General features: G+C 41.1%; 1 protein-coding gene and 1 non-coding gene across 11 annotated transcripts; one reads left to right on the forward strand and one right to left on the reverse strand.

Moving 5' to 3' along the window:
- The first annotated feature begins 7036 nt into the window (after nucleotides 1–7036).
- Nucleotides 7037–7171, forward strand: LOC135275666 (small nucleolar RNA U109). The gene has a single exon (XR_010343270.1). It is a non-coding gene; the product is annotated as a small nucleolar RNA U109 (small nucleolar RNA).
- A 1945-nt stretch (nucleotides 7172–9116) lies between these two features.
- On the reverse strand, nucleotides 9117–84949 carry EVA1A (eva-1 homolog A, regulator of programmed cell death). 10 transcript variants are annotated; one of them, XM_064377794.1, is made up of 5 exons: nucleotides 84879–84949; nucleotides 84428–84498; nucleotides 83434–83535; nucleotides 37668–37820; nucleotides 9117–11031 (listed from the first exon to the last, which is right to left on the reverse strand). In XM_064377794.1, the coding sequence occupies exons 4-5, from the start codon at nucleotides 37750–37752 to the stop codon at nucleotides 10658–10660; spliced, it is 459 nt and encodes a 152-aa protein (XP_064233864.1). In that variant the 5' UTR covers nucleotides 37753–37820; nucleotides 83434–83535; nucleotides 84428–84498; nucleotides 84879–84949; the 3' UTR covers nucleotides 9117–10657. The 10 variants fall into 10 exon arrangements, with proteins under 10 accessions (XP_064233864.1, XP_064233863.1, XP_064233865.1 ...); XM_064377793.1 differs by lacking the exon at nucleotides 84879–84949 and adding an exon at nucleotides 84772–84852; XM_064377795.1 differs by lacking the exons at nucleotides 84428–84498; nucleotides 84879–84949 and adding exons at nucleotides 41791–41913; nucleotides 42343–42477 and having other exon boundaries at nucleotides 83434–84307.
- Between the last annotated feature and the right edge of the window lie 35465 nt (nucleotides 84950–120414).

Genomic DNA, 120414 nt, shown 5'->3' on the forward strand with positions numbered 1-120414 from the left:
TCTACAATTAGAATTCTGTGATTATCTGTATGTTCTCTACTCTGAACTTCCTCTTACAACTGTACGTCTCCTCTTCCCCACCTGACCTGTGGGAATTCATTATACTTTGTGAGACTCTGTGGTGGGCCCAGTGTTTCCTCTACAACCCTGGGAGTGATGGGCTGACAAAGTTGTTTGTTTCCTATTGCTGCTGCAATAACATACTGTAAATTTAGTGGCCCAAAACAACGTCGATGCATTATCGTACAGTTCTGGAGGCCAGGATTTGAGATGAGTCTTACGGGGCTTAAAGAAAGATGTTCTCAGGGCTATGTTAAGTCTGGAAACACTAAGGGACAATCCTCTTTCTTGCCTTTTTTAGAGGCTGATTGTATTCCTTGTCTCCTGGTTGTATCACTCCAACCTCTGCCTCTGCCATCACACCTCCTTCTTTGACTGTGACCTTGACCCTCCCACTTTCCTCTTAAAAGAACTCTTGTGATTACATCAGGCCTAACCAGATAACTCAGGATCATCTTCTCATCTCAAGATATTTAACTCAATTATATCTTGAAAGTCCCTTTTGCCATATAATGTAACACATTTACAAGCTCCAGAGGTTAGGATGTGGACAGATGGTGGGGGATTATTTAGCCTACTCCAGGACAGTTGGGGAGAGGGAGATTGGGTTCTGCATTGATCTGTTTCCCTATTAATATCTGCAAATCATTTCTCTACAATAGGCATCAGCAAACTTTTTCCATACAGGGTCATATGGTAAATAATTTTAGGTTTTGTAGGCCAAGAGGCAAAATCTGGGATATAATATAGGTGCTTACGTAACTATTTTGAATGTAGCTATTTAAAAATGAGAAAACCATTCTTGACTTGCAGGTGGTACACAAACGTGGTGGTAGGATTTGGCCCATGCGCTGTAGTTTGGCAAGTTCTGCTCTGCAATCTCTTGTAAAATACTTCCTAAGAAGCTCATGCCATTCAGCTAAATCTCTTCTGTTTTATCTTGCCTTTGTCACTTATGTATATCCTGGTCACTCTTCAATACACATTGAGGATAAATTACCCACTGGAAGAAGTATACAAGAAGGTAGAAACAGTTTCTTGAGTTCCAGATAGGCAAAAGTCTAACTCTACAGAGTAACAGTAACATCATAAAGAGAAAACATGTTTTTGTTTATGTATCACCTTTCTATAAAAAAGTTCCTGATTCAGAAGTGCACTTTTCTCATTCAAGAAACTCACTTGGAAATACCCAAATATTGCCGTGAGTGACCACAGTTTTTCTACTCCAAAGTATCTGCCAGACTTAGTGTTGTAACAGGGTATAAGGCATCAAAAACTTTCCATGAAAAGACTAGAGACTGGCTGAAAACACAAATTTTCAGGAGTATAAAGGAAAATTTTTAGTTAATCATCTCGTCTTTTGTGGGGATTGCTCCCATGTGAAGCCCCACGGGATTGGGCCTCACCATATGGTGAGCTTGAGCCCGGACACAGTTTCCCGGTGGAGGCAGTCGAGATCGGGGAAAGTTAAACTGAGATCAAAGGATATCTAAAAGCAACTTTGCTAGACGATGAGGTGATACCTATGTGGTCTGAGAAGACACTGTGTTTATTTTCTGTTTCTGCATTTTATGACTTTGTCTACCCATTTGCTGGGTCCTGTGCTTGTTCTTGTGACTGCTGTTTGCATAGATAACAGGCTTACTGCCTCTCTGGTGCCCTGCATAGATAGTTAACTTTTTAACTTTAGCCTTCACTGCTGTTTGCACAGTTAACAGGCTTACTGCCTCTCTGGTGCCTTGCATAGATAGTTAACTTTTTAACTTTAGCTTTCCCCAACCTGATAATGAGACCCGTCTGGACGACTTGATTGTATCGGATTATGTACCTGATTTTACTATTGTGTTATCTGCTGCCTAAGCTTGTATCCCAGGACTTTCTGTTCCCTTTGATGTATGAGATATTGGTGTCTGTTCCTGCAAACGAAGTAGGATAAAGATATATATACTAACTGTGTGCAAAATAAATTTGTCATTTGAGCAAAAGCTCACTTGACCCTCTGGACCTCGCTATCTCTCTCTCTTTTCTTCCCGCGCACTCCCCTATTTAGGTTGGAACCCTCTTGCTGGCCAAGAGTCCCCGGCAGACGTGCTGGCCGACTGGGAGCCCAGAGTCTTTTTTGATTTTGTGGAGCTAGTTGCATGATTCTGGGTCTGAATGGACTCCTTAACATGGGCCCTGGCCTCAGGCCCAGATAAACCTCTCTTCGGAGAGCCTCAGAGCTTCCTTGTGTTCTTCAAATCACAGCTGGAAGTGAAGGTTATTGTTAATTTCACTGTCACTACTAGTAGGCCCATCTCTACCTACCACTGAAAGAAAGAAAACAAAAAGGTAGTAAACAGATTGCTCTGTTGCATACGCTGGAGTACAGTGGTGTGATTGTAACTTACTGCAGCCTCAAACTCCTGGGCTCAAATGATCCTCCCACCTCAGCCTCTGGAGTAGCTAGGACTACAAGCATGCATCCCAACACCTGGCTAATTTTATACTTTTTTTTTTTTCTTTGTTGAGACAGGGTCTTCCTATGTCTCCCAGTCTCATCTCGAACTCCTGGCCTCAAGTGAGTCTTCCAAAGTGCTGAGGTTACAAGCATGAGCCACCTTAGCCAAGACATTTTCATATATTAGTTCCCTATCTCAGTAACTAAATGATGGCTTTTTCTCATAGACAGGAGATAAATCGAGTCTGAGGGTCAAGCATCTAGACCATATGAGTGAGACTGAGATGGTCTTAAAGCAGAAATAATGGAATATATGATGTGACTATTTTGCAGACACAAGAGGCATACTTCCAGTGTTTAAGTTTTAGAAGTTTACCTTGATTTGTTCAATCCTTGAGGGACTGAAAACCTGTATCCATGAAGTTAAGAACAGCCATAGCAGTTCAAAAAGAAACATCCATGCCTTCAAAACCTGTAAGAATTTTGTAACATTTTGAGTGCTAAATCAAACTTGGAAAAATGTACTGCAAGCTCTATCACACAGCCACATCTAAGTTAATGTAGGAAAGATGAGAGAGACTCTAAAGTTGAAAGAGACTAGGAAATTATTAGTGGTAGAGGAAAGAATAAATGAAATAAGATAAAAGAGACCTTCACACACTCAAGAAAATTATCTTCATCACAAACAATCAAGGCTTTGGGGATTTGTGGAACAGCATGCTGCAACGGGCTGTATTTCAAATTCTCTGAGACCTTCTGCATTACTTTATTAACTCAAAAAACATTTAAGGAGACACTACTATGAAACAGGTCCTGTGTGCACACTGAGAAATTAGAGGTAAGATACAGTAGAGTTGTCAGGGGCTCAGGGACTAGGGCACAAAAACAGGTACAGAAAAATCACAGTGTGAGTGTGCAAGGAGCAGTGGGGACACAAAGGAAGAATTTTACTCTATCTGGAAAAAGAAGAATTTTTTTTTTTTTTTTGAGATGGAGTCTCACTCTGTCACCCAGGTTGGAGTGCAGTGGCATGATCGGGGCTCACTGCAATCTCCACCTCCCAGGTTCAAGCAATTCTTCTGCCTCAGTTTCTCGGGTAGCTGGGACTACAGGCATGCACCACCACACCCGGCTAATTTTTGTATGTTTAGTAGAGATGGGGTTTCATCATATTGGCCAGGCTGGTGTTGAACTCCTGACCTTGTGATCTGCCCGCCTCAGCCTTCCAAAGTGCTGGGATTACAGGCATTAGCCACCATGCCCAGCCAAGGAAGGATATTCTTATTCCAGGGTGAAAAAGCAATTCATATCTTTAAAACTTTCAAAAAGTCATGAATTTTCAAATTTGCTATTGACGTGGGAAGACTCTCACTTTGAAGGCTGATACACTTGGTGCTACTTTTAATGTTAAATTTAATGCTCAGGATAAGGAATGTATCCTGATATATACTGATTTGGGCTGTGATGGTGTGGCTCTGTGTCCCTCCGAAATCTTATGTGGAATTGTAATATCTACATGTCAAGGGAGGGACCTGTAATTCCCACATGTCGAGGGAGGGAAGTGATTGGATTATGGGGGTAGGTCCCACATGTTCTCATGATAGTGAGCTAATTCTCACAAGATCCGATGCCTTCATAAAGGGTAGCTTTTCCTGTTCTCTCTCCTCTGCCACCACGTAGATGTGCCTGCTTCCCCTTCTGCCATGACTGTAAGTTTCCCCAGGGCCTCCCCAGCCATATAGAACTATGAGCCAATTAAACGTCTTTTCTTTATAAATTACCCAGTTTTGAGTATCTCTTTATAGCAGTGTGAAAATAGACTAATACAGTAAATTGGTATGGGGAGTAGGGCACTGCTACAAATATACTTGAAAATGTGGAAGTGACTTTGGAATGGGCAGAGGTTGGAACAGTTTAGAGGGCTCAAAAGAATATAGGAAGATATAGGAAAGTTTGGCCCTTCCTAAAGATTTGTTGAATGGTTTTTTGACTAAAATGCCAATAGTGATGTGGATAATAAAGTCCAGGCTAAGGTGAGCTCACATGGAAATGAGGAATTTATTGGGAGCTGCAGCAAAGATGACATTCTCTCTCTCACCTGCTGTCATATAAGATGTGTCTGCTTCCCCTTCCACCATTATTGTAGGTTTTCTGAGGAGGCCTCCCCAGCCATGTGGAACTGTGAGTCACTTAAACCTCTTTCCTTTATAAATTATCCAGTCTCTGGCATTTCTTTTTAGGAGTGTGAAAACAGATTAATACAGGCTGGCAAACAATTAAAAGATTGATAGCCAGTATCTGATCACAATTTTCAAGAGGAGTTCATTTTACAATTTGTACAATTTCGACGTTGGTCAAGAAGATAAGGAAAGACATGGGAAATGAGGCTAATTTTGCCTGCTCAAAGCTGATTAGAATAGTGAGTTTAGCTGCCTTTATCAGAACTGCCACTCTGAAAAGCGTGATATTGAAGCTTTTGTGACAGCTATGATAATAGGTGGAAGATATTGCCTGACTCACTTTACTTCAACAGAGTAGAATATATGTATATATGTAAATAAAACATTAGAATAAAAAGGGAGAAGTCACCATGAAAAGCATATAAATAAATTAGAAACTATTCAGCATAAGGAGAGAAAAGGCAAGAAATGCATTAACTTTGAATGTTCATTATTGTGAATTACTATAAGGGGAGATGAATGAAAATCCTTTCTGAACATAAGGTAACTCCAATTGAAGCATAAGAAGTTAGAAGTAGTAAAGGGAAATGGTTACCTAAATAAAAGGGTTATTCTGCTCTGTAGAATTCCCTTTGAAGTTTTAGAATCAATTTTACTCATGAAGAATGAGTTAGAAGTAAGCCTGTCTGAAGATAGAGTTGGAAGCAGAGACTTGAAGAGCCCTCCCAGCCCTCAATTCAGTGTTGTATTTCATCAGCCTCTCTCCTAACACAAAGTACAATGTGGATGTTTGTGGACAGTGAATGGCCCACTGTGTGGTCATTCAGAAACCCAGGCTCCTTCCATTTTGTGGCTCCACTATCCTCTAGAGTCTCAGAGTTCTTTGCTGAATCTTCTGCATCCAGCCAGCAGAGAAGGGTAGGGGATCACATGGAATCCTTTATGAGCCAACCAACATCGTAATGGCAAAGTCAATTAGGTAGTCCTGCCATATTCCATTGGCAAAACTGTCACACAGTCATTCTACCCAAAATAGTACCTTAGAAATATAGTCCATCTATGTGTCCAGAAGGCAGAGAGAACAGGGTTTGGTGAATACAACGAAGTCTTCACCTCAGTTCAACAAATAGTTGCTGAAAGCATGTGATGTGTGCATCCTGCTGGGACCCAGTAACAAAGCAGATTCCCTGCCTTTGAGGCACAAGTGAAGAATTCCACAACAGTGTGGTAGGAACAAGGAGCATAGCAAACACAGGATACGTGGAAACTTAGAGGACAATACTTAGCCCAGCCTGGAGAAGTCTTGGAAGGCTTCCTGGTAGGGGAAACACTTGTGCTGAGTCTTGAGGATAGGTAGAAAAGTGGAAGAAAGGGAAAGTTATTTCAGACAGAAGCAACAATTGGGATAAAGAGTGTAGAAGAGAACTATAAGCAACTTGATATTATTAGAATGTAAAGGAGTGAGCAAAAAGGGGCAGGTGGTGAAGATGCGGGAGCCTTCTATGGAGAGCCTGGTATGTTATCTAGAAGTATTTGGACATTTTCAATAAGCAATAAGGACAAAATGGGAGATTTAAAAGAGAGATTGGTATATGAGCAGCCATGCATTTAATAGAGGTCACCTTGGCGGCTGTATTCAATATGGCTTTGATGGTAGCAAGACTTGGATAACAATTTGGAGGCTTTTTCAATTGTCTAGGCAGGAGATGATAAGCGCTTTAACAAAGCTGTAAATGAAGAATGAATGCAAGAAATATTAATACTTAAAATTGGGAAGATTGTTAATTGTTATATGTGAAACTTCAAGGAAAAGAAGGAAACTGGAATGGTTCCAGGCTTCTGACTTGGCTTACCTTGTAATTGCCTTGTCATTAACTGTATTAGTCCATTCTCACATTGCTATAAGTACTACCTGAGATTGGGTAATTTATAAAGAAAAGATGTTTAATTAACTCTTCATTCCACAGGCTGCATAGAAAGCGTGGTTGGAAGGACTCCGGAAACTTACAATGATAGCGGGAGGCAAAGAAGAAGCAGGCACATCCTACATGGAAGGAGCAGGAGGAAGAGAGAGAAGAGGTGGGTGCCACACACCTTTAAACAACAAGCTTTCATGAGAATTTACTCACTATCATGAGACAGAAAGAGGGAAACCGGTCCCCATGATACAGTCACCTCCCACCAGGCCCCTCCTCCAACATTAGAGATTACGATTTGATATGAGATTTGGGTAGGGACAGATCCAAACTATATCATTAACCAACAGAAAATACAGGTAGAGTCTAAGGTCTGGGGAGAAGGTGAGTGCCGCTTTGGGAAGTTGCCTAGTTATCTATTTTGTAAACTAAGGGGCATATTGCATGTAGAAATGTTTACTCCTCTATCCTTTGGGAACGGTAATACATTCAAAACATGCTACGTTTAAAAAGGACTCCTCAGGGTGACCAACTTTATGGTAGAGTTTGTAAGGTAATACATTTCTCCTTCATAAAAGTGGAAAAATAAACTTGGTGGCATAAAACTACCACCAATTCACTATGTTTATGAATCCTGTGGACTAAGAAGCTGGACAGGGGTGATTTGTGTCTCTTCTACAATGTCTAAGACTTTAGCTGGAAAGAGTCATATGGCTGGGGGCTGGAATAACTTGGATATTGCTTCACTCACTGCTGGAGCATTGGTGGAGAGGGCTGGAAGGCTGGCTTTGGCACTATAGAATGTCTAGCAGCATTCCTCGCCTCTAGCCACTAGATACAAATAGCATCCCACCCACCCAGCAGTAACAACTAAAGTGTCTCCCTGACACTGCCAAATTTATTCTGTGCAACAACTGTCTCCTGTGGTTGAGGTCAGTGGATAATATGAGTTTGAATTTTAGCCAGGACTGGAAAGAGATTTTTCAAGTCATCAGTGTGTAGGTGGTCTTTAGAGTCACTGCAGTATATGAGATGTCTCAGGATGTCGGGTGACAAGATCAGCTCTTCAAGGTTAGAAGGATGGACCCGTATTGAAGGGGTTGAGGAAAAGAAGATAAAATGTTAAGAAAAGTCAAGAGAGAAAGTAGGAAAACCAAGAAAGACGGGAAAGAGTGGTGCAGTGGCTATTGCAAGTATCTGCCTAGCATCTAGCTCCACTTTCTTCTTAGAGAAGCTCAGTCTCTTGCCCACAATGACAGGTGATTTCATCCATGGACCTATACAAGCCAGGCCATTGAGTCCTTCCTGTAATTTTATATTTTAAGCCACAGAGCAAGGTGTTTCTTTTTCTCTTCTGTGCTTATTTGAAACTATGTAAATCCAGAAGTGCCTATGGTGTGCTCCCTGCCACGTGGCAAAGGTTCAGCTGAGTGGGTTTGCAGATGCCATGAGTTGAAAATGACCACCTGATCCTTGCAGCTCAGGAAGAGGCTCTTAAAGGAAGCTGGTGGGAGCATTAATGCCTGAAGAAGATTTCTTGGGCTCCAAAGACACCTTTACTTTGTAAAGTTATCTCAGAATTTTGTCAGCTAGAGCTTCTCTGTGAAACTGCCAAAGACCAGGAAACCCGCACCAAAAGCATCCCTTCCGTGTTGTCTGTCTTGCTTCTGACAGCTGAGCTAAATAAGCCATGAAACTGTGCCAAATATGCACATACACGTCTGTGAGCTGTGTGGGGGTTTGTTCAGAAGCAAGCAACACAACACACTATATTGTACAAGTGTGTTACAGTTTCATCTGCAGTAGACGATAATGAAACCAGCAGCAGAAGGAAGCAAAGTGGAGAGCTAAGAAAGACCAACTTTTTGGTAGCATTTAAGCCCCTGGATCCAATCACCTGTGAAGCTTCAGATCCAGCAGTGACCTTCCAGTTATGTGAATCAATAAATGCTCTTAAGTGGAATATCTTTCTGTTGCAAGTGCAAGTGTCCTAACACAGAAACTTAAACCAGATGTGAAGTGATAAACCTAAAATGTGGAACTGGTTGAATCAAGATAGGGAAGGTTGAAAAGCTGTAATCCTTGATATGAAAGTGAAGCAGCTGCTACCTAGTGTATTTTATGCCTCAGGTCATGTCCCCACCACCATAATAGCAACAACATTATGGACTTGGTCAAAAGGGTATGGGAGTGAGAACTGAGACAGGCATATGCCCCAGAGCCCTCCCAAACACCTCTGCTTCTGCAGTCATAAGGCTCATAATCCCGCCCGATAATCAGCCTTAATGCCTCCTGGTGATGAAAAGCAGCTCCCAATTGTTCCATTTTTCTAAGAGGTGGAAACAAGGATAGATGATGTTAATCTAAAGCCCAGGGAATGGATGATTCCTGCAATTATTGCTGAAGGACTGAAACCACAAGGGCAGGGATCCAGATTGAGAGATGCTGACTCAACAAGATTTTTTGGCACTTATAACTAGCCAATATTACTAGCCACCCAAAAATATAGTCAGACCAGCGACTGTTTCAAGTGAACTTTATTGCCCCTTTGGCAAGTGGAGATTATGATTATGATTGTTCAATTCTTAAGACAGCCCTCCAAGAGTTCTTACAACAAAAAGTGGGTTGCTAAAGCAGTAGAGACATCACCAGAGAAAAGTCTCCTGACCATCCTCTTAAGCATGGTGACAAAGTCAATGAACAGGGGAGATCCTCTCAGCAGGAAGGTCCTGGAGCATCCAGATAGACTGACTAGGAAGCTACTCCATGGCAAGAGCAGGGAGTCACCAGAGAGAAAGGTCTCACTGTTCCTGTTTGCCAGCCTACAGGACGTTGCTTTGCCCTCTGTAACCCATTTCTAAATGTGGCAGAGCCTGGCTCCTCTTCCTTCCCTACCAACTTCTTCTTTCCATATAAGGGCTACCATCTTATTTCTAGCTTTAAGTAAGTCTTGTATTCCTCTATCTGCTTAACAACTCAACTATAGCAATCATACATTTAACCTACAGAAAGTGAAAAGCCCATTATCACACAGGAAGAATCTCTCCTCTCTAATCCTTGAGGGGCATGGCAAAAGCCCATACCCATGTATCTAAAAGAGCTGTCATTTAAGGTAAGTGTAACCACAGAGACAGACATGAAACCAAAAAGATTTTATGTAATGTTTATTTTTTTTATTCCCATCCTAACTTTGGCTTTAATCCTTACCTCTCATTTCCATTCTTTTCTTTGAAATCCAAACTTTAAAAAAACAAAAAAGTGTTTAAAATCACAATTATCTAGAGTCATAATAAAAATTTTCTTGTCTCCAAAGAGGGGGAAAACATACCACTTTTATTTTTATGCAGCATTTTCAAATGTGCATGTCAGTATATATTTTATAAACTATTTAAAATAAAAACCCTTCATCCTTTGAGGTTATTGACATTTTCTAGTTCACTGACACATCTCCCATAATATAATAGTTCTATTCATTTTCATAAATGAGGTGGGAACTATTCTAAAAAATAGGACTTTAATCCCTGAGGTGCCAGTTAAAATGGACGAGGTTGCCCTTGCAACACAGATTTTAAAAATCAGCCTTAAATAATAAGCATGGATCATGCTATTTGACTCAGAATCACCTCCATAGCATGGAGTCATTTAGGAAATTGCATTTACTGGGTTAAGTTCACCCTGCTATTCCCAGCCCTCATGCTATGATGATCTTTCCTTTTGCAAAGGAATGACACATAGCAAGCAAGTCTGCAGAAACTTCTGAGATCCTCAGAAATCAAGAGAAACCACAGTCGCGTTTCTCCGATCTCCATCCACAGTGTTGGAGAGGATTTTTCAGCACCATTCCAAGACCTGGAAAGGCTGATGAACTGCCTTGAGTTTTCTACTTCACCGTAGATTTGGCCAAAAGGGAGCAATCCTCCTAGCTAGCAAAGTGGCATGTCCTGCTTTTTCTCAGAAATCACAATATTAGCAGGGCTGGGTTCAGTTCCCTGTGCCCGCTGTCCCTGCAGACCCTCTCCCTTCCAGGCAGCCTCCAGCGGTTTCTGGGTCTTGCTGCTGCCCTAATAGTAGCGGTTCAGGCTCCTGGTCCCGGGCACCTCAGGCTGGCCGTTCATCCAGATCTCCCTGATGATGCGCTCGCGCTCCTCCAGCCGCTGGGCGCGCTCCAGCTCCTCCGCGGAGGTGAACACGTTCTTGTTCAAAGTCCTCTCGAAGCGGCGGTGTCTCCGCACGGAGAGATCAGATGCGGTGTCCTCGCTGCCGTCCTCGCTGTCACTGCTGTCGCTGCTGCTCTCTCTGTCCTGCAGGAACTTCTTCCCGGGACGCCTTCGGCAGTCTGTGTGGCAAGAGATCCTTATCACCAAAGCAGCCAGGGTCAGGACCAGCCCGACGCACACGCCAGAAACAAAGTACAGAGCTGCTCGCTCAGGATTTTCTGGAGGAAGAAGAGGAAGAAGCAAGCATTTGAGAGATGACAACTCCAAAGGCAGATACCCAATATGACCCCAGCCTACACCTCTCACCAGGCCCCACAGTTTTGATGGTTACAAATACTATCCTCCCATGTGACATATTTCATAATGTATTCAAAATATAATTATTGACAAACAGTGAATCTGTAAAAGGTATATGAGATTCTTTCACTCTTCTTGCAACTTTAACTTAGAGATTATTCCCAAATGAAACGATAAAAGAAAGAAAAACTAATTATTTAGCACCTACTGTATGCAAGTGGCTATGCTTAAGTGTCATTTTGTTTAAGAGATGTATCTGTCTAAAGCCTCTTTTCACCTAGAACAAAACAGCTTTACTTGTGAATTTGCTCATGCATCCCCACTGAATTAGCCTTTCATCACAGTGGTAGACAGCTTCTGAGATGAACCCCACCTCCCAGTATTCACACCCTTGCACAATCCTCTCCCCTTGAGGGGTGGACCTGGTGACTTACTTCTAAGAAATATAGTTGATCTTTGGACAACATGGGTTTGAACTGTGCAGGACACTTATACATGGATTTTTTTCAAACGTGAATCGAAAATAACTTGTTTGCAAGATGAGAAATCCACATATAAGGAATGTCGGCTTTTCAAATATGTGGCTTCTGTAGGGTCAACTGCAGAACTTTAAGTATGCATGCACAGATTGGGGTATACATAGGGATGCTGGAACCAATCCCCTGCATATACTGAGGGACAACTGTAGGACATGGCAAAAGCAATGGGTGATTCTAGGATTAGGTTACATAAGACTGCGATTTCATCTTGCTGTCTCCCTCTTTCCCTCTCTCAGGGTCTTCTTACTTGCTGGCTCTGATGAAGCCAGCTGCCATGTGTGATCTTCCCTATGGAGAAGTCCAAGTGGCAAGGAAATAAGGGTAGCCTCTGGCCGACACCCTTTGAGGAACTGAATGGTGCCTACAGTCATGTGAATGAGTTTGGAAGTGAATCATCCCTCCATCTAATCTTGAGGGACCATAGGCCTGGCCTTGCTGCAGCCTGTGAGAAACCTTGAACCACGGAACTTAGCTAAGCCACACCCAGATTTCTCACTTGTAGAAACTGGAAGATAATATATATGTGTTATTTACAGCCACTAAGTTTTGGGGTGGTATTGTAAAAAGCAATAGTTGCAACCGATCACACATTGAAAGCCAGTGTAGGTATTTAGGAGTGGCCTCAGCAGGTTAACTGAAAGGGGAGGAGAAATTTGGGTTCTTTCCTTGGTAAGAGAAGAAAAGAGTCATTCTGTTGATGCTTAATATGCTTAGTGGGCCTGATGGTGACCCCCACTCTGTAAGGTGTGCTTAACAGAATAGGAGTCTTTGGGTGAGCAACTTTCATTTCTAGGTACCTATGAGGACACAGGGACAGGCCTGCCCTTGAGTCACAGGATGTAGTTAAGCTAACAGAACCCAAGACTGACATGAGCAAATTTACTTTCCATATTCTATATTCACTTGTAAGTACTAATCAAAATATATATATATTGTTTTGTGGGTTTTAAGTAATAAGTGGGATAATATAAGCATTGATTGTAATAATAAAGAAATTAGGAATGATTTATATGCTATCCAAAAGGAAATGATTAAACTTTGATAGGTTTATCTAAACTACAGAACACTACACAGCTTTCAAAATGCTATTAATCTACACAGATTTGGAAATCCCTCTAAGAAATATTCTTGAATTTTAAAAGCAAAGCACAGAAGTGTAAAAAAGCATGTCAGTGTGGGAAAGTATGAAAGACAGAACAAATCTACAGAAAAATGTTAAATTCCTCTTTTCTGTGGCAGCACTTCAAATATTTGGAAATAACTATCATATAGCTAGGTTTCAAAGAACGTTGGCTGATAGTCACTCTGTAAACATCATAATATTCCTGCCTAGAAAATAATACAGCCATAACCTCCCTCATTATAGAAACTATATTTCTAGTCATATAGCCCTAAATCATGTCTTTATCACCAAATCACAATAGTCTCATATAGTGAATTTATTGTCAAGTAAACCCTGTAAGTCTTTATCAAAGGTAATGACAATAAGTTGTGTTTTCTATTTCTGTGTGCTACCTATTAGGATTCTTTTCACTTCAAATATAAAGACTTCACTTTGTTTCACCCTGGTCTTATATTGTTAAGATTTTTTATAATCTTGATGTTGTCATCTAAATTAATCTCTCTGAGCCTACCACTTTGCCACCAAAACCAGTATGTACAATTCCATCCAAGACCGCATAAAAATATTGAACAGGAGAGTGACCTGGAACAAGCCACTAGACCAGCCTGTAGGTTAGCGTTGACTTGCCATATAAGGGGTCACACGGTGGTCTTCACTAGGCTTGAATTTACCTAATCATCCTAGTGTTTGGTCCAAGTGTCTCCATCTCATCCTCATGCTCACAAAATGCCCCAGTGAATCCCTCTCTCCTAGGGCTGGTTGCCTCCACAACGTGCTTCCATCACTAATGGCCCATTGTCTTACTTTCTGTCTATTGCTTTCATCTGTTCCCCAGTAGACCAGGTGCATTCTGAGAGCAAGAACTGAATCTTATTTAAGTCTCTGAACTTCTGGAACCTACAAAGATTGTCCAAATATACACAAAGGCATAAGGATGATATAATGGACTCTGGGGACTCAGGGGAAATGGTTGGGAGGGAGGTGAGGGACACAAGACTGCATATTGAGTACAGTGTACACTGCTCCAGTGACAGGTACACTAAAATGTCAGAAATCACCACTGAAGAACGTATCCATGTAACCACAAACCACCTATACCCCCAAAACTACTGAAATAAAAAGAAAAGAAAAAAATATTATCCAAATATGTTCCTAAAATTTCATGAAATCCATTACATCATCAGCTTCAATCTTTACAATAGCCCACTATTTCTTTTCCTTCTCCTTTCCTCTTTTTTTGGTTGTCTTTTAAGAAATAAAAGGCAGAAGCAAAAAAGAGGTACTGTTACAGCCCTAGGCCACAGGACAAGGTAGAAAGGCCTAAGATAACAAACCCAAGTCTATCCAGTTTCAAAGCCTAGTCCCTTCTCATCTTGGTGCTTCTACAGCATCAGTATCAATGCTGAGGTGCCATCTATTACACAAAGCTGTTGGGAGGATCAGCATAGATAATGCATGTGAAAGTGCTTAGTTAACGTTCTTTCTGGGTAAACAAAAGGTGGGTCTTGTAAGACCTAGCTAGAGCAATCAGGCAAGAGAAAGAAGTAAAAGGCATCTAGATAACAAGAGAGGAAACCAGACTGTCACTCTTCACAGACAACATGACTTCAAACCCAGAAAACCCCAACGACTCTGCCAAAATGCTCCTCAAACAGATAACTGACTTAGGTAAAGTTTCAGAATACAAAAATCAGTAGCATTTCTATGCACCAACAATGTCCAAGCTGAGAGCCAAACCAAAATGTAATTTCATTTGCAATTACCACAAAAATAATAAAATACCTAAAAATATAGCTACCCAAGGAGGTGAAGAATCTCTACAACAAGAATTACAAAACACTACTGAAAGAAATTAGAAATGTCACAAACAAATAGAAAAAGACTCCATGATCATGGACTGGAAGAATCAATATTGTTAAAATGGCCATACTGCCCAAAGCAATTTACTATGCTATTCCTATCAAAATACCAACATCATTTTTCATAGAATTAGAAAAAACGATTCTAAAATTCACATGGCACTAAGAAAGAGTTCAAATAGTCAAAGCAATCCTAAGGGGCAGGCGGGGGGGCAGGGACAGACGAAAAGCCAGAGGCATCACATTACCCAACTTCGAGCTATATTACAAGGCTACAGTAAGCAAACAGCATGGTCGTGATACAAAAACCAACACAGAGACCAATGGAACAGGATAAAGAACCCAGAAATAAAGCCGCATTCCTATAACCATCTGATCTTTGACAAAGTCAGCAATAACAGCAAAGGGGAAAGGATTCTCTATTTAATAAAGGGTTGTAGGATAACTGGCTAGCCATATGCAGAAGATTGAACCTGGACTCCTTTTCACCATATACAAAAAATTAACTCAAGATGAATTAAAGACTTAAATGTAAGACCTAAAATTATAAAAACCCTAGAAGAAAACCTAGGAAATGCCATTCTGGGCACTGGCCTTGGCAAAGAAGTTACGACCAAGTCTCCAAAAGCAATTCTGACAAAAACAAAAATTGACAAGTGTGATCTAATTAAACTAAAGAGCTTCTTCATAGCAAAATAAACTATCAATATAGTAAGCAGACAACCTAGAGAACGGGAGAAAATATTCCTAAACTATGCATTTGACAAAGGCCTGATATCTAGAATATATTTTTAAAAAACTTAAACAGTTGAGTAAGCAAAAAATAAACAACTTCATTAAAAATGAGCAAAGTACATGAAAAGACACTTTGCAAAAGAAGACATATATTCAGCCAACAAATATATGAAAAAATGCTCAACGTCACTAATTATCAGAGAAATCATGATCAAAGTCAAAACCACAATGAGATACCATCTCATACCAGTCAGAATGGCTATTATTAAAAGTAAAAAAATACCATGTTGACAAAGTTGTGGATAAAAGGGAACACGGTTGGGCATGGTAGCTCACACCTATAATCTCAACACTTCAGGAGGCTGAGGCAGGCAGATCGCTTGAGCTCAGGGAGGTCGGGACAAGCCTGGGCAACATGGTGGAAAACCCATCATTACAAAAAATACAAAAATTAGGCATGGTGGTGCATGCCTGTAGTTACAGCTACTTCTGAGGCTGAAGCAGTTGGAGGAAACCCATCATCACAAAAATGAGGCATGGTGGTGCATGCCTGTAGTCACAGCTATTTCTGAGGCTGAGGCAGGAGGATCGCTTGAACCAGGCAAGTGGAGGCTGCAGTGAGCCAAGACTGTACCACTGTACTCCAGTCTGGGTGACAAAGTGTGAGACGCTTTCTCAAAAAAAAAAAAAAAAAAGGAATATAAATTTATATAAATTAGTTCAGCCCCTGTGGAAAGCAGTATGGAGATTGCTCAAAAAACTTAACACAGAACTATCAGTTGACCCACTAAAGGAAAATCTTTCTACAAAAAAGATACCTGCACTTGTATGTTTATTGCAGCACTATTCACAATAGCAAAAACCCTAGAATCATCCTAGGTCCCCATCAACAGTGGATTGGATAAAGAAAATGTGGTACATATACACCATTGAATACTAACCAGCCATAAAAGAAATAAAATCATGTCCTTTGCAGCAAATTAACACAGAAATAAAACATTAAATACTGCATGTTCTCACTTATAAGTGGGAGTTAAACACTAGTTAAATCTGGACATAAAGAAGGGAACAACAGATATTAGGGACTATTAAAGGGGGGAGGGTAGGATGGGGGAATGGGTTGGAAAACTCCCTATCGGGTATTATGCTCACCACCTAAGTGATAGGATCATTTGGACACCAAACCTCAGTGATATGCAGTTGACTCATGTAACAAAACTGCACAGGTACTCCCAAACCTAAAATAAACATTAAAAAAAAAACTAGTGGGGAAGGGATATGAGAAACTTCTGCACTACCTCTTCAATTTTTATGTTAATTCAAAACAGTTGTACATAATGTGTATTAATTTTTTTAAACCTGGCAACACTGTTTCAGGAAAAGATCTGTTTTAGCTTTTAACAGTTAGCTTAATGTCCCACCATTAGATTGAGATGCTATTTACTTTTAAAAGGGAACCAAGTGTTAAGTTGTCAATGTATCTGTACATCTCTAGTTGTAGCACTACTGAGTGACTTATAAATTTAAATTTGCACCACACGCACACATTTGTTCTTTTAAAAAAGATGGTCTTCTCAGAACTCATTTGCTTACAAATAGCATATTCCTATGCCAGGTGCTATGGGATCACATCAAAGACCCCCATCTTTATCTTCAGATTTATATTTTCCTGGAGGAAATAATGACGAGGACAGCCCATGAACTCCACACGCATTTATTTGTGATTTGCTCATGTCTGCCTGATTATAATTAACATGCACAATGTGTATAAAAACATGCTACCTGATGACAGGCTGGAATGGGCCTGGGTTTTATCTAGATTCTAGAGCAACTTAGAGAATTCTTAAGCTCTCAGATAGATAGAACATGTCTTGGGGCAAATAAAAGCCCTGGACTTGGCCCCCCTTGGATTGGGTTAAATCCAATAATTTGCCTTTCTTTTGTAAAGTGGGAGGAAGGTGTTCTCATTTATTAGTTAAATGACCTTGGGCCAATCACAACCTCACTGGACCTTCAAGCCTCATAGGAGAAACGGACATACAATAAATGTAATTGGAACTGAGCATAACTGAGTGAAATAATGGAAGTGTGCATGAGGCACCACTGGGGCAGGCTCAGAGAGTGCAGAATTGGTGAAAAGTCAGTGGGTACAGGAAATGGAAAACCAAAAAGGCAAGAAAGGATCAGTCCAGAGTGGTCTTTACAAAACCTAATTCTAGTGATAATCCAAAAGTCAAAATCACTGGGATAAAGCAAAATGAAGCCCATCTGCTGGAGAAATAGATTCTGCTGTTTATCAAGATAAAACATCTTCCCAGGGTCAGGTCTTAGACCTGTCTGCTTTGTCCAGAGTTCCTTAGGAGCCCTTTTCCTCTAAAACAGTCTTGACTCTGCCTCAGAAATCTGTTTCCAATTGCTAACAGAATTGATTTTCTGCCACTAGCTACATCAGGTAGGAATAAGGTCACTCTACTCAGGGTGATGGCTGGTCAGAGGGCCCAGGGTGCTGCCTCTGCCCACAAACTCATGGTCCCATCAGTCCACTGACGATGCCTAAGTCCTTGTGGGTCTAAAAGGGTCTGAGTTTTATCTCACTGCTCAGCCTTACTTGAGATAAACAGTCTTCACAGTGGGAATGTGTGCCTAAGAGGTGAACAGGCACAGCTGGTTTTAAGGAAATCTGTTTCTAGACCTTACACAATCATTTTCTTTGATCTTTCCTATACTGGATCTGCCTGAGAAGGTGCCTGTGGAGGAAGGCACAGGTTTACTGTTCTACACCACCCACTGCTTCCCCCATGTCACTAAAGTCAAGTCAGACCCTTCCACCACTCCACATCCCATCTTACTATGGTGCACTGCCCCAAGTGCAAAATGGCCACCAAGCAAAATAACAGTTCCAAATATTGGAATATTGATGTCAATGAGAGGAGGCAAAAGCCCCTAATAACTGGTAACACATCCTTTTTCAAGTCAGTTTCCAATTCTTGGTTTTCAACAAAACAGAAAGAAGGCCTAATCAGGTTGTCATCTGATAAATCAAAATAACTTTTGATAACGGGTCACTCTGATTTTTGGCATACAATGAAAAGTTAATTCAAAGACTGGAGTGACTTTATTATAACAAAACTTCTTTTGTTTTTGTCTACATGTTTATATGAACAAAGTTTCTCAACACTGCTATACAAATAAAAATCAGAAATAGAACTGTCACTGAATCATGCCTCCTTCTGGCAATGTGATATTTATTTGTGAATACATAAATATATATATAAACAAATTGAGAGGAAAGGAAGAAACTTATCCATCTCTTTAAGAGATACATTTCCTGTAAGTTTTAACTTTTGTGTTTAAAAACTCTCATGTACCTTCCAACTTCATACAGAACGTACCTCACATTGATCTCACCCTCTTTTATCTCACACAGCAAGTTCTCTCTCTTACCTCCCTCTCTGTCCCTTTCTCTCTCTCCCTTCCTCCCTCTCTCCCTCCCTTTTTCAACCTTCCCCTTTCTGCCTGAGGCTCCCTTCAGTCATCTGTGCCCAATGCCCAGAGTCATCTTTTTGACTCACTCTTTGGCTTCTAGCCATAAACTAATTAATCTCACCATTCTCAAGTCTCCTCCATCCCATTCCTACTCACTGCCATTTCGCCGCATCTGCAGCTTTCTAGCTTTGGATTCCACTTTCTTCCACCTTCAATTCATTTTGCACATGGATGTCAAAGCAACATTTTAAAATGTGACTCCTATTACTTGCCTTATTACTACTTTTTCAAAAAAAAAGGATATTCAAGGCTGTCAAAAATCTGGTTCCAATCTCCCTTTCAATCACATCCTCCCAAACTCTTCCACAGGAGTCTTTAGTGCAGACAAGCAAAAGACTTCATTGTCCACTCTTGATCCACAAACACACCCTCCTCTTCATGTTCATTCCTTACTCCTCTACTGGAATGTAAGAGTGTGGGCCCCTTAGTGAATTTTTTCCAATAGATAATTAACCTTCAATAAAACTGATTCTTTTTTACATTGATGTAATGCTCAAGTGACATGCCTTGAATTTCACAAACATTTTATTCCTTCTTTTGGCAGTATGAAACATTCTAAAGGAGTTTTCTTAAAGTTCTATTAAAGATCACTTTATTATGAGTGTGGAATAAAAACTCTACATAAGGTTATTGTGAAAATTCTCCCCTTAGGAAAAGAAGAATTTAAAGTAATTCTTCATATACTTTGGTTTAGGAGGTATGGCTTTGAGTATATAAATTAGAAATGAATTTATACTGCTCAGTATGCCCTGGCAACAAAAAAGGTTTTGATTTCTGGCTTTACTTTGGCTTTGCCTCCTTAATCAAGCAAAAGAAATTGAGCCAATTATAGTTATGCTACAGCTTTTCTGAGCTAGAATGGAATAAGCCAAAGAAAGGGACTGGCCCACTTCTCATATGATGCCCTTGAAGGAGCCGCACAATGGGAAGCTGGCTCTGCTCTCACAGGTAAGGGAAGGGACCCTGTAGGCAGAGTAAGTGGCAATCAGCAGGCAAAGTGCCTGTGATTGGCACTGTACATCCATTTTCTGCGGATGAGCCTTCAGACCAAAATCTCGTCCTCTGTCTCCACAATGAAGCCTTGACATGACAGAGAAAGAGTACATCAGTTACACTTGCTTTATTACCCAACTCATGTGATAACTCAACCTCTCTTCTGTTAGTATAAGTGGGTAGCATTAAAAGAACTGAATTCAACCAATCAATGTTGGTAGGTTAGAAATAAATTTGGGATAGTGTCTTTTAAAACCTCTAGGTAGCTCACATATCCACTAATGCAGCAAAATAACCCTGTCCTCCCTGGAGTGTAAATCTGGAGCTCCATAAATCTATCTCTATTTCTTGAAAACTCCTATATTCCCTACAAGGGTTTTCAGACCATGAAGGTTTCTAACATAATCACAATGGCCACATACTCCAGTGAAATAAAAGTCAAGAGAAACCTAAAAATGCTGAACAGATATAGCAGAGCTTGAACTATATTTCTTCTACTTCCCAATCGCTTCACAAGTGGCATCTCCACATGTACCCTTTTACTTATTCTGGAATCTAAGAATGCTTTAAAAATATTAGGGTATATACATATGGCATATATGCATGTACAAAGAGACAGAGAAATGCACTCACAGGGGAAGGTGGGAGGGATGAGAACAGGAAGGAAGGCAAGAAGGAAAAGAGGGAAGAAGACAGAAAGATAACATACATACATACATGGGGTGAGTGAGAGAGCTATCATTCACTGAATGCTTCTTTTTGCCAGGATCTGGAATAATTCCTTTATGTTGATCATCTGTAATACCTTCAGCCATTACCACTGTTCAGCAGGGTAAGTGTTACTCTTGTTTAAAAGTTGAGGCCAAGATGAGGGTGTCAAATGTAATTCTGCCTGATACTCAAAAGTCCATGCTTTGACCAAAATAGAAAGTGATACTTCATACTATAGGCAGAAAAACAAGTCATTCTAGCTTTCACATACTGCCCTCACCCCATCTATTACATAGGCCTAACTTCAAAGATAGTCTCTGAACTCCATCTTGGAAAGAACTCTTCTCCCTCTGTAGCTTAATGAATCCACCTTGTCCTGCCTCCCAGATCAGAAAACATCCCCTTTTGCCTCCAGCATGCAGATGTGGATTCCTGGACAAGCCCAGTAAGAGCAACCAGATTGGGTAAGGGAGTTTACTGGGTCCCACGCTGGTGACTCAGGCCTGATTTTCACAGCTGATACAATTTATATCATTCCTCTTCATCCTTTTCCCACAAAATTCAAAACTGGAGCTCTAAGGTGATTGCTTTTTCTCTCCTCTAATACTTTCTGCTCCAGGTCACTTCCTCTTGGCCAGTGATCCACCCTGGTCTTGACCAGATCCAGACAGCTGTTAATTACCCAGGAAGCGGAGTGGGGAGGGCTATTGTCAGTTGTTTCCCCTTAATAAATAAAAATAAATGTATTGCTGTGTCTTGTTTCCTGCAGAGTCATTGTTTTCACGAGCAGGAAGAGGCCCTATGTAGAGGTCCTGAAGCTAATTTCATTTGCACCCTTAGAGGTCAGATCATGCTCAACAGACTCCTTGCAGGAGAGGGCAGCAGCAGCATGCCCAGACCAGGCCAGCTGGTTTCCATGCAAATGTAACCTTCTCTCTGGCTGGGCTTTCTTCTTGGCTTTGAAGCTTCCAATTCCTTGAGTGAAAAGGAAAAGGCTTTTAAAATTGGTTTTGACAAATATTGCATGTTTTCACTTAAATGTGAGAGTTAAACAATTTGATCACATGCAGATAGAAAGTGGAAAGACAGATAACAGGCTGGGAAAGGTGAGTGGAAGGTAGGAGGGAGGATGAAGAGAAGCAGGTTACAAGGTACAAACATACAATTAGATAGAAGGAATTCAGTGTTTGATAACAGAGCAGGGTGACTCTAGTTCATAAAAATGTATTGTACATGGGTGATAGACATCCTAAATGCCCTGACGTGATCACTACACATTATATACATGTAACGAAGTTTCACATGTGCCCCGTAAATTTATACTAATAAAAAACAATATTAACCCCCCAAAATAATAAATAAAATTAGAAAGTGTGCGTTAAAGAAAGTCATGGGGTTTGTGTGTAGGCGGGGAGTGCTCAGCATAATCTCTTCTCTAAACTCTTCTGGCACCATAAGAAATCTCTTTATGGCATTCTGCCCCACCCCATAGGAAAGGGAAGACCCCACTAACACTACTGCCCTTTCTAAAATGCTGGAGGAAGCTTCCTTCCTTTTCCTTCCTTCTCTGACTTGTTCTTCCCCAGGAAGGAGTATTGGGAAATTTCTGTCCCTACCTGGCTGGCTCTGACATGTGCTCCTTTAAATTCACTCATTTCAGTTCATGTCCTTTGCAGGGACGTGGATGAAGCTAAAAGCCATCATTCTCAGCAAACTAACATAAGAACAGAAAACCAAACACCGCATATTCTCAGTCATGAGTGGGAGTTGAACATGAGAACACATGGACACAGAAAGGGGAACATCACACGGTGGGGCCTGTCAGGGGGTGGAGGGACAGGGGAAAGAGAGCATTAGGACAAATACCTAATGCACGTGGGACTTAAAACCTAGATGACAGGTTGATAGATGCAGCAGACCACCATGGCACATGCATACCTATGTAACAAACCTGCACGTTCTGCACACGTATCCCTGAACTTAAAGTAAAAAAAGAAAAAAAAGAAGAAAAAATTCACTAATTTTATCCCCGTCCACAGGCAGTAGGTGCCCCACAAGGAAGCATCCATTGCACTACCTCTCCTCCCAATCCACTGGCTCACTTTCCTTCCCCTGCAAGGGAAAGACCTATAATCCCATAGCTATCCTGGAACTCAACGGACCAGGTAGAAGACCCTGACACACTTTTTTCACCCAGCTTTACCACTGCTGAAATTGACAATGATGAGGTCAACTTCAAAATTTGAGTGCTTTTCTGGGTCCTTGAGTTTGGAAGAAGGGTGTGATTAACTAGCCCCTCCAGTCTAGGAACCACTTTATGTGGTTGCGTTATAATTAGTTATATAACCATTATCTTTCCCACATGACAGTGAGGAATTGAAGGCAGAATGCATGTGATTGATTCAGTTTGGATTCTCTGAGCACCCAGCACAGTGTGTTTGTTCATGGTGCATATCTCACAATATTAATTGAACTAAATTATGAATACACTATTTCTAAAAGTTCAGCTAATAAATTTGTTACATGTAGATACATATGTATATGTATGTGTGTATGTATGTGTGTAAATATGTGCAAGTATAACATTAAAAGAGGAGAATTTTTTTTTTGAGATGGAGTCTCACTCTATCGCCAGGCTAGAGTGCAGTCGCATGATCTCGGCTCACTGCAATCTCTGCCTTCCGGGCTCAAGCCATTCTCCTGCCTCAGCCTCCCGAGTAGCTGGGATTACAGGTGTGTGCCACCACACCCAGTTAATTTTTGTATTTTTAGTAGAGATGGGATTTCACCATGTCAGCTGGATGGTCTCAATCTCCTGACCTCGTGATCCACCTGCCTTGGCCTCCCAAAGTGCTGGGATTACAGGCGTGGGCCACTGTGCCTGGCCGGGAATTTTTTAAAATTGTAAAATCATCATAATTTCACAACCTGAATATAACTATACAGTGTGTAGTATAGTGAATTTTCCTTTGTTATTTATCATATAAACATGCCCATATTTATTCACATTTACTTGCTTATAGTCAAGGTGTATATATATATTTATATACATACACATATTTAATTCATATCTTTTCTTCTGGATATACTGTACGTGTACACTTCACACAGTATATAACACTGTTCAGTATTGCTCCATGGTCTCCCTCCATCATGCCTAATAATGGCTACATAGTATTCATCTGAGTGAAAGTGACACAGTTGACAAAAACTGCTTCTTGCCTTTGGATATTTAGATTGTTATGAGGAAATATTTTTGAAAAATAATAATAGAAGAAATATTCTTGTGCTTCATGCTGCTTCCTTTTTTGCTTGTTGTTTATTGCCTTGCAATGGATTTTCAGAAAAGGAATCTCGATGTCAAACAGGATACACATTATTATAGCTCTTGGTACACATTGCCAAGTGGGTTTTGAAAAGTGTACACTAATTTATCTTGCTATCATCTGTGCACAAAAGTACTACTTTCACCAGTAAGTCCTCTCTAGCAGAGGATATTCCAACTGTTAAAAAATGTTACAAATTGTGAGCCCCTCCCTAGGGGTTGGGACTGGAGGCCTGGGTTTCTCCATTTCTCAGCCCATGCAGGAAGCTCCCTGATGAGTGTTTGAAACCTTTTTCAGATTAACTTTAAGTACCACTCTACTGCATGCTTCTGAAACCAGAGTAGGTACAGCCTCAATTCTATGCGGGGAGGATGAACAAAAGCAGAATATCTGTGATACATCTTTCTGGAGCATCAATTTTACTGCAAGATTTGGAGGAAACAAATTTAATTGATTTCCAAGAGAACGTGTAAGAACTATCAAGTCTTAGGACACATGGCCAGGACCAGTAGGTGCCCAGTAAAGGTCTGGGGTGGGGCCCTGTCCTCCAAAGATAATCAAAGGGGGCCTCTGGAAGCCATTTACTCTCCAGCCTCCTCCCTAGTGAAAATGGACTTGGATACAAAGAGGCAACCTACTGACCTCAAAGACACCGCCCAGATACTGAGCATTGAACTCCTGTACCCCTATGATAGACTTCATCTAAGCCACATCAAAGTCCAAACTGTTCCTCAACCTCCACCATCCAAACAGTCCAGAAAAGCCCCTCAGAATTGTCTTGAGATGGGACAAGAGATAGTAGAGCTGCAGATTCAGAATGGTTGCCTCATCCCTCCCTCCTGAAAAGTCTATGCGGATCAGAGCCTCACACCTTAGGGGACTTAGCCCTCCCAGTAAGTGTCCCCTAAGAGGACCTTCTGGTCTTTTCCTTCTCAGAGGGGAATGCTCAGGAATGATACCCTCTATGCTACAAAATATATAACCTCTACTCTCACATGATTTGGTTGACTGAGAACCTGACGCCCTGAGGAGGAAACAGATGCAGAGGATAGCCGGTGTCATGTCTTGTGAATCCCTGTTTCCCTAGTTGTGATGCCTTTGCAAATGGAGGAACCCCAAATAATACTGGGTGGGGGACACATAGACACTACTTAATGAAATTAAGTAAATTTAAAGGGAACTTTAAATTTAAAGGGAACTTATCATATGTCATATAAAAATTTAAGTTGGTGAATTTTATAAGAAAACTGAGTTAAAATGTATAAGGGCATTAAAATATAATTTTAATAGGAAGCCATGAAAATTATCTGCACTTTTGATGTAAATGACTGAATTTGGGGTAACTATGTAAGATCATCTATGGGCTTGAAAAGATATCTGCTACTTAATTTTATCAGACATTTACTTTCAAATATTTGCTATTAATCAGTTAACCAGTACCCTCTCGTGTTACTAAAATTTTTTATTCTGCTGGAGCACTTCTATGAAAACAGTAAGATTATTGCTAATTTTGGTTATTAAAATAATAAAATTGTTTGGTTAGCTTATGTTATTGTTAACCAAATGTTCCTATAGATAGCATATTGCACGGATGTTTTGATTCATCCTTTCACCCTAGGTCAATTTTCCTTAATTTTATTCATCAAATTGTATTTACTGTAGATAAAAGAAACATTGCAGTTACCATGTGCTCTGCAGATCTGTAGGTTGTTAGAAATACAAATTCTCAGTCAACTCACACCTATTTTACAGAAATCTGGATTTTAAATAATACTTTGAGATAATTTCTATGCACATTAATGACTGTTAAGGGGGGTAATTCAATTCTGAAAAGAGGGAAAGTTTACATGGGTATATTGATTTGACAAAAAGGTACAGTTAAGATTGTACCTTTCAATGTGTATGCATTTTATCTAAAAAATAATCGAAAACCTAATGAAGTGGGGATGGGGAATGAATTGAAGTACAGATTAAACAAAAATGATATATGACTAGTAGATGTTAAAACTGGGTGACAGTCTATTATACTTTTTGGTATTTTGTATATGTTTTGAATGTTCTATAATAAAACACTTGTATGAAATGACAAAGTTGATCTATACTTAGTTCTTAAGATCCTGGGTACCTTTGGAAAGAGAAGGAGATCATGACTATCAGGGGCATGAGCAAGTCTGATTCTATTTCTTGGTTACGCAAGTGTACTTATTTTATAATAATTCATCAAGCTTTCCATAAATGTTTTGTGCATATGTTTCTGTATGCATGTTATACATCAATAACAATTTAAATATTAAAAAATTTACAAATTGTATATATTAATAAATGGTTACTTATATTCATTCCACAAACATTTACTGCAAGTCTCCAATGCCTTGGGCACAGCTTAAAGGGTAAGGACACAAAGTCCCTCGGCCCTTACAGCATTCATAGTATAAACAGGATTGAGAAAACCCAGAACTTCAGTACCTTCTGAAATGTCCAAATTTGTGACTATCATCAAATAAGTTGTGGAGGGTCTTAAACTCACTGCTGAGACACTGCCTCCCTCATACCAATGTCATGGGAAATGTGATTCACATTCTATTCAATACTATACAGTTAGCATAACGGTACTTGCAGGTACACATTTAAAGAATATTGGTTAAACGGGGAAAAATTATCACCCAAAACTCCTGCTCTGAAAAATATTACTATATGAAAAGTCAAAAGCCATTGAAAATTAGGAAAAATATCTGTAATATCTAACAGACACAAGGGGCTAATACAGGAAAAGTACCTAGAAAGAGTATTAGGAAAAAGGTCAATAAAAAGTGAACAAAAGATAAGAACAGTTCACAGAAAAAGAAATACAAATGGCTCTTCAACATATGAAAAATGGGGTCTGACACACTGTGGCTCACAAGCCAAGTCTGCCCAGCCATATGTTTTTGTAAATACAATTTTATTGAACACAATGACACCCATTCATTTGTGCATTGTCTATGTCTGCTTTCATGCTACAATGCAGAGTTGAGTTGTTACAGCAGAGACTGGCCCACAAAGCTAAAATGATTTACTGTCTGACCCTTCATAGAAAAAGCTTCCTAACCCCGATCTAGAAAAGCAGAAATTAAATAGCACTTAGACATCATCCTCCATCTATCAGACTGTCAAAGTTCGAAAGTTTGAAAACACTGTTGCAGGGGCTTCTCATATGTCTTTTAAGAGTAAATTGGTAACAATATTTAATTGACAATTTATTAATATTTTTCTCAGTTGATAATTTATACATACTTTGTTCCCACAGTTCCACTTTGGGGCACTTATTCTACAAGAGCACTTCAACATATATGTCATAATTATTTATTGCAGCTCTGTTTGTTGCTCAGTTTAGAAAGATTTGAACCATTTTTCACTAGACACTAGTAGAGAACTGGTTATACTATGGATGCCCATTTATATAATGGAACAATATATAGTTGTCTAAAAGAATGAGGAAGGTCTTCATGTGCTGATTTAAAATATCTCCTTAATATATTGTTCAGTGAAAAAAGTGAAGTGCCAAACAGTATGCATGGTATGCTACCTGTGCATAAAAAAGGAGGAGGGGAAAACTGTATCCTTGTATTTTCTTAATATCTGCATAAAGAACTCTGGAAGGATGCATAGAGGCCTGATGATGAGTCAGGTTTGGGAATTGGATGGAGGAAGTAGCTCTTGGTTAAGACTCCTTGCTATATGTCTTTTTATAATTGGTTCTTGAGCCGTATTTATTCACTGATTAACAGAGCATCTGATGGGTGCCTGGCACTATTCTACATGTGCAGGATATAGCAGTCAACAAAAGAAACAAAAATCTCTCTTCTCCTGGGAGCTTATGTTCCAGTAGGGGAGATGATACTAAACAAATAAATAAAACGTATAGTATGGTGGGTGATGATAAGATGATAAGGAGAAAAAAAATGGGAAAAATAGGAAGAAGGAGATGAAGTGCTGAATGTGTGTTGTGGGGAGAAGTGAATAATGACAAAAGCAAAATTCACTGAGAAGGTTATTTATTTATAAATTTGTCAGGATGCATAGAAGCTATACATATTTATGGGGTACACAAAGGTGACTTTTGAGAAAAAAATGTAAAGGAAATAGAAGAGTGAAACAGGCAAATGTACTAAATATTTAAATTGTTAAATTAAAATGAGTAATCATTCCATTTACTCTAACAACCTTGTCAGGAGTTATTAATGAGGTCATTATTATCAATAAGATGATCTTCATTATAAACTATCATATTCTGGTCCCAATGGGCTGCTTACAAAGAGTTAAAAAAGAAATGTTAACTTCTCCAATCCAAGTGCTAAGATAGAGGGAAATAAAACGTGTGGGAGTATGTGCTGGGTGCCTAAGCCCATTGATTCCTGGAGGGGTAGGTTGAGGAGAGATGACTCTAAGAGAGTTCTACAGACCGGGAGGGAGTCGGCCAGTCCAGAACTGAAAGGGAGAATTCTTGGAAAAGAAAACAACTGAGTAAAAGTAATGAGGTGAGAAAAAACCTGGCAAGTAGTTTAAAATAACTGGAGCAGGGGTCTTGGTCAGGGAGAATAGTGACTAAATAAAAGCATGGAGTAGAAAAGGTCAGACATTAAAAGCCCTGATAAGCCACACAAGGACCTGCAGAGTGGGATGCCACAAACCATCACCACGTCCCTTCTTCCTTGCCTGCCTCTGCTCTAGGCATGCTTTCTCCACCTCAGCACTGTTGATGATGTCTTGGCTCCAGTAATTCTTTGTTGTAGGAGATTGTCCTATGCATTGTAGGATGCTTCTCCACCCACTGGATGCCAGTAGCAGCCTGCACTTCTAAGCTGTGACACCCAAAAATATCTCCATACATTGTCAGAAGTCCCCTTGCAGAGCAAAATCACACCTGGTATGAACTACTGATCTAAAAATTGAAAAAGCTAAAATTCTCATTTTTCCAGCTTCCCTTGCAGCTAGAAATGACCATGTAACACAGTCCTGGCCAATGAAATATGAGAGGAGATCTACTGGAAACTCTTTCTATTTTCTGTCTTTTTTGATCTTGAATCAGCCTGAACAACTGCAGTCATCCTGCAGCCATGAGGTGACAAACATAGAAGAAAAGTTTTGAGAATCACAGAGATATTGGTCCCTACATTTTTATTGTATATATTTAAGGTGTACAACCTGATGCTTTTATATACATACACATTGTTAAATCATTACCCCAGTCAAGTGAATAAACATGTTCATAATCTTCTTTTTATTTTTTGTGTGGTAAAAGCACCTAAGATCAACTATCTTAGCAAATTTTCAGCATACAATAAAATATTTTTAATTATCATCCTCATGCTGATGAAAGAAGCTATTACTCTCCTGCCTGTTGCTTGCTGGGGAAGGGAGTAAAAGATAAATGAGTAAAAAGCTGAAGTCAGCAGTCAGGTGGCTAGCTGATCTCACTGGCTCTGCCTCAGCAGGGCCCGAAAGTTAGAAAGATAACTCCCTCTTCTGAAACTGGTGCCTATGTTATCTATAAACCTTAAGAATGTAACAAAGGGATGTTCTTCCTGTTGCCCAAGAACCTGCCCTTGGTCATGCACTCCGCACTTGACCAAGTCCACCCCCCTTTAGTTGCATCTGTCACCAAATGATTAATTGCCTTTGTTCAACTTCTCAAAGTTTGCTGTAACCCTTTCCCTTTCCCTCCTTCCCATGCATGCCAAATACGAATTAGCGAATCAATGAAAGACAAGACTGTAAGGTCAGATGTCCAGCCTATGGGTTATAACACAGTTTCACCTCTGCTCCCCCTTTAGAGTTGTGAGCCCTTAAAAGGGGAAAGGAGCTGCTCTTCGGGGAGCTCTGTTTTGGGGATGCAAGTCTGCCAATGCTCTACGGCTAAATAAAGTCACTTCCTTCCTTATTCCAGTGTCTTAGGGGTTTTGTCTGTGGCTCGTCCTGCAACAATGTTATGCATTAGAACTCTAGGCTTATTCATCCCACAAAACTGCAAGTTTGTGTCTTCAGACATACTTCTCATATCCTCCTCCTTGCCCCTGGTAACTACTATTCTATTCTCTGTTTCTATGTATTCAACTTTTTTTTAGGTTCTATGTATAAGTGAGATCACATAGTATTTTTATTTCTGTCTCTGACTGGATATATAAACAAAGGAAATAAAATCAGCATCTATAGAGATAGCCACATTCCCATACTCATTGTAGCCCTAGTCACAATAGTCAAGATATGCAAAAAACCAGTGTCCATCAATGGCTGAATATATTTTAAAAGCTGTGGTATATTTACAAAATGGAATATTATTCAGCCTTAACAAAGAAGGAGATACTGCCACTTGTGACAACATGGACAAAGCTGGAATACATTATACTGAGTAAAATAAGCCAGACAGAGAAAGAAAAATACAGGCCTCTACATGTTTGTGCCAATGAGTCAATGCTAATGACCCCATACCTCCACACTTCTTAGTATGTGGGTAAGATAACGTCTATGTGTTTAAGCCACCAAGTTGAAGTTATCATTTCTTGCAGTTGAAAACAATCCTTACTCTTAAACCACACAAATGGTTTGGATTTTATCTCAGAGATAACGAGAATCCTCTGAGGGATGCTAAAAAATAAAAAGAATTGCATCATCACATCTGCATTTTGGAAACATCATTTTGCCAGAAAATACAGACTGTGAAACAAGATTGTGGAGACAGGAAGATCATGGCAAATACCATTATGATGAGGCAGGTAAAAACACGATGGGGCTTGAAGCCAGTCAATCAAAGATGGTGGGACTAAAGTGAACGCAACACACTGAGGGACATTAACAGGCAAAATGAATTGACCCAAACCAGTTGGATATGGGCAGTGAAGAAGATGCATCAAAGTTCAAAAATCATATTTCTGGATCAGGTGATGCCCTAGATGGGTACACAGAAGAAAGAGCATATTTAAAGAGAAGGAAAATACTCTATTCTAGGCTAGAGTGGATTTGAAATGCTTATCACACAACCAAATAGTTATTGTTGACACATTTAGACACGAAGCTCAGGAAGTTAGAAAAGACAGGGGAGTGAAAACTGTCTAATATATGTATGGTATAATTCAAAATTTAATATTTTAATAAAATAACATCCCTCTCTCATCACTCCTATTCAACATAGTATTGGAAATTCTGGCCAGGGCAATCAGGCAAGAGAAAGTAATAAAGGGTATTCAAACAGGAAGAGAGGAAGTCAAATTGTCTCTGTTTGCAGATGACATGATTGTATATTTAGAAAACCCTATCATCTCAGCCCAAAATCTCCTTAAGCTGATAAGCAACTGCAGCAAAGTTTCAGGATACAGAATAAATGTACAAAAATCACACCTCTATACACCAATAATAGTCAAATCATGAGTGAACTCCCATTCACAATTGCTACAAAGAAAATAAAATACCTAGGAATACAACTTACAAGGGATGTGAAGGACTTCTTTAAGTAGAACTGCAAACCACTACTCAAGGAAATAAGAGAAGACACAAACAAATGGAAAAACATTCCATGCTCATGGATAGGAAGAATCAATATCATGAAAATGGCCATACTGCCCCAAGTAATTTATAGATTCAATGCTATTCCCATCAAGCTACCATTGACTTTCTTCACAGAATTAAAAAAAACTACTTTAAATTCCATGTGGAACCAAAAAAGAGCCTGTATAGCCAAGACAATCCTAAGCAAAAAGAGCAAAGCTGGAGGGATCATGCTACCTGACTTCAAACTATACTACAAGGCTATGGTAACCAAAACAGCATGGTACTGGTACCAAATCATATATATATAGAGACCAATGGAACAGAACAGAGGCCTCAGAAATAATGCCACACATCTACAGCTATCTGGTCTTTGACAAACCTGAAAATAAAAATAAAAAAAGCAATGGGGAAATAATTACCTATTTAATAAATGGTGTTGGGAAAACTGGCTAGCCATATGCAGAAAATTGAGAGTGAACCCCTTCCTTACGCCTTATACAAAAATTAACTCAAGATGGATTAAAGACTTAAACGTAAGACCTAAAGCCATAAAAACCCTAGAAGAAAACCTAGACAATACCATTCAGGACATAGGCATGGGCAAAGACTTTATGACTGAAACACCAAAAGCAATGGCAACAAAAGCCAAAATTGACAAATAGAATCTAATTAAACTAAAGAGCTTCTGCATAGCAAAAGAAACTATTATCAGAGTGAACAGGCAACCTACAGAATGGGAGAAAAAATTTTCAATTTATCCATCTGACAAAAGGCCAATATCCAGAATCTACAAAGAACTTAAACAAACAAACAAAAAAAACAACCCTATCAAAAAGTGAGTGAAGGATATGAACAGACACTACTCAAAAGGAGAAATTTATGTGGCCTACAAACATATGAAAAAACTCATCATCACTTGTCACTGGAGAAATGCAAATCAAAACCACAATGAGATACCATCTCACACTAGTTAGAATGGCAATCATTAAAAAGTCAGGAAACAACAGATGCTAGAGAGAATATGGAGAAATAGGAACCCTTTTACACTGTTGGTGGGAGTGTAAATTAGTTCAACCATTGTGGAAGACAGTGTGGCAATTCCTCAAGGATCTAGAACCAGAAATACCATTTGACCCAGCAATCCCATTACTGGGTATATACCCAAAGGATTGTAAATCATTCTACTATAAAGACACACCCACATGTATGTTTACTGCAGCGCTATTCACAATAGCAAAGACTTGGAACCAACCCAAATGCCCATCAGTGATAGACTGGATAAAGAAAATGTGGTACATATGCACCATGGAATACTATACAGTCACCAAAAAGGATGAGTTAATGTCCATTTCAGGTACATGGATGAAGCTGGAAACCATCATTCTTAGCAAACTAACACAGGAACAGAAAACCAAACACACTCATAAGTGGGAGTCGAACAATGAGAACACATGCACACAGGGAGGGGAACATCACACGCTGGGACCTGTTAGGAGGTGGGAGGCTAGGGAACGGATAGCATTAGGAGAAATACCTAATGTAGGTGATGGGTTGATGGGTGCAACAAACCACTATGGCACGTGTATACCTATGTAACAAACCTGTAGGTTTGGCACATATATCCCAGAACTCAAAGTATAGTTAAATAAATAATAAAAAAAAATAACATTACTTATTATGAAATAATATCAATGAATTGTAGAATATTAAAAATACAGCCAGGCAAAATAAAATTATAAGTACATATACCTGCACCCACACAATTCTGGCACCCAGTTATAATTTGTAGTAAAATGTGGTTACCTATACATATGAATATACATGAATAAATGGGATTAATGTATATGATGTGTGGTAACAGGCTTTATTTACCTAGTAGCATGTCATAAATATCTTCCTATTTCAATTAATATTCACAAATGGCTGGGCATGGTGGCTCAAGCCTGTAATCCCAGCACTTTGAGAGGCTGAGATGGGTGGATCATGAGGTCAGGAGATCGAGACTATCCTGGCTAACACAGTGAAACCTTGTCTCTACTAAAAATACAAAAACATTAGCCTGGTGTGCTGGCAAGCTCCTTCTAGCTACTCAGGAGGCTGAGGCAGGAGAATCACTTGAACCCGGGAGGCGGAGGTTGCAGTGAGCTGAGATCACACCACTGCACTCCAGCCTGGGCGACAGAGGGAGACTCCATCTCAAGAAAAAAAAATTCACAAATTTTTCCTAATATTTTTATTACATGTATTATAAGTAGTTCTGAGATGAGTCATCTTCACAGTAAAATTTCTGCCTATATCCCTAATTATTTCCTTAGGAAACATTTCCAGAATTGGGATTTCTGGCTAGTGTATGTGTTTTTAAGGGATTTGATGGATATTGCCAAATCATTCTCTAGAGAGGTTGCAGCAATTCACAATCCCAACAGCACAATGTGCAAGTACTCATTTCCCCATACTTTCTCCAACACTAAAATCATATACTTCACCAGTCAAGCCTTTGAGAAACGTATAAAATGAAAATGTTAATCTAATTGCAGTTTCCATTTTGCATTTTTATGCCACAATTTGAGCTGTTTCTGTTTTAATGATAATTTGTATCTTTTTTTTTGCAAACTGTTGATTCTTGTTTTTTGGCAACTCTCCTTTCGAGACACTTGTTGATTTGTAAGAGCTCTTCATATGTTATAAACTTTAATTCTTCTTCATTAATGTTTCATTTTTCCCTAGTTTGACACTTGTCATTTGTTTGTAGGGCCCATTGTGGTAAGCAGATATTTACAATTATTGGAATGGTCAAAGTTTGAAAGGTCTGTTGTGAAGAATGGGCACAAGATGTGTGCAGAAATAAATAGATTAAAGTCCATGTGAAAAGCTCAGCTGAGATTGGAGACTATGAATTTCTAGTGGCATCCAATTGCAAATTATACTGGTCTTTGATAACTTGTGCACAGTGAGAAAGGGTCACTTCTCTTAAGTCATCTAATATGAACCCTCACTGGATTAGAACAGGAAAGTAAAACCAGTCCTTACCCAAAGAGAAATCCAATCAGAACCTCCGTCCCTTTCCTTTTATGTAACATCCGGAGACCATCAGGTAAAACAAAAACAAAATATCAAATATTTTTAAACTCACTTAACCAGCAGAGGAGCAGTTTGGTCATTCAAACCATTGAGCATTTTCATGTAATTTAAAATGGCTCCTTTTATATAAACAGTATTTGTTTCCAAGAAATGATCTTGAAGAGAAAGTCTGCTGTCTTCCTAAAGAGTACAACTTTAAACCAAAAAAGAGGTAGATATCAGACTCTCCCAGCTCACGTGCCTTCTTCTGTCTCCATCTCTCCCACAGGTTACCAAACACCTTAAACATCCCCCTAACAAAGAACACACAGACACAGAAAGTGAGCAGCATTCACACAGAGTTAGGGTTTCACCTACTAGTCTACTCAAAAGCTCCAACTGTTGGTGGGAGTGTAAATTAGTTCAAGCATTGTGGAAGACGGTGTGGTGATTCATCAAGGACCTAGAAATAGAAATTCCATTTGACCCAGCAATCCCATTACTGGGTATATATCCAAAGGATTATAAATCGTTCTACCATAAGGACACATGCACATGAATGTTCATTGCAGCACAGTTTACAATAGCAAAGACCTGGAACCAACCCAAATGCCCATCAATGATAGACTGGGCAGGGAAAATGTGGCACAGATACACCATGGAATATTATGCAGCCATCAAAAACAATGAGTTCGTGTCCTTTGTAGGGACATGGATGAACCTGGAAGCCATCATTCTCAGCAAACTGACACAAGAACAGAAAATCAAACACTGCATGTTCTCACTCATAGGCGGGTGTTGAACAATGAGAACACATGGACACAGGGAGGGGAGCACTACATACTGGGGTATGTAGTGGGGAAATAGGGGAGGGACAGTGGGGGGTGGGGAGTTGGGGAGAGATAGCATGGGGAGAAACACCACATATAGGTGAAGGGGAGGAAGGCAGCAAATCACACTGCCACGTATGCACCTATGCAACAATCTTGCATGTTCTTCACATGTACCCCAAAACCTAAAATGCAATAAAAAATAATAATAAAAAAAAGAAAGAATAAGGCAGTTACGTGTATTAGCAAGTGTGTTGCTGAAATAAGGGACCACGTGGATAGGAGAGGAGGCAATGGATGCACTGAGAGAAAATAGGAGGGGCCAGGGACCCTGTGTGGTTGAAGACCAAATAGAGCAGAATGAGAACATGAGACAGCTACAAGATTAGGACATTTTCCACAATTTTCTTCCATCATAATTTTCATCATTACTTCCAATCCATTTATTTGATTTTCTTCACTAAAAACAGTAACTATTTGTATCTTGTATATTCACCTTTGTATTTTAAATTTTCCTTATTAATTTCACTTATAATCAGGGGGTGTCCCCCATTTCAGAATTGGTTTTCAGTCATTGAGTCTACACACTGGATCTAAATTTTATTTTAGCCACTCTGCTTTCCATTTCCTTGCATTTTCTTTTTATCTCTGTCCATACTTACTTAAAGAAGCATTGTTTTCCTGCATCCCAAGTAGTATTTAATTCAAGAGTATGGGGCAGGAAGGAGGAAGTTTGGAGGAGAGAGAAAAACAGAGCCATGTACCCTTTCAGCCTTGACAAGATCACACGACACATGGTAAACATAGGACTATTCAATGAGTTATCACTTTCTGTGGTCACAATTCAGGGTCATGCTGACTGAAATGGAAAATTGCCAGGTACCTCCTGGGCTGAGCATAAGAGGTCCAAAGTCCAATACTCTGTTTGCTCCCACGCGAGACATATTTTTGCAACAGCTGATTCACAGGTGTCCTTTGGGGCTTTGGAAACTACAGACCCTCTCTGTCAGCCCCACTTCATTTGAGGGATAACTTCATTATAGAGCTAAGAAAATTATCCTTCAATTGTTTGTGAAAACAATCCCTGAATTTTAAAACTCTTCTCCGGCTCTCGTGTCCTTTCTCTTCAATGTAGCCTTAAAGCAAGAGCAAATATAAGATTCCTCTAATGGATGAGTGCCTCGAGAAGGATGTCCCAGACTTCCTCAAGGGGAAAGAGAAGCTGACTAATGACCTAGGCCTTTCCTGATCCAAGAAGGCAGAGCCCTGGATCTGAGGCACAAGCAGACTACATGCTGCAGCTCACCTAGCACGAAGCCCTAAGCAGTCCTTTTTTTTCTGAAATCAGGTTGCACGTCATCCAAGATCCTCTCATAAAGAGAAGCCATGAACTTCTTTGGCTCATGAAACCCTCCACTTGGCTCAGATTTGCCACTGTAAATCATAATATCAGGTTTGCATTTCAACTCTTAGACCACCATGTGTCAACCCTGCCTAGAGAATTAGAAAGTAAAACCAGTCCTCGCCCAAAGGAAATCTAATGGAAACCTAGTCCCTTTCTTTTTATACAATATGTCCAGAGACATCAGGCAAAACAAAACAAAACAAAAACAAAAGCCAAGTATCAAGAAATTAAAAACTCATTCAAGCAACAGAGGAACAGTGTGGTCATTCAAACCAGTGAGGATTTTCATTTGTTTTTAAATGGCTCCTTTTATATGAACCTCTGTTTTCAAGAAATGATCTTGAGGAGAAAATCAGCCATCTTACGAAAGAGTACAACTTTGACCCAAAAAAGGGACAAATATCAGACTCTTCCATACTCTACATGCCTGTGTCTTCATCTCTTCTGCAGCTTCATCAAATACCTCAGAAAGCCCCCAAACTCAGAACATATACGCACATACTCTCTCCCACACACAGTCTCACACACAGGCAGCCTATGTGGGGTTAACTGCAAAGAATAACCAGACTGAGGTACTCCATCAGCCCCCTCCCTGGTCAGAGTTAATGCATAGTGACAGAAGCCAACAGTAGCCCAGGGCCACTTCAATCACTCACTTGAGCTGAAAGAAACCTAAATATTTTCTTCAAGACAAAGCTCTTAGAACCCTTCATTTTTCAAATTACAGAATGACAAGCTTAACTCCCAACGAGGAGACCTTTCATCTCAAAACTCAGCACAGCAGAGCAGTAGCTATGATTACGTAGTGTGCCTTTCCTGAGAATAAGGCCAGAGATGGCCACCCAGAAGACAGTCTTGGACCAGCCCCAGACCTCAGTCCTGGCCCAGTGGAGACCAGGCACCTACCTGAGACAAAGGAATAGGCCGCTAGGATGTTGCTGAGCAAAGCCATCTCGACGTGCTCCGGGCTGTGGCTGAGGGGCAGCCTCATGGGACATCCAGAGGGGACTTCCTGGAGGTGCTTGGCTGAATCAATGTGGCCAGTCTACCGCTTCTCTTCTGTTTGGGAACACAAAGTGAGTGATAAGGCACATTCTGCTGTCCTAAGGCCATGTTCCAGGTAGCCTGGGCTTGAGAATAAAGAGCCAAGCTTTCTTTAGAAAGACCAGCCCCAGCCAGGGGTCCACAAATATCTGAGGTCTTGTACTCTTTGTTCAAGTGAGCTTCCTGGCTTTCAAGGAAGTAGAAACCCCTTACATCCCTGATTTTCCTGACCTTTCTCCCTTCTCTTCTCTGTATCCTCCTAATTCCAACTTAAACAATACCCCCTTACCTCTCCTGGAACTCTTTATTTCATTCTCCCTGGTTCACCTTCAAGGCACAGCCCATAAGGTTTAAAGCATCATCACATTAATCACTGCATTTTAACTCCAAGCCACAGCCCTCTCCTCTCCTGCTGTGCATTTCCAGGAGCCTGCACTAATGACACTTGTGTACCTTGATCAGTTTGCCTCATCCCTCAGGTCACTAAATGTGTGCCCTTGGCAGTGGTTCAGAGCTGGCTATCCCAGAGCTGACATAGCAGTTCCTGTTCTAAAATACCTACAGGAATTTGGGAGCTCAAGCTGCTCCCATCCTCTAGCTCCATGACTCCACCTGTGACTGTGATGGGCCAGTCGAACAAACACATGGCCCACAGACTGTCCATCCATAGAACCACCCCTCCAGGAGTCAGAACAGGGACTAGGGATCTCAGTGCTCAGCCTTTAGCTGGAGGAGCATATCATCTCCGGAGTTGCTAAAGCTCTAGCCTGGCATTAGCATTACCCAGTTCACTCAGCAAAGGCTTTACAGAGTTCCTGAGCATAAAGTGGGAAAGAGGTGGCAAAGACCCCAATGGCTAGTTCGATGCAGCTATGAACTGAAGGCAGGGAATTGAGTCACAGGGTGCAGAGGAATGTCAGGCTTGGGGAAGAAACCTGGGCTCTCAGTGGGTCACAGAGGTGAGTAACATGGGTCACAGTTAGAGTACCTGGAGCGTGGCAGTTCCACGAGCTAAATAGAATGGGCTACAACAGAACACTCTCAGGCTGGTGGATTTCATCAGGCTTCAGGAAAGAGCAAAACAAGAAAACACCAACCAACTCACAGGTAGGAAGAAACAACCACAAAGTTATCGGAGCAGCCAGAAGCTCAAGAATGACAAGGAATGGGAGCACCAGGAGCTTTGAAGAGACTGGCTACTGTTAACAGCCCCCTGAGCCTCTGAACCAGAACACCGCCTCCTTCAACAGTCATTTGAGTTCCTAAAAGGTAACAAATGGATGATACTGGTGAATGGTTGGAACCATCACCCTGAGTTCAGAGGCTATTCCACAGATCTAAGGACTTCAAGACCCAGGAAAAGAGTGAAACTACTGGAATACGACTAGGGGTGTAGTGACCATGTCTATTTCAAATCCACTCCCTCCTTCCTATCTCCACTAATGCTACCAGAGTGCAAGTCTTATCATTTTATTTCTAGGAGTTTTGCAATGATCTCCTACCTGGTCTTTCTGCTGATACCTTCTTCCTGCTCAATGTAGCATCCATTCTTAACAGGGTCATTTTTCTGTATTACAAATATGATCACATCATTCCACAACCCAACTCTTAACGAATTTCCATTGACCTTAACGTAATACCCATCCACTTTCATAATATCTGACCCCTGCCTTACCTCCTAATGTATCTCCTATCCAAACTGACACTCAAACACATATATACACACAGATAATAAGAATGCTTAGTTCTTCAACAATACTACATCTTTTAGTTCCCACACGTAGAGCAAGATCTTTCATCTTCTCATGCTTTTGGTCACACTCTTCCTTTTGCCTAAATGCCCCCTTTCTCTTCATCTGTCTGGCAAATGTTTCCTATAAGAAAGAATTCAGAAGTTTTACGGCAGCCTCAAAATCTCAATGACATTTTTTTGCCGAAATAGAAAAATACATACTGAAATTAATATGGAATCCCAGGGGACCCCAAATAGTCAAAACAATCTTGAAAATTAACGAAGTTAGACATCTCACTCTTCCTGACTTCAAAACTTTTTATAAATCTATAGTAATCAAAACAGTGTAGGACTAGCATATAAAAACAGACATGTAGCATAATGGAATAGAATAGAACATCCAAAAATAAACGCTTACATATATGTTCAAATTATTTTTGCAAGGGTGCCAAGACCATTCAATGGGAAAAGATTGCCTTTTCAGCAAACAGTGTTGGAAAAACCGAATATTCATGTGCAAAAGGATGAAGTTGGACCCTTACCTTATACTATATAAAAAATTAACTAAAAATGTATCAAGGACCTAAATGTAACAGCTAAAAATTTTAGAAGAAAACATAGGGGTAAAGATTCATGACATTGAATTTGACAATGACTTTTTGGATATGACACCAAAAGCACAGGCCACAAGAGTTAAAAAAAAAAGTACTCTATTAAAATTAAAAACTTCTGTGCATCGCAGGGTACAATGGAGTGAAAAGGCAACCCAAAAAATGGGAGAATATATTTGCAAATAATATATCTCATAAAGGGTTAATAACCAGACTACTACATCTCCTAATTCCTAATATCGGAACTTCTATAATTCAACACCTAAAAACAAAGAGCTCAATTTAAAAATGGGCAACAAACTTGAAGCAATATTTCTCTGAAGATACACAAGTGGCCAACAGGCACGTGAAAAGATGCTCCACATAACTAAGCATTAATGAAATCAAAATCAAAACCACGATGAAATATCACCTCATACCCGTTAGGATGGCTACTATCAAAAATCAGAAAATAAGTACTGGAACCCTGTACACTATTGATGGGAAGGTAAAACTGGGCAACCACTATGGAAAATAGTATGACTCTTCCTTAGAAAATGTTTAAATATGATTATCCTATGACCCAGCAATTCCACTTCTGGATATATACTCAAAGGATTTTAAAGCAGAGACTCGAACAGAATTTGTACACCAATGTTCAGAGCTGCATTATTCACAATAGCCAAAAGGTGGAAGTAACCCAAATGTCCATCCACGGATGGATGAATAAATAAAAAGTTGTGCATACATACAAGACAATATTACTCAGAGCCTTTAAAAGGAAGGCAAAAACATGGATGAAACTTGAGGACATTAGGCCAAGTGAAATAAGCCAGGCAAAAAGGACAGATATCATATGATTCCACATGTACAAAATCACCTAGAGTGGTCATATTGACAGAGACAGAACGTAGAGTAGTGGTTGTCAGGAGCAGGGGCAGGGCAGGGAGGAAAAGATAATTATTGCGCAGGGCACAGGGTACAAAGTTTCTGTTTTGAAGATGAAAAGAATTCTGGGGATGGATGACGGTGATGGTTGTGCAATAATGTAAATATACTTAACACCATTGAACTGTACATTTAAAAATAATTTAAGATGATGAATTTTGTTATGTTTATTTTACCACAATTTAAAAATTGTATTGGTGAGGTAAAACAGTGAATTTTGAAGGTTGCTTTATTTAAAGAATCTTGCAATCAAGTTTTGGTTTTAAGTTAATAAGAATGATGGCAGAGTTATCTTTTAGTGGTATTAATTTGAAGTCAATAAAATCCTAATTCATATCACACTTGAATATGGCTTAATTTTAAGTAAGAGATGTTATTGTACTTATTTTTAAAAATTGGGTTGTAAATAAGTATAATCTGTCATATTTATAGATAAACAGGAAAAAGATCGTATCAGTAGACAGAAGAATGTATATGTGTAAAATTTAATAAAAATTCATGATTTAACCAAAGGAAAGACTTATTACAGTGAAGCCCTCTATGAATCTTCCAAATGCCTTTCTTTGGCTATCAAAGTGTCCAAATATTCTTCTAATATTGTGCCTATGATTTTACAATTAGAACTGAGTGTTCCCTGGCATGTACACCCTCATACATGAGACTATCTCATTACATAGTGCTCAGGGGGTAACAATCTCATTATCCCTTTAGCTACCTGGGGAGAGGTGTGCTGTCAGGATCAGAGAAGTTTCTGGTAAGAACAGTTCATCTCTGATGATGTTGGCATCAGCCAGTAGAGGTTCTAAAACTTGCTTAGCCCCAGCTGGCTTCTCAGACACTGAAAGAAAAAAGAAGCAGCACAAAAACCATCACATACCCAGGAGATCACATCATACCTTAGACCTAGTGTGTGTGTGTGAGCCCAGCAGAGAAGCTTTGGTGGGTAGTGTCTGGATCCTCAGAAGGATTAATACCATTTCCAGAGAGTATAAAGCCCATTGACAGAGTTTAATCTGGAATTTAGACTAGACAGCCAGAAAAACCAACCTCCCAAGGTCATAGCAGAAAGGATGCAAGAGGTAAAAGGTCAAAGAAACATGCTTCCTCTCTACTCCTGTCAGCCAAAATCCACAAAATAGCTAGCGTGGGATGTGCCAATCTGATCCCTCATAAGTGAAGATTGCAGGCCAGCCTCTCTGTAACAGGAAGGGAGGGAATTCTGTTTCCTTCTAGCAATGCCCAGATAGGCCATGAAATGAAGTCTCACACAGCTCTGTAGGCACTAGAATCCTGGAAATGCTGATATGTAGATCCCTACAGCCTGTGCCCGCCATGAAGCATCAAGGCCTCTGCTCAGCCCAGCTAGGAAAGCTCTTCTCTGTGTCCAGCTTCACATAGAAACCTGCAGGAAGAATGAAATCAGTCATGGAGCTCCGAGCACCGAGCTGTCCCCACTTCGCATGTGCATACTCATTCATTCGTTATCACCACACCCTGCCAACTGCTGCAGCTTCTAACTTCTGCTTATTGATGACTTTATAGAGACATATCCTAGCTGCTTTTTCCCCAAAAAGGATTTGTGGCACCTCCCTATGTTAGTTTTACAGGCCAAGAAAATAAGGGCAAGAAAGTAAAGGAAACTTGAAGCATGGGATTGGTAACGGTCTACAGACTCATGTACCAAAGTGCAGAAGCCTGACTTTGAGGCCCATTGACCTTCTACTCTACGCTTGTGAAAACCATCAAGGACTGACCCTAGGACAGTCACACGGAGTCTGAAGAGAAAAATCTCAAATGGAAAAACAGTCCTCATATCACTGGTTGGGGCAAGGATACACGTGGCCCCAGAGAAATAACTGAGCCGAGAGAAACCCCGATTTTCTTTGTAGGGCTGATAAGCACCTGAGTATAACACATCTAACATGCCAGCCTGCCAGCCACTTGGCTTCCATTGCCCCATCAATTTTCCCCTCCCACTCATCACAGTGAATCATTTCCAGAGACATATCCTGGACCTTGTCATCACCTGGAAAGGATTTACCTCTGAATTCTGGGCTGTGAACTCCTTAATGGCAGAGACCATGCCTTAATTCTTATCTTTATTCTCAGAGTTTCCCACAATAAATGCACAGAGCTAGTTCTCAGGGGCTGTTTGCTGGATGAATAGACTCACATTGAGAAATCTCACTCTCCAATCAGAACCTCTATCCTACCTCTGTGATATGGTTTGGCTGTGTCCCCATCCAAATTTCATCTTATAATTCCCATAATCTGAAAGTGTCCTGGGAGGGACCCCGTGGGGAGTAATTGAATCATGGGACAGTTACCCCCATGCTTCTGTTCTCCTGATAGTGAGTGAGTTCTCATGAGATCTGATTGTTTTATAAGGGTCGTTTCCCACTTTTGCTCAGCGCTTCTCCTTGATGTTTCTATGTGAAGAAGGATGTGTTTGCTTCCCTTTCCACCATGACTGTAAGTTTCCTAAGGCTTCCCATGCCATATAGAACTGTGAGTCAATTAAATCTCTTTCCTTTATAAATTACCCAGTCACAGGTATATCTTTATTAGCAGTGTGACAATACTGCTATACACTCTCAGTACCTGAATCAAAGTAGACATGCTCCCCAAGCTCTCTGAGCTTCTTCTCATCCCCTCCATGCTCATTCAGTTTATCACTCTTATCCTAGATACATCTTTTCTCTGCACAGCCTGGCTACTACAACTATACCACATGCTGCTCTCACCAGGACCCTTCTGCTGCCCTCTCCCTACCCTCACGCCTAACTTTCAAAGCACTCCAACTCTCACCTGCCTGCTCTCCTCCTTATAAGCTAGTGCTTCTGAAGAAGTAATAATTATATTGCAAATGCCAAGTTTACAAACTCAATCAATTGAGGCCCCCAGTGCTGCTAGGAAAGCCTACATGTATATCCCTGACATCTTACTTTCTCACTTTCTCATTCCCCAGAGAAAACATACCAAATCTCTACCTCTTCTTTCAATCTCATTTCTCCATTCTCATCTCTCTCAATCTTCTCAGCTTTCCAGAGAAATAGAGGGCATCCTACATGAACTCTAACTTCCCTCCCTTCCATCTCATTCTGACCTTCCTTCCTCCTGTCTCTAAGGAGTTCTCACCTGTCCTTTCAATTAAATTACTTCCTCCTTCTTCCTACAGGACACGGTTACATTAATGAATGACTCTTCTTTCACTTTCCTTTTTCTGGCTGATCTCCATCTCTCTACATAAATAGGTAGGTAGATAGATGGATGAATAGATAGGTAAATAGATAAATAGATAATATGTATATAGAGAGATTACATTATATGTATAATTCTCTCTCAAAATTTCAGTCTTCCACTTTCTCCTCACCTTCTTGCCCCATATATAAATGCATATCTAAACACACATACATACATATATACATTCTATACTTATATACAATGTGTATATGTACGTATGCATGTATGTATATATGTATATGTACATGTATTTCTATTGTTCTTTCTCAAACATTTGCTCATTCTTTTCCAATCACCTTCTCAATCTCTCTATCTTTTGATCTACTGGCCTTATTTCTTTTAATCTACTATAAACTTGCTTAATTTCCCCCACCCTTAAACAATCTTCCCTTTGCTCAGCTTCTGCTGTAGTTTCTTACCGGCCATTCTACTTCCCTTCACAGCCATACATCTTCATAGGAACTTATATTTCCTCTTTCTATTTCTTCCATCAGTCCATTCTTACCCTAAAATATCTGGGTTCATATCCATCCTCTCTACCAAAGCATTGTTGGTAAGGTGGCCACAGTAAAACAATCAGGTCTGTGCTTCTCACAATTGCTCCAGGATGGAGACTATGAGCTCGTGGCTATTGAGGGGGGTCTTGTGTCCCATCCTTCTGCATTTGTGGTAGCTAGCAGAGTTCCTGGCACATAAGTGCTTTAAAACAAATTCTGTCTCAGTGATGGAAGTCAAGGTGTGTGGGGCTAAGATTGTCAGAAGTGCGCCTTAAAACAGAATGAAGAATGTCATCAATGACACTGATATAACTCCTAAGACCTCAAGAAAGATATTTGTCTTGATTTGAACATAAGAGAACCAGGGTTAAGGAATGATATGGTCCTAGACAAGACTCACATAGTGGTGGCCACAGACCACAGGAATCCCAATGCTGTTACAGCAGGGCTCTAACACAGAGCCTGAGGACTTAGCACTATGAGCCACTTAGCACTATGCAGAGGTCAATAACAAGGATGGTTCACAAAAAGTTTCTAACTTTAACACATCATGATGCTGTTTAGCCTGAAGGCTGCCTACCGTCCTATCCCAGGGCAGAGCCTGCTTGTCTTAAATCAAAAAATATTTATTAAGCCCCACTAGAACTGTTTATTTAGCAAGCAATCTTCAGCTACTAAGGAACTGAGAATTCTTTGAAGGAAAATCCACATCTTAATCACCTCTGTGCCCAATGATTGATTCATAGTGCTTTCTCTAAATGAATAAATCCAGAAATGAGCAAATGCGGTCAGTGAGAAAGATTTACAATCTAGCTACCTATATTGCAAACAGAATCAAGTGTAAATGCAATGTAAATTAAGTGGAGAGTTGGGAAAAGAATAATTAATTTCAATAATAAGGTAGCAATGGGGAGGACCCATAATGACTTCACAGAGAGGTAACATTCAAATTGAATGTTGAGCTACTGCATATTAACTTAACTACTGAGTATTAATTTAATAATGAATTATACTAATAGCCCACATTTATGAAGACCTTCCTCTTCAACCAGGCAATTTGCTAAGTGCTATTTAATTTAAGTTTCATAACAATCCTATGAGGCAGATGCTATTATCCTTGTTTTTCAGGTGGGAAAACTGAGACATGGAGAGGTAAACTTGCCCAAGATCACCTAGCTAGAAAATAAGAAAGTTGGAATTTAAATGTAGGCAGTCCAACTCCAGTGCTCTTAACTTTAATCTGTACTTTGCTAGAGTAAAGAAAAGCACTAGAGACAGAAGGAAGAGCGGGAACTAAAGTACATGGCACATCTTTAGCCCGGGAGCAAACGGATAGGCAGAGAAACTGAACAGAAGTCAAAGTTGCAAAGGCAAAGTTGGAATTGCATTTTGGTGGATCTTCAGTGCCTTACAGAGGTTGGGCTTTATATTATGGAGAGTAGTAATATTAACAGGAGAGTGACATGGTCAGTTCTGCTTTGTAGGAAGAAAACACTGGCAGAAATGTGGAGGATGTGTTAGAGAAGCCAGAGATGGTCTGAAAGACTTACTAGGAGTCCAACTCAGTAGTCCAGGAAAAAGATGATGCACACCAGAAACCAAGGGGATGAAGTAGCTGAAGAAGCCAGCAACCCAGAAACTCAACACAACTGGTGCAGACAAACAGACTCCCAACAAATACCTGCTCTCTCTAGCCAGAGGACCAAGAAAGGAGTGGTCTAGCAAGACAGAAAACTCTTAGATAATAGCCACTCTACTTCAGCCAAACACCATTTAAAAAAACAAAAGGTGAGCCGAGATCACGCCATTGCACTCCAGCCTGGGTAACAAGAGCATAACTCCATCTCAAAAAAAAAAGAAACAAAAAAAACCATATGGCCTCACCCACACCCATACCAGCAAAGCCTGAGTGGATAGCCTAGACTTTCACCCTCAAGAGACTATAACAAGAAACTCTAACACCCTTGCCTGAGTGATGTCAGAGAAGGCCCAAGGGTAGAGATGAAACTCATCTGAGACAGCTAGTAATGAGTCACCTTACCTGGTGATAACAATAGGGACTGCATGAGAAGCCTGGACATCTGACCCCTCCTAGAAGTATAACTAGATACCCCTCCCCCTCTCTACTGGGGCATGAGAGGCAGCCTAGTCAGGACTTTCATCACCACAAGTGGTTATAAGCCCCACATTGGTGGAGACCACATGGGATCCAGAACTCCCATCCCCATCCAGCAGTAATGACGAGCCAATCAATTGATGCCTCCACTAAGATTACAGGGATAATAGAATTATCTGGCAAAGATTTTTAGACAACCATGATTTTAAAAATACTTCAGCAAGCAATTATACACATGTTTAAAACAAAGAAATTAAAAGCCTCAGCAAAGAAATAAAAGTTCTCAGCAAATAAATAGAAGATATATTTAAAAAGTAGAATTTTATAATTAAAAAAGACAATAATGTATAGTGTGTGGAGACTCACACTGTGAACTTTTGCTCCAAGAACCACCACAGGAACATACCAGGGAAACTGAAAGAATTCATGGACCCTATGAAAGAAGTGGCTTGCCACTGCAAACTCCATGAAATGGCCAACAAAACAGTCAGTGCCCAAAGTATGAGAGGAGGGAAATCTGCCGCTGAACACACATTCTCACTGGGGAACCTGGAAATCTAGATCATGGAAGGATTTAACTTTACCTAGAGCTGAAATGAATTTAGAGAGCTAAGCAAAATATAAAAGAAAAGAAGCAGCAGGAAGTGCCTGTAGGCACTCCTGGTCCCCAGGAAAGCCCAGGGAAGCCATTTCTGACTTTATCTCACAGGGTTCTTTGCGGAAGGCAGCCAGTGGAATTGGGGAAGGGCCACAGGGAGGAGACTCCCAGTGGAACTTTGTAATAATTTTGATCCAGTACAAATTTTCCTGGGCAGAATCTGGGGGTGGGGACAAATGGGAAGTGCAGATATGAGCTCAGAACCTGCAGCAGTCAGGGAGGGGTGAGGCCTGAAAGCCCTGCTTGCTTTCTCAGCAGGGAGGCTTGTAGCCTGGGGCAAGATCTCAGCCCTGTGCATCAGAGGTCTATATATAACTTCAGCTCTGTTGGCTGTTGGCAGGAGTGAGACAGGCCTTGCTGGCTGTGTGGGAGCTGGGTGTGGTCTGTCACTGCTGGCTTTCCCCCACTTCCCTGGCAATCTGTATAAAGCAGTAGAAGCAGCCATAATCCCCCTTGGAATATAACTCCATTGGCCTGAGAACCACTGCCCTATCTCCTCCAGTGGTCTCAGCAAGCACCACCCAAGAAGAGTCTGAGCTCAGACATGCCTAGCCCTACTCCCATCTGATGGTCTTTTTCTACCCACCTTGGTAGCTGAAGAAAAAAGACAAAAAACTTGTGGAAACTCTATAGCCCCGCCCATTGCCTGAGAAAGCCGAATATTTATCCAGGTGACCTTAGGGCAAGCTTGCATCTCCCAATACTACTGTAGCTGATGCTCTCTCGAAAGCATCACCTCCTGGCTGGAGGGCAACCAACTCAAGCCATTATAGCAACTCATGACAGAACAACCCTGCTCCAAGAAAGGAGAAAACAACAGCTAATTTTACCACCGATAGAGGTCCTAAGTCTATGTGACAAATTCACTATAAGCATAACCAGCATTTATGAAAACCAATCCACTAAACCAAACTACAACCAAGGACTCTCACAGAATCCACTTCATTCTCCTGCTGCCTCCACCAGAACAGGTGCTAGTATCCACGGCTAAGAGACCTGAAGATAGATCGCATCACAGGACTCTTTGAAGACACTCCCCAATACCAGCCTGAAGCACGGTAGCTCAGCTAACCCTAACCCTAACCCTAACCTTAACCTTAAATGTATATGCACCTAACAATGGAAACCCCGAATTTATAAAACAATTACCACTTGACCTACGAAATGAGATAGACAGCAACACAATAATTGTGGGGAACTTCAATACCCCAGTGACAGCACTAGACAGGTCATCAAGACAGAATGTCAACAAAGAAACAATGGGCTTAAACTATACCCTAGAACAAATGGACTTAACAGATATTTACAGAATATTCTGCCCAACAACAGCAGAATATACATTCTATTCATCAGCACGTGGAACATTCTCCAAGATAGATTATATGATAGGCCACAAAACAAGTTTCAATTAATTTAGGAAAATCAAAATTATATCAAGTACTCTCTCAGACCTCAGTGGAATAAAATTGAAAATCAACTCCAAAAGGAACCCTCAAAACCATGAAAATATATGGAAATTAAATAATCTGCTCCTGAATGATCTTTGGGTCAACAACGAAATCAAGATGGAAATTGAAAAATTCTTTGAACTAAATGATAATAATGACACAATCTATCAAAACCTCTAGGATACAGCAAAAATGGTGCTACGAGAAAAGTTCACAGCATTAAACGCCTACATCAAAAAGTCTGAAAGAGCACAAATAGACAATCTAAGATCACACCTCAAGGAACTAGAGAAACAAGAACAAACCAAACTCCAAACCCAGGAGATGAAAAGAAATAACAAGGATCACAGCGGAACTAAATGAAACAAATAAATGAAAATTGTTAGATCATTAGTGATATTAGCCATGAAAAGAAGAGAGAAGATCCAAATAAACTCAATTGGAAAAGAAACAGGAGATATTACAACTGATACCATAGAAATACAAGGTCATTCAAGGCTACTATAAACACCTTTATGCACACAGACTAGAAAATCTAGAGGGAATGGATAAATTCCTGGAAATATACAACCCTCCTAGATTAAACCAGGAAGAAAAAGAAATTCTGAATAAATCAATACCAAGTAGCAAAATTGAAACAGCAATAAAAAAGTTACCAATAAAAATAAACATCCAGGACCAGATGGATTTGCAGCTGAATTCTATCAGGAATTCAAAGAATTGGTACCAATGTTGCTCAAACTATTCCAAAAGATAGAGAAAAAGGAAATCCTTTCAAAATCATTCTATGAAGCCAGCATCAGCCTAATACCAAAACCAGGAAAAGACACAACAAAAAAACAAAACTACAGACCAATATGCCTGGAGAACATAGATGCAAAAACCCTCAACAAAATACTAGCTAACTGAATCCAACAGCATATCAAAAAAATAATCCACCACGATCAAGTGGGTTTTATACCAGGGATGCAGGGATGGTTTAACATACACAAGCCAACAAATGTGATACACCACAGAAACATAATTAAAAACAGAAATCATATGATCATCTCAATAGATGCAGAAAAACATTTGACAAAATCTAGCATCCCTTGACGCTAGATTTTGTTAACAAAATCAGCATAGTAGGGACATACCTTAAGGTATAAAAGCCATCTATGACAAACCCACAGCAAACATTATACTGAATGGAGAAAAGTTAAAAACGTTCCCCCTGAGAACTGAAATAAGACAAGAATGCCCACTTTCACCACTTCAATAAAACATAGTACTGGGAGTCCTAGCCAGAGCAATTAGACAGGAGAAAGAAATAAAGGTCATCCAAATTGGTAAGGAGGAAGTCAAACTGTCATTGTTTGATGATGATATGATCATATACCTGGAAAACCCTAAAGACTCATCCAAAAAGCTCTTAGAACTGATAAATGAATTCAGTAAGGTTTCAGCATACAAATCAATGTATATAAATCAACAGCACCGTAACAGTGACCAAGCTGAGAATCAAATCAAGAACTCAACCCCCTTTACAATAGCAGCAAAAGCAAAAATAAAGTACTTACGAAGTAAATAAATAAATAAATAAACCTAAAAAACGAGATGAAAGACCTTACAAGGAAAACTACAAAACATTGCTGAAAGAAATCATAGATGACACAACAAACAGAAACACATCTCATGCTCATGGTTAGGTAGAATCAATATTGTGAAAATGACCATACTGCCAAAAGTAACCTATAAATTAAATGCAATTTCCATCAAAATGTCATCATCATTCTTCACAGAACTAAAAAAAAGAACCCAAAATTCATACTGAATGAATAAAGAGCCCGCATAGCTAAAGCAAAAAGAGCAACTTTAAAGACATCATATTATGTGATTTCAAACTATACTACAAGGCTATCATCACCAAAACAGCATGGTACTAGTATAAAAATAGGTACATAGACCAGTGGAACTGAATATAGAACCCAGAAATAAAACCAAATACTGATAGTCAACTGATCTTTGACAAAGCAAACAAAAGCATAAAGAAGGGAAAGGACATCCTATTCAACAAATGGTGCTGGGATAACTGGCAACTCACAGGTCTAAATCTTATGATAAAATGTGTTCTCCAATGTTGTGTGGGACCTGGTGGGAGGTGTTTGGATCCTGAAGTTGAATCCCTCGTGAATAGCTTGGTTGCCCTTGTGGAAATGAGTGAGTTCTCATTCTATTAGTTCATGCAAGAGCTGACTGTTTAAAAGAGCCTAGCATCTCTCTTGCTCCTTCTTGTCATATAACATGCCTGCTGTCCCCTAGTCTTCCACTATGAGTAAAGGCTTCTTGAGGCCTCACCAGAAACCAAACAGATGCTGATGCCATGCTTGTGCAGTCTGCAGAATGATTAGCCAAATAAACATTTCTTCTTTATATTACCCAGTCTCAGATATTCCTTTTGCAAAACAGACTAATACATCTCTTAAAACTAGTGAGTTCAGCCAGGTGCAGTGGCTCACACCTGTAATCCCAGCACTTTGGGAGACTGAGGTGGGTGGATCACCTAAGGTCAGGAGTTTGAGACCAGCCTGACCAATACAGTGAAACCCCATCTCTACCAAAAATATGAAAATTAGCCAGGCATGGTGGTTAATGCCTGTAGTCCCAGCTACCCAGGTGGCTGAGACAGGAGAATTGCTTGAACCGAGGAGGCGGAGGTTGCAATAAGCTGAGATTGAACCACTGCACTCGAGCCTGGGCAACAGAGCGAGACTTCAACCCACCAAAAAACAATAATGACAATAAAATAAAACTAGTGAGTTTAGCAAGGTTGCAAGCAACACAAACTTACAAAAATCAACTGTATTTCTATATACTAAGAGTGAACACTAAAGTTAAAAAATGCAACACCATTTAGTGTTGCTTAAAGAATGAAATACAGGCCTAAAGGCCAGGGGCAGAGGCTCACACCTGTAATCCCAGCACTTTGGGAGGCTGAGGCGGGCAGATCACGAGGTTAGGAGATGGAGACCATCCTGGACAACATGGTAAAACCCTATCTCTACTGAAAACACAAAAACATTAGCTGGGCGTGGTTGCGTGCTCCTATAGTCCCAGCTACTTGGGAGGCGAGACAGGAAAATTGCTGGAACCTGGGAGGCGGAGGTTGCAGTAAGCCGAGATGGTACCACTGCACTCTAGCCTAATGACAGAGCAAGACTCTGTCTCAAAAAAGAAAAGAAAAAAATACAGTCCTGCACTACATTAATGAAGTTTTGGTCAATGACAGCATGTTATATAAATGAGATCACATTATGCCACCTTTTGGGATTGGGTACATGAATATTTATAGAAGCTGTATTTGCAATAGCCCAAAACCAGAAACAATTCATATGTCCTTCAAGGAGTAAATGTTTAAGCAAACTGTGGTACATCTATATCATGTAATAATACTCGGCAATAAAAAAGAACAAACTGTTGGTACACAAGGCAACCTGGATGAATCCCAGAGGATTATTCTGAATTTAAAAACCCAATCCCAAAAGGTTGCATATTGTATAATTTCATTTATACAACATTCCTGAAACGACAAAATTGCAGAAACAGGGGAGAAATTATTAGTTTTCAGGGGTTAAGGAAGGATTGAGGTGAGAAAGAAAGTTATTATAGCTAACAAAAGCAACATGAGAAATCCTTGTGATGTTGCAAATGTTCTATCTTGACTGTATCAATGTCAACATCCTGATTGTAACATTGTACTACAGTTTTGCACGATGTTATCATTGGGGCAACTAGTCAAATGGAACATGGGAGCTCTGCATTATTTCTTGTAACTGCACATAAATTTAAAATTATCTCCAAAAAAGTCTAATTAAAACTATGTTTTAATGCACAATCTTTAGAGTCCTTCTAAATCATATTCTGCACATTAAATTTTGAGAAATATTGATCTAAAAGTTCAACCTGGATATTAGGGGAAATATCCTCTTTCTCATTAGGAACAGCTGAAGGGACAGAAAACGTTTAACTTTGGGAAATCTTGAAGAAAATGATGAGAGTTTTCTTTTTCCATAATATGAAGTGATTATACAAAAGAAATTAAACTTGGTATGGTGCCAGTACCCAGAACACAGGCTGATGTACAAGAAAGTGCACCAGCTTCAGGATTAAGCAAGCATGGGTTTAAACCCAAGCTCCACCATGCCCTACCTCTAAGACTAGACAAGTTAGTTAACCTCCCTGAGCTCCCACTTCCTCATCTTTAAAACATGGCTAATGATTGCCACCTCAATCCATCAATCAGCATCTAAGTAAAGAAGTAGATATGGCTTCAGTATTTGCAACAGAAGGAATTTAATGCAGCGAATTGGTAGCAGTGGTGAAGATAGCTATGTAGGTAACAGGTGATAGAAAGGCTGATATTTGAAGATTACTGCAATAGATAACAAAGTCAAGAGTATAAAGATCCTCTTAAGTTCACATAACCTTGCATACTTACTAAGGACCAGGAAAAATGGGAAAACTAAAAAATTAAATAATTTAGAAAAATAAAAAAATTAAGTTTGTATGACTTCAAAAAGATAAAATTAGTTGGAATAAGGTCCCCGGATGGGATCATAAAGTAATCAGATATTAACAACAGTGGGCAGCGGGTAATTGAAAGCATAAAGCTAGAAAGCAGTGTTGCCAGAGCCCAGGAGCCAGAGTCACCAGGAAGAATCAGGAACCATAGAGGACCCAAATAGTGGGAGCTGGAGCCATGGAGGAGATGCAGACACTGCTGGCAGGGATGATTGAAGCCAAGAGAAAGGGAAGAAATACTCTGGTTTCCCCTTTTCACTGCCTTCTAACCTTCCACATGTCCAGCAACCTTCCTCTAGCAGGAAGCCACAGATATGGAGCCTGGAAAAGGTAATCTCCCAGATCAGCCCTGCTATCAAGGGCAGAGCAGGAATCAGAAGACAGACATACCTAGATGTGGCACCCTCACAGGGTGTTTGTGAGGATGCAGGGCTTGTAAGATAGCTGGCACAGAATAATAGGTGCTCAAGAAATGGTAATTTTTATTTTTGAATGCCAATGTTGTGTGATAACATTTAGAGCCACATTTTCTCATCATTTCATATCTAAATAGATGGAAGCACAAGCTGGGGCTCATGCCACTAGATTTTGCCAATAGTACTTATTTTTTCCAAATGAGCAGCACATATGAGAAATGTGAAAAGCAGCCCTGTCCTAAAGTTTCATTGTATAAAGCAAATGTTGAGTTTCCACAGCTGCTGGCTTCAGCCTACCCTGAGGAATAGTTTTCATGAAATATTAATCTCGGAGAAAGCCACACTGGGGTAAGCTTGCACAGTAATTCAAGCAGCATGTGCAAAATTTATTTAATGTTTGGCTGGGCATGGTTTTAATTATGTGAAGTCTTCAGAATGAGAAGAAAGTGATCGAAAATGTTGAACGAAGTCAGTCATGGAGGCTGTGGACACTCCAAGACCCTTCTCCAACTTTGGTTTATTTCTGCAGTCCCCAAACTATAAACACAAAGGAAGCTCCCATGGAGTTGGATGATGGTACTGTAAGAATCAAGATGAGGCCAGCAGTAAAAACAGAAGACACCAACACCAGGAGTCCAGAGACCTCCAGTGTAACATAAAGTCAGGTGTCCATTCATGGTTCCCTCAACCAAGGTAAAGACATAAGGGTGAGAATCCACAGGACTGTCCAAAACCTGGAAAGCAGCATACAAGATACTTTCATCAAAGGTCCCAATTGAGTGCAAGGTGCAGAGTGTGTTATGTACCTGCTGGGTATCTTATACTTGCTGAGAGTCACTGGCATGGCATGATGTTGAATGTGAGGTAGCATCTGGGAGTGCAGAGAGGGCCAGGGCCCCTCCCTGAGGATAATACAGGCATGGAGACAGGCTGGGCAGCGCATACAGTAGTTGAGCCAACATGCAGGGCTTTAAAACTGTTAACAACCAGCAACCACTAGATGGCCCCTTGGCTGATGGAACAGATAGAAAACTCAGAACTTAACTCGGTAAGACCAGGTTTCAGACACTAGATTCTGTCCATAAATATTAGGGCCCTAGCACCAGCCTGGGGGCAGAGATTTCTGTCCCAGGAGGGACTATATGAGTCAGAATCTCAGAAAGGCAATGCTAGTTTTCAGAGACAATCAAAGGCTAGTCCTGTGAGGTAAGGCATAGGAGTTGGAGATAGGCAGGAAGGCTTTCATGATCAGTCCATCAGAATTGATGCCCTAGTCTCTATGCCCTCATAGGGGTCAGGGGGACCTGCTGAGTTATTTACTGCCTCAAGTCAGATAAGTCTGGGCATCAAGGTGGGCTGGTCATAGCTAGGAGGAGAGGAAGAGGAAGCCAGACTGTGCTGACCTGAGTCCAGAACACTGAGGTTATTGGGGGAGGAGTCTCTGCTTATGCTTCCCAGAGATTCTTCCAGCTCAACATATTTTAGGTTCACTCCCCTGGCTCACCTGCTTCCTCTTTTCTCTACAGTGTTCATAATATTCTGAGGATCCCAGACCAGGTGCAGTGGCTCATGCCTATAATCCCAGCACTTTGGGAGGCCGAGGCGGGTGGATCACAAGGTCAAGAGATCGAGACCATCCTGGTCAACATGGTGAAATCCCGTCTCTACTAAAAATACAAAAAATTAGCTGGGCATGGTGGTGCACGCCTGTAGTCCCAGCTACTTGGGGAGGCTGAGGCAGGAGAATTGCTTGAACCCGGGAGGCAGAGGTTGCAGTGAGCCAAGATCGTGCCATTGCACTCCAGCCTGGGTAACAAGAGCGAAACTCCATCTCACACACACACAAAAAAAATCTGAGGATCCCAATCACTCAGGCTCAATCCTTCACCAAGGATCCACCATGGATCCTTCCTCTCCCTTGCCCCGAAAATCCTACCTCCTATCCTTTCTAACTCTCCATCCCCACTGTCACTCCCAATTCAGGAATTTCTCTCCTTTCTTCCCCTCTCAATCCCAATCTCATATAGTGGTGTGATATGATTTGGCTCTGTATCCCCATCCAAATCTCATCTTGTAGCTCCCATAATCCCCATGTGTTATGGGATGGGCCCGGTGGGAGATGATTGAATCATGGGGATGGATCTTTCCCATGCTGTTCTCATGATAGTGAATGGTCTCACAAGATCTGATGGTTTTAAAAATGGGAGTTTCTCTGCACAAGCCCTCTCTTTGCCTGCTGCCATCCATGTAAGATGTGACTTGCTTCTCCTTGCCTTCTGCCATGACTGTGAGGCCTCCCCAGCCATGTGGAACTGTAAGTCCAATAAACCTCTTTCTTTTGTAAATTGCCCAGTCTCTAGTATGTCTTTATCAGCAGTGTGAAAACAGAGTAATACATGGTGCCAGGCTAAGTATTTGGAAACAGTGTTCTAACAATGCCACTCATCTGTTTCAAAAATTGCCAAAAGATCCAGAGTAAAATTCAAATGTAAGCCTGTAAATCAAAGCACTTCATGAATTCTTCCCAACCTGCCTTTCCAACACAGCCCAACACAAGGCACACAGAACCACTCTCTTCTCCATTCATTTTTCACTTGGTTCTACTTCTGGGTTTTGCTCTGCTTGGCGTGTGGTTTCCTGCATCACTGCATTTCCGAGTCTTACCCATCCTTCAAAGTTCATGTCACATCACCTCCTGCAAGAACATTCTCTGATCCTGTCCTGCGTGCATAATCACTCCCTCTTTTGGACTCCAGCAACCCTGTGGCCGATTTTTCACATTGAACAAAAGTATGTGCTTTTCATATGTTTCCACTGGGCTACAAACTCTTTGAAAATAAGGGCCTTACATCAAATTCACCCATCTTGAAGGAGACATAGGGAGACCCAAAAATGTTGAGTTTGGCTGGTTTGTAGGAAATGTAACGAAGTTTCGGGGAATAACTTTGGAAAGGTATGTTCGAATCATATTGTGACTCCAGGGTAATAGTTAAAAGTGCTTGGGAGTCATCTGCAGAAGTATGAAGCTAGATGAGGCAATCCTGAGAAAAAAATAGCAAACGTGAAGGGAAAGTGCCCATCACTGGAACCACAGGGAACATCAGCCTACAAGTGTCCACTGGAAAAAAAAATCATGGAGACTGGCAGGAAATGGCTATACAGAACAGAAGTCAATCACAACATCCATATCACACTGGGAATAAAAAGAATTTCAGCCCTGTTGGTCAGTCACTACATGTGCTTGAATAATTCTGACCGAATCCTGTATGACTTTTTGTTCTGTAGAATTGCAAATAGGGAAGGGCATGCTGACAGACGTGTGGATCCTTAATTCAGAACATTTAAAAAGACCATTACTTGCCAACATTCTATTCCTAATCAGTGGGGCCTCCCAAGCCCAGTACACCACAGGTGTCTACAAACATAGAGAACTCACAGAAGTAATGCCTGACCAATGAACATATGAATGGGAACAAGGAGCATTTCTGGTCATCTGATTTGTTTCTGTGTTGGCCTCCCAGTCCCAAAAGTGACTTCTAAGGTCATTATAATTATTAAAACCAGAGAATAAGCGCAGGGACCCTGAGGACGTCAGCAGGAGGCGAGTGGGTAAAAAAACCCTGGACCTGGAAGTCTGGAAGCCCAGAGCAGCCCCCCGGCCCCACCCTGCAAGGAGCTGGTGGGAAGAAAAATTCTAGGTGGGGAGTGTGGCAGCATTCCGGGGTGGGACCCGTGTGGCTTCTTGGGGAGATGGGCAGCTTCTACTTGAGACCTTCCTGATCATTCCTCACCAGGGGGAGCTAGTCCTACAACCACATAAGACTGCCCTGTGTCAATTCAATTTAATTCAGCACAGACAAACTGCTGAGCTCCCAGGAGGTAAAAGCCCTGAGTCAGACAGATGCTTACCTGATCAAAACAGGGAGGTCTTCCCAAGCCAGCTCTGCTAAAGGTCTCACTTGAGACCACAATTTTCTTACACCTTATTCTAATACAATGAAGGTCAACTTATTCATTTCAAGGGTTCTAGAAATGTTTCATTCAAATTACATTTTTAAAAATATTTTTGGCCAGGCGCGGTGGCTCACGCCTGTAATCCCAGCACTTTGGGAGGCCGAGGCGGGTAGATCACGAGGTCAAGAGATCGAGACCATCCTGGTCAACATGGTGAAACCCATCTCTACTAAAAATACAAAAAATTAGCTGGGCATGGTGGCGCACGCCTGTAGTCCCAGCTACTCGGGGAGGCTGAGGCAGGAGAATTGCCTGAACCCAGGAGGCGGAGGTTGCGGTGAGCCGAGATCGCGCCATTGCACTCCAGCCTGGGTAACAAGAGCGAAACTCTGTCTCTTAAAAAAAAAAAAAAAAAAATATATATATATATATATATATATATATATATATATATATATATTTTTTAAATGGTAAACACAGATAAGTGTGTGATACCAAATGTGAACAATCATAGACCCTGGTGGTTTACATGAGCCACAGGTTATAATATACTTATGCCCACTTCAGAATAAAGGGTCTCCTGCTAAAACCATGAATATGTTTGAACACATGTAGATGTGTCATTAATTAGGAAAGCTGTAGTTCCAAAAAGGTCTTTCAACAGTTCAGATCCATGCAAATCTTCTGATGCTGTAAAACTGGAGCGAGTACACTACCATTACCCTGGCCCCCAGCGCCATTCCAAGAAGTCCCTGCTTCCTTGGAATGTATCCCCTTATAAAGACATAATACTAAACTATACAGTAATATGTAACCGCATAACATGTTGTATCATGATAAGTACTATTGGTAGCATTAGTACTTATTTTAATCTTAGACTGGTTGGCAGACATTAAAACGTCTGAACAAGACTAACAGCAATGCAGGGCCACTGTATTACCGCTTCTCTTGTGGCCAGTAGTGTCAGTGATGAAACTGACAACTGAAGTTGGGCTCAAAATGCCAGATTAAATATGTTTTGCTGTGTTAAAGGCTTTAAGTGATCACTAGAGAGAAACAAACACTGAAATTTCTGAAAAAACATTTAATAACATAATTAACCTCTCATGATGATACAAAATAATTTTGGGAAGTATTTTCTGCCAAAGATATATGTCGGTGAATCTAAGCGAAAATATCTGTTCCTTTCCATTAGACCTCTGATAATTAAACAATTGTTACATGGTGTTAGTGAGTCACCATTATAACCAATTCTTCCTCTGTTTATCTTTCATGTTTCTAGATCATTGAAATCACAATAGCTTGAATCTGTAAGGTACTGTTTAAAAGTGCTATAATATCCAGTATCTAGTTGTTGCAATTTTCCCCATGGTGTACAGCCAATATAAAATACAGGGGTGAACTTGATAGTGAGAATGCCATGAGTCTGCAACTGTCACCCAAAACTCTCAATTTCAAGTTTTCATAATACTCTCATTGTTTTCATTAACTGTATGTTAAAAACTAAATTTATCAAACAAACATATATATATAACAAAATATTGGTCTGCTCTGTCATACTCATTGATATTCCATATAAGATTTCATTTGAACAGTTTTAAATCTAAACATTTTCCAAAAATCACTGTATCATTTAATATATAGGAGAAACGCAAAACATGAAGCAGGAAAAGATGTAAGAAACAGATCTTTTTGGCTAGAAAGGCAGAAGTAAAAAAGGGTGAGAGTAAGTCAACTACAACTCCAGATATAAACTTGAGACTCAAAAACAATGCTTTTTGAACTGATCAATGAAGCATAAATAGTGTGTCCCTTGCTCCTGGAATTGGGAGAGGGAAACCTCTGGGACTGGAGAAACAGAGAAGGCCATAGAGGAATTTTTGTTTTCCTGATGAAAACCATCTTCCTATAGGCAAATAAGAAGACCTTTCTCTGTGGGAAGCAGGGCAGATCAAAGAGATGAAGGTCAATGGGTAGCCCAATGTGGCCACTGATCATTAGGGCCAGCGTAGCTGAAGTGTCAGCACAACAGAAGGAAGGCCTTCAGCAGTGAGGTTTCTGAACTTGTGATAGAGAAAAAGTGGTGACCAGACATGTGATTCCAGGAGAGGAGGCTAAAGGGAAAGTGCAGCCTGGAAGGCAGAAGCAAAGAACAGGATACAGGAATCATTCATTTACTCACTGATTGACGAAGCTCCTATTAATACAGGCATTTTATTGGCCACTGCGGTTACAAAGATAAATAAGCCTCAGTCAGTGTCTTCTAGAGGGAGGAGAGGTTGTTACCAAGGGGAAGCCCAAGGAGCCACAAGGATGGCAGAGGAAGGAGTCATAGGCAGCTTCCTGGAAGAGGTACCCCAGAGATCAGTCTTGAAGAAGAAGTAAGAGTTAATCAAGCAGATCATAGCTGAGAATGGGGGAGGAGGAGCACCTCTTAACTCAAAGAGCATGTGTGGAGAAAGACACGATTTGAGAGAGAGAGTTGTATAGCTGGGGAAAAGTAAGTGGACGAAAATGAGTCAGGCACAAAGTGAAAGGAAGGGACAGTGAGGGAGGAAACTGTTGAGGAGGCTGGAGTCAGGCCATGGGAGGCCTGGTGTTTTCTGCAAGGGAGCTCAGACTCTTTCCTAGCAGCAATACGGAGCCAATGAGGATGCTAAGCTGGGAACCTGCACTCATACTTCCCTATTCGATTTCTCCACACTATGTGCTCATGTGGCCTCTCATAACCATTCACCATAGCTGTTCATCAAGAGCAGGAACTATTTTTTTTCATGTTTTCACCTTTATGTCTTTGGAGCATAACATAGTCCCCAGAATGCAACAGGAACTTGGCACTTATTTTTATATGAAATGAATGAATGAGCAAAGTGCTAAGTAGGGAAAGCAGGGACTGGGGGTCAAATGTGGTGAGTGAAGATGAGAGAACGCTGTCAAATACAAATGCTAAGGACTTAGAACGGAAATCCATCTGAAATGTAGCAATAAAAGTGTATGTAAATATAAATAGAATCTTCATGGCTCAAGCAGCGTATATAGGAAATGGATGGAAAAACTGACCACAGATGAAGATACCTTGGAGAAGGAACTGGACTGGGATCCACTCAGGGATCTTGGGCAGAGGAAGCTCTTGAATTCTTCCTGGGAAAGGACCATGTTAGGGATTGAATTGTGTCTTTCCCCCTAAAAAATGAGAAAATCCTAATTTCCAACACTTCAAAATGTGTCCTTATTGGAAATAGGGTCTTAACAGATTTAATCAAATTAAGATAAAGGCAATAGGGTGGGCCTCAATCCAATAGAACTAGTGTCTTATAAAAAGGAAATTTGGACAAAGACACACACACACACAGCAAAGACGACGTGAAAAGACAGAGAAGACAGCCATCAATAGGCCAAGAAACACCTAAGACTACCAGAAGCCATGGGAGAACCCTGGGACAGATGGTTCCCTTGAGCCTTCAGAGAGGGCACGGCCCTGCTGACATCTTGATTTTGGACTTCTGGCCTCCAGAACTGTGAGACAACACATTTCTATTATTCTAAGCCACCCACTTTATGATACTTTATTAGAGGAACCCTAGGAAATGCATACTGGCTGGCAGTTAAACAGATTAACACTTGCAGCCGACTTTGGTATTTACCGCCCCTACATGTATTCCCTTGTCCTCCTTGCTGGATGGGTCTTACAAGGAACAGAGGGAAAGAAGAGAGCTGCACAGGCCCACGGATGGGGCTTCGTGCCACCCACTGGAAGAGGGGAAAAGATTCTGCTTCTCAGGAATGGTACAGGCTTTGACACTGACCAGGGTTAAATCTTAGCTCCACCATTCACCAGCTATATAGCTTTAGGCAAATGACCTGCCATTTTCAAACTTCAGTTTGAAACAGGAAATACATCTTAACATTCTAAAGAATTCTTAAGAATTATGCTTAACAAGAGATAATCTATGTAATGCACCAAGCACGATGTCTAGTGACCAGCAGGTGACCTCACAGATGTGCGCATGATTCTGAGTCATACACCCAGAATGCCCGAGATTTTTTTTCCTTCTCTGGAAGAATCAGTCCACTGAGCATTAAAGAAACAACTAGACATGTTCTCATCAAACTGGTCATGAAGTCCTGTCATTTTTCCTTGGAGCATGCCACGAACCATTTCTCCCCATCGTCCCTTCCTTAAGTTCCCTGAATGAAAGCAACGGCTCCTAACTGGCTCCCTACCTCCATTCTCTCCCCATCCTCCAATTCAGCCTTCACAGAGCCACCCACCAGAATTACCACTCTAGAGCAGGGACCGGTAGGCTACTGCTCATGGGTAAATCCAGCCCACTGCCTGTTTTTGTTTATAAAGTTTTATTGTCACATAGCAACACTCATTCATTTGCATATTGTCTATGGCTGCTTTTGCACTATAGTGGCAGAGCTGAACAGCTATGACAGACTGTAGGTCCACAAAGTTTAGAATACTTACTATCTGAGCCTTTACAGAAAAAGTGTGCCAGCCCCTTGGTAACTTGCCATTCCCTTCAGTGACTTGCTTCTCATACAAAACCTACACTGAGTAGTTGGCCCCTGCCTGTCTTTCCTGGCTCATTTCTTTTTTATTTATTTTTGAGACAGGGTCTCATTCTGTCGCTCAGGCTGGAATGCAGTGGCATGACCTTGGCCCACTGCAACCTCCACTTCTTGGGCTCAAGCGATTCTCCTACCTCAGCCCCCCAAGCAGCTGTGATTACAGATGCACACCAACATGCCTGGCTAGATTTTTTTGGATTTTTTTGGATTTTTGCCATGTTGGCCTGACTGGTCTTGGACTCTTGGACTCAAGCGATCTGGCTGCCTCGACCTCCCACAGTGCTGGGATTATAGGCTTGAGCTATGCTGCCTGGCCTCCTGGCTCATTTCTAGCCGCTCCCCTGTGTCACCCTGGCTGATTAAGAGTCCCCCCAGAACACCACATGCTGCCTCCACCTGGAACACCACTACTCCTATCCACATGAAAAATTTTCACATATTCTTCAAGATTATTTTTAAACGTCCCTTCCTTCTGAACCCTTCCAGCCCTATTCAAGGGTCAGGCACTCCTTCCTTAGAGCTGTCTTAGCAACCTGTGACATGCCTTCAATAGACAGCATGTTGTAGAGAGTAAATATGGGTCTACAGATCTTTCTCCTTCACTAGACACCACCAACCTAAACCTCTCTCATTCCCCCCTAGAATCCAGGATAGAAGTTACCAGTTCGTAATCATCTTGTATTTTATCTGTGTATTTATTTCTTGAATGCCCATCCCCTAGTAACTGTGAGCCCTGAGAAGGCAGAAACTAAGACTGTCAGAACCACCATCACTTTACTGTTACCTAGCCTGGAGCCAGCCATGTAGTAGTTCAAATTATTAAATAAGCTGATGATTGGCTAAATAAAAACTTTATACACACGCACACACACATATATAGAATCAAATACAAGTGAAAGAGAATCTAATGTATCACAGCTGTTGCTTTATGAGCACACAGGTTACTGCTTCCCAAACCCTTTTGCACCCTCCCACAACCCAGAAGGTTGGATGGGCAGAAGCAACACTGATAGCTTAGATGTGGATATCTGATGCATGTATAGAGCCCTGTGCACACATTTGTGGGCATCAGTGTGGAACGTGTACATAGGCCTTTTCCATGACAGAAAATTCACACCCTGTGGAATAGGAATAAAGCCAAGTAAGGGATTACGTAACTTCACTGAACCACATTTGTGTGGAACCATATGGCATCCCAGCCATGCCTTTCTGGAGAAGCACTTCCTCCACTCCTTGTCTACTGAGGAAAGGTGGGGCAAGACACCTGCATCTTCTTCCCTCAAAGAAAGAGGCCCCTAAGAAGAGTGCCCTGTCTGTCCATCACACCCACACCCAGCCAAGGGACTCTGTACATGCCCACATCCAGGTGAGAGACATGGCTGGGAAGAGAGTAGGGAGGGGTCTGGCAGGGATGATCCTTCCTTGCATACTACAGTGTCCTACAGTACCTTCAAGCTGTCCTTCAGGAAACCTTCAAGCTGGAAATGTGACTCGTGAATGATGCACTGTTTACTTTTCCTGATACCTGAAGGCTCAAGATCAAGCAAATAATTCAGCTGAGCTGCTGCTTTGTGTAGGGAAAGAAAAACATCCTGAGGCCATTTCCTGTGTGGCCTTTTGGATTCACGATGGTGCCCTTTGGGAGAGCCCTTTCCATAAAGGCCCTCTGTGAAGGTGTATGTGTTTCACTGAGATGTTTCCAAGAAGAGCAAAGATGCCATTTCAAGCAAGGCAAATCTATGAAGTTGGCAGCCAAACCCTAATTCCAGCCCTGAGCCTCAGGGATGTCAGCACCATGAACATGAACCAAGGCAAAGCTGAACTTCTTGTTTAAGTCAAGCTTTTAACCCTCTACGGTATCTGCCTCTGGTATGAACAAAAGAATCTTACATATGAAAACAGAGATTGTCTTTGCCCCTAGACAAAAACATCTTCTGGGATGGCTTCTGGGAGGCTCTGGGATGCAGCCTCTAAGCCTGGTAACAAAGCATTCATAGGAAATGCCAGTATTATTCCATTATTAAGAACTTAAAGGACAGTGGTCAAGTCCTGTAGGGTCATTCCAAGCAGAGGATTGTTACTCCAGCAAATCTTCTTATAATAGACCTTCCATTTCCTACAAGATCTAAACAGCTCTCTGTCTCCTCTCATAGATTTGCCTTCATCCCCAACTACCTTTCCATTTGCTCAGAGAAGCAGGTGTCTCTTGTCTAGTACAAAGCTAGTGTCTCCTCCCCACAACCCCATTATGCTCTAGGTCCTCTTCCTTCCTCCTAAAACGTTGGAGGAATACTGACATTCTTACCTCCAGGTATCTACACAGCAGATACCAATTCCCCATGCCTGACATGGAGCTTCAGCATGTCATGCTCTCTTGGAGAACACTTTGAAGGCAAATTCAGTGGATGATATAGTGAATGCACCCGAATTTGACATGGTCTGGACTTAACAACAAGTGATAAGTCACCACTGGGCATTGTGAAGGACATTTTCTCTGCTCCACCTGATAAAACCTGAATACTTGAAACACCTATTCAGAACCTTTTTAATGATGTCCAACTATCAACATGGAAGCCATCCAGAATATGGAGAGAAATATTAGAAATCTGTGTGGAAAAGAAAAGCAAACATGGAGACACCTCTCCTAGCATGCATGGTCCATTTGTGGTCACTCTATAAATATGTGCTGGTCTTTTCCATCTTTAAAACTCTGCCTCTACCTAATACCTCTAGCTGCTGTCTTTTCTCTTGTTACTTTCATAGGCAAGCTTTAGTTGCCAAAGTTTAGTATGTCCACTTCTTCACCTCACATTTGTTCATCAGCCCCCCTCATCTGTCAGACTCCCCTCACCAAGTCGTCAGTAGCTTCGGAATTTCCAAATCCATGGACATTTCAGATCTCTCATTCTTCTGTATCATGTGAAGCTGTTGATCCCCCTCTCCTGAAAACTCTCCTTTTCTGTACCCCCGTCTCCTATTTCCTCCTGCCTCTCTGCACGTCCCCTTCCCTGTTGACTTCTTTGGGTACTCTCCTTCCTTCCCTGAGGTCAGTGATGTACACTAGGACCTCTACTCCCAGAAACAGTCTGACACAGGCCTGGCATCCTGATAGCTGACTGAAAATCGTAGGTCCATGACCTATAGCTGTTTGGCCTGTGTCAAATTACTTACCATCTTTGTGCCTAGGTTTACTCAGCTGTAAAGTAGGTAAAATAATAGTAGTCCTTCCTAACAATGGTTGTTAAGAGAATTAATGCACATAAAGTGTTTAGAACATACAGTGCACACTCAATAAACGTTAGCTATTATAATTCCTCTTCCCATACTCCACAACCCTCCATAATCAACTGATCCACAGCATGACTTCATTACCTTTTGCTAAAGTTTGCTTGTCGGCCAGGCACAGTAGCTCATGCCTGTAATTCTGGCACTTTGGGGGACTGAGGCAGGAGGATCACTTAAGACCAGGAGTTCAAAACCAGCCTGGTCAACGTAGTGAGACCCTGTTCTACAAAAAGTTTTACAAATTAGCTGGACATGGTGGAATATGACTGTAGTCCCAGCTACTCAGGAAGCTGAAACAGGAGGATCGCCGGAGCCCAGGGATTTAAGTTCAAGACTGCAGTGAGCTATGACTGTGCTGTTGCATGCCAGCCTGGTCACAAAGTGAGATCCTGTCTCTTACCAACAAAAAAAGTTAGATTTCTTGTAAATCTTTAAGACTTCTCTCCTGAATGTCAAACCTACAAAACATCTGCCCACTAGACATCTCTCCCTGACTATCTTAATACCTCAAACTCAGCATATCTGAAACTGAGCTCATCAGCTTTCCTACAAATGCTGCTCCCTCCTTCCTGTCCCTTCTCTCTCCTAATGAATAGCTTCACTATCCTTCCCACTGGCTTCCAGGCCAAAATGTCAGAATCATCCTAGACTCCTGCCCCTCCCTTACTCCCCCGTTCAATCAGTCACCAAATCATGTCAACTTTATTGCCAAAGGATTTCCTGAGTCTACCCAATTCTCCACCCCAATTACCAGTGTCTTATTAGGACCCCATCATTTCTCACCTAGATGATAGTAAGTCACAATAACATTAAAAATAATACTGGCCACTAGTATGACATGCCAATTACAAATAAACCACTTTAGTAGACGCTTCACATACTTCGTTGTATGTAACCCTGACCACCATGCATACCATCCATAAGGGAGAAGTAGAGTCCTCTGTTTTCAGGTAAGACAGAAGCTCGGAGACATTTACTAAATAAATTTAGACATTTACTAAATACAAGGAGTCATTGTGTGGCTGGGAAGGAGACTGAGATGTATCTGACTCCAAACCCCAGGCTTTTTCAACCCCTAAACAGCAATGACATGCTAACTGGTCTTCTTGCCACCTATCTTATTCTTCTCCAATATTTACTCTATTGCCAGAACAGTATTAGAACAAAACTTTGACCCAGTCTCTCTTCTGTGTGAAATCCTGCAGTAGCTCCCCACTATCTTCAAAGTAAAATTCCAATTCTCTAGCAAAGTTCTTCCAGATGTGGTTACCTTGCCCCTTCACAGACTTACTTCCTTTGTCCCCAACCACACCTATCTGCCTTCCTTTCTTGGAACAGCCCTGGCCTGCTCACCTGGACGTGCAGGACTTCTCACCAGCCCATCTGCCTAAGCTCCACTTCTCCTCTCATCAGCCTGGATGCTCCAGCTCAGCTCCTTTGATGCATGTCATCTTGGACTCACCTGCTCTCTAAGCTGAGTTTAGGTGTCCCTCTTGTGGGTGCACACAGCACCCTGTGATTGCCTCTAGTATGGCACTTTAGGGTAGTACAACATTCATTGATTGAGCATCTACCATATGCCAGAGTTTACGGTAGGCCATGGTGATTTGGGAATCAACAAGACACATGTTCTGCTTTCAGAGAACTTACTCTAACGAGAGATGGGAAGCAAAACATTGCATTACTATCTCTGACTCCCTCGTCTGGCTCCGCACTGGACTGCCGAGCTCCTTGGGCACAAAGAGTATCTTGTTCATCTCTGTTTCCAGGGTCTAGAACTGTGCCTGGTACACAAGGGCATCAGTACGTGTTGGCGGCTTGAGCTGAGCAGACACACCAAGGTCACCAAGCTGTCTCTCTGAGCACAAGAGCACACCCACAGCAACACTTTTACTTTCACGTGTCTTTTTCAGACTAAATGACCAAATCATTGTTTTCTGAATTTCATGAGATCCTACAGTGCACCCTGCTTTGACATGCAGCAGAGTCTAACATTGGAGAATGTCCAGGCCAACCATTCCAGCCCTGTATGACTGACCCACTAGGAGATTAAGGGACCAAGACCTCACAGCAAGTAAGTGGCGTTGCTACTCCCTTCCAGTGCTCATTCCGCCCACGCTCAGGTTCATAGCCACATCTCAGTGCAACAAAGAAGGATGCCACTGTCAGAGGTTGCTCGGCCAAGTGGCACTCAGGACGGGGGACCTCAGGAAAGAAATGCACGCTTCTTCAGTAAGAGGCCCTACCCGCCTCCTCCCACGGGCTGCCATGGCCTGTCGTGTCTTGACAAGATGAGCGTGTTTGTGGAGGTGCCCGGAGAAAGACAGCTTAAGGCAGCCCTTTTGATCGAGGTCCCTTGCAGAAACAAGATCCCCTGAAGTCTGTTCCCTGCAGCTACCTTCTGGCCCCATCTGAGTGACAAGGGCAGGAGGGGGTAGGGCAAAAGGGGAGAGGCTTAAATTACAGCAGGTGTTGTGTAAAAAGTCTTCTTTTCCTTGCGAGTTTATGGTTGCTTCTCTACTAAGCAGCATTTCCCCCTCCTCTCACCATGGAGGGCAAAATGCAGGCTGCCTTGGTGATCAAAGAGGGGGTGAGAAGAGGAAGAGAGTTGCTGAACCCCAGAACAGAGAGCGTCTAACTGCCCCCAGGCACAGCCTCAGACGCCAGGCTGGGGAGAAGGAAAGGGGCAAAAGCAGGGAGGAAATGACCATTCCTATCCCAACCACAGTGGCCCACATTATTTCACGTGCTTTCTTGAAAACAGATTTTCTAAATGTATCTTTGATGATAACAACTCTTTGGAAACTGTCTGGGAGGGATAAAGGGCTCAGAGTCTGAGCCCTTTTAGCTGTGGGTGTGACCCTGATTCCTCCTCTAATACAGACCTCAGAGGGTGTTTGTCAGGATCCATGCAATAAAGGCACCTAAAACCTTTAGCACAGTGCCTAACACCCACCCCAGGTTATAACTGATCTCTAGGAACCACTCCTGGGACCACTTCCCTGGAGGAAAGATGGTTTCCAGAAGAAAGCATTCTTCTCTCTCTGATCCCTGGCTGGATGAATTCTTCCTCTGTACTATATCTTCTCTGTCATGGCACTAATCCATCATACTGTGTGGGCTGTTTTCTTGTCTACCTCTTCCTTCAGACTACGAACATCTTGAGGGGTAGGAATACGACTTCCATGCTAGGGCATTCTTTTACTCATCTATCACTTACTAAGTGCCTCCTATGTGCCAGGGGGTCACTAAGTGGTTAAATAAGTAAAGCCTAAGGATGACCTATCGAAGGACCTACATCAATTGTCTAATCAATAAGCCTATGCACCCATCATCTGTGGGGAGCTCAATGCAATCAGAACATGCAAATAGCTTTGGGCTCAAAGAAAGACTGCAAATGAGGATATAATTCTCAGGTAATGTATCAATCCTAATAGCTGTTGATCTGCTGGATCTCAGGCTGGATTTTATGTGAAACAGACTTTAGCATCAAAACTCTCTTTCTCTCTCTCTTTTATGTGAAACAGACTTTAGCATCAAAACTCTCTTTCTTTCTCTCTCTCTCTCTCTCTCTCTCTCTCTCCTCTTTCCTTCCCTCTGTTTCTCTTTCCCTCTCTAAGTCTGGAGAAATTTAGCAATTGCTTAGCAATTCATATGGACTTTGGGACGCTCTAAAAGTAATTGTTCAAAAACCCAGACTCTGGAGGGGCCATTCACATAGCTCATCAGCTAGGGCTTTGAAAAGAAAGCACAACAACCACCCACAACTTCCCAGCTCACTTTTGTTTTTGACTGTGATTTCTTTGCTTACTAGAGACAGTGTCCGTCCCTGACCCATGGGCTCTGGTCCCACTGCCCCAGGAGGAAACAAGGCCAGCAGAGATAAGAGGCAGAGTCACTATTCAAAGAAGTCAGCACACCTGAGCTTTAAATGCCCACTCCATTGTCTAGAAACAGTACAGAGACAGACTCCTGGACTGGTAAAATGTCAAAGTCACCTCCCCAGGCCCATCTCTGCCCTCCAGCCCCCGCCATATGCCTGCATGTCTTCCAGGCCCTTTCTTGACTCTTACACCTGCTGTTTCCTATCTGTAATGCTGTTTAATCATCAGTCCCCTCAAATTCACCAAGCTCCTGCTTACGCATTAAGGCTGAGCTCAAACATCCTCTTCTCTCTGACGCCTTTCCTGACTCTTCTAGCAGAGATGGTGCTGGTTCCTTTGAGCTTCCAGTTCTCTGCTCAGATCTTTTATTCTATTTAACACACTCTGGTGATCTATTCACATGGTCATCATATGTCATGGACTGCAATCTTGATGCTACAGACCAGGTCTCCATCTTTGTGTCTCTGGTACCCGCACAGAGCTACTTACTGCACGTGTATTCCAAGTCCACACTAATACCTCAGGATTCTGCTATCACTCTAGTCTCAGACCAAATGCCCTTTACAGCACTAAATGGGGTTTCACGCAGAGTCAAACGACAGAATACATTTCACAGAGAATACAGTTCAAGGCATAAACGGGGCAAAGTGTATCTCCCTAGAACTAGACACACAAAACAGGGGCCAGTTTCATTAGAAGTCTGCTGCAGGTCAGTTAAAAGGTGCTACCCAAAGTGGCAGCCAACAAGATATGACACCAGAGGCCTCAAGACCTGGCACCAAGCCTGACATCCCCCTGACCTTTCCACCCTGGGCTAGTTTATCTTCTGTGCCAAGCTATAAAAGCCTCAGTATAAATACAAGTGATGCCCAGAGGTCTCGGGTCTTTTACTCCAGCTATTAATATCCTGAAGGAATTTGTTTCTCAGGTAACCCAGCTAGTGACAGGAGAGGGAATAATGCCAGGAGACAGTAAGAGTCTGGTGTCTGAAGGGGCAGGCAGTGCTATAGGGCAGTGGTTCCCAACCTTTTTGGCTTCAGAGACCAGTTTCCTAGAAGACAATTTTTCCATGGATAGGGGGAGATGGTTTCAAGATGAAACTGTTCCACCTCAGATCATCAAACGTTAGATTCTCATAAGGAGTGCATAACCTAGATCCTTCGCACATGCAGTTTACAATAGGGTTTGCATTCCTCTGAGAATCTAATGCAGCCGCTGATCTGACAGGAGATGGAGCTCAGGCGATGGCCCTGTTCCTAACAGGCCAGGGACCAGCCAAGGGGTTTGAGGACCCCACTATGGGGATCTGAAGAGTCTTGGATGTCAATGGGCAGGAAAGTTCTCACCCTACTCCACCCTTAAAAGCAGCACTTACTAGAGTGTTTTCCTGGCCCCTAACAAAACCACAAGGCTTTACACGCGCCAGGTGACCTCATCCCCCTGAAGTTTTGGAGACAACCTGCCAAAACAAGCAAACTCAGGGGGATTACAGCTGTGCCGGACAGCTGTGGAGGAAGCCAGAGTACACAAAAGTGCAGGATTTGTGTAAGGCAGTCTAGCCCACAGAGCAAGTGGTCCAGGGACTAGCAAGGAGTGGGCTTTCAAAGCCAAGGCTGCATTAGAAGCAATAAAAGATTCCAAGTTAGTTTAGTGATCAGTTGTAACCAAGTATCCAATGTCAAACACAACTTACCTAGAGGGTCAGTGAGTGGCTCCAAATCTGCTTCTCCAACACCCCATATGGGTCATTAAATTGCCTCAGCCAGTTTTACCTTCAATAGATAAATGAGCCTTACAATATGTGGAGAGAAGTTGTACTCTGCATCTGATCACGTATAAGGTGGAAGACTCAGCTGCTGGCATTTATCCATCCATCCCTCATTCATCAATTGGTTTCACCAATATTTATACACTAGGTGCACATTGCAAAGGGCACATGCTTGGTAGGAACAAAGCTGGGGTCACAGAGTTTATGACCCCAAGACTGTACCTCTCTCTTCAGGCAGGTGTATATTGACTCCATCCGCCCATCCCAAAAGAGTTAATACTCTTCTAGCCCTGACCATGTACACTTAGGCTCAATTTAGCATCAAGATCAGTGGTGCTGGGAACTAACCCCAATGTCCTGCCCCTCTGTGGCTGGAGGCAGGGCAAGGAGGCAAGGAAAGGAACAAGAGCTGTAAAAATAATGACAGAGTCTTAAATCACAAGCATGATGCAGGTGGAAAACCCAATGGACTTAGGCTGTTAATACACTTAACAAACCGTATCTCACATTAGTTGGGCCCTTACTATATGCCAAGCACTGGGCTAAGCCCTTTACCTGCATAGTGTGAAGAGTATGTGTTCTAAAATCCAGATGTCTGTGTGAATCTTGGCCCTACCACTCATTAGCTATGTGACTTTGAGCAAACTGCTTAGCCTCTCTGTGCCTCTGTTTCTTTGTCTGGAAAATAGGGCAATACCAGTAGTAACTGTAGAGGACATTATAGGGTTTAAATGAGTAAAAACGTATAAAATGCTAAACTTGAACCATGTCCTGGAATTAGGTAGGCACTCAGTATTAAGATGAATGATTATTATTCCATTAGTCAGTCATACTCATCTGCAGAGAAGGCAGGCATTTCTTCTTACCAAGAAGGCTTTGACAGACTGAGTCAACTTGACCAAGATTAAGTAATTAACTTTTAACAGAGTTAATAAGTGGCAGAACTGGGATTTGAATGCAAGCAGCCAGACTCCAGTCTGAAAGCTTAGCCATCACTGTGAGCATGGAAGGCACTGAGCTAGATTCTAAGTATGTAAGACCAGGGGAGAGATAAACAAAATACTACCAGAGAGATGTATTTAAAAAAAAGTAGAGGGGAGAGAGGCTGAGGCTGAGGCTTTTCCCCAACCTGCAGAAGGGCAGGGAGCAACAAAACTGTCTGTAGGAACTGAAGAATGATGGGTAAAGACCCAAAAGGAGACTTGTCCTCTAGTCTCAAAGAATGATTGTCAGCCTAGGAGGAAGAAGGGCATTCCAAAAAGTCAGGACCTAGAATACCAAAAGAATACTGGGTTGGAGGAAAGTGAGGAACATTGAGGAAGTGGCATAAGGTGAGGCCAACTGTGAAGAGCCATATGTACAAGGTCGAGGGTTACGTTTTATTCTGTAAAGAGTGATTTTCAAACCTTAACATGCAGAGGAATTACCTTCAGTACTTGTAAAACACCTGCAGATTTCTGATTCCAATCCCTTCTGTTAGCAATGGGGGATCAACAAGGGTATTTAGGCGATGTAGTAGTATGACCTGTTGTGGATTTAGCAACAGAATTCTGGCACTGGAATGAAGGGAAAGACAGGAACAGAGGCTGGTATCATCAGCCAAACCAGAGTAGATAAAAGGACGAGAGCTGGAAATAATGGCAGTCTTCATCAAGTGATACATTAAACCTGGGTTTCTCAACCTCAGCACTATTAACAGTTTAGGCAAGATAATTCTTAATTGCTGGAAGCAAAGTGGGGCAGGGGGGCAGATGTCTTGTGCAATACAGGATATTTGGCAGCATCCCTGGCCTCTACCCACCAGATGAATAAGATCCTCCTCTACTTACATCATAACACCCAAATATGTCTCCAGATATTGCTAGATGTCACTTGGGAAGCAAAATCAAAATTTCCATTGAAAACCATTGCTTTAAGCCCCAGCAACCCTTTTTTGTAGGAAATGCAGCTACAGAAAGGTACAGAAAGGCCCCAGCCAGGATTCAAGCTGGGGATCTCATTCCAGGGCCTGGGCTCTTGGCCACTGGGCTTGACTGTCTTTATGGAAAGGAGATTCAAGCCAGCCTTCTGAACAGAATTACAGATTTTGTGACAGACTGGATGACAAGAAGGGGATGAAAGAATAAGGTTCAAAGGTGAAACCTCAGTTCTTGCCCCTGAACTCAGAGGACAGTAGTACTAAATAAGTAGCTTGGGTTTGAATAGAATCAAGGTGTATTCGGTCAAAAAGGGAAAAGCCTGGTGCCCTGTACTATGAGCAAGGAGGTGGGGGGTGGTTCTTGCTCAGACTGAACAGAGGAATCTTCCATAGGGCTGGACTTGAAGTGTGTGTGTGTGTGTGTGTGTGTGGTATAGACCAGCTAGGACCCAAATCCTGGCTGGGCCCTTTCCTAACTGTGTGGCTCCAACTCATTGTGCCCGTGTGTGAAATAGGGGTAAGAGTCCCTACGCATAGGCTTGATATGAGAACTCAGGCAGATAATAAGAGCAACATGGCAAGCCAACACAGCACGATGTGGCCGGCACTCCTCTCCTTCCAGGACATCCTCGTTTCCTCCATGCCCCAAATGCGCTCCGTATTGCGTGCCAACACCTCCCCCTACCCTGCAATGGTAGAGGTGGGGACCCCCACGTACGCCCCCCAGATAGAGGGGCCTGGACTGTCTGATCGCGCTCTCCACCAGCAGAGCGTCCCATTGAGACTTTAGGGGGCGCCAACAGCCTTCCACTCCCCAATCCACTCTACTTTCGGGGTCCTGGGGGTCGCCAAATGCGCGCAACGAATTGGATGCCTCCGAAACGAACCAGGTAAATAAATAGTCCACGGTGCAGCACGTACATTTCTGGCAGGTCTGCCCCCGGCAGGCTCGGGATCGAAGCCAGTCAGGCTCAGCCCAGCTCCCAGAGGCGCAGGAGGAGAGAGCGTTAGAATTGGGAATGACCTGCTCTCCGAAGCCGGGCTGCAGAGGCAGGAAGCTGAGAGTCGTTTTATCCAGAAAGAAGTAGGGGGCGAGAGAAGCAACAGGAAAGTGGGAGGAAGAGAAGGCAAAAAAGAAAGCGCTGGGAAGCAGAGTTCCCTGTGGGACCCAGCCTACAACACCTGGGCAGAGGCTTGGTAACAATGCAGCGGCTTCAGGTCAGAAGTGCTCTGGGTGTTTCCGAAAAGGGGGCGCTCCGGAGAAGCCGGAGCCCGCTGGGGATGCCGGGCACTTCGGAGCCCAGGGTGCGCTCTTGGGCGCCGCTTACCTTCGCCGGGGCCCCGGCGCGCACTTCCGGGGACTGCGCTCGGGGCGTGCGGGGCCGAGCAAGGGAACCCGGAGCCGATCACCGAGAGGCGGACGCGACAAAGCGCTGCCCGGGGCTTGGGCCGGCACCAGCGCCTCGGAAAGAAATCCCGGCGGAGGGGCCGCCGGGGTCAGGGCTGGCCTGGGGACGTAGGGTCCCGGCCTGGGTGTTCACGGGCGGCCGCGCCAAGCCCCGCAGAAGCTGGAGGAGCACGAGTCAGTGGGAGGAAAAGGTTGTTTCATTTCCTTCGATCTCCCCCCTCCTCCACCCGCTCGGCTCCGGACCTGCCCTCCCTCTCCCCCGCCCCCTTCTGCAAGCCAGCGGCCCATGTGGGCGCCCGCAAGACGCGAAACCTGAACGGCTGCAGCGTGCGGCACCTCCCTCCGCGCCAAGTTAGTTCACGCTCCCAACTCCCGCCTGCCTCCCCGCGCTGCCTCTGCAGGGCCGTGGAGGTTCCCCATCGGCCGTCCACACCCTATCCCGGTCCTCCAGCCGTTCCCCCTGCGGGGACGACCCCAGATTTGAAAGCAGACCTCCAAGCCCCTGCCAGCATCCATCCTCTCATTCCTGTCCCGTCGCCTGCTTTGAGCCTGTATTAAACCCCTCAACTCAGACAGGAAATAACCACTTACTTTGTTAAATTTGATCACCTTTTTTTTTTCTGAGTGGGAAGTTAAAGCCTGATGCATAATCTCGAAGGAATGTTCATTTTTATCGGAATAAATACAGCTGAGGCCTCTGTTTGGCCTTTCTCTTTCAGGGTTGGGGTTTTGTTTGTTAAAATCAATAAGTATGTATTGAGTGATAGGCGCTGAGCTGGGCGCTGAAAACAGACACAAGCAGAGGGGCACCCTGTTCCTAGAAAATCGACATAGGGGAGAGCGCAGGGAGAGAGCAGGTTCCGGGATGCAGTGATCTATTAAGAGATGGGTCACAGAGTGAAAGAGCCTTCTACACAGTCAAAATAAAAGCATGGACAGAGGGAAGACGGGATAAGAAAGCCCTCAGGAGGCGGTCTAGCAAAGAACACAGCCAGGGCAGCCAGTGGCGGTGGGGAACAGGGAGGAAAATGTTGTGCCATTCTGTTAGGAAAGGAGAGGAGCTGCTAGAAGCAGCGGGGTGGAACTGACAAGATCTGAAGACCAAGGGCCGGATAGGGAGAAGATGAGGAGAGAATGAAGGAGAGTGTAACTCCCCAGGGCTCTGTCTAGAGTAGTCAGTGATCAAGTGGATGAACAGAATCCCGGAGTACCTTCTGGAGCTGCTACTCCAAGTGTTGTCCAGAGACTGGCAGTATTAACACCACATGGAAGCTTTTTGGAAATGAAGACACTCGGGCCACACTTGAACCACTGGATTAGAATCTGCAGTTTAACAAGATCCCTAGATGATTCAAATGTGCATTAGAATTTGGAAGCACTGCCCGATGACTGTATATTAGACTATGGAGCCCTGGCTGTATATTAAAAACACCTGGGGAGCTTTAAAAACCAATAGGAGGCCCCAGCTCCACCCTCACAAATACTTCTTTAATTGTGGGGGGTGGAGCTCCCGCATCAGTATTTTTCAAATGCTCTCAAGATGATCTCATACAGTCAGATGAGAACCACTGTTTTAGATGTACTGAAGAGCTACTTTATTTTACCTCGAAATGCTGCTCTTCAGAAAGGAAAGCAACACCTATCTGTAGATGAAGATGTAAAGACAAGTTATCCCACTCTCATACGGTGGCAGCTGGTCTGGTAGAAAGGGCCCTTGTTTCATCAACTAATCAGGGAACAAGGTTCTAGCCTCAGACAGCACTAAATTACTCTCTGAACTTGAGTAAGTACTCCCCTCTCCCACCTCTGTTTCCTTATCTGTAAAAAGAATACACATTTGCCTGACTCCAAATTCCACACTCTGGCATGCAAGGTGCCATCATCAGAGCTCCCCCTAACTCTCCAGCTTTCCAGCAGGCAGATGGAGAGGCAGTGTTGAGAAGCGGGGTTTCCTGATGTAATACTACACGTGTCAGCCCTGGGCACAGCCATGTATGAATATCAGAGATCAGAGGTTTGTGTGCCGAGCACAGAAGCATCCCTACATGAAGGCCAACGTTGAGATAAAGGACTATTTAAGGATCCTGCAGAGGTAGATTCTCCCAGGAGCTATGTCAGGGGACCTATGGGTTATGGCTGCACCTTGGAAAGGAACCCCTCAAAGCTACTAACCTCATGCTTGCATGCACTTGTGTGTTCATGTGTGTGTGTGTGCTTTTAATGAGAGCCTCTTAGATACCAAACTCTATGCCAGTCCTTTTCACGTACATTTCTTTTAATCAACACAGCATCTTGATTGGTTAAGCATTCTTGTTCTCTTATTTTATAAATAAAACTGGAACAACATGAAGATCTGTTCATCTCTGTAGCCCAAGTTTCTTAAGTGTGCACTCTATTGCATCATTGTTCATGTCCACCATCCCACCCACCCCCATTCTATGGAGGGGAGAATCCTCATTTCAAGTCTCATTCACTTGTTATGCTTACAAGTCATCAAAACTCTCTATGTCTCATTTTCATACCTGCAAAATAAGTTGTCTTTGGTTGCTCTTTTCTGAAGGTACTGTGTGGCTTGACACTCTAGACTGAGAGGAGAGGAAGGGAGATAACCCATAGACTGTTAAGAGAAACTGAAAACACTGGGGTGATTTATTCCAAGATGAGAGGGCCCACTGGTTCATTAATGGCACAATTATTACAAAAGAGAGAAATAGCTATTTTCTGTTTTTAGGGAGACATATTTACAGAACAGTGCTAAATATCAGTTAAGACTTTATGTCAGATGTGAGAAAGGGGCATTAAGCCTCTGCTAGACTAGGGCAGTTGCTCAATGGCTACCTTCTGAAGCTGCCCAACCTGGTCTCATAGGGTCTGCTGGATGGGCCTTCAGGGTGGAGGTGGTCAGGAAACACAGGAGAGGTTGGAATGCACAGGTTGATACTGGAAGGGCAGAGGAATAGGGAGTCCCAGGCACAGTGTACAGCTCCAGTTCTAACCAGAGATGAAGAATTAGAGGAAGAGAAGGGTTCCCAGGAAACCAGGATCTGCAGCTCAGAGTCTCAAGTAACAATTTCATGCCTGATTCCAGGCCCAAGGCTGAGAGCTGGGGCTCTCAGTGTGAGCAGCCTTGCAGATATGGGCAGGTAATGCCAGCAGAGTGTGCAGGGCTCCCATGGCACTGGTGGTCAGAGCAGGGAAGCACCACCCACCCCCCCACACACTGATGTCGTGGCCAACAGCACATGCAGTTCATGGAAAAAGTTTAGAAGCCAGGGTTCCTTCAGTTAATACAAAGATGATGTGAGAGTTTTAATGCTCAGTAAGTGGAGGCTGTGGCATTGCCTCAGTGCACAAATGTCGTGATGACAAGATTTGATAGGAGGATCGTGTTCCATCCATGTCACGGCTGAGACCCATTGATCAGCTACTGTTTGGCAAGACTCCAGGCACACTCCTGCTTCTGCTTCCAAAACTCCATCTGCATTTGCATGGCAGTAATTTGATTTGCACAAAGCTCATTGTGGCAAATATTTTCTAGTTTTTGCCTCAAACAGAACAGAAAAACAACCTCAGACTTTGATTGCCCCCATTTTACTGATGAGCAAACTAAGGCACAACACCCAAAGGCAGCCAAAAACAAACTGAATCACTAGCTGAGCTAAGGTGAAACCCTTAGACTCCTATGGTTTACCCAAAAATGATAAGCTGCTAAAGGCACCACAAGATGCTTGCTGTGAGAATATGTCCAGATTTGTCTTACCCAAAATCATCTGGCACTGTGTAACTCGTGTGTTACACAGTTCAGCTTAACTGTTATTTCCTGGAGACTGCCTGCCCTTCACAGAGAACTGTCCTAGATACCATTGGTAACCTTGCTGCACGATGTACTCAGCTCTCACCTGGGGCATGTTCTGAAATCACAAGCTGGGCTCCAGACCAAACCAATTGAATCAGAATCTCTAGGAGTAGGGCTTTTTATTTAAACCTTTGCAGGTGATTACAATGTGCCGTTAGAATTGAAAGCCACTCTTGTAGGAAATGCAGAGACAAAATCCAGGTCCTCACAGATAAGAAGTTTATAAAACAGTAAGGAGCTCAATCTAGTAGTGAATGATCTTCAAAAGTCACCCGGAAAAGGAGAACGTCAAAATTGCTCTCCTGTGTGCAGAGTATTAAGACAGTGCCAAACGGACAAAAATCCCTGGACTTTTCTCTGCAATAAGTGAGTGAAATCATCCCCATGTGGTAGGATGTGGGGATTTTCCTACCCCACAAGGTAGGAAATCTGGTTTTGTCCCAAGAAAGTACAAATGATTGAAACCAGAATCCTTGCCTGCTTCTACTATGGCACTGCTATTTACAAGAAGCCTTCAAACTTCCAGCTCTTATTAATTCCAGAAGTAGTAAATGATCTCCAGGGGCGATGGAGCAAGGCAAGCATGTAAACTGAATAATAAAAGACAAAGGAAATTGCCTCATGGCCTGATGAGAGGCTAATGGATGTGCAGACAGAGACACCAATGTGTCACCATTAATGATGTCACTTTAGGAAAATCAGGAGGCCAAAATATTTTTTTCATGCTTTGCCCTACAGTCATTTCCTATCTATTCATCTTAACAAAAGTGAACTTGAAAAGAAAATGTATACTTGTTTAAAATGTTAGTTTGGGAAAATGAGGACAACCTTTCTCTTTCTCTCTCTCTCTCTCTCTCTTTCTCTCTCCTATTGTCTCACTTTTGCTATTACATTCCCTGGTAAAGTAATGGGACTTCTGTTAAGAGCCATGGATAGTCATTAACCAAGTGGCATTTACATTCATTCGTTCCACGACAGCCTGCGAAATGAAACTAGTCGTTTGATAGTATTAGCTACTAACATCGCCTAGACACCAAAGGTCAAAGAATGCAGTATGCCTTATTTATAGTCCAACCTTTCGCCAACTTTTTATAAGGTCTAATGGATGTGTTTAATTGCCAAATAAATCAATGTTGACAGTTATACCCCCTCTACAATCCTAGATTCCAGATGTAGACAACCAAATTATAAAAACCAACGTTCTCCAGGCCTTGTCTTTTTTTTTTTTTTTTTTTGTTTCAGAAAAAAAGTTTTACCTGTACAAAGGAATAGGAGAGGACCCTAGGAGCACAAGTAAGTTGTTTAAAAGAATTTTTCAGGGAACTAAAGCCTCCAGGAAATATAAGTCATGCAACTAAATTTCCACATGTTCTATCTAATCACTTCTCTCACCTTTTTAAATGTGTTATGTGCCCTAAAAGGATAAACGATGAATAAAAAGCATCAATTAAGTATCCTCTTTATCTATTCTATTGTGGAGTGGGAGTTTATCTCATTGAATTATTTCCTCACAGGCCCTAGTCAGAAGAATAGAGATTTAAATACCCTTGGATCAAACACTTTATCTTGCTCGGGGTAACAGAGTAGAAATCAAAACATTTCTCTAGCCAGTTGCTGCTGCCCAATACAACATGTCTTCTGATTAATTATAGGTTTATAATCAAACATATTCCCCATTTAAACCATAAACATAGCTCAGTATAAATTTTGGTTCTTTTTTTTTTCCCCATTTTTTATAGGAAATTCTCATGCCCAGGCTGACACCTCTTCTACTTTTTTCATCTTGACTAACAAGGTTAAATAAGCATAAGCAGAACTTAAACAAATCATCCATATACAGCACTGTCTTTCTAACCAACAGGAAGCCTCTATAAAAACGAGAGATTTCAATTATAAAAAATTACACAATGGAACTATGAAACATGCCTAGAGAAAAGGCTAATAATTGTTCTTTAAGAAAATTCAAGTTAGATCCTAAGACACAATATATATGGACCCCAAAAAGTTGTCAATAAGATAAATATTTTAAAAATAAGGTCAATCTGTTTACTTTTATATTGAAAATACCATTGATTCTCATTATAAAATTGAGATATCCCACTACATTTTAATCTCATGACCTGTTTGAAAATTACCCTGCATGTCTAGAAAACTATGCATTTTTAGAGAAAAAGGATACAGGAGAGTTTGAAATAAAGGTTAAATGTCGAGTTAAATTAGGTCAAGCTCATAGCATACCTGAACTGGACACTATGGAGCCCTGTGTCGGGGTTCCATTATGAGACTACCTGCAACTCTTCGAAATTCCTCAAAGACTTATTTTCTGTAACTCTTCTCTGTGCCAAAGCCCCTGCTTGCCAGACCGTTCCTCCTCATCCTTATTTCCTCTCTCCTTGTCTTTAATCTTCCCACTGCCTCCTTCTCCTGCCTTGAACATACCTGAACCTCCCCCATGTGTGAACCCTAGAAATTGAGAATGATTTGGTCTGAAAAATAAAAAACACAGTACAGAGAGCACATTTTACCAAGCTCTTAATCTCCTTTAAGAGTGTACAGTAACCAGAACAGATTATTGAGGGGACTCCAAACTTGTGAAACTTTCACAGTGCATGCATGTAGTCCATTCTTTGATTCTAGATTTCATGGTTGCGAGTTCTGGAACACGGTATCCTTATGCACAGCTATGCTAGATCTAATCAAACCAACTGGATGGCAATGTGTTCATGTCCCCAGTGCCCAAATTGGAGTGATTTCCATTTCTAAACTAGTGTCTGCAACCAGCAACCAGTCAGCCTCCTGTGTCTGGACACAGCTGATGGAGTTTGGGATCTACTGTAGATATAAATGAGGAGTCTAAGATTGTTATCCTAACAGAAGAAGAGCTAATAAATGAAAGGCTAATTCACTTGCTTCATTTTTAGTCCACACTGGGAATCTGTTAAATTAGCAGGTTTGATTAATGTATTAACAATACAATACTCTTGATTATTTTAAATGGCTTGCTATACTTCCCAGAAGCATAAGGTTTACTTGTCATGAGATATGCAGGGCAACAGAGCTTCCTGTAACTTCAAACTCCAGGGGCATATGGGAAGTTTGGTCTGGGGGGGCTCTTCTCTGTGCCAAAGCCCCTGCTTGCCAGACCGTTCCTCCTCATCCTTATTTCCTCTCTCCTTGTCTTTAATCTTCCCACTGCCTCCTTCTCCTGCCTTGAACATACCAGAACCTCCCCCATGTTTATGTTAATAATATATTATTATGAGATAATTAAAACAAATAATTATTACTGGTCAATTATCAAATAATTTTAATAATAAATGATATTATTTAATATTAATATTAAATAATAATTATTATTAGATGATAATAAATATTAAACCTTCAAGATTCTGGACCCATTTCTAGATATTTTTCTTTTTTAATTTTAATTTTAATTTTATTATTTTGGGGGTACAGGTGATTTTTGGTTACATGGATAAATTCTTTACTGGTGATTTCTGAGACGTTAGTGCACCTGTCACCTGGGTGGTATACACTGTACCCAATATGTAGTCTTTTATCCCTCACCTCCCTCCCAACCTTCCCCCTCAAGTCTCCAAAGTTTATTATATCATTCTTATGCCTTTGCATCCTCATAGCTTAGCTCTCATTCATAAGTGAGAGCATACAGTATTTGGTTTTCTATTCCTGAGTTACTTCACTTAGAATAGGCCAGGTGCGGTGGCTCGCACCTGTAATCCCAACACTTTGGGAGTCCGAGGCGGGCAGATCACCTGAGGTCAGGAGTTTGAGACCAGCCTGGCCAACATGGTGAAACCCTGTCTCTATTAAAAATAAAAAAATTACCTGGGCATGGTGGCAGGCTTCTGTAATTCCAGCTACTTGGGAGGCTGAGGCAGGAGAATTCTTGAACCTGGCAGGCAGAGGCTGCAGCGAGTAGAGATTGTCCCATTGCGCTCTAGCCTGGGAGACAAGAGCAAAACTCCGTCTCAAAAAAAAAAAAAAAAAGAAAGAAAGAAAGATGGCCTCCAGCTCCATCCAAGTTGCTGCAAAAGACATTATTCTGCATTATTCTCTCCCTTTTTATGGCTGAATAGTATTCCATGGTGTATATACACCACATTTTCTTCATTCATTGGTTGGTTGATGGGCACTTAAATATGCAAGATATGGAGCTATGGTTCCATATCTTTGCAATTGCCAATTCTGCTACTATAAACATGCGTTGCATGTGTCTTTTTCACATAATGACTTCTTTTCCTTTGAGCAGATACCCAGTCGTGGGACTGCTGGATCAAATGGTAGTTCTACTTTTAGAACTTTAAGGAATCTCCATGCTGTTTTCCACAGTAGTTGTATGAATTTACATTCCCACCAGTAGTGTAAAAGTGTTCCCTTTTCATTACACCCATGCCAACATATATTGTTTCTGATTTCTTAATTATTTAATGTTAATTTAATATTTTAATAATTTTTAATTATTTCTAGATATTTTTCTTTATATTTAATTCTTTTCATAACCAAACTTCTCAAACAAATGAATGTATTCACTCGCCTCACTTTCTTAATCCCCTTCAATCTTCAGCTCACGGTGGTCTGGATTTTGTCCCCAACACGCCACTGAACCTGCCCTCATTAAAGTCCCCCTTGGCTGCCTCCTGTTAATGTTCTTCATCTCCCTGAAGTACTTGCCACTGTAGCCACGTCCTTCTTCACACCTCCTCCTCCTTTCACTTCCATGCTTCTCCATTTCCTAGATCCCCACCTACCTTTGTGATCATTTCTCCTCTGTGACCTTCTTTAACTGCCTTTGCTCAGCAAACAGACACATCTGGTTCACGTTGCTAAAATGCTTCAGGGGTTGCCCATCTCTTAAAAGATAAAATCAGGTCTCCTTAGCATGGGATGCAACATCCTCAGGGTCAGTCCCTGCATATCTCTCCCAACCATTCAGTACCAGCCCATCTTAGGCTTCAGCGATGTCAACCTTTTTGCAGTTTCACAAACATGTTATGCTGTTTCATGCTCCTGTACCTTTGTACAGAATGTTCTTGACTCCACCCCCATCCTCCACTAAGGAATTCCAGCTCATCTTTTAAGACTGAGGACAAGGGTGAGCAATTCTGGGAAGCTTTGTCTCCCCACAAACAGAGGCAGCAACCCGACCTGGGTCCCAGGCATCTGTGACACATTTTCACTGTAGAGCTCTGCACCCTGTTACCTCTCGTGGATCGAGTCTTATGAGAGCAATAGGTTTTTGTTCTTCTCTCTCTGTCTCAAGTTTGCACACCACACCTACCACATGATTAGGGCACAAGAAATGCACCCTTCTTTTATTTCTCTGATTTAGTATAATTTGTCCTGAGCTTTCTATTCATTTCATAGAAAATTTTCATTTCTGTTACTACTGGGAAATGTCCCCTTCCTAGAGTCAGGTGGAAGTCCAGGGTCAGATGGAGGTGGATGATGCAGAGCATGCAAAGAGTTTCTGTCTACCTGGTCACCACATCCAGGCCTGTTGTCCAAAACAGCATGGAGCCCTGAGACAAGTTCTTTTAAGGCTTGGGCCGAGGGATTCTTTTCACAGAGATTCTCAAGATCACAGCCCTTAATGTTTAGATATTTCTACCCCTCCCCTCAGCTGCCCTCATTGTTGGTGCTGTTGAAAAGCAAGGTCCAGATGAGCATTCTTCAAGGTCACCCCAGTGACTGTTCTTTCTCTCATATCCAGGGACTCCCTTAGTCTCCAGTCAGGATGCATACCTTCAGAAAGACAAAGCTCCCACTCCTGCCCATCACGAAGCAGCACGATTCTCCTCAAGGTGCAAAGGGAGCTGAAACAAAAACAGAAATAGGGATGTCTCCTCCTGGAAAGTCTGTTTTCAGCACTGCAACAACCAGCTCTCAAAGACAAGGGCATGACAGGGTCTTGCTACCTTTTTGAGGCAAAGAGTACCCTCAGTGAAGAAACCAAGACACAAGTAAATATCTCAATAAATTACTCTGCCATATAACCACCCATGAATTTCTTTAATTGCTTAATTAAAAGCAGAAATGGCCATGAAAAACACAAATGGAATTGCTCTCCCAAAGAAAGACACCTCTACCTGGCAGCCCTCCTCTCTCAGCCTAATCCTTCTTCTCCTTCCTTCACTAAGGAGCAAGCCCTAAGGCATCTGGGATTCCCTGTCTGTGGCCTGGGAACACTACTCACATGGCCGAGTTTATCTGAGCTGCTGACTTGGGCTGCTGACGCAGGGTATTTGCAGCAGCTGCACTAACCCACTTTTTCTCATGGATGATTTTAATCTCTTTAATTTTTGCCCAGCCTGTGAGAAAACTGAAAGCGTGGTTGGGAGGGGGCGGGAGATAGAAGTTACAGGTCATGAGCTGAGTGGCAGCTAAATCCTGTGGGAGGAAGCTAACGCGAGTGTAATCCTTTCAGGAAAACAAGTATTACTGGAGAGGAGAAAGCTGCCAATGAAACTTTGTTCCAAGAATAAATAGCACATTTTCCCTCAGTGTTTGCTTTTCTCTCTTTGATCCCCTTGAAGCCCTCTGGAAATGCCTGGCCAGCAATTTTTCTCCCCTCTGAGGCTGGGGAGAAGGAGCCACAAGCACTCACTTGAGATTCCTCAAATGAAGGCATACGGAGGGGCTCCCAGGCAATGCTGGAGTCATGAGGCCTGTGGAAGCCCCGGATCCAGACATCGGCGTGAAGTTTAATTACCACAAATATGCCACAGTGTTTCCAAACATGCTGTCATCATGCCGAGAAGCCGTTCAAAAGGGAATAATAATAGATAGGGTATATCTGACTAAAGGCACTGGGAGCCATGGGAGTTTGAAAATGGAAAAGGAAAGGCAAAGCTTGAGTGGGTTAATGTTTAGCTTTGGTCCCAAGCAAAATAAATGCCTGCACACAGTGAGGCTGACAAGAGCATGCCCTCACCACGGGGAGTTTATGACTCAAGCGCTCTAGAAACCACAGTCCTTAGTTACTCACATAGTTTCCCCTTCTTTTCCCAGAGAGTTTCATTCCAAGGGAGTTGCAGGCAGGGCAATGCCAGTGAAAGATGAAAGCCATGGCATCAGATAGACTTGCCTTCAGTTTGGTTCTCCCACTTATTACCTGTACTAAGTATGACAAGTTAAGTACTCAGCGTCCTCATCTGTCACATGGGAATAATAATACTTCTCTTACAGGATGGTCATGAAGAATATATGAGATGATGGATGTAAACACTTAGCATCATACTTGACTCTGAGTGTTCAAATGTCAATGCCCTTCCACCACTGCCTCCCCATAGCATCATTCAAATCAGAAAACACTTACTAAGCACTGATTCATGGAAAGACTTATAGCAGGCTTATGCAGGAAGCCAAGTATAAAACCCACTCAATAAGAAATGACATTTGAAATGAAGATTCAAGCCTGAAAAGTGTCGAATAACAGGCAAATGTGATGTCATAAAACTGCACACGAGGCACTGATCAATGGCCAGTCCTGACAGTCTGTCTTAGGAGTCCCCTAGAGAGTTGAGATAGCTAAGAAAAGCTTTGTGGAGAGGGCTGGGCTTGCTTTGGACAGAGCAGCAAGGAACAACTAGGAAAAAGCCAATAGACTTACTTGACTTAACTCAGTACACCTTAAGGGATTTGGGGAAGATATCTGGAAAGGAAATTGGAAATTTTCGTGAGTTAAAGATGATGAAAAATTCTCCATCACTCTCCCCTTTGAGAGATAGAGTCTATGTCTCTTGAATCTGGGCAGATTCAGCAGCTGCTTAACAAATAGGACATGACAGGAATGATGCTGTGCCGGTTTCAGACCTAGCCTTGGAGAGAACTAGTAGCTTTTGCTTCCTGCTTCTGGCTACTTCTGCTCTGTAGACACTGCCTCTTAGAATGTAGCCATCATGCTGTGAAAAACCCAAGCATGGGTTTTTCACAAATGGAAAAGCCATATGTAACTCCCCAATCAAAAGCCCAGCTGAGCTCCCATCCAACAGACAGTAATAAGAACAATCACGTGACTGATCCATCTTGTATATTCCAACCCAATCAAGACCCCCAGATGACTGAAGTCCCATGTGGAGCAGAAGAACCACCCAACTGATTCCAGTAAACTCACAGAATTTTGAGAGATAATAAAATGTCACCTGCTGTTAAATACAAATTTGGTGGTAGTATATTATACAACACTAGATAACTGACACAGGAAGGGACTCATGGGAAGCATTGAACATCAAACACCATAGTCTAAATTCATTATCATCATCATAGAAACTATTAGCAAATGGTCACTATGTGCCAGACACTATGAGGTAAGATTTTATAACTTTTAAAATTTAACCTTCTTATAAGCCAGTTAAGTAGGTACTATTATTCATATTTAATAGTCAAGTAAACTAAAATTTAGAAAGGTTTAGAAATTTGCTCAAGATTTTACAGTTTTTACAGCCAGGAAATAGTAGAGATGAGATTCAAACCAATTATATTTTACAGCCAGAAAATAGTAGAGATGGGATTCAAACCAGTTATATTCTGAACACTCCCTAATCTGCCATCTTTTTTCTACAAGGTAAATAAACAATAAGCATACTGATAATCTTGACAGATACAAACAACTCTCCAGCTGTAAATTGTCAACCAGTTTGAAAAACCACAAGCTGCCCGGGCTTGTCAAATAATTCCACGCAAAACAATGGCAATTGTATTAGTTATCTATTTCAGTATAATCACCCCTACAAAAACAAAAACAGTGGCTTATAACAACAATGATCATTTATTATTTCTCATGGTTTTGATGGATCAGGAATTTAGGAGTGGCTCAACTGGAAAGTTCTTAGCTTGGGGTCCCTCAGGAAGTTGCAGTCAGTTGTTGGCTGGAATTTAAGTCATCTGACGACTTGCCTGGAACTGCAAGTCCACTCCAAGGCAGCTCACATCTTCAGCTGGCAGGTTGGTGCCGGTTGTTGGTGGGAGGCCCCAGTTCTTCATCAGGTAGGTCTCTCCGGAGGGTTGAGTGTCTTCATGGCATGACAACTGGCTTCTCCCAGAGCAAGTTTTCTGAAAGGCAGAAGCCACAGTGCCTTTTAGAATATAGCCTCAGAAGTCACACATCAAACCTTCCACCTTATTCTGTGGATTACATAGGGTCATCCCTGATTCAGTGTGGGAGGGGACTCCACAAAATCATGAATACCAGGAGAAGCAATCATTAGGGGCCATCTTAGAGACTGGCAACCATACTTATCTGTCTATTCCAAGTACTTTGGCTTTAAAGCAGGACACTTGAGGCTTCTATATGTGTCTTTAGGGCTAAAGAACAAAGGTTAAAGAAGTCATTTGAGATGACCCCAGCCTGTATTACCAAAATAAGAAATTCTGAAGCACTCATTTGAAAGCTGTTTCAAATATCAGAACATTTTAGGAAATTCCTACCATCTATCTCAGCCAGCAGCTCAGAAGTGAGAGATTCTCTAGAGGGCACCACTGGCTATCTTAGGTTCCCACAGCACCAAAGAGGGTCATTCGCAAGAGAATATCCTGAAACTGCTAAAAACCTTATATCTGATGGACGGATCCAAGATGGCCAAATAGGAACAGCTCTGGAGTACAGTTCCCAGTGAGAACAACACAGAGGGTGAGTGATCACTGCATTTCCAAATGAGTTATTACTGCCCACATGCCAGGAAATTCCCAGGCTGAAAAGCGACATGAGTTTCCAGCATGGCTGTTTCAGCCAGCACAGTGGGGCTCCTCATAAAAACTCACACAAATCTGGGTTCCCATTTCAACTGGTGCCTGGAATGCCTGGGAGACAGAGACGCCCATTCAACTGAAAAAAAAAAAGGGTGCTGAAACAGGGAGCCAGGTGATCTGGCTTGGCGGGTCCCACCACCACAAAGACCAGCAATCTGAAACACTCTGGATTGGGAGTTTCGCAGCAAGTGCAGCTGGACCCAGGATGGTCCAGCTCTGTGGGGGGAAGGGCGTCCGCCACTACCAAGGCAGTCCACCACTACTGAGGCAGTTCTAACTATACCTCTATAAACAAAACTACAAGGAAGTTCACACAGCAGCTGGGCAGAGTCCATGGCAGCTCAGCAACGCCTCTGCTGGTAGACTGTGACTAGGCTACCTCCTTGCTGGGCAGGGAAACTCTGATAAAGCAGCACGTCAGGAACTTATAAATAAAGCTCCACCCTCCCAGGACAGAGCACCTGGGAGAAAAGGCGGTTATGAGTTCTGCTGCAGCAGACTTAAATGTACCTACCCAGCAGCTCTGAACAGAACAACAGAGCTCACAGCTCAGCACTTGGGCTCCTGTAAGGGACAGACTATCTCCTCAAGCAGCTCCCTGACTCCCATATACCCAAAGAGACACCTCTTAAAGGAAAGCTCAGGCTGACATCTGGCGGGTATCCTTCTGGGACAAAGATAACAGAAGAAGAAACTGGCAACAACCCTTACTGTTCTGCAGCTGCCACAGGTGATCTCTAGGCAAGCAGGGTCTGGACTGGGCCTCCTGCAGTCCTACAGCAGAGGGGTCTGTTAGAAGGAAAACTAAAAAACAGAAGGAAATAACTTCATCATCAACAAAAAGGACATACACTCAGAGACCCCATCTGAAAGTCAACAACTACAAAGACAACAGGTAGATAAATCCACAAAGATGGGAAGAACCAGTGCAAAAAGGATGAAAACACCCAAAACCAGAACGCCTCTCCTCCTCCAAGGGATCACAACTCCTCACCAGCAAGGGAACAAGGCTGGATGGAGAATGAGTCTGATGAATTAACAGAAACAGGCTTCAGAAGGTGGGTAATAACAAACTTCTCTGAGCTAAAAGAACACGTTTTAACCCAATGCAAAGAAACTAAGAACCTTGAAAAAAGTATTGACGAAATGCTAATGAGAATAAACAGCTTAGAGAAGAATATAAATGACTTGATGGAGCTGAAAAGCACAACATAAGAACTTTGCAAAGCATACACAAGTTTCAATAGCCAAATCAACTAAGCAGAAGAAAGGATATCAGAGATTGAAGATCAATTCAATGAAATAAAATGAAAAGGCAAGATTAGAGAAAAGAAATGAACAAAGCCTCTAAGAAATATGGGATTATGTGAAAAGACCTAATCAACATTTGATAGGTGTACCTGAATGTGCCCGAGAGAATTAATCCAAGCTGGAAAATGTTCTTCAGGATATTATCCAGGAGAACTTCCCCAACCTAGCAAGGCAGGACAATATTCAAGTCCAGGAAATACAGAGAACACCACAAAGATATTCCTCAACAAGAGCAACCCCAAGGCACATGATCGTCATATTCACCAGGGTTGAAATGAAGGAAAAGATGCTAAGGGCAGCCAGAGAGAAAGGTCAGGTTACCTACAAAAGGAAGCCCATCAGACTCACAGCAAATCTCTTGGCAGAAACCCTGCAAGCCAGAAGAGAGTGGGGGCCAATATTCAACATCCTTAAAGAAAAGAACTTTCAACACAGAATTTCGTATCTAGCCAAACTAAGCTTCATAAGCGAAGGAGAAATAAAATCCTTTATGAACAAGCAATTACTGAGAAATTTCGTCACCACCAGGCCTGCCTTACAAGAGCTCCTGAAAGAAGCACTAAACATAGAAAGGAACAACCAGTATCAGCCACTCTGAAAACATACCAAATGATAAAAAGCATTGACACAATGAAGAAAATGCGTCAACTAATGGGCAAAACAACCAGCTAGCATCAAAATGGCAGGATCAAATTTACACATAAGAATATTAACCTTAAGTGTAAATGGGCTAAATGCCCCAATCAAAAGACACAGTCTGGCAAATTGGATAATAAGTCAAAACCCATCGGTGTGCTGTATCCAGGAAACCCATCTCACATGCAAGGATACACATAGGCTCAAAATAAAGGGATGGAGGAAGATTTACCAGGCAAATGGACAGCAAAAAAAAAACAAACAAAAAAAAAAACAAAAAAAAAAAAAACAGGAGTTGCAATTCTAGTCTTTGATAAAATAGACTTTAAACCAACAAAGATCAAAAGAGACAAAGAAGGGCATTATAAAGGATCAATGCAACAAGAAGAGTCAATGATCCTAAATATATACACACCCAATACAGCAGTACCCAGATACTTAACGACCTAAAAAGAGATTTAGACTCCCACCCAATAATAGTGGGAGACTTTAACACTCCACTGTCAATATCAGGCAGATCAACGAGACAGAAAATTAACAAGGATATCCAGGACTTGAACTCAGATCTCAACCAAGCAAACCTAATAGAGAAATACAGAACTCTCCACCCCAAATTCGCAGAATATATATTCTTCTCAGCACCACATGACACCTACTCTAAAATTGACCACATAATTGGAAGCAAATCACTCCTCAGCAAATGTGAAAGAATGGAAATCATAACAAACAGTTAGTGCAATCAAATTAGAACTCAGGATTAAGAAACTAACTCAGAACTGCACAACTTCATGGAAACTGAACAACTGGCTCTTGAATGTCGACTGGATAAACAATGAAATAAAGGCAGAAATAAAGATGTTCTTCAAAACCAATGAGAATGAAGACACAACGTACCAGAATCTCTGGCACACATTTAAAGCAGTGTCTAGAGGAAAATTTATACCAATAAATGCCCAAATGAGATGCAAGGAAAGATCTAAAATCAACACCCTATCATCAAAATTGAAAGAGCTAGAGGAGCAAGATCAAAAAACTCAAAAGCTAGCAGAAGACAAAAAATAACTAAGAGCAGAGCAGAAATGAAGGAGATAGAGACACAAAAAATCCTTCAAAAGATCAATAAATCCAGGAGCTGGTGTTTTGAAAAGATCAATAAAATACACAGACCACTAGCCAGATTAATAAAATAATCTATCAATAAAAAAGAAAAGAGAGAAGAATCAAATAGATGCAATAAAAAATGATAAAGGGGATATCACCACAGATTCCACAGAAATACAAACTACCATTGGAAATTGTTACAAACAACTCTATGCACACAAACCAGTAAACTTGGAAGAAATGGATAAATTCCTGGACACTTGCACCCTCCCAAGCCTAAACCAGGAAGAAGTCAAAACCCTGAATAGACCAATAACAAGGGCTGAAGTTGAGGCAGCAATTAATAGCCTACCAACCAAAAAAAGCCCAGGTCCAGATGGGTTCACAGCCAAATTCTAATAGACATACAAAGAGGAGCTGGTACTACTCGTTCTGAAACTATTCCAAACAATCCAAAAAGAGGGAATCCTTCCCACATCATTTCATGAGACCAACATCATCCTGATACCAAAACCTGGCAGAGACTCAACAAGAAAAGAAAACTTCAGGCCAATATCCTTCATGTTCTGCACATGTACCCCAGAACCTAAAGTGCATATATATATATACACCTTATATCTGCTTTCTGCCTCTGCCTACGACTACTTCCAGAGAGTGTGGCCTTTCTCACTCCTCTGCCTTTCCCCTTAAGCAAATATCTCCCATTCACTGACGTCAACTTAGGATCACAAGAAGCAAAAGATTCCAGGAAATGTCATTCCTGACCTCTTATTGGTGATGCAGGGACTCCATATAAGTAGCTGGGTGATGCTAAGCTGAGCCCAGGCAATCTAGTACAGACTTGAGGTAGTTTCCAGCCAATAAAACAGGTATGTGCTATGCATTTTGGCTTGAAATTCTGCCTCTGCTCCAAAATAGTAATAAACTGTAAATATATAAATGTATATATGAAAATGGAAAAAAGTATTTCCATGAACCAGGCAGTAATGAACAGGAGATGAAGCTATGAAGCTGTAGATTCAAAAACTGGAAGATAATGCTTAGAATTCTCCTCCTTTAAGTAGTTCAAATCCTGAAGGGTGATGGGATTTAAAAGCACCCTGCGCCTGAGAAATGATATGAGCGGCGCTCAATCCTGAAAAGAAGGTTACTAAAAGATGAGGCCACCTAGGGCTATGGCTTGTTCAAATGGCATATTTATGGCCTCATTCCAAGTGATTGTCACCCATCTCTAGTCTGAAAAAGAAAAGGTCTTATGTGCATAATTTCTCACTGAAATCCACCACTTCTTTACATTAGCTTCATCTTTTTAACCCTCACCCCAAATTATTTTATTAGATTTATCAACGTATTTTACTGATGATTTTGCTCCTTGTTTTTTATATCCCATTTCTTCCCCGTGAATTTACATCTCTTCTTCCTAATGTACATCTTTTTAGTAACTCCTTCAAGGGTTTATAAGAGGTAAATGCTAATAATTTCTATGTTACTGAAAATGTCTTCATTTTTTCCCCTCTTGTAAAATAATTTGGATATAAAATTCGAGGTTGACAGTGATATTCCTTCTTAATTTTGCAGATATTGTTCTACATCTCCTGGCATCTGTTGTTACTAATGAAATGTCTTTCGTTAGTCTAGTTGTTCTTTCTATTAACTTTTAAGAATTTCTCTTTATCCTTCATGTTCTAGTAATGTGAATTAATTAATATTTCTGATTGTTAGTTTATTTCGTTCTGCCCAGCACCCTTTGTGTTCTTATACTCATAAAGCTCATGTTTTACTTTAGTTCTAACATGTTGTTATGATTTCTTATAGTATCAATTTTCTGCCATGTGTCATTTCTTTTATTTTTTACTTTTTAATTCCCTATTTAATTTGTGTTGAAAACTTTTATTTGCCTTCCATGTCACCTTTTTATTTTTTAAACTTTGTAGCTCTCTAGAGAGTTCTGTGTGATTCCCAAGGTACTATATCCCAGCTGACCAATTATCTCTAAAGAGTTTCCAGTCTAGAGTTTATCCCATGCACTGATTTGTATTTTAAATTTCAGAGGGTATATTGACATTTCCAAGATTAATGATTCTGGTTTTTTTCCATGCCAGGATTTTTCATGTCGAGCATTCACCTCTAAATTGTTTTTGTTTCACAATTCCTTGTACTTTTTAATAGATACTGTTCTGTACTTTGACCTTTGAGATATTGTATTCATTAATTACATAGCCTATTTTGTAGGGTTTACTATGTGCTAGGCATTCTATAGTAGTACTTTTGTTATCCCCACATTACAGATCAGGAAACTGTACAGAAAAATAATTGAGTAAAAGCCAGTATTTTAGAAAAGAGGTTAAGATAGAGAAGTGTGACTCTGAAGAAGGACATGGAAGATATTTGACCAATATCATTATCAAATTAATTTATATATTCTATGCAATTCTGACCAAAACATCAATAGGCATTTTCATTGAAATGAACAAACTGATTCTAAATTGTTTATAGAAGATCAAAGGGCCAAGATAATTCTGAAAAAGAAGAACAAACACAAAGAAATTTACCTACAAGTAACACAGGCTTACTTTGAAGTACAGTAAAAAGACAGTAAGCAAGTAAGAGCAACAGACCAGTAACAGACACATGGCTCAATGGGATAAAATTAAAAGCCCAGAACCTCAAGTATAAAAAAGTCTTTGGCATAAAGTAGATGAGGCAGTATAAATCACTGGGGGAATGAGAGAGTGTTTAATAAGTGGAACTGGGCGAACTTTATGTCCATATGGAAATTTCCATAGCTGGAAAACACGATTAGATCTTTACTTCACACCATTACAAAAATAATTGTATCTATATGACTTGGAAAGAAGAACTTCCATACAAGTTACAAAAAAGCAGAAATTGTAAAGGCTTAATTAATCTGGCTATGCCAACACTAAAACTTCAGTACAATAAAGGCCACTACTTTAAAAGTTTGTGTTTTTAAAAAAAGAAATGGACACAATAGAAGACAATTTCAACATACTTAATTACTAAAGTTGACTAATAAAGTTAAGTAAACTCTACTTTTTATTCAGAAAGACTTGCTTCTACAAAATAAGGAAAAAACAAAATGCAATAAAAAAAGAGGAGCAAGTGTTCCTTACGTTCACAGAAGAACATAAATGGATGTTTAGCATATGAAAATATAAGTAACAGGAAAATGAAATGTAAAACAACACTGGGCTTCCATTTAATATTTCTTAATAGGACAAAAGCCAAAAGTCTGACATATTCCTGTTGGCCAGGATAAAAAACCAAGCAAACAAGAATTGTCAGACACTGCAAATAGGAGTACAATTTGGTTCGGTCACCTTGGAGACCTGTTTCATAATAACTGGAACCCAGAATTTGGCAACCCAGTAATTTCAGTTATAGGGTAATGCATCAGGTAAAGTCCTCTACCTGTACTCTAGAAGACAGAGTAGTGTTTATTTCAACTCTGTTTAGAGTCACAAAATACTTGAAACATACCAAATGTTTATCAGAAGAAAACCAGATAAGGAAGCAGATAAGTATTGGTATATTACCTATGACAGAATATCGTAAGAAAATTAAGATGACTGAACTATAATTTTTATATACCAGTGAAAATAAATTCCAAAAAAGTATGTTGTATAGAAAAAGTTGCCTAACATTGTGTACCATATGATACCATTTATATGTATTTTACAAAAAATAATTTTATGTTATTCGTGGCTATTATATATATTTATACTTTTGTATAACAAATGCATGATACTGATGCTACTGGGGAGAGTAGAAGGTGAATGAAATAGGAGAGGGGAGCAAATGAGAATTCAACTTTATTGTAATGTTTTGTTTATTTAAAAAGAAACAAGCAAATATGATAAAATGCTAGCATTTATTTATTTTTGGAGTTAGTGTTATAGTCTGAATATTTGTGTTTTCCCAGAATCATATGTTGAAACCTAATCCCAAACATGAGACTGTTCAGAGATAGGGCCCTTGGGAAGTGATTAGGTCATGAGGGCAGAACTTTCATGAGTAGGATTAGTATCCTTCTAAAAGACACCCTAGGATAGCCAAGGTTAGTTAATGGAAACAAAAGTACAGCTAGATACAAAGAATAAGTTTATAGCACTATAGGGTGATTATAATTAGCAACAATTGTAACTCCTGTTCAGAGAGTTAAAAGAGAGATTTTGAATTTTTCTAATACAAAGAAATAAACATTTGAAATGATGGATTTGTTAATTACCCTGATTTATCAATACACATTGTGTATTAAAATGTCATACCATATCCCATAAATATGTACATTATATTAATTAAAAATAATAATTTAAAAAAAGAGACCACAGAGAGCTCCCTTGGCCCTTCTGTAATGTGAGCACACAGTGAAAACTAGAAAATGGGCCCTCACCAGACCTGAATCTATCGTCACCATAATCTTGGCCTTCCCAGCCTCCAGAATTGAGAGAAATAAATTTCTGTTTTTTATAAGCCACACAGTCTATAGTATTTTGTTATAGCAGCCCAAACTAGGATAGTTGAGTACATTGATTTTTATTATTTGTAATTATTTTATATTTTTCTTCTATTAAAAAATCAAAGGGAGGGAGGTAGAGCAAGGTGACCAAATAGCCTCCAGTGATCATACCCTCCACAGGAACACCAAATAGAATAGCTATCCACACAAGAGAGTACCTTGATAAAAAACAAAAATCAGGTGAGCAATCACGACACCTAGTTTTAAAATTATAGTAAGCTGAGAGCACTGAAGAAGGTAAGAAAGACAATCTTGAATTGCCAACCCCATTCCCCAGCAGCAGCTGCATAGTGCAGAGAGACTATCTATGTGCTTGGGGGAGAGAAAGTGCAGTGATTGTGGGGCTTTGCATTGGAACTCAGTGCTGACTTGTCACAGCAGAAAACAACACAGGGCAGAATTCAGCTAGAATCCATGGAGGCATCATTTAGCTCCCCGCCGGCCAGAGGGAAGTTGTCCATCCCAGCAGTTGAAGCCTGAGTTCTGCGCCACAGGTTAAAGTACTCTGGGGTTCTAAATAAACCTGAAAGGGAGTCTAGGCCACAAGGACTGTAATTACTGGGCAAGTCCTGGTGCTGCGCTGGGACCAGAGCCAGTGGATGTGAGATGCATGTGACCTAGTCAGACACCAGCCTGAATAGCCAAGGGAGTGCTTGTGTCACCTCTCCCCCAACCCCTAGCAGCACAGCTCATAGCTCCAGGAAAGACTCCTTCTTTCCACTAGAGGAGAGCAGAGGGGATAGTAAAGAGGACTTTGTCTTGCAACTTGGATTCCAGCTCAGCCACAGTAGAATAGGATATCAGGCAGGGTCCTGAGTTTCCTCATTCTAGGCCCTAGCTCCCGGGCATTTCTGGACACACCCTTGGCCAGAAGGGAGCTTGCTGCCTTAAAGGGAAGGACCCAGTCCTGACAGGGTTCACCAACTCCTGACTAAAGTGCCCTTGAGCCGTCAGTAAACATCAGCGGCACCTAGGCAGTACCCTGGCACTGCTTTACCGAGCACTGCAGGCCATAGGTAAGATTCAGAGATGTGCTGGCTTCAGGAGTGACCCAGACCATTCCCAGCTGTGGTGGCTAAGGGGAGAGGCTCCTTCTGCCTGAGGAAAGGAGAGGGAAAAGTAAAGGGAACTTTGTCTTGAAGTGGTGTAGAGCACCATGCAGGCTCCCGGAGTTCTCAGTTTCAGACATTGGCTCCTGGATAACATTTCCAGACCCAACCTGAGCCACAGGGGAGCCTCTTTCCCTGAGGGGAGAGACATAGGCTGGTAGCATTTACCACAGCTGACCGAAGAGCCCTTGGGCCTTGAGTGAACATTGGCAGTAGTCTGGCAGTACTCATAGTGGGCCTGGAGCACTGGTGGCCATGGAGAGAGATGCCTCCTACACAAAGAAATGATAATGGAAGAGTAGGAAGGACTTTGTCTTGTGGCTTGGGTATCAGCTCAGCCACAGCAGAACAGAGCACCAAATAGATTGCTAGGGTTTCCAACTCTAGGACTGGTTTCTGGATTTCTGGACCTGCCCTGGGACAAGGGCGATCTCACTGCGTTGAAGAGAGAGACACAGCCTGGTTGATTTACCACCAGCTGACTGAAGACTCTGATGCCTCAAGAGAACATTAGTGGTAGCTAGGCAGTTGTCACCACAGGCCTCGGGCAAGACCCAGTGCTGTAATGGCTTCGGATAGGACCTAGCACAGTCCTAGGGGTGATGACCATAAGAGTGCTTGTGTCACCCCTCCCCAAGCTTCTGGCAGCTCATCAGAGAGACAGAAACTGTTTGGGGGAAAAGTAAGAGAAGAGAATAAGAGTCTCTGTCTAGTAATCCAGGGAGTTCTCATAGATCTTGCCCAAGACCACCAAAGTGGTACCTCTATGAATCTTTAAGAGTCATAGCATTACTGAGCTTGGGGTGCTCCCCAATGCAGATATAACTGCAGTGACCAAAGATTTAGATCACAACACTCAATTCCCTTTGAAGACTTGGAAAACCTTCACAAAGAAGAAGGGTACAAAATAGATTTCAAGAAGAAAAATAAGACAAATAAGGTCATTATAAGACAAATAAGGTCATCATATACTAATAAAGGGGTCAATTTAGCCTAAGAATGTAACAATTGTAAATATATATGCATTCAATATTGGGCCATACAGATGTATAAAGGAAATATTCTTAGAGCTAAAGAGAGACATAGACCCCAATACAGTAATAGTTGGACACTTTGACACCATAGTTTCCACATTTTGGGCAGATTATCCAGATAGAAAATCAATAAAGAAACATCAGTTTTTATCTGCACTAAAGAAAGACCAAATGAACTTAACAGATATTTACAGAACATTTCATCCGATGGCTACAGAACATACATTCTTCTCCTCAGCACATGAATCATTCTCAAGGACAGACCATATGTTAGGCCACAAAACAAGTCTTAAAACATTCAAAAAATTGAACTCATATATGACCATAATGAAATAAAACTAGAAGTCAATAACAAGAAGAACTTTGGAAACTATACAAACACATGTAAATTAAACAATGTGCTCCTGAATAACCCAAGAGTCAATGAAGAAATTAAGAAAATTTAAAATTTTGTTAAAACAAATGAAAATGGAAGCATAACACACCAAGACGTATGTGATACAGTGAAAGCAGTACTAAGAAGAAAGTTTGTAGCAATAAGCACCTACATCAAAAATTAGAAAAACTTCAAATAAACAGCCTAACGGATGCATCCTAAAGAAGTAGAAATGCAAGAGCAAACCAAACTCCAAATTAATAGATAAAAGGAAATAATAAAAATCAGAACATAAATAAATGAAATTGAAATAAAAAAGATCAACAAAACAGAAAGTTGGTTTTTTTCAAAACAAACAAAATCAACAAACCTTTCATCAGACTAAGAAGAAGACCCAAATAAAATCAGAGATGAAAAAGGAGACATTACAACTAATTCAAAAGAAATTAAAAAGATCATTAAAGACTATTATGGGCAACTGTATGCCAATAAATTGGAAAGCCTAGAAGAAATGGATAAATTCCTGGATACATACAACCTACCAAGATTGAGCCATGAAGATGTCAAAAACCTAAATAAACTGATAACAAGTAATGAAATCAAAACCATAATAAAAAGTTTCCCAGCAAAGAAAAGCCTAGGACTCAATGACTTTACTACTGAATTATACTAAATATTTAAAGAAGTAATCAATCCAACTCAAATGATTCTGAAGAATAGAGGAAGAAATACTTCCAAACTCATTCTATGAGGCCAGTATTACCCTGATACCAAAACTAGACAAAGACACATAAAAAAATTACAGGCCAATATCCCTGAATGCAAAAATCCTTAACAAAATACTAGCAAACTGAATTCAATAACACATTAAGATCATTCATCATGACCAAGTTGGATTACTGGGATGCAAGGAAAGTTCAACATCTGTGAACCAATCAGTGTCATTCTATCAACAGAATGAAAGACAAAAGTGATATGATCATTTCATTGTTGAAATGGCATTTGATAAAATTCAACATTCCTTTGTGATAAAAACCCTCGAAAACTAGGTAGAGAATGAACATACCTCAACAACACAAGACGTATATGACAGACCCATTGCTAATATCATACTGAGTAGGAAAAACTGAAAACCTTTCCTCTAAGACCTAGAACAAGACAAGGATGTCTACTTTTACCACTGTTATTCAACACAATACTGGAAGTCCTAGCTAGAGCTATCAGACAAGAGAAAGAAAAAAAGGGCATCAAAATTGAAAAGAAAGAAGTCAACTTATCTTTGTTTGCAGATGATATTATCTTATATTTGGAAAAAACTGAAGACTCCACCAAAAAATGATTAGAACTGATAAACAAAATTCAGTAAAGTTGCAGGATACAAAATCAACATACAAAAATCAGCAGCATTTCTATATGCCAACAGCAAACAACCTGAAAAAGAAGTCAAGAAAGTAATCCCATTTAAAATAGTTGCAAATAAAATAAGATACCTAGAAATAAACTTAACCAAAGAAATAAAAGATTTATTAAATGAAAAGTATGAAACAGTGATGCAAGAAGTTGAAGAGGACACAAAAAATGGAAATATATTTACATTCATGGGTTGGAAGAATCAATGTTGTCTAAATATCCATACTACCCAAACCAATCTACAGATTCAATGCAATCCCTATCAAAATACCAAAGATATTATTCACAGAAATAGAAAAAATAATCCAAACTTTTTTATATGGAATCACAAAAAACCCAGAATAGCCAAAGCTATCCTGAGCAAAAAGAACAAACTGAAGGAATCACATTGCTGGACTATGAATTATGCTACAGAGTTATGTAACAGAAACAGCATAGTACTGGCATAAAAACAGACACATAGACCAATGGAACAGGATAGAAAACCCACAAATAAATTCATACATCTACAGTAAACTCATTTTTGACAAATATTTCAAGAACATTAGGGAAAAGGCAATCTCTTCAATAAATGGTGCTAGAAAACTGGATTTCCCATGCAGAAGAAGAAAACTAGACCCCTGTTTTGTCATATACAAAAATTAAATCAAAATGAATTAAAGACTTAAATATAAGAGCTCAAACAATGAAACTACTAAAAGAAAACATTGGGGCAATGCTCCAGGACATTGGTCTAGGCAACGATTTCTTGAGTAATACCCATAAGTACAGGCAAGCAAATCAAAAATGGACAAGTGGGATTATGTAAGTCCAAATGCTTCCGAACAGCAAAGAAAACAACAAAGTGAAGAAATAATCCACAGCTTGGGAGAAAATATTTGCAAACCATTCACCTGACAAGGGTTTAATAACCAAAATATATAAGGAGTTAAACAACTCTATAGAAAAAAGTCTAATAATTCAATTAAAAATAGGCAAAATATCTGAATAGACATTTCTCAAAAGAAGACAGACAAATGGCAAAGAGATATATGAAAATGGGCTCAACAACATTGATCATCAGAGGAATGCAAATAAAAACTACAATGAAATATCATTTCATCCTAGTCAAAATGGCTTTTACCCAAAAGACTGGCAATAACAAATGCTGTTGAGAATGTGGATAAAGGGAATACTCATATACTGCTGGTGGGAATGTAAACTGGTACAGCCACTATGGAGAACATTATGGAGGTTCCTCCAAAAAAAAAAAGAAAAACTACCATATGGTTCAGCAATCTCACTGCTAGGTACATACTCAAAAGAAAGAAAATTAGTACATCAAAGAGATATATGCACTACCATGGTTATTGCAACACTATTCACAATAGCCAAGATTTGGAATCAACAGATAAATAGATAAAGAAAATGTGGTACACTTACACAATGGTGTGCTATTCAGCCATAATAAAGATCAGATCTTGTCATTTGCAACAGCATGGATGGAACATGAGGACATTAAGTCAAATAAGCTGGGAATAGAAAGACAAACTTCACATGTTCTCATTCCTTTGTAGGAGCTAAAAACTAAAACAATTAAACTCCTGGAGATAGACAATAGAATGATGGTCATCAGAGGCTGGGAAGGGTTGTACAGGTTGGGGAGGGAAAAGGGGTAATCTGTGTAAAAATATGGTTAGGTAGAATTGGTAAGATTTAATATTTGATAGCACAACACTGATTATAGTCAACAATCATGTGTTGTACATTTAAAAATAAATAAAAGAGTATAACTGGAATGTTTGTAACACAAAGAAATAGATCTTGAGGTAATGGATACCTCATTTATCCTGATGTGATTATCATGCATATATTCCTATATTAAAATATCCCATGTACCCCAAAATATATACACCTTCTATGTACCCATAGAAATTAAAACGAAAAAAAAAAGAAAGAAATCAAAGGGATATTTCCCTTTCTATCAGAACATGTGAAACCATAAAAATGTTTTAAGATTTTTTTACGTCTGAGATGCACTGAGCGTCAAAGAGAATAGCACCAAACACCAAGGCCTCAGCTCAGCTAGAAGCCCCAGAGTTTCAGAAAACAGCCATGATGGAATTAATGGCCTTGAGTTGGTTAGAAGAGCAACACTCTGGAAGAGCAATGTCGAATGCTGCCAGCCTGCCCTCTTCAGCTGCCTTAAAGAAGTCTTCTTTCCTTTAGAATCTTCCTAATTCACGTGCTAACCATGGCCAGGTCAAGCCATAGGCAAAATTTAAGAAAATCCGACCACGGATGCATACAGGAAATAGCCCACTGGTTCATCAAATTTGTAGCCATAGTAATTCCTAGACTAGAGCATGCATCCACCTGGCTGAATTCCCTTGGAAGTCAGGATTAGTAAGGAGGGTTTATTTCTCCAGTGAGTGGTCAGCCTCCCAAGGGATTTAATTACCTAATCTGGATGGTTCCCAAACTCTTTCTATACTAAGTTCTAAGCATAATTGTGCTGGCAGTGGTAAGCTGCTATCAATTAAGTGAAGTTAATTCTCCAGGTCCAAATCTATAGCATGCCAGTTTGCTGAAGGAACCTGCAGAATATGATTAAAGAAGTAGTCAGTAATTTCCAAGAAAAAGTAGAGATTGATAAAATAAGCAAATTTTCAAATGGGAAAAAAGTGAATCCCAGTAATTATATGCTAATTAGATGGAGCCTAGAACATATTAGTGAATGTGGGAATAGAAATATGAATGAAAGATACTATTCAAGTGGTTAAGTATGTGAGTTTTCAAATTAGGCAGGCCTTAGCAGATCTCTCATTATATCATATTTTTATACTCAAAATGATATAATTGTTTATGAGGAGGAACCTTTCAGTCTCTGAATAATCATACAAACCCACTACCACTATGTCAGTCTTAAGAGTGGCCAATGTGTTTATAAGCAAGGTGCTGCTTTGTTTAACATGTTCATTTTTTGTTAATGGTTTAGATCAATTCATAATAAAGATACATACACATTTAAGGCTCTGTAGAATTAAAATTATATTTTCAGATTAAGACAATCTGTATTCTCTGGAAGACAGTAACTGTATAACTTTCATTATCACCTCCCCTAAAGAGAACATTTTAATTTAATTTACTCTCCTTGAGAGAAATTAAATACCAAGGAATAAGATTTTGTTGAGTAAGACTGAGCTTTGGAGAGCCACAAACCATTGTAAAGTCTGAGATTTCTTTACTAATCAGTGTGAGTCAATAGAGAAATACAGCTGCCAAGAAAGTATTAGAGTCATGAGCTGTGTCAAAAATCCAAGTGTTGACGATGGAAGCCAAGTATTGAATAGGTAGCAGGAAATCTCATGTGCTCTGTATTAGTGAGACTTCCGGAGTGAGTGTTGAGTCCAGTTCTTAGCAATAAACCACCAGTGAGGTTCCGCCAGGCACAAGCAGATTTGTGAAAGCTTCAAATATGACAGAAGGAGCCAGATCATATGAGGAACTGAATCATAAAGAAAAAATCCAAGGGATTCACAATGATTAGACTGAATAAAAATAAATGTTTAAGGAACATGATTATGATATTAAAATATTTAAAAACAGCCAGGCGCAGTGGCTCACGCCTGTAATCCCAGCACTTTAGAAGGCTGAGGCCGGAGGATCATGAGGTCAGGCATTCCAGACCAGCCTGGCCAACATAGTGAAACACCATCTCTACTAAAAATACAAAAAATTAGCTGGGCATGGTGGCAGACGGCTGTAATCCCAGCTACTTGGAAGGCTAAGGCAGGAGAATCACTTGAACCCAGGAGACGGAGGTTGCAGTGAGCTGAGATCGCGCCATTGCATTCCAGCCAGGGTGACAGTGCAAGACTCCATCTCAATAAATAAATAAATAAGTACATACATAAGTAAATAAATAAAATATTTACCACATCATCTGTCATGAAGATTCAATAAAATAATATATACATAAAATATGTGGCACTGGCCTGGCATGGTGACTCATGCCTGTGATCCCAGCACTTTGGAAGGCCAAGACATGGATCACTTGAGGTCAGGAGTTTGAGACCAGTCTGACTAACATGGTGAAACCCCGTCTCTACTAAAAATACCAAATTAGCTGGGGGTGGTGGCACACACCTGTAATCTCAGCTACTTGGGAGTCTGAGGCAGGAGAATCACTTGGACTCAGGAGGCAGAGGTTGTAGTGAGCAGAGATCGCACTCCAGCCTGGGCAACAAGAGCAAAGCTCCCTCTCAAAAAAAAAAAATTAAAAACAGAGGAAAAGTTGTGACTCAAGAATCTACCCACAAAATGGCTGCCATTTACAAGGTATGAGAAAGACATTGTTAGCTATGCAAAAACCCAGAAAATGTTCAACTCAGCAGCAGCCTTTCTCAATAAATTATTTGTCACCAGGCTCTAAAAGTTGAATCTTAAATGCAATAGGGTATCCTGGATTGCATCCTAGAACAGAAGAAAATGATATGAGGGAAAAACTGGGAAAATCTGAAAAAAAGTCTATAGTCAGTTTATGGTACCAATGTCAATTTCTTAGTTTTGATAAATGTGATATGATTATGTAATATTATTACTCAGATTTTTCATTTTTTTTCTTTTAAATATTTGAACTTTATATTGATGACACTTCTGAAGTTTTGAGTCAAGTTCTAGGCAACAAATCACCAACTTAGGAAACTAATTTTTAAAACATTTTAAAAAGCCATATATATAAACATGTTACATCATTATGTACACTAGCGAAAATTTGAAAGCAAAATGTTCAACAATATATGAGTAGTTATGTCATGGTACATCTCTATGATTAAATGTCTCAACGCCATTACAGATGTTTATGAAGTTGGTATTAACATGAGAACATGCTTATGATATAATATTAAATTTAAAAGCAAAATACAAATCTGAGTGTAGCCCAAGTTGCTGTACTACTTGAGTGAATAGGAAAAAAAATTAGAAAAATAAAATACTAAAAAAAATATGTATTTTCTCTGGATTTTGTTTTCTTTCTCTTTTTTTCTATTTTCTAGTTTTCTCTAATAAGCATATATTACTTTGATAATCAGAAAAAAGTCCCTAAAATAATTTGAGCTAGTTTCATCATGTAAATAGATGTTAAAATCTATCCTCTCTCCCCCAGACTTTGACTAACTAAACAATGTTAAAAGATTGAAAATGAAAGTCATAATACTGCACAATGTAAAATAACTCAGAAGGATTTTTTCAAGAACATAGGCTATATAGCTAAATCTATTAGTCCTGGAAAGAAAGTGTCAGTGCTTCTAAGCAGTCACAGTGACTTAAGAGGAAAGACAGAGGAGCATGCCAAAGATATCTCAACTAGAGATAAGTGTACTACACACAAAAATGGAAAACAAACCAGAGGGAGGAGGATTCGAATCTGTTCCAGACTTTGGGCAATAAACCAAAATTACATCTTAGTGCAGACAAATACTCTAAAAGAAGTGTGGCAATAATCCAAGCTGAAAAGTATATAGTGGCGGATGGCGTCTATCCAGCATAAAGATTTAAGTCTCATTACCAAAAATGCTTCATGTCATGGTCAAATACAGAGCAGAGAAAATTCAAGTCAGAGAGCTGTAATGTCACAGGCAAAACAGAACAAAAAGTATACAAGGGTTGCAACTATATCCAGAATAGCCTTTACTTGAATGAGCCAGCCATTCCCTCTCCATAAGAGTTCCTTACAGAATGCTGATGAAAACAGAACCTCATGCACAGATGAAAGAGTATTATTTCATTTGAATAGGGAAAGGGTGGTATGACCAAATGATACCAGGACCTGCGCCCATCTTCCATAACAGTCCTGGGTATTTAGAAATCCTGATATAGTTGCAGAGATCAGCCAACAGTCAGAAACCTTTCAAAGGCACCCTATGCAGTTGGTCATTTCATTTTTCCAGTTATGGACCATATGTGTGTGTGTGTACTGTTCATAAGTTTTACTGAGGGTCTGTGTGCCAGCTAGAAATATAAATTTGTTACCTCCAATACCAAAGCAGATCAAAGCACATTTTAATAAATGTTGTGTCTACAAAACATTCATAGGCCTGGTACCAGTCTTAATTCATCTTTGGTGTTGTTAATTATAGAACTGGTATAAACAGGCTAAGTCATGATCAAAACTATGGAATATATTCACAATTTACTGTAGTATGTATATCTTTGTCCCAAAACTTCAGGCATGTGACTTCTTCTTGATGCATACAAAGTACTTCTTCTTCTTATTATTATTATTATAAAGTTCTGGAATACATGTGTAAAATGTGCAGGTTTGTTACATAGGTATACATGTGCCATGGTGGTTTGCTGCACCCATCAACCCATCATCTACATTAGGTATTTCTCCTAATGCTATCCCTCCCCTATCCCCCCACCCACCAACAGGTCCTGGTGTATGATGTTGCCCTCCCTGTGCCCACGTGTCCTATTTGTTCAATGCCCACTTATGAGTGAGAACATGTGGTGTTTGGTTTTCTGTTCTTGTGTTAGTTTGCTGAGAATGATGGTTTCCAGCTTCATTCATGTCCCTGCAAAGGACATAAACTCATCTTTTTTATGGCTGCATAGTATTCCATGGTGTATATGTGCCACATTTCTTTATCCATTCTATCACTGATTGGCATTTGGGTTGGTTCCAAGTCTTTGCTATTGTGAACAGTGCTGCAATAAACATACGTATGCATGTGTCTTTATAGTAAAGTGCATACAAAGTACTTATAGTGCAAACATCCACACTGCTCATGCTAATGTTTAGCAGTTCTGAATATCCTAAGATTTCCATTCCAAAAGCTGCTACAAAAAATTAAAGAATGATTCATATAGGTGTGTGTGTATATATATATATATATTTTAATTTGGGATGCTCTTCTTATAGTGACTTAATTTCCATGAAATATCTATAATTTCCACAAATCTGTATTTCCAATGAACTCGGGGCAGTTTGATAAAGAAAAATATGCCCAATTTGAATCTAACTACATTAAGTTCCTTTAATAAATCAGTGGTCTTTCTATCTTGGTGCTGAAAAAAAGTTAGAGATCTTTTTTACTTTTCCCTCATAATTTCAAGGTTAATGTGTTCAGATATTCTTTCACATAATTAAAGATATAAAATTCTTTGAGTCATTGGGAGCCTGATAAATGAGGTCTCTCAGGGAATATTCATTTTCCAAAATCATTGATCTGAGAACAAAGTTAAGTAAACCTCCTGTGACTATATTAAATAAAATAAACTTCTATTTTCTGCTTCAGATTATTGAAGTTTTCCTTACACTAGCACTGATGAAAGTATAGTCCTGAAAAAAATTCAGTCTTGCTTACCTTATCTAACTACATGAGAAAACAAATAGATTCACAGGAGAAAATTCCTGAATAGAAGTTGGGGTCGCTCATATTCTTTGTTGATGTAAATGTAGATGCCAGTTCTTTTCATTACAGTGGCTCACCTGTGGCATGTAAACTAAGATTTTCCAAGGTATTGTATATATTATCAGGGAGAAAGGGAGCTCACTAGGTATTACCCCAGGATCAAATAACACATTGACCGAGATAGAGTTAATCTTTTTGATCCTTTTCCATTCTCATAGGTAGGATCACAAAATAGAGACCTTGGACCACCTCACAGTGAGTAAAAGACAAAGAGGAAATTAAGGACTGCTCCCCATGAGCAAGATTTACCCTACCCACATGCAGCAAAGTCTAGTCAAGGAGAAGTTGCAAGGGCACATGTTTGTTGTGAGCATGAGCAACTTACAAAAATATTGCCCCTGAGCCACAAACCACAAGCCAAACCTGCTCTGTGTGATTTATGACCTGTTTGCTTCCACTTCACAACCGGGTTTGTTAAAGGACAGTTTTGTTCCCAGAGGACTCATTAGTGAATGAAGGCTGTGAAAGTGTTGCAACTTGAAAATTGACTCAGACATGAATATGCAAATTATATTCAGACACAATAGATAAACACAGCTTAAAAGCAAGCCAGGATGGGGCCCTTAGGGAAATTTCAGTAGACAATACTGTCAGTGATAAATTTGAAGATAGATTTTTTTACTTTGTCTGGTATTCCTCCTTTTATAAGTAAATAATCAGTCCAGCAGAACTATGCCTACATGAGAATATTTACACTAATGAGACAAACCCTCCAACCTTCTTCTGCTCTTTCTTGTCCAAGAGAAGTATTTAATATTTCAGAAGTTTCTGACTGAATAGTGCAATATAAATCAGGTAGGATGACTTCTGAGCTTCTGGTTCAAGATGGCTGACAGATCACATGTGGCAACTTCTTTCTTCACCCCAAATTCTTAGAAAAGATAACTCATTCTGGAAAATAAGATGTACCCTCAGTGGACCAAAAATCAGGAAAAAACATCACTAAAACATAGAACATAGATAGAATTAGACAAGAAGAAAACCACAAGCAACATGCACATACAAAAGGTGAGATAACCCTACCAGAAGGAGCAGTTACTCACAGGATGAGGGTACACTGGAATCATTAACAGACTTAATTATTTAAGATCCCAAAGAAAGAGCCACCAGGTTTATGGAATCCTCCTCTCCTTCCACCTTCCCACCTTCCCACCCTTCCTTCTCATACTTGCAGGGTTGTCAGTTGCCCAAGGCAATTAGGCAACAGAGCTGTTTGCCCTTAGAGATGAGCAATGAGTCTGTGCCTTTCAACAGAGAAGCAGTCTAATTGCCTTGGGCAACTGACAACCCTGCAAGTATGAGAAGTTCTCTTGCCTAAGAGTCTATCAAAGTAACATAGCTGGCAGTCTTTGGCTCTTTCCTAGACTCACTACACACATGAAGTATAAGCGCAGTATCATGGGATGCCTCTGTCTCCTGCCTCTCACCCTATCCTATGTACACTTGCGAGTACATAATGAATGAATAGCAATTAACAGGAAAAAACAAATACAAAGAATCACTCACAACCACAAATCATTAAACATTTGAAGAAAGCTAACACCATTAAAAAGAGGCACTCTCAAACTCAATGAGTAGATGAATCTGACTAATGTAAAACAGAAGTAATAAGCCAAGCAGAAAAAACAACCACAAGACAAAGGAGACATATTCAGTGAATATGAAAGGAATAGTATATGCAGGATATAAAAAGGACTCCAATAATTCAAAAAGAAAAAGCTGTCTCCACCATGTGAGAATACAGTGAGAGGACAGTCATCTGCAAGTCAGGAAGACAGCCCTCATCAGAACCCAGCCATGCTAGCACTCTAATCTTAAACATCCCAGCCTCCAGAATGATGAGAAATAAAAGTCTGTTATTTAAGTCAAGAAGAGGAGGGAGACAGAGGAGGAGAATGAGGAGGAGACAAATAATGTCATAGGAAAATGGAAAAATATTCTAAAGAAATAATTGATAGAAATAAAAATATAAAAACAGTTTAATCTCTCTAATAGAAGAAATGAAAATGAAAATGAAATATTTTTACCTTTGAGTTAAATGTTTCTTTTATTCTTTTCTTTTCCTTTTTCTTTCTTTCTTTTTTTTTTTTTACCCTCAGACAGAGCTTTGCTCTTGTTGCCCAGGCTGGAGTGCAATGGCACGATCTCTCAGCTCACTGCAACCTCTGCCTCCCATGTTCAAGCAACTCCCCTGCCTCAACCTCCCTCCCAAGTAGCTGGGATTACAGGCACCCACTACCAAGCCTGGCTAATTTTTTGTATTTTTAGTAGAGACAGGGTTTCACCATGTTGGCCAGGCTGGTCTTGAACTCCTGACCTCAAGTGATCCTCCTGCCTCGGCCTCCCAAAGTGCTGGGATTACAAGCGTGAGCCAGAGCGCCTGACCATGTTTCTTAATATAAGATAATGGAAAACATAAGGGGAAATAGTTGTTACATAATGATTCGGACAATTTGGAGGGAGATTGGGAAATATCTGCTAAAATTAAAGTTTTACATTCTTTGACAAAGCCATTTCATTGCTCTGTATCAATTCTAGACAAACATTCACATATGTACATAAAGTCATGTATATAAAAATATTTGTGGCCACATTATTGTAATAATAAAATCTTAGAAATAACTTTAGTGTCTGTTAATAGGGTAATTATTAAATTTTATGGCACATCCATATTATAAAAAAAAGAAAAATATGAGTTTTCTCCATTTATTCAGATATAGAAAACTCTCTGAGATATCTTATTAAGTGAATAAAGCAATTTTAGAACGGTACATACAATAAATTCCATTTTTGTAAAAAATTAAAACATAAAAATGTTATAATTTCACAAGTACACATGTGCATATAAATATGTATGTAAAAATTTGAAGGGATAAACATATACAATTCACCCTGGAGAGGAAAATGATAAGTGGCAAACAGGGATTTCAGCATTATTGGCAGTATTTGAATTATTTGTAAACAAAATGTATACATATATTACTTGTACAGAAAGTAAAAACTTTTAAATGTAGAAATAAAAGCAAATGATTGATCTAATAGGGAGATAATTACCTATAAAATGAATTTTAAAACCTCACCACCTGGGATACCAACACAAGAAGCATTGGTGGCTATTTCTGCACAGAAGATGAAAGGAAGCAGCTATAAAGAAAGTTTATGTTCTTCCCCCAAGGAAAAGAATGGCAATCAATGACAAGTCGCAGCTGCATAGATGCAGCCCCATGTGCTGGCTCGGGAGGCAACGCAGTGCTTCCTCTCTTTGATTACCAGGGGTCTTGACTTCTGTACTAAAATAGGAGAGAAAAACTATCTCTAAAAACAGTTTTAATAGATATCACCTTTGCTGAGTGTAGGAAAACAACACTAATTTCACTGACAGAGAGATTATCTCACACCACTGGCTTTTCAGAAAAATTGTGAAGCATGTCTGTAAGATAACCCTTTAAAAAGACAATATTCCATGAAATATTTTAAACATTGTTAACTAGGACTTTCTTTGTTAGTTTATGTCCCAGCATTCATAATTATGATTGCATGTGATAAGCAAACAAAAGCCACTACCATTCAACTGATAGCATCATGTTCTCAACAGTTACTGGTTGTTCTGAGAATACTGACAGGCCCCTGAGAAGTTTACTTGAAGTAAAAGTGCTCATTCCTGCAATAATAAGGAGAGAACTTTATCATTAATAAGTCTTTGAAGTAGATAAAAAAATCCAAATTGGTTAAGGAGCATAATTCTATCCCCAAAGTCACAGAAGAATGAGCTTCAAGACAGATAAACCTACAATCTCTGCCTAGATCAATCAGGCTAGACTAGACTACGCTATTATAACAAACATCCTCCAAATCTCAGTGGCTTCAAACAATAAAAATCTCTTTATTGCTAATTCTACATGTCCATCATATATCAGCAAGGAGGTCCTGTACATCACAGTTACTCAAGAACTCATACTAACAGAGTGACTGCCATTCAGAACATTGCCACTCCCACCATGCAGATAGAAAGAAAGAGAATTCTGGAGGATCTAGCATTGTAATAAAATGTCCTTGCCCAGAAGTGACACACATCACTTCTGATCATTGGCCAGAGCTAGTTATATGCTCCTACTTATCACAGGATGCAAGAAAGTGCAATTCTACCATGTGCCCAGAAGAGGGAAGAGCTATAAACAGTTGGCAAACTCACAATAGCCTGGCCCATGGGCATCAGAGACATCTACTTTGAGAATCCCAGGCCAACACCAAGTTGAAGCATAGGTCTGGCAAGAACTTGGAGGCCTCAGGTTGGCTTAACCAAGAGGTAGAAAAAACTCATCCTGCCCAAGAATCTTAACATAAATGGAAAAATCCAGTAATGTCTAGTTTAGAATAATCTGTGCATGTAGGTGATGCTGAGACGTTTCTCCAAATTCCTCACAAATGATTCATGGTCAGTAGTTTTCAAAGCTAGTTGATAATCAGAATCACCTGGGATGCTTTAGAAAATAGAAGTGTCCAAGATCATCAAACCAGCAGGAAAAAAAAAAAAAATAGAGATGTCTGAGTCCTATTCTTAAGAATTTTAATTCAATATACAGTTGGAATAGGTCCCAAGAATCTACATACTTAACCCTCTGTATTATAATAAAAATGCATATTCGGTCCTTGTCCCCCATTTCGGGCACTGAGCTTCTAATACGCTTGGAATTTTCTGACTGATAGAAGTGTGAGAGATGTCTCTTGTTATTCATAACAAGCCCTTTTCAAACATAGCTGAGTCTATACTAATGAGGTGACTCATGGTGAGCCTGAGATAGCTTTTCATGGGTTCCAGGGAAACCAGCCATGTGAGTAGAGGGTTGAAACTTTCAGCTCCACTCCCGAATCTCTAGGGAAGGGAGAGGAGCTGGAAATTGACTCCAATTACAAATGGCTAATAATTTAATCAATTATGCCTTTGTAACAGAACCTCCATTAAAAAACAACAACAATAACAAAAACCTAAACGATAGGGCTCAGAGAGCTTCCAAATTGGCAAACACATCCCCAAAGGCTCTTGTACTTGGGACCCTTCCAAACCTTGTGCTATGTGCCTCTTCATCTAGCTGTTCATTTGTATCCTTTATAATAAAGGTCAATAGTAACTATAACATTTTTCTGAGTTCTATGAGTTGTTCTAACAAATCATTAAAACTTGGGTGGGGAGAGGTTATGAGAACTCCCAAGTTTGTGGCCAATTTGGTAACTTTGGGGGCTGGATACTGTGGCTGGCGCCTGAAGTGAGAGCAGTCTTGTGGGACTGAGCCCTTAGCCCTGTGGAGCCTGACGCTCACTCCAGGTAGTTAGTGTCAAAACTGAATTAAATTGTAGGTGAATCAGAGAATTGGTTGAGTAGAGGACACCGCTTTCTTCACACCCCACGGATTCTCATGATCATTAGGCTTGGTGACTTCTGCTGAAGACATTGAGCCATCCGGATAGCCGTCCTCATGCAGGGTGATTTACCAGCATGTCCAGCCTCACAGAGCTCTGAGACTACTGAGTGACCAGGAGACTCAAAGGGAACCACTGAGTTCTAATAAAGTAGAGTGAAAGAAACGCTGGCTGTGAGTCAGAATGCCCACAAATCGGTCCCTGCTCTGCTTACCTACTGTTGCGTAGAAAAACATCCCAAAACTCAGCGGCTTCACGTAGCAACAAACATCTAGATGCTCATTACTCCGCATTTTGGGAAGAACTCTGCGCAGACGGCTGTTCTTGTTCTCTGTTATTTCCAACAAGTAAGTCTTGAATGGAGCTGAAGAATCCACTTCCTAGTTGGCTCCAAAATGCTGACTGCCGGCAGAGGCTGCTGACCAGGGACCTAACTCCTTCCCACGTGTGTCTCTGCGGCTGCTGAAGCTTCCTCGCAGTATGACATCTAGGTTCCAAGAGTCCAGGTTCCCAGAACAGGAAGTGCAAACTGCTGGTCCCGTAAGGTCTGAGGCCAGAAACTGGCCCAGTGCGACGTAGGCAGGCCAAGCCTGTCCAGAATCGGGGTGGGGTGGGGCGAAGTGGCGCGGGAGGGTTGTAGTTCCCACCACTCAATGAGAGAAATGTCAAGGAATTTTCGGTCACCTTTTTTGTTTTCCAGTCACCTTTACCCCACCATCCCGCCAGTAGTTCTTTCACTTTTCCCCTTCCCGCCCCTGCCTTTTGCATCCAGCAGGGGGCGGCGGCGGCGGTGAGGAAGACCGGAGTCCCGGGCGTCCCAGGGCCGCGCAGTGGGTGGAGCCGGACAGCGAGTCTCACTTCCGTGCTGCCTGAGCCGGCCTTGCCTGGAGATGGCCAGCCTGCTGTATTGTACCACAGCCAGCGCCACATCAAGATCTGGTTCCAAAACCGGTGTAGGAAGTAGGACCATGGCCTTGTCGCCGGGGGCCCCTCTCCCCGGCAATGCTCCAGTGCAAGCCATACAGGCCGGCTTCAGGAACTCCCTGCCCTCCATGACCCTCGCCCTCCTTCCGCAAAGCCCACCAGAATCCCTGCTCGCTGCCCTCCAACTACCAGCCCCCTCTCCAAGGCTGCGGCACTCCGCAGAAACAACCACCCCCAATCAAGCGCCCAATTAGAAGCCCCAGGTCCTCCAAGCCAACCCGGACGCCTACGGGACGCCCACCATGTAGGGCAGCCCTGTGTACCTGGGCCAATTCGCTGTCACCTTTAATCCGCCGTAATCCCTGCTCTGACCTGTGGGCCTCAGGCTTCTCACCTGTGAAATCAGAGTCAAATTGGATTATCTTTGAGGTCCCCACCAATCTTCAAAGGCTGTGAATCACTAGTTCTGATGTATAATTTGCTGACTGACAAGCCCAGTCTGTGAGTCTACATCCTTTGTAGGCTTGTACTTGGTGACAGCTGATCTCAGCCAGCCAGACACACAGAGCTCCCGGGTAGCAAGGACGCTACGCACCCAGGCTCCTCCGCATTTCCCTCCAAACTCGCTGCTGCTTTTCTCCATGAAGACAAAGTCGTATTCTAATTCCTGGAACCTGACAACACCTGCCCTGAGGGTTTCCTAACCTTCCACATCATTCTTGCCCTATCTTATGGGCAATAGCTCATAAGCAAAACATGCAACCAGTGGAGAAGAGATTTCAACAAGGATCAACACAGCTCACAAGTGCAATGAAAGGGTTCAATGAGTGGGTTCTAGGTCCAGACAGTCTGGGTCCAAACACCCCTAGCATCCATTTCTAGCTCTGAAACCTGGTGTAGAGTGACTGTACTTTTTAAAATTTTATTTATTCCATTTTTAAAATGTTGATAGAAGGCTGGGGCACAGGGACTCACACCTGTAATCCCAGGACTTTGGGAAGCCCAGGTGGGCAGATCACTTGAGGTCAGGAGTTTGAGACCATCCTGGCTAATATGGTGAAACCCCATCTCTATTAAAAATACAAAATTAGCTAGGCATGGTGGAAAACACCTGTAATCCCAGCCACTTAAGAGGCTGAGGCAGGAGAATTGCTTGAACCTGGGAGATGGAGGTTTCAGAGAGTCAATATGGCCCCATTGCACTCAAGCCTGGGCAACAGAGCAAAACTCCAAAAATAAAAACAGCTGGGCATGGTGGCTCATGCCTGTAATCTCAGCACTTTGGGAGGCCTAGGCAGGCAGATCACCTGAGGTCACAAGTTTGAAACCAGTCTGGCTAACATGATGAAACCCCGTCTCTACTAAAAATACAAAAATTAGCTGAGTGTGGTGGTGCATGACTATAGTTCCAGCTACATGGGCGGCTGAGGCAGGAGAATCACTTGAATCTGGGAGATGGAAGCTGTAGTGAGCTGAGATAACACTGCACTCTAGCCTGGGCAACAGAGCAAGACACTGTTTCAAAAAAATAAATAAATAGATAATAAATAAATAAATAAAATGGTGGTCGAAATAGAATCTACCTTATAGAGTTGTTCCAAGGCTTACCTGAGATATGCATATAAGATGCATAGAGCCTACTCCCTAACAGGCACTTAATAAATATTTGCCATTGCTTTTATTAAGTCGTAATGCAACATTCACTCTGACTACTGTTTACTCTTCACTTCCCAGAGGCAGAGAGAGTAGATCTTGCGGGAGCACGCCGTAGGAGGCTGAGAACTACCATACTGCAGTAGGCCTGGCCACTGACCACTGCCCGCTCCACCCCCCGAGGAGAAAAGAAAAGATGACAGAGTTAGCATCTCACTCCTGCTCTCCAAGCATCAGAGTGAGAGTCCCGCATTAGCCAGGCAGAACTGGTCAGTCATTTTCTGATCCGTGTGAACAAACATCTCATACCCTAGGCCACCCAGAGCCTGGGCAGATTTGTTGAGTGTCTACCATGCGTCCACCAGATGCTGAATGTGCTGAGGCTACAGTAGCAAGCTAGCCAGCCAAATGTCCTGCCCCCACCAAGAGCATGTTCCATTGTTCTACCCTACCTGAAAGGCACCCCTTTCAGAGGCACAGTATAGAGGCTCTTGGCTGACTCATTCTGGTTTGCCCTGACCTTCCATTTCACCTTCTAGATAGAATCTGTAGCTTTCTCTGATACTTGAAAGCTGGCTTGACAGACTGTCTTGGGGATGGGGGTATGAGATAGGAGGGGGAAGATGTGTATTCTGTGGACAACACTTGCATGGACATGCAGAAATAGTTCAGTGATGCACTAAAGTGTAATTCCTCAGTGTTATTACAAAACTGCCAGCTCTCTGAAGAAATACAAACAAGCCCGCCTTGTTTGCTTTATCAATGCTGTACTGTAGTGCTGAGTTTAAGGAGGTGGCTGCCCCAACATCTTGTAATAGCCCTGCTGACTCTGAGAGGTGGCCGCAGGTCTCCAGTGCTTCCTGAACAAGGAAGAAAAGCAGTGTCAAATATTAAGGGAGGAATTCACATGTGAAAGAAACAAAATACAGCATCTGGGGCTCTAGGGGGTAAAGGTCAGCTCTCAGGAAAGGAAGGACGCAGGCTGGCTCAGTGACGGCCACGCACACAGGGTTCTTTGCAGACGCACATGCTCCAGCCTTTCCTTCACAGTTACCGCTGTGTGGGATTCCTAACCATGACCCTCCTCAAGGCTTCTCTTCTCCGGTCACTCATCTACGTGCTGTGAGCACCCCATGCTATGTCTCCTTGCTTGTAGATCCTAAAGGTAGGCAGCCCAGACCTGTCCCTTGAGCTCTCTTCCCCATCTATCCAAGGCCTTCTGGACATCTTCTTCCAAAGGTTCCATGTCCCTTCAAACTTGAACTTTAAACGTATTAGGTGTTGAATTGGCCCCCCTCCCCAAAAGATATGTTGAAGCCTAACCTGTACCTGTAAATGTGGTCTTAGTTGAAAATAAGGTCTTTGCAGATGTAATGAAGAAGTCATACAGGTGGGTCCTAATCCAATACATGCCTGGTATCCTTATAAGAAGAGGAAAATGCCATATAACATTTTGCAAAGATGCACAGAGACTATGCACAGATGCACAGGGAGGCCGTGTGATGACAGAGGCAGAAACTGGGGTGACGCAGCTGCAAGCCAGAAACACCAAATACTGTCGGCCGCCACCAGAAACTAGGAGACCAGGAAGGAAGACTTCTCTGCAACAGGTTTCAGAGGGAGCACGGCTCTGCAGACACCTTTATTTTGAGCTTCCAGCATCCAGAATTGTGAGAGAATAGATTTCTTTATTTAAGCCACACAGTTTGTATAATTTTGTTATGGCAGCCCTATGACATGAGTGGCCTAAGCTGAGTTCATTGTTTTTTATTTTTCTCAAAGTACCTTCTCTTCCAGTGTTTCTTGTAATAAATAAGTTGCCAAATCAGAAATGTAAGGGTCATTTTTATTCCCCTTCCCCACCACAGCCCATCAAGCACCCACTCATACCAACCTGACCTCCTTTGTGCTGCACCAGTCTTTCCTCAACTGAGCTCACTTCTGTCTCTGCCCTGGTTCAGACTGATAACTTCACCGGGAGAACCTAGAAACCTCCTTTCTTTTGTGCTCCTGGCCAACTTTTCTTTATCTGACATCATCTCCTCTCCCTACCGTAACCCATCTTTATTTTGTCAGTGTGATCCAAAGCCCTTCATGTCACACCCCTGCTTAAGTCTTTTTCAATAGTTTCCTGTGTCTGCCTTTAATATAAACTCTAAACCCATGGGCATTACCATCAGGACCCTACATGAATGATCTGGTTTCAGTATGACTGCCTCCATTTATCATTCTTCATATATTCCTTTCCTCAGCCTTGAACTTTATGCTCAAGCAAGAATAAATACCTTGAGATTTTCAGAATATGTCATGCTCTTTCATGCCTCTGTGCTCTTGTAGGAGCTGGTCCTTATGCCAGCAACATCACTCTATCCTCTTATTTTCCTGGTAAATGTCTATTGATCCTTCAAGTCTTTGATTAAGTGCTTTCTCAGTGATGAAACATTCCAGACTTACCCCAGGCTATTTTGGGTAGGTCATATTCCCTCTGTTCTATGATAATAATTATCTTCTTATACTCTAACTAGGTTGTTTACATGCCTGTTTCTCCACTACACAATTTTAAGGGAAAAGACTGTGGAGTTTCTTTTTTGTATCTCTAATGTTTGGCATTCATTTCTTTCTTCTTTCATTTATTCATTCAGCAAATATGTGTTACATTTAGCTCCTACAATTAGCTAGACATGTCTTTGGGAACACCATGAGGAACACTACTCCTGCCCTCCTCGAACTTACAGTCTAATATGGAATAAAACTAAAGTAAACAGGTGATCACAAGGAAGCCAACAATACCACCAAGGAGACAGGTACAGGGTGCTATAGAAATAGGTAGGGAGTACCTTGCCCAACCTCAGAGATTCCCAGGAGGGATGAGGTCAAGGTGTATGAGAGGGCAGCCTGGTATCAGGAATGCTCCTCGTCCTGTACAGCTGGAGAACAGAGGGAAATGGCAGAACAGGGGAATGGCTCTATGCACAGACCAGATCCCAAGGGCCTTGTAAGTCAGCTAAAGGGAGTAGACTTTATCCTGAGAGCCTAATGAGTCATAGGAGTGTTTTAAGCACTTTGTCCTTTTTCCCCCTTTTAAATTGCCTGTATCGAATAGCTTTTAATTAAAAAAAAAAAAAAATCCTTGTGATAGACAAAACAGCCAAAGACAGAAAAACAGGAAGTTTAAAATCACTTCTTATTTCTATGTCCCAAGGCAACTTAGGCCGTTAAACTGTGCTTCTCCAAATTGGTATAAATACATGCAAACACAGAACAGACATGTGTGTTGAGTTTTGTTTTGCTTGTTCAGCATTTTTGTAAAGATTGTCATAGTAGACACATTTTCTTATAATTTGCTTTTTTCATTTAACATAAGACTAGCATATCTCTCTGCATAAACATATATATGTAATATATAATATATAGATTCACATGGAGAGAATGTATATATGTGTATGTATGTGTGTGTGTGTGTGTATACATATATACATATTTTTTTTTTTTAATAGGATCTTGCTATTTTTCCTAAGCTGGTCTTAAATTCCTGGAATCAAGCAATCCTCCCACTTTAGCCACCCAAGTGAGTGGGATCACAAGCACCCACCTCTGCAGCTGGCTTATGTGAATATATTAATAGATCTAACTCATTCATTTTTCTCTGTGATAACTACATAATGGCCCACAGCATGAAAGCACCATTTTATTATCAGTGAATCATTGCATTGCCCAATATTTTGCCACAGTGAACAGGGCTACTGTGAACACCCTGGTCAATATACTCTTGGGTACCAATGACTCTGTATCTATCGGAATGACTGCCCAAAATAGGGTTCCTGATCTAATGGGTCTGCATTTTGAGCTTTAATAGACGTTGCTAGAGTATTTTTCCCTAGAGGCTTGAGCAGTTCACATTCCCACTGGCAAGATATAAAAGTGCTCATTCACAGGATGTTTCTGGTCTTTTTAATTTTTGCCAATATGCAGAATAAAGAACTAAATTTTACTTTCTCTGACTTTACTATTCCAATTAAATTTTTATTTCCTCTTTAGTGAATTGCTTGTTTATATTTTTTCCTGTTGCTTTTGGCCATTTCATTACCAATTTGTATGAGCTTTGGGTAAGTTAAGAATCATATCCTTTCATAAGTGCTGTAAATGTTTATCGGAGACTATAATTTGTCTTTTGACTTGGCTTATAATGTTTTCTTCTTATAATTTGGAAAAAAATGTGGGAAAATGTGTTATTTGTTTTCTCCTTGTTGGATGTTAGAATTCTCGCTACCATTAAATTTGTCCTCTCTATGCCGAAGTTATAAAAATTTTCCAATAGATTTTCTTCAAATACTTTGTGTTTACTTATTTACATTTATATCTTTAACAAAAACCCATCTGGGATTTTTTTTATATGACATGAAGTAATGGCTTATCTTACTTTTTTTACCCAGATAAAGAGCCAATTAGGTCAACACTATTTCTTGAATCAATCATAACTTTCCCACTGACTTGAAATGTTGTCTTTATCAAATACTAATTTTGCAAACATACAGTACCCATTCCTGTATTCTAGCCTGTTCCAGCGGACCACTTGTTCATGTGCCAAAACAGTATTTTGATGAAAATTGCTTTATCTTAAATGTCAATATTTGGTAAGACAAATGTGCCCTATTTTCTTTTTCAAAATTATCCATCAAAGTCTACAAGGCTATATGACAGCATCCCACCACAATTATGCTTTTTAATTAAATGCATCTTGTGTTTCAAAGAGGAAGTGGCTAACAGTCTTAGCTAATCCTGGATGACTGTGAATGAACACCCAGTCATTCGTGCAGGCAGAGTCACCCCAGGCGCCCTCACTCAACTGTCTCACATTCTCATTCCTGCCCACTAAATGATGCAAAAGTCCTCTGGAGCTCTGGACCCTGACAGCTATTCTCCCCTTTTCTTCAAGTCCCAGGGTCTTCTCACCCAGATCCCAGGGGCCTTTCTGCCCCCTGCCAACTCTGTCCCAGGCTAAATAGCTGCCTG

The sequence above is a fragment of the Aotus nancymaae genome, unplaced genomic scaffold, assembly GCF_030222135.1.
Source record: "Aotus nancymaae isolate 86718 unplaced genomic scaffold, 86718_ANA_hifiasm-v0.15.2.pri h1tg000017l, whole genome shotgun sequence".
NCBI lineage: Eukaryota > Metazoa > Chordata > Mammalia > Primates > Aotidae > Aotus > Aotus nancymaae.

What these genes read in the sequence shown, in the direction of transcription:
- EVA1A (XM_064377794.1), bottom strand. Translation starts at nt 37,752, where the DNA reads ATGAGGCTGCCCCTCAGCCACAGCCCGGAGCACGTCGAGATGGCTTTG. An exon ending in GGCCTATTCCTTTGTCTCAG is followed by an intron (nt 11,032 to 37,667) that starts GTAGGTGCCTGG and finishes TTCTTCCTCCAG; the next exon opens with AAAATCCTGAGCGAGCAGCT.